At 49.7% G+C, this 139,996-nt stretch overlaps 5 protein-coding genes across 10 annotated transcripts; 3 read left to right on the forward strand and 2 right to left on the reverse strand.

Moving 5' to 3' along the window:
- Nucleotides 1-14,676: 14,676 nt before the first annotated feature.
- On the reverse strand, nucleotides 14,677-81,900 carry SMARCD3 (SWI/SNF related, matrix associated, actin dependent regulator of chromatin, subfamily d, member 3). 6 transcript variants are annotated; one of them, XM_064162664.1, is made up of 14 exons: nucleotides 81,813-81,900; nucleotides 78,265-78,452; nucleotides 49,346-49,563; nucleotides 44,394-44,436; nucleotides 35,211-35,333; nucleotides 32,146-32,268; nucleotides 30,268-30,363; nucleotides 29,583-29,684; nucleotides 28,284-28,445; nucleotides 24,743-24,840; nucleotides 20,640-20,775; nucleotides 18,424-18,546; nucleotides 16,667-16,768; nucleotides 14,677-16,568 (listed from the first exon to the last, which is right to left on the reverse strand). In XM_064162664.1, the coding sequence occupies exons 3-14, from the start codon at nucleotides 49,552-49,554 to the stop codon at nucleotides 16,515-16,517; spliced, it is 1,371 nt and encodes a 456-aa protein (XP_064018734.1). In that variant the 5' UTR covers nucleotides 49,555-49,563; nucleotides 78,265-78,452; nucleotides 81,813-81,900; the 3' UTR covers nucleotides 14,677-16,514. The 6 variants fall into 6 exon arrangements, with proteins under 6 accessions (XP_064018734.1, XP_064018736.1, XP_064018737.1 ...); XM_064162666.1 differs by lacking the exon at nucleotides 81,813-81,900 and adding an exon at nucleotides 81,702-81,789; XM_064162667.1 differs by lacking the exon at nucleotides 81,813-81,900 and adding an exon at nucleotides 81,585-81,644.
- A 3,197-nt stretch (nucleotides 81,901-85,097) lies between these two features.
- CHPF2 (chondroitin polymerizing factor 2) lies at nucleotides 85,098-89,660 on the reverse strand. Its single transcript, XM_064162668.1, has 4 exons — nucleotides 88,840-89,660; nucleotides 87,903-88,467; nucleotides 87,261-87,443; nucleotides 85,098-86,595 (listed from the first exon to the last, which is right to left on the reverse strand). Exons 1-4 carry the CDS (start codon nucleotides 89,112-89,114, stop codon nucleotides 85,333-85,335), a joined length of 2,286 nt encoding a protein of 761 aa, XP_064018738.1. The 5' UTR covers nucleotides 89,115-89,660; the 3' UTR covers nucleotides 85,098-85,332.
- Nucleotides 89,661-89,812: 152 nt separating this feature from the next.
- On the forward strand, nucleotides 89,813-100,016 carry ABCF2 (ATP binding cassette subfamily F member 2). Its single transcript, XM_064162669.1, has 15 exons — nucleotides 89,813-89,972; nucleotides 90,161-90,329; nucleotides 92,701-92,913; nucleotides 93,675-93,857; nucleotides 94,169-94,340; nucleotides 94,476-94,571; nucleotides 95,302-95,404; nucleotides 95,479-95,574; nucleotides 95,682-95,801; nucleotides 96,334-96,423; nucleotides 96,661-96,771; nucleotides 97,031-97,093; nucleotides 97,558-97,686; nucleotides 98,372-98,575; nucleotides 99,425-100,016. Exons 2-15 carry the CDS (start codon nucleotides 90,176-90,178, stop codon nucleotides 99,560-99,562), a joined length of 1,872 nt encoding a protein of 623 aa, XP_064018739.1. The 5' UTR covers nucleotides 89,813-89,972; nucleotides 90,161-90,175; the 3' UTR covers nucleotides 99,563-100,016.
- Nucleotides 100,017-109,492: 9,476 nt separating this feature from the next.
- On the forward strand, nucleotides 109,493-119,182 carry ASB10 (ankyrin repeat and SOCS box containing 10). Its single transcript, XM_064162949.1, has 5 exons — nucleotides 109,493-109,957; nucleotides 113,350-113,617; nucleotides 114,128-114,632; nucleotides 115,877-115,990; nucleotides 116,213-119,182. The coding sequence occupies exons 1-5, from the start codon at nucleotides 109,645-109,647 to the stop codon at nucleotides 116,396-116,398; spliced, it is 1,386 nt and encodes a 461-aa protein (XP_064019019.1). The 5' UTR covers nucleotides 109,493-109,644; the 3' UTR covers nucleotides 116,399-119,182.
- A 7,512-nt stretch (nucleotides 119,183-126,694) lies between these two features.
- GBX1 (gastrulation brain homeobox 1) lies at nucleotides 126,695-133,878 on the forward strand. The gene is given in 4 exon segments (XM_064162950.1): nucleotides 126,695-126,834; nucleotides 126,836-126,913; nucleotides 126,915-127,441; nucleotides 132,920-133,878. Coding segments are annotated over 4 exon segments (1,263 nt in total). The 3' UTR covers nucleotides 133,438-133,878.
- Nucleotides 133,879-139,996: the final 6,118 nt, after the last annotated feature.

The following is a 139,996-nucleotide window of genomic DNA, read 5'->3' on the forward strand; positions in this document are numbered from 1 at the left end:
CACCATCAATACCAAGGGTCTAGTTGGGACAGAAAGACACACCAGAGCCCCTGGGCTATCATGTGCATCAGTAGGAGCTCCACCAGCAACCTGTGAGAGGCAGCTCCACAGCTCAAAAGTGCAACCAGAGGTGAAATGGTAATTCAGGGCTATGTGCTTGGAGAGTCTGATTTCACTTTTCTTGACTGGACCTTTCTTAGAGAAAAGGAGTGAGTTTGCAGCAGGAACCTTCTGCAAGGTTTTGCCCTGTGTTCTGTGCTGAGTGAACAAGAGCACACAAATACTTTCTAACCACTAATGAGAGCCCCAGCAATCCCCGTAGCTAACAAACCATGGAGGGTAGAGATGAGAAAGATCAGTAAAATTAGGTCACTTGGAGCATCCCTGTGCCAGTGCCAGGAAATCTGAAAGCTTAAAGAGGCTGGCTTTAGAGCAGAGCAGGCTTGACCATCCCAAAATGCACAGAGGTTGCAAGGGGTCTAAATCATCCCTGCTGAGGGATGAGGGCCAGCTGAGTTCTCGTAGTGTTTTTGGGGGCAACTGGGAACTCAAGCAACCCCATTTTGCTGCAAACACCCATTTGACCTTTGTAGTTGGCTCACCCTGAAGGTTTTTCCACTGTTGCCTGTAGAAGGGAGCTCCTATGAGGACCACTTTTAGCACTGAGAGATGCTCCAGCTTTGCAAGGAGGAGAGGTTGTGGGCATAGGTGATACAAAGGGAAAGACCAATGCCAGTTGTTCTTCACATCTCTGTTCTGTGAGGTGCTGAAGGACAGGACAACCTGGTTCATGGCATTCCTCTAGATGACATTGGCTTGGACATTCTTCCTAACTTTCTGGGTCAGTGCACTTGGCTTCTTCATAAGGCCATGAAGAGAAGTCTCAAGATTTTGTCCAAAGGTGCCTTTTCTTTGAGCTTTCTTCCCTTCTGAACTCACAGAGTTAATCAGCTTGGAAAAGACTTTTGAGATCATCAAGTCCAACTCCTTTCAAAACTTTCCTTTTCCTCCCACCTTCTGCCAGGCTGGTGGTGCCCAGGACGATGTTTCCCAAGCACAGAGCTGGCAGATGCCTCTGCTGGTGACAGACCAGCCTTCCTCCTCTCCTAGCACTTGCAGGGGACCGTTTCACCATCTGCTCCCTCTGAAGTACAGGTTTCCACACATACCACTGGTGCTAATAAGAAACATCAGGACGGCTCCAGCAGAAATTATAAATAGCCCTTGCAGCTGGGTGATGATTTTAGTGCTTTCCCCGTGGGAAAGGTGTCACTGGTTACTGAAGAGCAAAGCTAACAAGCAGCAGAAATAGCATCGGACAAGTCAATGTCCTCAGCTGGTAATGTGGGAGAGGTGCCAGATTTCCTCCTGTAAAAAGGAGGGGCTGCATAAGCCCATGTATGTCCCTAGGCTTTATGGGTCAGCTTCAGAAAAGCATCTCCCTGGGTGGCCACAAGAAAAGCCTGCTCATGGTCCATGCCTTCCCATCCTGGGCTGCTGTGGGGCTACCCACTTGGCACCCACCCATTGGGCACATACTGCAACGGTCTCCTTCTTGTTGCATCTCAACATTCAAGGCAAGGCAGCAGCACCAGGGTGCAGGGTGTCCCTGGACACCTTCAGGAGGTACCAATGGCCAAGGATAATGTTCCTAGAAGCACATTGCTAGACTTCCCTCTAAGGAGGCTAGGCTGGTGTGACAGAAAGATCCCTGAGGATTAGTCTGTCCAGCACATCACAAAGGTGACAAATGTTGTGTCTCCATCAGATGAAAGGAACTGGTAGACTCAAGCTTGCTGATATTTTCCACTCTTATGGGGGCAGAAAAACTAATCCCATGCCAGCCTGGTGCTTAGGGTGAAAAAAAAAAAAAAAGGCATTTTTAGTTTGGATGACATCAAAAAGTCAAAAGCAAAGCAAAGAGATGAAAAGCACCACGTTGGGCTGTAAGAAAGCATGCTGGGCTGGTTACCACTGCCCCACCACATATATTTAGATCCCTGCCCTGCCTTTAGTTTGGATCCCCCCAGTGCTCACACACACAGCTCATGTGCAGGGGAGCCAGGCCAGGCTGCTTGGCCAGGTGTGTGCTGTGGTGCTCCAGGGCCATGTGGTGCCCAGCTGCACTGCACAGCCTCTCACCTCTCTGCACACACCCAGCCTGCTGGGGCAGCTCCTGCTCGCCCTGCTTTCCATCATGGAGTGGTGACAGCCAGCACCCAGCAGCCCTGTCACCAGGAGGCCTCTGCTCACGCAGACTTGTGGCTTTGGGCTGCCAAGTTAGATGTACCTTAGGTCTGCTAAAGCAGGCAGTCTCAGCTGGTTTTGGGAACGCACTGCTGCCTGTGCAGGGGCTAACAGATGCTGGCTGCAATGTGCAGGATTCCTCTAGGCAGGAGAGGCCATGAGGAAGATCACTGCAGGTAGGCAAGCACTGCCCAGCATGCTTGGGTCTGCATGCAAAGAGCATGAGCAAGACTGGCGCTGAGTCCCTCTCTGGCTGAAATCTGGCTTTACTGTCAGCTGAGAGTCCTGTGCACAGGGCAACAACATGGAGCTGGAGGCAGAAAAAGAAGAGTCATGTCAGTCCATTTGGTTACTCCCACCCTCAGTAGCATTGCCAGACAGCTCAGTGGCATCCTCTGCCCCTGTTGATGCTGCAGGCACCTGCAAAGCATGAGGCTACCATCAAGCGTGGCCTTTGTGGTGTTAGAGGTGGAATTGCTTTCAGGATGCTTCAGTTAACAAAGGAAAACCAGCAGGAGGAGGCTTTTCCCAGCTGGGAGGGAACATGGGAGGAAGTGTGGTGGGTGACTCAGACAATGCCAACCCAACAATGGCAGGAACTTGCTGGAGGAAATGACCAAAATAGTCATGCAGGGCAGCCCTGGAAAGCCACTTCACATAAATAACCAGGACCTAAAAGCTGAACTGCACAAGGGCAGGGAGCAAGCACAGGGAGAGGGGAGGTCTCAGAAGAGGGCAGTGGTGGAAACAGCTGCCATACTGCATGGTGAAAGAAACCTCCATGGCAATGGCTGGAAGGGTAGCAGCAGCATCAAGAGGCACAGGAGGACCATGGCATTCTCCAGGCTCCTTAGAGGAGGCATCACAGGTCACATCAGAGCCAGTCGGGACTGGAGAACTGGTCATCAGCTGTGCCCCAAAACAACCAAGCTAAGGTTCCTTCTCCCTCTTCCCCTCTTGGCAAAACATGGCCAGAGGCAGTGACCTCAGCCTGACCACTCCAGGAGGAAAGCATTTCCCCTGTTGCTGTCAAAGAAGAGAGGCTCAGCACACATCCTTCACTGGCAGGGTGGCAGCGGTGCCACCCCCAGCACCACGTGCTCAGAGACCCCAGCTCCATCTGCTGCCCTCGGCCCTGCGAGCACAGGCAGCTTCCTGCAAAGCAGACACACTCTGGCAGTGTTTGTATGAAAATGGAGACTCAAATAAACCATCTCCCTCCACACCAAGCAAACAGAGGAATGTCACCACGCCAGCCTCTGTGTTGGAGGTTCTCCCTGCTGGCCATTGCCAAGATGGATTGGTTTCTCCATCACAAATATTCCCCTTATAAAATATATAGTTTATTAGCTTTGATCTCCCCACATGCAGCACTTGAAGCTGATTCCAAGTTTCATGCACTTAAATACTACCACATGCTTCAAGAGTTCACTGCAGCCTTTTCCATAAACGAGTGTAAATCAGAGTAAGAATCTGAGCTGCCTCTTGCCAAAACAGAGGGTGTGCCTCCTGCCCCAGCTAAACTCCTCTCTTCTGCTCTGCTCACAGCTAACCTGCAGTGCAGCAGTCTGGGTTTGTACAGTGCCCCTTGCATCCCATATAGAAACACCACAGCCATGCTGCAGCGACTCTGGGAACTGCAGCAGAAAGGTAACAGCCCCACATCAGCAATGGCCAGGAAAGTCTTTCTGATCCTGCTTCATCCCTCAGCATCCTGGTTACATTTGTTTGTCGAAACATGTGAAACCTTGGGGAGAAAAAAAATGATGAAGAGGGTGAAAAGTTGTCTATAGGATGTAAAAGTCCACTTCTGGAAACTCATCCAGACCTTCCCAGTTTCACCATTCACAAGGGCATTTCAAGCACAGGAATATCATTCATCACCATGACAGCCCAGTTCAGTCCCAGAGCATCACACAGCCTCGTCTTTGAGGGGAGCTACACCTCTCAGTGTCTTTGTGAGGAGCTGGTCTGGGCAGCAGAGGTTCATTCCTGCCAAACAGAGCCTGTCTGCTGGAAGTCAGACTGAGGCAGAGCCCAGTTGGGCTCTCAGTTGCTTGAAGACATGTTTCTGAGGGACATGTGCTAGGGCTAACATAAACAGCACATCTCCAGGAAAGAGAGGAGGAGAAGTTCTTGGGTATCCTGGAGGTGGCAGGAAAACATGTAAACATGTGGGCATCCAGGAGCCCACCCCTGGCTTTATTTCTGAGGAGGGCTTGTGACTAAATAGGTGATGCCTTCCGTGGTGCTCAGCTGCTGCAGGTGCTGGTGCGTGGTGCACAGCTGTGTGCTTCGCCTTCACCCAGACACCTCTGTGGAGCCTGGCTGGCATCAGGACCAGGACATATGGTGCATGGCTGACACCAAAAATGGAGTCAGGCTCTTGGGAGAGCCTCTTTTTATTTTCTTTGGATGAAGTCCATCTCCTTTGGAAATTATAGCCTGGGAGACTATGCTTTCCCGTGGCAAGCACAAAACACATAGAAAACGAGGCAGCAGTAGCTCCTGTGTTCACCAAAAGCCTTGTTTTTGCATCAGCTAATGTCCCTCCTGCAGTGCCCAAGGGCTGTCAGAGGGGCAGAGCCCTGTGCTGTGGTCCCTTGATGCTGCTGACAACCAAGAAGCAAGGACCAAGCTCTCTGGGCTAAACATGCAGCTGCATCACCCCACTGTGACCCTCAGGGTTCCCCATCGTTTCTCCAGTTTAGGGCTGGGTATCATCTTTTTGGTGCACTAAGATGCAGGTTTCCTCTTCAGAGAGGGCCTGGAGCACTGGAGGAGCTTGACCTCACTCTGAACCACTGACAAGAAAAACAAGCACCTGAAGAGAGGAGGAGGATGTAGACTGATCTGATTTCAGGCTGTGCTGCTTGCAGACACTGGCAGCTCCTCGAAGCAGCCTGAAAAATCCACTTGATTAAAAAATACAGAAACAATTAAGCACTTACTGCTATTTACACTTGCAACAGGAACAATTGATCCTTCTTCCTTCTGACTTCCACCTCTGACCCTAATTCCTCACTCTGCACACAGCCAAGCACACAGTTCAGACAGGGGAAACAGTAAGAGAGATTAAGATTCTGGACTTCAGTTAGAAGTATAAATCAGCTTTGAGGTAGTCACATTTTTGGGCCTAACTAGAGGAAGACATCTGCACAAACCAAGCTGTGGCCACTTTTTTGTTGTAACTAGACATATGCTGGCTTCCTGGCTGCTGGAAGTTAAAATAAGCTGAGCTGTGGGGTTTTTTTCATTACAGTGGGTCCATGTAGCTGGTAATGGTAGCAGAGAAAGTCAGAGCACAGCAAAGAAGGAGCCAGCCTCAAGGCAGTGCTGAAATAGTGGCTGGTGGCATGGCCAGGCACAGCACTGCCTAGTGAGCACACAGGAAAGAAGCTGTGTGGAGTCTGTGGCATGGAGTCCCAGGCTGGAAGTGGAGCATGTTGAAAGGAGCAAGGAGGAACTGTGAGACTCCACCGTGTCTCTGCTCCTTTGGAACACCTCTTTTCATGGCTTTGTTCTGTATTTGGCCACATCAGTGGTGACACATTTCACAACTCTGTGTTGCTGGTGGCTTTTCCTGTGATGATGACCTCCAAACCCACTCCTCATTAGCTGGCACATGGGTCCCAGCATCTCCCAGGACATCAGTTCACTATGGATTCAGATTGAAGGAGCAACCTACTATACTAGTAGTAATGAGCACAATCAGCCTTCATCCTAAGCCCTGCCTGGGGGTTGCAGCATCGTCCAGCATGAAGGCCCCATAGCTAGCCTGGCATCTCACCCCAGATAGCATCAGATAGTTATTTCACATCTGTAACAGAAGTGTAAGAACTATTTACTTTGCTTGAGCATATGCTAAACAGATGCCTCTTTCCCCCTGGCTTACTATTTCTTTACCCAAATCCTTTAACTGGCATGGTTTATGATACAGCCCTAAAAAAGCAGTTGCACATGCCTGCTGGCAGAAAGAAATTGAGCACCAAGCTTCCACCTCATGCATGACCAGGAGAGAGTCCAGAGCAACGTTTGGGTTAATGACTTTGTGTGTAAGAGGCAGATAGGATAGAGAAGTAGAGGGTAATGAGAGGCAAATCATACATTTTCATTTTCCAGCTCTACAAAAGGAAGGGTTTGTTTCAGTGTTTCAGCACTACAGCAATGGGAGGAGAAGTGCATTTGGGGGTATAAAACTTCTGAAAAGCCTCATGGCAAAGAATAGCTGAGAAATGCCCAGCAATAGCAGAACTTCAGCTTTGCAGCTGCTCTTAAACATGTAACCAGCTAAAGCTCCACTGGGCAGCTCCTACTGCCAAATCTGGATGCACTGAAGCTTACAGTAAAAATGTTCTGTCTCTAACTAGCTCCTGAAGCTCCAAAGCAAAACGTGCTGTCCTTCACTTGGATTGCCCAGCATCCTGCTGCTGCTGCATGTCCTGGGTGGCCCTGAACCTAGATGAGAAGCTACTTGGCTGAAAGCTCCCTCCTTCTAAAAACAGAGAGCATCTCCTGCAAGCACAGTGCCTTTACAGCTTGGTGCCTTCTGAAAAGAGGAAAAGGAAGAAAATGACTTTTCTTGCCTTATTTTTTTTAATGAAGCATGGAGTGCACACAATCACAGAACCCAACCACCTTCCCACTGGCCATGTCAGCATGATGCTGGCCGCGACTAAGGCTCGATAAACAAAACCCAAAGAGGTCGGGAAGGTTCCTTTCGGCTGCCAGCCTCGGCATCAGCTGCAGCCCGAACACCACCGTGCTGACAGCACTGCTTGGATGCCTTCATTCAGCTTACCACAGCACACCCCTGCTCTGCAGCCAGCCCCTCGGCAGCAGGCACACCAGCGTGCTCGCAGCACAAACCCTTCAAACCTGGGCAGGTTCTTTGGCTTCGCAGCTGTTTGTAGGCTCTGGTGCTTTTTTTGTGTTCCTGAAACCTTTGGGATTATTTCCCACTGGGACCCAGGTGATGAAGCTGGTGAGAGGCCTGGAGCACAGCCCTGTGAGGAGAGGCTGAGGGAGCTGGGGGTGTGCAGCCTGCAGAAGAGAGCTTTCCAGGGCCGATACCTGCATAATCAGTTTGGGTTTTGCACAGCAGTGTCCTCCTCACCAGTTTGTGGTGCCTTGCTGGGAAGTCTGCACAGCAGGCCAGGTCTTGTCGGTGGCATTAACCCCCTGGGTTCTGTAGAAGTCACTCTGGTCATATGCAGATCAATAGAGCATGACACCAGGTAGTTCATTTTTTATTAGAAGCAGAAAAAACCCAAAACACTTATGGGATGCATCTCCTTTTCTAGACAAGCCTATAGACAGGGCCTCCTCTTTCTCCAAGTTAAAACTATGCACTCCAGAATACAGAATTTGACTGAAACCCTTTAAGGTTTTCCAGCTGGCAGAGGCATGAGCTTGAAATCAGAGACCTTCTGCCCCTTTGGTGGATTCAGTGTGCCCATCACATTGACTGTGTAGTTGGCTTTAGACATAGGGAAACCTTTTGGGGCTTGCAAACGTGGTCTGGGTGTGTAGGAAGGAGCTGGAGATGTAGGAAGGGGCTGGAGATGAAGCCTGGCTCTCCATGCCCACTGTCGATGCATCTCCCAGCATGGCAGCTGCTATTTTTTTTTTCTCCTTTTTTCATCCAGGAGCAGTGGGTGAGATTTTCTTGGACAGAAAATCTTTCCAGAGAGCAGTGTCCAAAATCCAACTGTCACACCATTAAACTGGGAAAGGATCCGGTCCCACGTGAAGAGCTGAGAAGGGAAAACACATCAGCACGGGGCAGAGAGGCAGCTTTTGGCACCCAAACCAGACGGGAAGCCGGAGAGCAGACTGGGGCCAAGGCAGGTTGCTGGGGTGATGTGGGCACACGCAGAGAGCAATGGGGAGGGGGGCTCATCCTTTCCACCAGCTGGCCCAAGGGGCTCTGCAGGCAGACAGGCAAAGGCCATGCCAATGGCTCTGGAAAAGCTGCAGTGGTGTATTAATGCAGAGTGTTCTTCTGCTTGAGGAAGCAAACAAAAGAGGCAGACAAGCACTTTGGACACAACCTGTCATTTCAGAGCACACTGCTCTCTGGAAGCGTGAGCACTGGCATGCCTGACAGCCACTGCCAGCAACTCTTCCCCAAGCCTGCCCAAGGCTTGTCAGGAGCACAATCAACTCATGCTGGGCTCGCCACGGTGGGGCAGGTGGGCTCTAGTGCCATGCCATGCCATCCCAAGCATGAGGCAGCCAGGGCAAGGGTCCCCAGCCCCAGCAGAGAGCAGTTCATCAGCCTGTGCCACCTCTGATGGGCACGCAGCTAAAAGCTGCTCTTGCCTGCCATTAGCACTTTTCAACATCATTAATCTTTCAGGGAAAATCTGCAGCTGTCTAAAATGCACCCTGGGCAGCAAGTTACTTTCATGTGTTTAAACAGAATCATCTCACCTTTCCACTGTGGAGATGCAGCAAATCCCCTTGCTGGGGCTTTGGTGATGTCAGTTCTGGGGCTGGAGTGAGGTTAATGGAAAGCCTTCAGCAGAGCTCTATCCTCTACAAAACACTGCTGAATTTTCAAGTACACACCACAGGGGTTTAAGCATGACACTCTCATGGCACTCAGAGCTGGAAAAGTGAGTCCATGGACATGCTGTAAAGCCCTTCTCTTCCCACAAACACTTAGGAAGGAGGAGGACTTGGAAATAAAAAGTGTGGGAGGAAAAGGGAAGGGAAGAAGGTAGATACAGAGGCTGTAATTGCATGCAGACATCGTCACTTTGTTCTGGAGAATGCTGTCAAACTGAATGTGGAGCAAAACCCAATCTGCTGTGAGCAGTGCAGGGCATAACAAAACTGCAGCTTTGCCACAGGATGCTCTATAGACTCCCCTGAGACCAGGGGGGGGGATCTGGAGCAAGGAGGACCTACCCTCAGTGGAAGAAGTCAAGTTAGGGAAGGTTTAAACAAATTGGACATATGCAGGCCCATGGGATCTTATGGGATGCACCCATGAGTGCTGAGGGGCTGGCCAAGGTCACTGCGAGGCCACTCTGAAATCTCTGAAAGGTCACAGCAATCAAGGGAGATTCCTGAAGACTGGAAGAAAGGAAATGTTCCTCCTTCTTCAGGAAGAGCAATAAAAAGACTTGGGGAACTTTGGCAGAGAAGACCAGTCGTGTCCTGAGCTGCATCTGACAACCACTGCCAGCAGGGCAAGACAGATGATCCTTCCCTACCACTTGGCACTGGTAAGGCCACATCTAGAGTGCTGAGTCCAGTTCTGGGTTCCCCAGTACAAGAGAGACATGGACATAACATAGAGTCCAATGAAAAATCATGAAGATAACTAAAGCACTGAAGCATCTCTTAAAGAGGGGGGAACTGAGAGAGCTGGGATCATTCAGCCTGGAGAAGAGAAGGCTCAGGGAGGATAAATATGTCGGGAGGGAGATGAAGCCAAGCTCTTTTCAGTGGTGCCCAGTGACAGAACAAGAGGCAGTGGGCATAAGCTCAAATGCAAGGAATTCTATCTAAACACAAGAAAAAACTGCTTTTCTCTGATGGTAGGCAAACAATGGGGCAGGCTGCCCAGGGAGACAGTGAAGGATCCATCCTTGGAGACCTTCAGCATCAGCTGGACATGGTCCTAGGCAGCCTGCTTTAGCTGACCATGCTATGAGCAGGAGGCTGGACTGGATGGCAGGACAGAGATTCCTGCCAATCTTATCTGGCCTTCACTGCTTGTGATTGCAATGCTACCCAGCTTCAAAGGCTCAGGCTTGTGTGTGCTTTGTGAACGAGGAAGAAGGTGCAAAGGACTTTTCAAATGACTTCTGCACAAGGATTTTTCTGGCATTTTAGAAGCCCCTTCCTATGTTTCTTCTACTCCACTTAAACAGAAAGAGAAAACAGTCCCAACAACTACTCGCCATGAGTTACACATAGTCCAGCTGTAACTCAATGACCCAAATCTCAATTTTCAACAGAATGATAACAAGCATGGCACAGAGCCCAATAGCATGGAAACCCACAGGAGACAGGACTGAAACACATCAGAAGTTTCTTAGCGCTGAGATGTTTGTCTGAGAAATCTCTGAGAAGACAGACAATTAACTCCTTCAGCTCTCACAATTAGGCAGTGAGGGGATATTCTTAGCAAGGAATGGCAATGGCTGTGTCCCGGCACTTCGGCTGCTCCAGTTTCTAGCCCAGCACATCTTTTTGAATGTGTCTTTGCTGGCACTTTCTGCTAAGAGATTTGGTTTTAGCTTGAGTACACTTTCCTCTTCCTTGGCTCGTCTACAGCCCTTCCAGCCCCAGAGCAAGCTTGCCCGGAGGCTGCAAGCGGTGCGGCGCCTGCGCTCCCAGCCCGCATCGCCTCTCCGACAGTGCCTCTCAGCGGCAGGATTTCGGACCCGCTGAGGCCGGTGGGCAGGGTGAGATCTGCTCCAGCGCCGACACAGTGGAGAGATTTTAGGATACAGCTGGATGGAAAATGCAACATAAAAAACACCGAGTGCTTATTCCTCTTTATTATCAGGCAGGAACTTCTCAGGTATACTCCAGATACTCAGAGGAGTTGTTCTGCAATGTCTCAGATGCGTCCCACCTGATGAATTGCTTTGCTGAATCCTTGTGCGGAAAAGAGAACGAACCCTTTTCAGTCACGGTGTGAGGTTTTCCCGACCCCTCCAGCGGACGGCGGCTCGCAGGCACCCGGGGCTGCTCGGAACCCTGCCAGACGCTGAGTCTTGGCCTCTCCGGGACCACTCCGCTCCAGCGGCAGAGCCATCCCGAGGATCTCTGCCGCGTGTGCCCCCGCGGTTGGAGAGCGAAGGCCTCCCCCGAAGGCGGCAGCGGCCAGATGCGAAAGGCAGGCTTGGCTCTGTCCGGGTCGCTTCGGATCAGTTCAGCTTTAGCTCCACAGCGAATGCATCGACTTCGTAGCACAGCGGCTCCCTAGGGTGCATGCGCGGAGTCTATGGCGACGCGTGTCTCCGCTGCCATAGCAACTCGCGGCTCTACAGCGCACGGAACGCGTTTCTGCCTGTTTAACTCCTCACGCTAATACCTACGGTTTCAATATTTTTCAATCGCCTCACGAATTTTCGAGCATACAATTCAATACAGGGTACTGAATAGCGAGGCAGCAGCGCTGAGTACGATGGGGCGGCACACACCGCAGCACTACTGCAGTTCCCACGATTTAACACCGGGTGGCAGCACTGAAAGGGGAACACGCCGCTGCTGAGCTGCAGTGTCGACAATCAAACACCGGGTGGCAGCACCGAGCACCGAGGGGGGAATTGGCCGCTGCTGAGCTGCAGTATCGACAATTGAACACCGGGTGGCAGCACTGACACTGAGAGGGGAACACGCCGCCTCAGAGCTGCAGTATCGACAATTGAACACCGGGTGGCAGCACCGACACTGAGGGGTTAGCTCTTGCCCCTATGCGGGGTGAGCAGCTCAGCTCCTTTGCTGCCGTTCGCCTCCTCCAGACCAACACTGCAAGACCCACCCGCAACACAGCAGAAATCGACCTTTCGTCTGATTCTGACCTCCAAAGGCTTTTTTTTGAGCCAGGGGCTTGAGGGCATTTCTGTGCCATGATGATGACTCTGCTAGGCTTGTGCAGCCCTGCAGAGCAAAGATTCTGTTTGGGCAATCATCCCCAAATTGCGATGTAAGAAGGGGGAAAATGAGAAGAGGGAGGAAGCTTTTGAAAGTGTTTCTCTGTCTGCAATAGATATTTAGAGGGCAAGGTCGAGGTTTTACATTCTTGCTACAAGCAGCATTTATAGGCATTTTAGAAACAGTGTATGGCATAAACATTTACACTTCTTGTCTCTATTTAAACATCAGCATCCAAGCTCTAGCCCCAGCTGCCAACTCTTGTTTTTTTAAACTACAACTGAAAACAATGATAATGATAAATGATTCCAAGCAACTGATGTGGAGAGGAGCCAGACCCTGCCTAAAGATAAAATCCAGCCCCCAAAAAATTAATTCATGTAAAAAAGATCTAAAAAGCGATGGTTCCCACCCTTGTCAGGTGCCATTAAAAGCTATAGATCCATGTCCCTGGAAACAGAAATCCCAAAACTCAAGAATATTATCAGGCAGCTGCACCTGCCTTTGTTAAGACCAAGGAAAAAAAAGAGAGTTTAGTGCAAGAGATACAAAGAAACAAAGTGTTTATTGTTAAAAGCTTCTCTACGAATCACTCGGCATCATACAATGAAGATACGGTGGCTACAGAGCAGAGAGAGCTTCCCTCCCTCTCTTTCTCCCCTTTATACATGTATTTGCTCACTCTCACAAACCCACGGTTGTATTTTTTTCATGGAGTTCCTTTCTTCAATGAGATTGGGAAAGGTGTTTATCATACAGGATCTGGCAGAACAGATACATCCTATTAAACAACAGAGCAGTTACAGAAAGGAGACCTCTTTCTTCAGGAAAAAAAAAAAAGAGCTTTCTCTTCCCCCTCATCTCTTTGCATTGCCATATAAATGTTCTCAACACAAAAAAATGGCCTAACAAAAATTCCAATACTTGATGAACATTTTGGCAAAATGAGGAGCCCTAGGGCCTGCACCAATATTGATATATGCAGTTATATTTCCACTCTGCTTCCACAGAACAATATAGTGTACAACACCCAGCTGAAACAATGTCTGCACTACAACGACTAACCTTCCTATGTGGAGCAACTGAATCCCTCTTGGGAAGAGTGCAGAATGTTTTGGCAATGTCTCAAAGTTCCTCTGTTCTGTCCTGCAAGCCCCTTTCCTAGGCTACAGCCAAGTCCAGACTGGCTCTCTCTGTGTGTACCTAACCCATGCACACAAAGCCCACTCCCTCCCCTGGACTGTGCTGCTTCCAACAGTACCCTGCACATAATACCACAGAATGGCTTGGGTTGGAAGGGACCTCCAAAGTCATCTAGTCCTGCAGTCAGCAGGGACATCCTCCACTAGAGCAGGTTGTCAAGCCTGACCTTGAATATCTCCAGGGATGGGGCCTCAACTATCACCCTGGGCAACCTGTTCCAGTGTTCCACCACCCTCGTGGTAAAGGACTCGTTCCTGACATCCAATTAAAATCTCCTCTAATTTCAAACAAATCCCACTCATTCTATCACTGCAGGCCTTTGCAAACAGTCCCTCTGCAGCCTCCTTGTAGCCCACTTCAGCTACTTGGAAGGCTGCTATTAGGTCTCCCCAGAGCCTTCTCCATGCTAAACAGCCCCAGCTCCCTCACTCTGGCCCCATAGGAGAGGTGTTCCAACTCCATGGTCATTCTTGTGGCCCTCCTCTGGACCTACTCCATCAGGTGCATGTCCTTCCTGTGTTGGGGACTTCAGAACTCAAGACAGTACTCCAGGTGAGGTCTTTACCAAAGCAAAGTGGCAGAATCACTTCTGAGCTGGTGGCCAGGCTTCTCTGGATGAAACCTAGAATGCCATCAGCCTTCTGGGCTGCAAGCACCCATTGCTGTCTCATGTTCATCTTTATGCACACAAAAAGAGAACCATTCTGACCTTCAAATGAATTTGTCATTCACTCTCTGCCACGACAGCCCTGTTCAGCATCACTGCCTTTCATTTTCATATGCTCAAGCAGCATTTGGTCCAGTTCCTCCCAAATATTGCTTCCTTATCTATCTTCAAAGATAATGTTTTTTTTTTTGCAAGCAAACAAGCTTCTGGGTGCACTCTTGGGACTTGAAAGGCCTGAACTCCTTCTTAACACAGGAAAAAAAGCATCAAAATCTCAAGCCCCAGTTTAACCAGTCTTTGTAGGTACAGTAAGCATATGGAGAGTGGGACGCCAGAATTTAGGGTGTGGACTGCCAGTGCCATCTACAGCAACTGACTCAGGCATACGCACAGGTGCTTAACACAAAATCACCTTCCGGTGGTGTCCTGTGAATGCTGGGCACAAACACCACATTAGTTTCATTAATTTGCTGAGAAAGACTTGGAAACAGACCAATCCAATCAATTCTACACAGAGATTCTAAAAGCAGGCTGGACTCTGTTCCACTGCCAGCAGTGGTACAAATTAAATATCTCTGTACCACATCAGTGGGAAAGCTCTCAGGAAGGAGAACTCCCCAGCAGGCATCCTGTGGATATCTACCACTTAATCCCATGCCCTTCTCAAATCCTTGCTCATCTTCCTTTGCATTTCTTATTCCTGGAGACTGAAAGCATCCCCTGACTGTAGCTGCTCTGTTTACCACACACAGAAAATAGTTTTATACACTGGACAGCATGCACACAACTGACACAGCAGCATAATAAATATGGAAGCACAGTAGCAGATGACCCCCACTGTTTTCCCTCCCAGTGCTTGCTTGTAGTCCTCCAAGTGGAGTCCTAAAGTAAGATTTCAATGGCAGTCTCACAGCCCCTCACTATACTCAGTTGAAGACTGCAGGATTTCATGTTTTAGTGTAAAAAGAGGTTTTAACACAAAGGAAGTTGCAAAGAAAGCCCTTTCTGTAGCAGGCCTCAGGCAAAGAGACACAGCCACACTGCTCCTCACAGCCCTGGTTTCGCAGGGCAGTGCTGCTGCCATCCTGTGACTGCAAGCAAATGTGGATTTTCCAAGACATCTCTGAATACAACAGACAGAGTAAAAGCTATGGCACTATTAATGTGAAAGAAGAGATGTTAGAGAAAGGGTCAGAAGATTATCCCTTCTGTGACTGAACAGAAGAAACTTTTGAGTTCAACTAAGAAATTGGCAAAGACAGCACAAGAGAAAAGGACAAGACTACAGCAAAATGTATTATTCAGAAGAGCTGCCTCCCTTCTGCACCACATTTGAATTGGATTCTCTTTCCAAGAAAGGAGATGAAAAGGAGTAACCTAGAAGAGGATTTTGAGTGCCGCATCATCTGGACAGAGTTAAGCTTTGGCAGCTCATTTTTGGAGTAGAAAACATGTTGGGCCATATGTTGCAAACTAATCTATGCACTACAAAACATAAGGGGGGGAAAGGACTTGTCGAAGGTGTCCCTGCTTCCAAGTGAATATGGTGTAAATTCCCATAGTCTGGATTTGTGGTTTCCAAGGGGTATGTTCTCTGTGCTACTTAAGGCTGACAGTGCTTTATAACTCAAGAGCATCCTCTGTAACCAGTACATGTCACATACAGGAGAACTAAACAATTCATAGTCTGAGGCAATTTACCTATGATCAAAAAGTGAGACTAAACCCAGGGACTCTCTTAACATCTTGAAGCAAAGAGAAAAATGCCACATAGTATGGAGTTAAGCTCCTCGGATACAGCAGCAACTGAACAACTAGGGAAATTCTTCTCAGTGCTGGTCCCTTCCTGGCACACAGAAACAATTAAGAAGTCTCCTATTTTACACATATGCTTATTGTTTATAGCTGCTGTGCTCAAGGAAGGCATCACCAAAGCACCATTAAGTTATTTTCATTTTCTCAGAATGCCTCATTTCTTGCCTCAGTCTCAGCTTTGCTACCACCACCAATGCTAATGGTGCCTTAAAAGCAGTTTCCCCAGGGACAGTTCTCTTCCTCTCAGTACAGCACATTGATTGTGCCCATGTAGTGACAGGGAGTCAGTCTTTCTTCTACTGCAGGGGCAAGGGAAAGAGAAAGTACTAGAGTTTGCAGAAGAGATGTCCTGACTAGATTTCTTTCTTCCAGAGGAGCTCTTTATTCCAGGAATGAAAATCCTCCTAGTTTGCTCTTTCTTGTGGCGAGATGGCTTCTTGCACTGCTCCAGCTGGAATAAAAACTGAGTTCAGGAGTACAAAGCTATTCCACAGCTCTAAGAAAGACTATCTTGTCTAATGCCAGAGAAGTTACTACTTGAGACTCTCAGATAACACAAGGTGAGGACTGCATTGCTTTCTCTACATCTGTAGTCTCCTGTAACACCTAACTCAACCTCCCCCACCAGTGCCACCCATGATTCTGTGCATAGCCCAATAGGATTTGCTGTGTAGTGTCTGAACTTTCCACTAAAACTTAATGATGTGCGTTGATGAATGAACCTTTCACCTCCTGTAACACTGACACTTGTATGCTGCTGTCTCTGGCCTGGAGTGGTTTGAGACACCCTCCACGGGCAAGGTTTTCAAAGGTCACTCTAAAGCTGGTGTTCTGACTGGTGTGTTGATGGTGCACTCTCATCCAGTCAGGAAGCAGGTCCATGTGTAACAGTGAGCTAAGTAACACTGAGAAGTCCACTGGTTTGGTGGTCGTGATGCCAATGGGATCCTGTGAGCAGTGCTTATGTGTTGCGCACTCCCAGAGATTGTTCCAGTTCCTGCCGGCGCTGCTGGATCTGAAAGAAAAAGAGAGACTGTACAGTGCAGCAGATTCAATTGTTCAGTGGCAGGAAGGTTCATTTATAAGTCGGCAGTGTGGATAATTCCTTCATACCTTGCAGTAGAAATATCTGCTCACAGCCTCTTGAGACCATGGCTCATGATAAAACTCAGCTCTGCGTTCTTCCTCTGGGTTTCCAACTACGTCAGTCATCACCTGTGACAAAATAAGAACATTGCTCACTGTAGCTCTTCCACCACACAGAGACTATTCAGATTTGCCTAGAGTCAAAGCTGATCTACATTACTACCCTGAGAATGTTCAGGACTGCTCTCTAAGCCCAAGGCAAATGGCCAGTGAACAGCACGTGTGCTTCCTACCAAACCAACTGTGAACAGCTCCTAACCCTATGCCACAGAATTCTAGACACCAGCAGTTGTCCAGGCTAAGTGCCACAACATCTAAGAGTTTGACAGCTTGGTTCCAGAGCCAAGGAAAAGCTCCCTGGTGCTGTATAGTTTATTAGCTCATGCATCTAAAGAGTCTCAGTAGTTATCCACACCTAGAGTAACAGCTTGAAAATGTTAATGTGTTCACATAAGCCCTCTGCTGTGAGGCCAGGCTGAGAGAGCTAGGGCTGTTCAGCCTGGAGAAGAGTAGGCTCCAGGGGTTCCTTCTGGTGGCCTTTCAATATTTAAAGGGGTCTATAAGAAAGATGAAGACAGACTCTTCAGCAAGGCCTGTGGTGAAGGGACAAGCTGAAAGAGGACACATATAGATTAGATATTAGGGAGAAGTTCTTCACTGTATGGGTGGTGAGGCACTGGAACAGGTTGTCCAAAATGGTTGTGGATGCCTGGAGGTGTTTAAAGTCAGGTTGGATAGGGTTGTGAGCAACCTACTCTAGAGGAAAGTGTCCCTGCCTGTGGCACTGAGGTCTGAACTAAGTGGTTGTTAAAGGTCTGGTCCAACCCAAAGCACTCTGTGGTTTTATAGAAGAATAAAATTCTGATGGCTAACTCTCCAGCATCACAGAATCAATAAAACTATCATCATCTTCTGCAGAGTGACAATGTGCTACCACAGTTCTGATGCCAGCAGAGCAGGACATTATAGCAGAGGCCCTTATGGGACTGGTTGTCAGGGAGAACACTGGACAACTGCTCTGTGTGTGCAGCCAGAGAAGCTCCACACCACCTCACCTTGTAAGCTCTGCAAGCTAAAGACTGCCCTCCTCAAACATCCTTTCTGATGCCTGGCCACTTTTGAACACGATATAAATGATGATAACCTTAGCAGTACATTTTTGTGAAGATTATGAACAATTACATGTGAAAGACACAATGATTTTATTAAAATAATCCCATGGAATCCCCTCACACCACAGGCTAAAGACACAAACTATGCAACCATACGAGGAACAGATTGTTCATTTCTGCTGGCAAACAGCTGATGTCCTTCACACTCCATTTCTTGTGTGTGCCAAAGCTAAGCTCCAAAGGCAGCTGATATTTAACCTATTTCTGAAGACTAAAGGATGAACAAACCACCCAAACTGGGTTACTGCACTATGGAATGCTCCTGATGAATTTGCTGTAGCTTCAGCTTTACAGAGCACACCACTACAGCCCTGCACTTCAATCTCACTGTCCAACCACCCCCCAACAAGCACTGCTCTTCCACTGCAAGTGGAATACAGCCTGGACTGTCCTTCCTGCATACAGTCTGCTCTGGGATTCCAGCATTTCACTGCCTGCCTGCCTTCCACCCATTTTCTGTCCTGGATGGTGTAGCTATACATTCTGCATGCATTTAGATAAAATTCTTAGGCTGTGGTTACCCTGCTCCTTCTTCTTCCAACCTTAGCTCACCTTAAGATCCCTACTTTGGGACCGGAGAAGATCTTGAATGTATCCTTTGGGGTCTTTGGAGAAACTCAGCATGAAATCACGTTGTATTTTTAACTGGTTTATGGATTCGATTGTCTCATGAATCTGACAGGGAAAAAACACAGCAGATGTCACTTAATTCCTCCCATGCTCCGCTGACCCTGGGGTCAGCCTCATCAGCATCTTTCTGTTTCTTGTAAACAAGGGTGACATATCTACACCACAGACTTGTGCAGGTTACCATAGCTTTTACCCTTCAAAGAAGGAGTTAACTGCAACCTGGGAATTACATTTTGGTTTCACTAGTAATTTCTGCAATACAAGGATGTGCAGAATCCTTCTTCTCCTGTGCTGGGCTGCTGAGTGTCATGCTGCATACAATACTGAAGAGCTAACTCACAGTAAGTCAACATAAGAACCTCCTGTGTGTAATCAATCTTCCTGCCAAGTCTGGGATTTCTCAGGAAAGCTGCTATATAAATATGTCTTTAAGCAGTGCCCAGTGCAGAAAAGCAGTTGTTCCCCTGGTAAATCATCATCACATCTTCAGTACACTTCTGTGATCCTTAACAGTTCTAAGAAGGGCTTGATTGAGTCTGAGTTCAACAAACTCATGACATCCAGACCTCTTCCTACAAGATAACTATTTAAATCACACTGGTTGCACAAAGAAGAGGAGTGTGAACAATAAGTGTGGAAGGTTTTTAGAAAATGAGAAACATTATGAAAGAAACAGGCATTAACCAGCAAGGAAGAATGAAGGCTCCAAAGAGAAGTTGAGGTCCTACAATCAACCTGGATTTAAAAAAAATAATCAAGTATAGTAATTGGAAAGACAGTTAATGAATCATTTGCACATAAACACACAGAAAAGCAAACCTGGGCTACACTGTTCCTCTAAAATTCCAGTCTGAGATTGCAAAGTTGGCTTCTCTAATTTCATGTGTACATCTGTTTTGCCAAAACAGCTGCTGTGGGAGAAAATAATCCTCCCTTGATTTGGCTGTGCCATCGAGCCCACTGAGGCAGGCACAGCTATGTGGTATGTTAACAGAAGAGAGCTGCTGTCAACTTAAACTCATTCCTTATTTGGGAAAACGATGCAGTCATGCTGAAGAGAACTCTGATGGCATGCACCGAGTTTCCACTAGAGGACTCTGTGGCAGCACAGCAGGAAATGGTAGCGATGACACCAACGCTGCAGTCGGTGCCTGTTGACTCACTAATCGCAGCTTGCCCTCTGCTGTAGCAAAAGCTCAAAAAAAGATGTAAGGCAGACGTGGGAAAGGGTGAGCTGGACTGGAAACAGAACAATCCAGTGTGTGCTGCAAGCAAGCCTCTGTGGGTTGGGAACCAACTGGCTGAGCAATTGCCCTGCTGCAAAGGACCTTTCTCAAGAGACCTGCTGCAACAGTCACCAGAACTCATAGGACTGCTAGTGTCCAACACTCCCTTTAAGACTGCACAAAGACCAGTTTAACATTAGAGGCAAACAAGGAGGAACTGGGCCTGCCTGTATGTCACAGAAATAATCTCTGGTCCACAATGCCACACCTAACTCCCTTGCCCTGAGAAGCCACTTTTGCTTATCCCTTATCAAGCCAAATCAGCCACCCACACATGCCAAAAGCCGGCTAAGAGCCCCAGGATATGAACTCTAATGCAATCTGTGGAGTTCACCACTGGCCTAAGACTATCACCTGAAGTCCACACGATCCTCCTTCAGTAACACAGGAAACAAGCCTGCCAAGCTGCTCCAAGTGATTTTTCTGCCACGCATTTTCCATATTTGCACCTACTGCAGAGAGCTGTACTGCAACCATGCATGCACAAAACACACCTGGAGTATAAGACTCTCTTAGCTTTGCCTCATAGTAATTCAGCAAACTAGCATGACCCCTCCACAAAAAGTCAAACAGTTCAGATGACTCTTGAATGCCAGGGGACTCACTATACTATTTGTGAAACTCTGCTTCTATCACTTCAACAACTGTCAGGCCCTGGATGAAGTCCTAAAGGGCAATACCACTCCACCCTCTGTATTCCCTTTGCATGTAGCTGATCAATCCCTTAGGAGCACATCCAGTTGAGAAGTCCCTGCCTCATAGCGCTACTGTCTTTGATGAGTGACACCAAACCTGCATGAAGGTGCACAATAAGTAGAGATGTCACATGATACTTGACTCCTGGGCTAGTACCTTGTTGTCCAATGCTGTAATCTCCTGTTGGTTAGCTGTCGAGAGAAGAAAACTACTCATCTGTCCCTTTAATGGGTCTTCAACTTCTACATCTATGTCATAACAAGCCGTCTTCTTCTGATCGTTGGGGTCAACACTAAGGAGAGCACAACAGAAGATCATGAGAACTGCCACAATGAATCAGAATGAATACTCATCCAGCCCAGAATACTCTTCCATAAAGCTTGGTGCAGATGCTATGAGAAGAGTTTTAGAGCAGGTTACACCTTTACCCGTTTGTGTATCCTCTCATCTCTCACCAGTCAGAACTCAAGAGACTTTTGAAACAGAGCTTTTGTCCAGGCCATCTTCAGTAGCTACTAATGGACAGAGTCTTGATTAAACTGCCCAACATCTTCCTGAGAGCTGCTATAAATCTGCCTCCAAAGCAATCCCCAGTGGTAAAAAACATGCTGCTATGGCCTCTGCTTGACTGAGGCTCTTTTGAGATGGGGCAGACAGCACTGTACAATGGATGCAAGGCACAGGTCTGGTGCTGTACTTGGTTCTCAGGTCCTTCTCTAATCATTCCTAGCACTGTCCCTGTTTTGGCAGCACTGTAACAATTCCCAGCAGCTTCTTAAAAGATAGCAGTGAATCTGGAGACCAAGACTTTGTTTGTAAAGCTGCCTGCTTAATTCTTCAAAGAACACAGCCAGTCATGCCTTCTCATTTCAGAAGCTATACTGACTCTTCCCCAAGATGTAACATCCATTAACTCCATTTTCTACTACAGGTAGTATCAATTGGTTTCCAATATCCAGAATTGGCCCTGATGTGGTTTTGGCATAACTATTTATCACCCCTTGGGCACTGAAGAATATTTCAGTAATAGGCAACATGTTGTATAGAATCACAGAATAATCATTTAGGTTAGAAAAGATCTTTAAGATTGTTGAGTCCAAGCATAAACCCTAAACTGTCAAGTCACCACTAAACCATGTCCCTCAGCATCACATCCATGCAGCCTTTAAATCTCTCCAGGGATGGTGTTCTAGTGGGAGGTGTCCCTGCCTACAGCAGAGGGTTGGAACTAGATGATCTTTGAGGTCCCTTCCAGCCTAAATTATTCTATGATGACTCCACCACTTTCCCAGGAAGCTTGGTCCAGGGCTTGACAACCCTTTCAGTTATCTTGGAGTCTGCCTAACATTCAAAATATTTACCAAGATTAGAAGCATTCTTTTCATCTTCATTTCATTTCCACCTCAACCCCACTGTTTCCTTTTCAGAAAGGAGGGGCAGCTGCTGTCTGAGGAGTGGCTCTAAAACACTTCTGTTTCTAGAATGAGTACAGAGCAGCTCACATTTTAGGCTCTGTACACATCCTCTAAAACTAGAATGAATTAACTGTGATGCAGTTGACCTTCTTGTAAAAGACAGGCCTGAGGATTTCCCTAAGGGAAGAGCCCAGATGTTTAAAGTCACTAGTGATGAAGAAGTCCCTGAAGCAGTGTGCAGCTCATTTTAGCTGAGCTAGAGTTCTTTTTCTTCATAGTAGCTGGTATAGAGCTGGGGTTTGAATCTGTGCTGAAAACAAGTCTTGATGACACAGGGATGTGCTGATTATTGCTGAGCAGCATCTGACAGTGCCAGGGGCTGCTTCTCACCCCGCCCTGCCAGTGAGCAGACTGGGGGTGCACAGATTGCTGGAAAGAGACACAGCTGGGACAGGTGACCCTTTCAGAGATCACGCTCAGCAATACAACTAGGGGGTAATTGGCAGAGGGCTGCTGCTTGGGGACTGGCTGGGCATTGGTTGGTCGGTGGTGAGCAACTGTGTTCCTTTGTATTGCTTCTCCTTCTTGTGTTTTCTTTCTCTCTTTATCATTTTCCTTTTCATTACAATATTACCACTATTGTCACTATATTTCAATTATTACACTACCTTTATCTACAAGTACCCTCACTTTTACCCTTCCATTTCTCTTCCCCAGGCCCTGGGGGTGCTGAACAAGTGGCCATGTGGGCCACAGTTGCTGGCTGGGGTTAGACCAGGACAAGCAGCTGACAAATTGTTTCAGTGGCTGACTACCTTCACTCTTAAAAACCAAATGTTTAAATCTGTCTGTTTAAAGCTCAACAGCCCTAGGGCCCTAAACATCTGAAGCTGCTCTGAGCTGGGAGGGGGAAGCTCTAGGTGACCAATAGCAAACTCTTCTACTCTGCATTAATCTGTCATTTTATGAGTCTAAAAATTACTTCCTTTAAATTCAGTGCCAGACTTCCAGATTTACTTTAGCTTAACTTCAGACTGTGAAGACTCAACTGCAACAGTATTCCCTGGTTCTCAGGAAATGAAAGCTTCCTCTTTCCTCAGCATTATGTCACAAGGCAGGGTGATGCTGGCCAATGCTGCACGGCGCACAGTGTGTCAGAGAACGCTGCTTTGCAGAAGGTCCTGCTTTGCAGCTTGTAGCTACCAGAAAACAAACTGCCTCCAGAACTTCCTTGCCATCTCTCTGCCCTGGGAAACCATAACCATCAGTTCCTTGTCACTTTACTTCAAGTCAATGACAATGTATGTCTGAGGACCTCAGCTCTTTTTTTGGTCCATCACACAGGTCAGCAAGCTGCTTTCAATGACAGCAGATACTCAGCCACTAATCTGCTGCTTTTCCATTACTCTGGTTTATATGCTCAAAAAGCCAATTTTATTGATAGCCTATGTAATATTTAAACTTCTTAGCAAAGATGTTGCAACTTTAATATAAAGAACCCAATTTTAAGCCTAGTCAGAAATATTTGTTGCCAGTATCCTGTAGGAAAACAAATCACTATGCTCAATTAACAACAATGTTTAAGCACCCAAAATCAGAGGTTTGACTAAGACCACAAAGTAACTTAAGAAATAACAGCAAAGTTGTAATCCCCAAAACTCTGCTTATGCCCCACCCCGAGCTGTCACTTTAATATGGAATGTGCTGGAAGATGCATTTCATCTCCTGTGCCAGAATTATGGCAGTTTTGACATGGGTGGCAGAAGCTCAGTTTCTTGGTCACGACAGACTTCTCTGAATCAAGGCATTGCTCATTGCAAATGTCTCCAGATCTCTGACAGGTTTGGCATTCTTGGAGTAAAACTAATACCCAAACAGCTGACCCCATCCCAACAGAGCGTGCATGGACTGGCCACTGTACAGGAAACTGTAACACTGTTGTACATTTTACATAACAACTCAGTGATTAGAATCACTGCCCACAAGGTACAGTACCTTACCCCAATTCTGGTTTTACCCCTCTAAGTGGATTCAAATTCTCATTCCTTTCCCCTTAGGAGAGATCAACTCTCAATGGTATTCTAGCAGGGATAAAAGTTGGTTGCATACTCTAAGAGATTTGGTGTCATTCTGTGGAAAATAATTCAGAGTTATATAATAATTCAGAATCACAAAATGGGTTGGTTTGAAGGGGACCTCCAAAGTCACTTAGGCCAGCCCCCCCTGCAGCCAGCAGGGACAGCCTCCATTAGATTAAGTTGCCCAGAGTCTTGTCAAACCTCACCTTGAATACCTCCAGAGATGGGGGCCTCAACTACCTGCCTGGGCAACCTGTTCCAGTGTTCCACCACCCTCATGGTGTAGAGCTTGTTTGTAACATTCAATCTAAATCTTCTCTAATTTCAAACCATTGTCCCTTGTCCTATCACTGCAGGCCTTTGCAAACAGTCCCTCTGCAGCCTTCTTGTAGGCCACTTCAGCTACTGGCAGGCTACTGTTAGGTCTCCCCAAAGCCTTCTCCTCTCCAGGCTGAACAACCCCAGCTCTCTCAGCCTGTCCTCATAGCAGAGGTGCTGCAGCTCCCTGATCAGTTTCATGGCTTTCCTCTGGACCTGCTCCATCAGATCCATGTCCTTTCTGTCTTGAGGACTCCAGAACTGGAGGCAGTACTCCAGCCGAGGTCTTACCAGAGCAGAATGACATATACAGGCCTGAGTGACACAGAGAAGGAACACACAGTAAAGTCCAAGGTACTGGAAGTTACACACAACTGGATTCTGGTCCCTGCTACTGCTTGTGTATTTTATGTAGTGATGGTTTGCCACACAGCAGTGCTGAGCTTACCTGATGATGTGGTTTATCACTATAGGGTCTGGTGGCAGCAGCAGGTTAGTGAGTCTCTGAGGAATTTCAGAAAACTTTAGTCGTGGACAGTCAAAGATCTGGAAAACAATACAGCATGTTACCCTTGTCCAAAGCCTAAGTTGCAGTGAAATGAGGAAGAGATCAGCACTTCAAATGTAAGGAGATTTTGAAAGCTCTAATTTTGGCTTCTCACACAATCTTTGGTCACTTCTGCCCCTGCAATTCACTGCTGTATTTAAAATCCTGAGCAGCTCAGAGATGCATCAGGCAACAACAGTTTCAGGTGGCACACTATTGGTTTAGCTGCTGAAAGGCACAGTCTGCTTTAAGGGGACATCAGGAGAAGCTGTAACAATAGTGGGAGAGAAGTGAACACTTCCTCTCCTCTCTCACTAAGGTTCTGGAGCAGAATATTGTGAAGAAACCTGTTTGCTTTTTCTATAAGAGGAATCATAAAGTTTGCCTTTTTTTCATTACTCCAAGGCATGTTTCCTGCAATGTTTTGTGCTAAACACAAGAAAGCATTTTGGGGTTTGAAAAATCATTTGCAATGTTGATGGATTACTTTTTTAAAGATTAAGAGGGAAAAAAAAAAGAAGTTCAGCATGGTTTTAACTTATTTTTAACCAAAACCTAAACAGCCTTTTGGAAGGGACTGACTCCTTTCCAATCAACCTGTTATGGCTATTTTCTCTTTACTATGGTCCAGAAGTTAAATAGGTATTTAAGTGATTCAAATCTGTAGTATTCAGAAGTGTTATGTCAGGAACTGCAGTGCATTGCCACAAATCTGGAACCACTCCTTACACTGGAGCTCTCAGAAATACAATTATTAAAGCCTTTTTCTCCTACTGGCATTTGTAATGCTCTGAGTAGGTAATCAGGTTTTTCTTTAAAGATCATAGGATAGAATCATAGAATCAGTCAGAGTTGGAAGGGACCACAAGGATCAGCCAGTCCCAAACCCCCTGCCATGGGCAGGGACACATTCCCCTAGATCAGACTGGCCACAGTCTCATCCAGCCTGGCCTTAAACACCTCCAGGGATCGGGCCTCAACCACCTCCCTGGGCAACCCATTCCAGGCTCTCACAACTCTCATGCTGAACAACTTCCTCCTCACAGCCAGCCTGAATCTACTCACCTCCAGCTTCACTCCATTCCTCCCAGCCCTGTCACTACCTGAAAGCCTGAAAAGTCCCTCCCCAGCTTTTTTGTAGGCCCCCTTCAGATACTGAAAGGCCACAAGAAGGTCACCTCAGAGCCTACACTCCTCCAGACTAAACAGCCCTAACTCTTTCAGTCTGGAGGAAAGGTGCTTCAGCCCTCTGAGCATCCCAGTGGCCCTTCTGTGGACACGCTCCAGCGCCTCCACATCCTCAGGTTGGAAAAGACCCTTGAGATCTTCAGGTCCAACTGTTAACCCTACTCTACCAAGTTCAACATTAACACATCGTTAAGTGCCACATCTAAATTAACTTTAAACACCTCCAGGACTGGTGACTCTACCACCTCCCTGGGCAGCCTGTTCCAGTGTTTGACCATTCTTATGGTGAACATTTTTTTTCTTCATGTTTAGCCTAAACCTTCCATGGAGCAGCTTGAGGCCATTCCCTCTTGTTCTGTCACCTGTGAGAAGAGACCAGCCCCTACCTCTCTATATTGTCCTTTCAGGCAGCTGTAGAGGGCAATAAGGTCTCCCCTCAGCCTCCTCTTCCTCAAACTAAACAGTCTCAGTTCCCTCAGTCACTCTTTGTAAGACTCATTCTCTAAGCCCTTCACCAGCTTAGTTACTCCCACTACAGCCCCTCAATGTCTTCCCTGTATTGAGGTGGCCAAAACTGAACTCAGTATTCAAGGTGTGGCCTCACCAACGCAGAGTACAGGGGGGACAATCACTTCCCTGCTTCTGCTTGTCACACTACTGCTGATACAAACTGAGCCTAAATCTGCTATAGCTAAACAGAAAATGGAAACCGAATCAACCAAGCAACAGAGTGAACAGCTTCATGATTGTGCCAAAAATTCTTATGTGGTTTTAAGCTGGAATTTGCACTGGATATCAAAAAGGCTGCACGCTGTAATTCTCCAAAAACAACCCCAAACAAGCAAGAGAGCAACTATGTAACCCGGATCACATGGTCCTATACTTCTAAAAATATCCATGAATCTCACAGCTACTCTCTTGCATTTTGCATTTTCCAGTGTGGAAAACCCCAGTGCTGCCATTAGGTTTACATCAGTCGCTGGTCACTTTAAACCGCTGTAGGGCAAAGTCATAACAGAAACTAAAAGCTTAAAAAGAAAACCAGGACACGTCTTTCATTGCAATATTTACTTTCAAGGCTCACTAAAGCACTATTACAGGATCACAGGATGTTAGGGGTTGGAAAGGATGTCTGGAGATCTTCCAGTCCAACCTCCCTGCCAGAGCAGGTCCATAGAGTCTAGTGCAGGTCACACAGGAACACATCCAGAGAGGGCTTGAAAATCTCCAGAGGAGACTCCACAACGTCTCTGGGGAGCCTGTTCCAGTGCTTTGTGACCCTTACACTAAAGAAGTTCTTCTTCATGTTAAGGTGGAATGTCCTGTGCTACAGTTTCCATAGCCCCTTGGCCTATCACAGAGCACAAGTGGGCAGAGGCTGTTCCTGTCCCTTCTTTCTTGACCCCCAGCCCTCAGCTATTTATAGACATTTATTAAATCCCCTCTCAGTCCTCTCCAGGCTAAACAGCCCCATGTCTCTCAGCCTTTCTTCATAAGGTAGTGCTCCATTCATTTGTTCTAACTGCCAGTACTTCTCCTAAACAAGAGTATATCACAAACCCCTACTTTCAAGTACTTCCAGGATAAATAAGCTAAGCCTGAAGCTACAGAAATCCAAAGCCAGTTAAGAAAGTGATAGCTCAGACAATATCATCTTTCCAAAAATGCATATAATCATATCTACAGAAAAGGTGGAAATGCTTTTGAGTGGACTTCTTAGTTAATCTTACAAGGCTTTGTGAAAGACAGGAAGTCTTAATGTGCTACTTTCAAAGCAACATGCAGATTGTCAAGGACATTTTATGATCTGAAGAAGACATAGGAAAAAAACAAAATTTCTAATTGTATCTTCCATGTCTTCTGCCCTTCATGAATAGGGAAAGAGAAGGGGAGAAAAAGGATCTACCCATGATTTACCAATCAGAATTAGGAGATTATTTCATGTTTCTTAGTACAAAATAATAAATTGAGCAGAGGAAGGAGAGGAGTAGTAAATCAATGCAAAGAAACAGTAAGAGAAAGTCCTCCTTCCTGAAAAAGTCACTGCTCCTGTGGGAGTGTTGAACTACCAGAGGTGCTGTGTGACAACACTGGCACATGGGAAGGGTGCTTCTTATACCAGCAGCAGTGGCTGCTGAAAGCCATCCAGTACTGGAGGTACTGTAGGTCAGAAAAGGAGGATAGAAATCACTGAGTTTCAACCCGCCCAAACTCTGCAGCTGGATATTATAGCTTGTGTCCAACAAGGAGTTACCTGCTGGAAGTACTTGTCACAGTTAATGTATTCCTTGTCATGGGAGTCTTGCAGCTTATTTGTTTTGATGTACTGCCAGAGAGCCTGGATGATGGCTGACCGGGTCTGCGTGTGTATCCCCAGCAAGCGAGCTAATCGTGGGTCCAGTTTAAACTGCGGAGGCTGCAACAGAAGGAGAAGGAGATGGCAACAGAGAGAAAAGTAGGCAGAGAGGTAGTTATGATGTCTCAGCTTGAATTCTGGAGGCTCTCTATTCCTCAGGAGAAGCACCCTGTCCAACAGCAGAGATGGCAACAATACAGTCTGCTCAGATGTGTGCCGCTGTCAGTGATCTGGAAGAACCAAGTCTAAGGTCTGAAAAGGAAAAGGGACAATGTCCCTGTGCTGTGCACAGAGTGTCTGCATCACATGCTGCAGGTAATAACCACTGCACACAGACCCAGGCAAGAATTTGCCTTGGCAATGCAGATGAATAATTGGACTTTAGGGAAAATGAGAAGAAAAATAATGTCCTTCTTCTGAACTACTGGAGGTTAACCACAGACAGAGAGAACAAAGTCAGGATGATGCTTCTGCTGTTGCCAGCAACTTCTCAGCTGCCTCACATCAACAAAGTACCTTGGAATGTCACTGTTCAAACACATTCTCACCGTTCTCCTGCATGCTAGGAAATTTCCCCAACCACAACTAGTCAATGGAATATATTTCTTCTCTTGACCTCTGTAAGACAACTCTTCAGTCACCCTGTTCTGCATCTCTAGTAATGTACAGTCCTTGAACACTTTGGAATTTGTGCCTCTTCAAGCGTTCACCCATACTCGAGTTTTATATTTGCCACATTATTAACCAAGGATTACTCTGTTGGTGCCAGGTCCTTTATAAGAAATCAAGACTTAAGCATCAGAGAACACAGAATCATAGACTGGTTTGGGGTGGAAGGGACCTCCAAAGGTCATCTAACCCAACCCTTCTGCAGGCAGCAGGGAGATCCTGCACTAGAGCAGGTTGCTCAGAGCCTTATCCAGCCTGACCTTGAATACCTCCAGTGATGAGGCCTCAGCTACCTCCCAAGGCAACAGTGGGCAATAAAAACTACCACAGAGCAGTATTTTCCTAGTCTATAATAGAGACTTAATCCAAGTGCTGTCTGCTTTGAATTTTAACCTGTCAGTTTAGTATCATTCTAACCTCAATGGTGACATTGTTTCCTGGGTTTTTTTTTTAGGTGACAGGATGAATTTTCTCTGTGGCACCATGTCCCAGTGGCTGTATTTTCCATGCCAAAAGCAATGCACTGACCTGGTAGTCCAACATGAGGAGCAACGTGCACCGCACGCTGACATCACCAGGTCTTTTCACCTGGAACCCATCTGTTTCCTGGGTTGTGGGAGTTCTGTGCCACTGCCAAAGGGAAAAAGAAAAAAAAAAAACAAGCCAGCCAGCCTTTTATTCACTGATGTCCACGGAGGAGCACCTTGCACAGTATGCTATGCAAGAATAAAACAAGCACAAGTCTACTGCAGATCTTACAATCGAAACCAAACCAAGCCAACCAAACAAACAAGCAAACAAAAAAGGCAAACCACAACACACACATATCCCTCAGGAATTTCTTGCTCTGTCCTTGAAATCCCACTTCAGTGCACAATCTGTTGTGCTGTCAGCATGCTTTGCTTGTTAGGGAAAAGGTACACAATTCTTTCACAGCTTCTTACATCCCGCTCTAGGATGTGCACTACATCACTACTGCAGGCATAGGTTTAGGCTGTTGGGCTTCTGTCAGCAAACATTCTGTAAAAGAATGGCATTTTGAAAACTCTGAAAATACCTTACATGATAATGAATGCAACTTCCAAGTTTCCAAAATGCCATTCTTTTACAGAATGTTTGCTAACAGGTAATGAAACAAGGTAGACAGAGGGCACACAGCTGGATATCTGTGCTAGTGCCAGGTTTGGATGCAGAGGGTGAATGACCTCCTCACCTCCACAAGATGGTTGTCAGGTCCATAAAGATCTTTGTCCAGTTCAATAACCAAACTCTTAAAAAATGATGAAAATTTCCTTTTCTGTTTGCTGAGCTGGAAAAACAAAAGAAACAGCAATGTTTAAGGCAGCATATATTAGCTCATGTTCCACACTTCTTTGTCGGGGTCTCTCCTTCTCTTGAACATTAATTCCCACATAGACCACAAGAGTGAGTCTGAGTTTTCCCGTTGAGATTTTTACATTTTCCTGTGCTTCATCTATATTCCCAGGGTCCGTCTGAGTTAGCTGGGGCAAATACAAAAGTGGGGGGGGGCGGGGTAACCCCCAAACCATCACACAAGTGCACAGGAAAATGTAAAAATCTCAACGGTGGTGGAACACTGAACATTTCAGGGAAGATCCCCCTGCATCCCTCCATGGGGACAGGCTGAGAGTTGGGGTTGTTCAGACTGGAGAAGAGAAGGTTCAGCGGGAGACCCTGCTGCAGCCTATCAACACTGAAAGAGCACCACAGGAAAGACAGGGAGGGACTTTTGAGCAAGGCCAGTAGTGATGAGACAAAGAGCAATGCTTTTAAACTGCAAGAGGCTAGGGTTAGTGACACAGGAACAGCTTGTCCTGAGAGGTTTTGGATGCCCCATCCATGGAGGTGTTCAAGGCCAGGTTGGATGGGGTTTTGAGCAACCTGGTCTAGTGGAAGATGTCCCTGCTCACAGCAGGGGACTTGGAACTAGATGATCTTTAAAGCCCCTTCCATCCCCAAGCCATATTATGAATCTAAGACCTCTATACCTTTTATTTTAATATCTTGGGTTTTTTGATAAATGCTAATTTCTTAGTCTGATTTATCAGATTGCTTTAATTTTACAGATTAATCATGCACTAAGTAAAAGTATTTCTTTTTCCATTTAATTATCAGTATTTTTTGCTACCCATCTCATGTCTAAATTGAAAACTGAGATGTCTGTAACCACCTAATCTGAATAGAGAGTTTTGATTATTTTTTTTTCTGATTTAATGCAGATAATCTTTTAGAAGCACATCCTCTTTTGAGCTCAAATTTGCCAGTCATTTGAAGCTGTTTTGCTCCAATACAGAATCTCTTTGTCATAACAAAAGCTCTAATTTCTAAACTGAACCTGTCTTTCGTTTCCAGATGTTGGAACCTGCCTTTCATTTCCAGATGTTGCACTTTGTCACCCCATATCCTCTTGCAAGATCATGATTCTGATTCTTGTACAGTTATTTACAGACAGGCAAATGTGCCTTGGAAGCCTTGTCCTCTCCACACATGCCTGTTCTCCATCTGTTTATCCTATCAAATACTTAGCTTGTGGAGTCTACTCAAACAGGTGCCACTTTTTATTAGCCAATTAGAGCCTTCCCTGAGGAAAACTAAATCCATTACTGAAGTTTCTGACAACTTCAAAATGATAGATTTGTTTCTTCCATCCTTGCTCTGACTGCCCATATAACTTCTGATCCTCCCTAGGATCATGAACTGCTTGTCTCTCCTTGTTACTCTATTCTCCACAAGAAGCAGTGCCTGCTGTCAGCCTTAACACACTTCTCAGGACCTGAACTCTGCTGTATCTTTTAAAGGAACTGTTTCAGCCCTGTTCTCTCCACCTCCTCCTACCCGTCCTGCCCTTAAGCCTGCTTCATTTCCTACTGCCCTGCCCACCCCTCCTCAACATTCCCATTATGGCTTTCATCCTTCACCCTGGCTGTACATGGCACCTTCCCAGCAGCAACAAGCTGGCATTGCCAGTCAGAGATGTCTTGTCTGAATTGATGTCCCCAGTAAAATCCATCACCCCACAGGACAGTATCTAGATGCTTGCCAGCCCCAGTGAAGCATAGGTAAGTCATACATCATCCAGGAGCTTGCCCTCCACTCGCAGCTCCCAGGAAGCAATGCTGCCATCAGAGTCATCGGCGTCAGACTTGGCAGGATTGAAGGTGTTGGAGATGTAGAGCCTCAATTTCCTCTTTTGCTGTTACACAAGCAGAGAAAAGAAGAGAAAAGTACATTTCCAGTTTAAGTCCAAGACGTGAGGAAGCCACAGGAAAGGTGATAATTACACATCTGGTAGAGAGTCTGCATGTTTAGCAGCTGCACCAGGATACACTAGAATTTAAGATTTGGTTATGTATAAGAAAAGACAGTGGAGAGCTGAGTTGGAAACTTTCCTCTAGAAACCGTTGCTGTACAAACATGGAAAGATCCATCTGAAGTGGAGAAAAACTGGAGGCTGCTGGGCCATGAGGCTCTACATAGAACCACAAAGTGCATCGGGTTACAGAGGACCCCTGAAGGTCATTGTGTCCAACTACTCTGCAGTCAGCAGGGACATCTCCAACTAAATCAGACTGCTCAGAGTCCCACTAGGGTTGACCTTCTGAACGTTGCTTGAACATGCAAACACGTCCTCCTCTGTACCAACCCAGAAACATTCAGCCTCCACAACTATTTCTCTGAAGCTGCTGCCAGTATGTTCACCTCCTGTTCCTTCCCTTCTGAATCACTGCTCCATTTTTCTCTTCTTTCTGCCCTGAGCAGAATCCCCATGTCCTCCTCACACACAGCTAGTGTGGCCACTGCCTCTGCAGAGAACCTGAGAAAAGCTCTTCTCAAGACATCTTCCAGTTCCAGGAGCAAGACCATGGCACTGGAACTTGCTCTTGTGCTTAAACCCACACAATCAGCAAATTAACCTTTTCTTTGGACCAGAAGGCTCCTTCTCCTCTAGTGTGACTTTTCTCCAGTCAGCTGTGAGACAAATACCATCTCCACTGAGGAAGCATGGTCCTGGCAGAGATCCATGAGTAACAGTTTGAGTCCCTCTTAGAGGGATCTACCAAGTCAGTAACAACTTCAGCACTGACAGCCATGCTGTTGCCATAAGGATGTCCAGTCCTAGGAGGTATCAGCTCAGATATGACAAAGACAGTCAAACCTGAGCTCAAAGAACACCAAAGTGGCTGAGGCTAGTGCTTTAAAACTGCTATACAGACCGTGAAGTCCTCCAAAATCATTGCATAGAGTTCACTTATCAGTACTTCTGGGTTCCACAATAACTTCGAGTTCATACCCAAAAGGCTCTGAACGTTGAGGTGTTCTTCCATCTCCAGCTAAGCAACTCCATCTCATCCAGGTAGGAAATGACACCATGTCAGTTGTGTGCAGCTTGGCTACTTTGCAGCTTAAATGCAGTAGTGCAAGGATGCACTTTGGCAGGAGGCCACTGACCTTCAATGGGTTCTGCAAATTTCTTAGCAGTGCACATTATGGCACAGATCTAACATCTGCTCCCCTCTCTCTCTGGTGGCTTCTCAGAGAACAGAAGAGCAACTAACCAAAACCTGTGGCCTTGTTTTTTACTGGTAGGATTCTCAATAACTTGGAGCAAAAATTAGAGAGAAAACTTGCAGCTCTAGGCCAAGAAGAAAGCATCACATTTAATCTCTTCAGACACACTCAAACTTTAGTTCTGCACAGGGAAACTTCATGGAAACTTCATCAACATTGTGAATCAAATAACCTCTTGTCCAAAAATCAATACATGCTTCACCTGCTCATTCTCTAAGTGTAAGATCTGCATCTTTACCAGGCACCTTTGACTTGTCCTCCACAAAATTAACTTGAAATAGAAGTCATTAAAAAGAGAAGCCTTGCCCCAAAAGTACTACATTCCACTTGCAATTTCACCTTGAGAGAAAGAAAAGGGGAAGCATATGTGACAGAAGATTGGTTATGTCAGCAATGAACTCCTGCAAAGGTCTCAGCTACAACTGTAGTGCAAATGGTAGGACAGCTCATGTGGAGTGGAATAGATCTAAACAGGAGGCTGATGGGAACAACAGAGCAGCAGAAGTGCAGCTCTTGCTCTTCAATGCCATCTTCACACAAATCAATACAGTTTTAAGTTGAAGTAAATGGGTAAAATGCTGGAAATCTGTCACATCCTGCAGAAAATTACCTTTGGTTTAGAGTGCCACCTTTTTTTTCTTCAGTTTCCATTAGCATTAAATCCCTAGAAGATCAAATCAGAAACCAAGCACCTGAAGATATCTCCAAGACAAATCTCCATTGACTGCTAAAACTAAAGATGCCTTCAGTGAACTCTCATGGTACCTCCAGCCACAGTGTAGTCAACCAGTCCGTGTCTGCCTGACTTCCTCCTAAAAAGTCCTTTCTGGAATTCCAAGCCTGTGAGCAGGTTGAGTCTTCCAACAAGCCTGTGCAAGGACCCCGGTGATGAGTGGCATGCATCAAATGCTGATGGAACACACTGGTATCCAACAGGCAGAATCCAGACTGGAAAAGCTGGCAGATGAGGGGGCTGCTGACAGTGGTAAAGTGAACTGGCAGGTGCTGAAGGCCATTCCCTCCCCGTCAACCAGCCTCACAGCCCCAAGGTCCTCCTGCTTTCTGAGCAATCCCACAGATGTCATCTGTTGCAGCAGCGCAGCTGTTCACAGAAGATCTAAGATGGATCAAGAGGCCCCAGCATCCTTTATGCACTGTCCTCCCTCAAAAACATTTGAAACATTTCCCCCCAACATTTCTCCAGACTATTTAGTCTTCAAACAGAAAAAAGCAACCCGAGGGAAACTAGAACATAAAGCTGTGGCTCCCAAACAGTTTCTTGCTTCAACTCAATGACTGTGACTGGTATGATCCCTGCAATTACAACTAATAATTCTGAGCAGTCCTACATTTTTCCTACATATTATCACATACCTCAGACAATTTTTCTCCCCCACTTCTCCATGCATGCTGCTACCCAGACGCTTATTCATAGGAGCTTTGTCTGACCTGTGTCAAAATACCTCTGTTACAGGACTTTTACTGGAAAGACCATTCCACCATTTAACAATACAAGGATTCTTCTTCCCCACCCCCAACTCAGTCTCCAGGTTGCTGGTGACATACCTTCATCGGCCTCTTCAGTGCTTCCTGAATATCCACACGCTTCCGCATAATGGTCTGGTCTAGTTTGCGTTCAAAGGCCAACAGGTCCATGTAAGCCTGGGACTCAGGAACCAGCTCCCGGATCTGAGAAGGAAGCAAGGAACATCCAAGCACTGGAAGCAAGAATCTATTCTCCTGAGCAGCAATACTGACACCATCCCAGCCCTCAGACAGATGTGCTCAGGAGGAGTTATCCCTAAGGGGCAGTTGTCTGTTCATGGGGCAGGGCTCAGTAGCATCTTACAAGCATACAACTGAAAAGTTGGAGCACAGAACTAAAGCTAAACAACTCTGGCAGTCCCCAGCTGGATCTAAGAGGCCTGAATCATGTCTGCTTTTCTCAAGCGAGGCTCAGCCACAAGCAGCCTGGGGAGCCACTGCTCTCAGCAATGCAAAGGACAGTGAATTTATCCAGTTCAGACTGAGAAAGTGCTGGAACTCTCTAGACTGAAAATATTGGGGGAGCACTGATGTTGGTATTTTAAAAACAAGTGTTATCCATTGTAAGGAAAAACTGCCATTTAGAAAGTCAGGCTTTGCCAACACATCTTTTTTAGCTGAAGTGGAACTGACCTTCACATCAAAATTTCAACAAGACCAGCTATGAGCTGTCAACTTACAACCTTGCCAACTTGCATCGGTATCTTAGCGCGTGAGCTAAACCACATTTGTTACTTAACAAATCCCCTTTTTCTTTTTCCTTCTCCAGAGAAATTAGCAGAGGTGATATGAAGTAGGCTGCTGAGCAAGTATACCTTGACATGAAAAAGTTTATTCTAAATTGGGAATAACTCATACAGGCAAGCCAAGAAGGGAAGAAAGTCTAAGTGATTATAATAACTCTACTGGACTGTCTTGCCTATTTCTATGATAGTCACTCTAGCTTCCACCTACAACATTGAAACATTTAACTGTTAGGATACTTCTGTTCTACAGGAATTACAAGCTAGCTGATATTCCTGTTTTGCTTCAGAAGTCTACAGTTTTAATTTGGCTTAAGACACAAACACCTATTTGAGAGATATCAGGCACACACCTGTTCACTGCAAGGATAGAAGAACTACTGCAGGAAGTCATGCCAACAGCTGTCACAGACACAACCCTACAAGTGTGTCTCTGACAGTATTTGAAAGTTGTTGCCCTTTAGTGCCTGAGGCATGGTACTTCAGAACCTCCAAAAGCAAGGCACAAAGAAGTACCTCCTGCTCATTTGGAACCTGTCATCTGCCAGTGCCACCTGATGCCACCTTGCATTGACGGAGCAGGAATGGGCACGCATGCCCTATGTGCCCTCTCCATTTTACAGGGTTTTGTCACCTATTTCTTAATATTTTTTCTTTCCCAGTCAGAAGAGGAACAATTCCTCCCTTCTGTATTTAAACAGATCAAGACTGTCAAAAGTCTCTTTCAACCTTATTTAGTTGGTTGGTTTGAGATGCTAGAACACCTGCTCTGCATACAGCAGGACTGACACTCTGGAGAAGCAGAAGCCATGAAGCCAAAGCTCTGCTCAGCTTTTGCTGAACCACTGTTATTTTTAACTGCTTGCATTCCTCCACAAAGTCTTAGCAGAATAATAGAAGAGCCTGAACACTCAAAAGTGAAGTGAGAGGAACAAGCACTGCTCTGGAAACATCAAGGAATTGCCAGAAGGCTTGCAGACTGAAGACAGCTAGGCAATATTTCATCCCCCCACAGTGAACACACATCTTTGCACTCAACAAAATACCCCAATGCTTTCAGCCTGTCTCACACAGAAGAAAAGATTCCTTTCTTCCTTCCACGCAGAGCAAATTAATCACCAATTAAAATGCACCCAGAATGGTTTCAGTCATTTAAGTTCCAGCACAGGCAGTCCATGAACTCCCAGGCACATGATGAAGCAGAGAGCTGGGACCTACACAGCCTTCAAGATTAACACATATGCCATGGCTGTGGTACAATCTTTCCATCTGGTTTGCAGAGTACTGGACTCCAGTTTGCAGAAACAGCAACAATCTTCAATAAGTGTTCCCCACTTTTTCACCTCTTACCACGTGAAAACAAAAGGATATTTTCTATTGCACTCTTATAGCCAAAGTGGATGTTAAACATTATAAAATGGTTTAAAAGCACAAAAACTTTAAAATCAGCCAACAAAGATAATATTGCATATAATTCCTTGGACTCTAAATGGCTGCACGTTGGGAGAGTACTTGGGAGAAGAATTGCACTTGCCTGTGTTTGCTCTTCTCTCTAGAAACATGGTATGGTCACAGCCAAGATGGGATGCTGGGCTTGACCTTTTGTTTTCTCACCCTACTATTTACTTGGCAATCCAACTAGCTCCCAGTCCTAGCTTCCACTTAGCCCCAACTTCATCATAACCACCACCATCCAAATAATGCAATCGTGCTGGGCAATTGTGCATTTGCAGATTCATTTAGAATGTTATTTTTATTCTGGCTACCTCATTATCAAATAATATGTAAGCAAAGGAAAAAGAGTTTTGTGAGAGAAAATATTTACCCATTTATAGCCATAGAGTTATGGGATCACCACAAGCCTGCAGTGTTGCTAAACAAGGCCTACCAGAAGCACATACCATGGTTTCTTCCAGCAGAAGACAAACATCAAAGTAATTTGTGTCCTGGGAACAATCTGCTTGAACTTCAGGGGTTATGTTGATGAATGGTTGTCAAACAAACAAAGGATTCATTGAACATATGGCAAAAGCAGATAAGCACTTAAGGCTGTGTCAGCCTGAATTTCATGGCCACATACCCAATCCACTCCAAAATGCAGGATCCTGCAACACTGCAAGTGACAGTTAATCAAGTCTGTCACAAGCCACTCCAGTTGTGAGCACAGACTGACATGGGCAGATATAAACAATGGAGAGCTTAGACAATTCTATGTGAATGTTTAATTCTACCGCAGAAGGCTACAATCACAACTACAAATTAGGATTATGAGGAATTCTTATGAGTTAGTCTCAAAGTTCCAGTAAAAGCTATTCAGTAGCTCCTTTATGTTCAGTGGCTGTGCAGTATCTGTGACTCAGCCAAACTTAAGAGGCATACAGTCCAAAGAAACAACTGGAGAGGTGACCACAAAGTCAATCAGTATGGAAAAGCAAAGCTTTAGAGCAGAGTCAGATGCATGTGAAAGTAACTTCTGCTAGAGATTATGGAACAGCAGCTGGATCACAGGTGCCAGCTTGAAGGAATCTTGGGAGATCTCTAGTCCAACTTTCTGCTTAAAACAGGGTCAACAGTGAGGTTAAGTTGGGGTTTGGAAGCTTTCAAGGGTGGACATCTCCATCTCTGTGGGCTACAATGCTTGACTGTCATGTGAAAAAGTTTCTGCTGTCTCAGCTGACGCTCACTAGCTTTCATTCTCCTGCCATACTCCATCTCCTTCATCATCGTCTCTTAGGAGCTGGCAAGCTGCTGTTAGGTCTACTCAAGGCCATCATTTCTGCAGGCTGAACAAGTCCTCTCAGTCTCCCCTCACATGCTTATCTGGCCCTCTGACCAATCTGCTAACCAAGTTCACCATGCCAGTGTTTTTCTTGAAATGGGGTCTCAAACCTGGACACAGTGCTCTAGCTGTGAGCTAATGAGTACTGATCAAAGAGGAATAATTTAGTCCCTCAATCTTTTGGCCATACTCCTGCTCATACAGCCCAGGACACTGTTAGGTCTCTTTGCTGCAAGGCTCCTCACTGTCTCTCCAGGGCAGTGCAAACTATTAGCCACTACCCTCTGAGCCCAACCATCTAAGCAGACAGTTGTCCACTGATCTAGACTAAAACATCCCATTCTGGATATAAGACTATTATGGGAGCCAGTGCTGGAAACTTTTCTAAAGCAAAGATTCCCTGCTATCTCTTGCTCACAGATCCATTTTATCAGAGAAGGCAATCCTTAGTCAGACACGATTCACCCTTGGTAAATCCATGCCCACTGTTCCCTATTACCTCCTTATCAAAAGCCACATGGTGACCAAACAGCAGGACAGCTATTGTGGGATGGGATATGCACAGGAGGTTCCACCTCAACACAAGGGGGGAAGTTCTTCACTGTAAGGGTCGCAGACCGTTGGAACAGGCTCCCCAGAGAGGTTGTGGAGTCTCCTTCTCTGGAGACTTTCAAGGCCTGTCTGGATGTGTTCCTGTGTGACCTGAGCTAGATTGTATGGTCCTGCTCTGGCAGGGGAGTTGGACTCAATGATCTCCTTGGGTCCATTCCAACCCCTAACATCCTGTGAGCCTGTGATCCTATGATCTGTGCAGATCCCCTATGGTGGTCAGTGAACAGCAGCAGGAGTTGCCTAAGTATTTGTGTACAGCAGAAAGAAGTAGAGAGGACGAAAAGGAGAGGGCAGTGGTTCAAAAACCTGCCAGCACAGCTAGCCAAAAAGTCCTCATGAGTATTTGAAGCCTAGTGAGAAGAACAGTACCCGATAGTGCAACAAGGAGAAGCAGTTTACTGCTTCAAAGTTGCACTCCACTCAGCAGGTTAAACGAGGAAAAGCAAAGAGCTATGGAGTCAGAATGATTTTCACTGAAGATTCTTGCATCAGAATGGGTAGGCAAGAAAGCTGAAGGCACAGAACAGTGAATCACTGTCAGGGTGCCTGAGAAAAGATGTAATGACTCAGAACTAAGAGAAAACAAGACATTGACCAGAAGTAATGAAGAGACAAGGCCTGGAGAACAAAGAATTGCAATCTGATGTTCAGTTGTGTTTCTCCACAGACAGTTTGGGGCCTGGGGTTGAAACTGAGGCATGACTGTTTGACTTGAGTGACAAAGGCCACAGCAGTCGCAGCAATCCAGGTCCCCAGATATAAGTGAAGATGCCTAAGACCTTTTCCAAAATTGAATCAGGGTTTCAGTAATTTGAGAACAGGGAAAGATACAGAGGTAAGGAGAACAGGGTGGGGCAGAGCCTGCTGCACAGAACTGGAGTGAACGTGGAACAAACTACAAGAAAAATGCAAAGCCTTGTTAGGCTCCAGTATGCCATCCTGGGCTTAAATATGTCTGTCTGTTCATTAAAGCTGCACTTGAGACAAAAGATATGCAGTAGATCCAATCAACTTGCATTGAAAGCACTTCACACAGAGTCATAAAGGGAAGCACTACTTGAGACTGAAAAACGTGGATTAGAACAAGAGCAGTATGTGGAACAGAAAAAAAAGTACTGAGCAGGGAATACCTCATAGACCATTTTTGAAACTTATTTTAGTTAGATATTAGGGCTGTCATTCTGCCCCTGTACTTGGCACTGGTGGGGCATCACCTCCAGCACTGTGCTGGGCCACTCGCTTCAAGAAGGATACTGAAGGGCTGCAGTGGGTCCAGAGGAGAGTGACAGCACTGGGGAAGGGACTGGAGGGAAAGTCTGATGAGGAGAGGCTGAGGGAGCTGGGAGTGTTCAGCCTAGAGGAGACTCAGGAGGGGACCTTACCACACTCTACAACTACTTGAAGGGAAGTTGTAGTAAGGTGAGGGTCAGGCTCTGCTGCCAGGCAACTTGTGACGAGAGGGCACGGCCTGAAGCTGCGCCAAGGGAGGGTTAGGTTGGATGCTAGGAAGCACCTGCGTAGGGTTAGGCTGGATGTTAGGAAGCACTTCCTCACAGAAAGGGTAATTAGAAACTGGAGTGGACTGCCCAGAGAGGTGGTGGAGTCACTGTCCCTGGAGGTGTTTAAGGAAAGATTGGACGTAGCACTTAGTGCCATGGTTTGTTTGATGTGGTGGTGTTAGGTCACAGGCTGGACTTGACCTCAGAGGTCTGTTCCAGCCTCAATAATTCTGGGATTCTGGGATTTTCATTAATAGTTGCAGCACAAGAAAGGAGAAGCATGCTAACAACACTTAATAATGACAGATTTGGGTGTCTCCATCAATATAAGGCTGAGGATAGTACAGAGAATGTAAGGAAGCTGAGACCTCTATAACAGAAATGAGATGAAATAAAGTATCAAAAAGCAAAGGATCGTGTTCCTCTGAGTCTATATCCCTAACTCCTACTCTAATATGGGAAACAACAGAAAGCAGAAATATTTGTACTAGTCAATCACAGAGTGACCCTATGCTGTACGATTGTGGTAAGACCATAACAAATACAATGTGGGCCCCATCTGCACCACTAGCTAATTCCATGGAGAATAAAATGCATTCGTGGCCTTTCAGTACTGGTGATACTGGTAATCTGTAATACTCTCTATAGTTCTGGTCTCCTGAGAGGTAGATCTAAAGAGGTGAATTTAACTTGGAATAGATATAACAAAGGACTGTGAGGATCAGAATTGTGGGGAGACCTTCTAGGCACATTAAAAGCCCTTGCCTTGCTTGCTGCTAGCAAAAAAAAGGCTGCCAGAATTAAATTATCTCAGAGGTAAGGAATCCAAATAGTCTTCAGGCAGGAATTGTGTCATGGCTTCCATGACAGAGGGAATCAGACTGATGTGCCAGGACATTCCATGCAGGTCTATAATCCTATCTTCCTACATTTTCACAGTTTGCTAAGTTGGACTTTCTCACTCAATTATATCCATGCAAAATTAAATCCTTCTTAAACAGCTGAACTGTAGCAACTACCAAACCTACCCAAGGAGCAATATGCCCCAGCACTGTAGCACAGGTTTGACCAGAAAGCCTGCAAACCCAACAGGAAGTGCTCTCTGCCAACTGCCTGACGCCACCACCTCCTTTTCCACGACTCTATCAGATCGTTTCCAAGAGTAGAATGTATTTAATATCTTCCTCTCTCTTCTCCACAGTTCCCAGAAAACACAAGCAGGAGTGTGCAGAAAGTCTGTAACAAATGCTGATTGGCTAGAAAACACTCCAGAAGTAGCTCCAGAAAGTTTTACCATCTGTTTTGTGCGCATTCTACAGCCACCAGTGCAAAGCTTCCCCCTGGTGGGGCACCAATGCACTCAGCATTTTCCCACCCTATGAGTAGTGAGCATGAAGAGGCTCTGATCACTGAATGGAGCCTAATAGAGCACTCCCTTAATGCAGACAGAGCATCCTAGCACAGAAAGGTCTGACTTGGAACAGACCTGAAGAGGTCATCTTGTCCAACTCCCCCTGCAGTCAGCAGGGACATCCTCTGGTAAATCAGGTTGCCCAGAGCCCTGCCAAGCCTCACCTTGAATATCTCCAGGGATAGGGCCTCAACTACCTCCCTGGGAAACCTGTTCAAGTGTTCCACCACTCTCATGGTAAAGAACTTGTTCCTAACATCCAATCTAAATCTCCTCTTCTCTAAGTTCAAACCCTTTCCCCTTGTCCTATCACTGCAGGCCCTTGGAAACAGTCCCTCTGCAGCCTTCTTGTAGGCCCTCCTCAGATACTGGAAGGCTGCTATTAGGTCTCCTCAGAGTCTCCTCTTCTCCAGACTGAACAATCCCATCTCCCTCAGCCTGTCTTCACAGAGGAGGTGTTCCAACCTCTCCCCTGGACCCACTCCATCAGGTCTATGCCTTTCCTCTGTTGAGGGCTTCAGAACTGGATGCAGTACTCCAGGTGAGGTCTTACCAGAGCAAAGTGGCAGAATCCCCTCTCTCAGTATCATCAATACCAGCACTCCAGCTTCACTGATAAAAACTCCACTGCAGACAGAACTCAATTTGTGCTGCCTTATAACCCCACCACTTAAAATTACTATCTGACAGCAGCAAGGTAAGTGAAAGGCCAGAAGACTTGGTGACAGCAGGTTCTGAATGTATTTGTGTCTGTGACATCCTTGATTAAAGCTCTACCTATTAAAGAATTATCATGGATTTGATAAAGAGCCATGACTCTTCTGTTGGCAGAGAAGTTTGGTTATCTCTGTTCTGAGACCTCTTAATCTTATAAAGACAGAGGAAGCTAAAAAAGAGCCTAGAAACAGACACATATTTCAAGTGATAGCCTCACCATACAAGATGCATAACTGTCTGTGAAAACAATTTGTGTGGGACAGACAGAACTGACAGCACAAGAAACACAGCTTTCATTCTAAGTATGTACAGACTCCAGCAGAGCAGGAATGAGGCTTTAACACAAACATCATGGAGGCTGCAAGTAATTCAAAGGTAGCTTTGTCCTTTCAAGACAGCAGCAAGAGAGAACCAATGGCTAAGCTACGAGAGGCTATGCTCTCTGAGGGTGGCAGGAATTACAAGAAAAGAAGTGGTAAAGTGATAGTCAGTGACAACAGAAGTACCAAAGAGGGCTCACCTCTTCAAGTGGCTGGCACTAGGTACCTGTGGAATGCCACAGAACAGAATTTGGAGGCTGCTGGCAAGCTTGGGTTGACACTAACAGCAGAGAGGTAGACTTGAAAAGGAAGACATGGAGAACTACAGACCTGCCAAAGGGACTCCCAGCCCAGAAAAAGCACCAGAAGCCAAAGAAACTGGGACTAAGATGTGACAGGGGACTGTGTTTTGAAGACAAAGGAAGCTTACCTTTTGGGACCAAGTAAGTTTTGGGGGAACTGTACTGAAGAAGGCACAGGAAAGGAAAAGTCTGGGAATAATGAAAGAGAAGGGGAGCAGAGAGAAATTCCAATGTTTAAAAAGGAAGTAGAAGATGTAAGCATTGAGGATCAAGCACAGACAGACACTAAAAGCTAGACGTATCCCCAGGGATGAGAGAATTAGGGATTCTCTGGACAACACAGGCCCCTTGAAGTCTGCTGTTTACGTGGGCTCACTTCAGTCCCACTAGGACACAACCACAAAAACTAGAACCTGGCAGTGCTGCTGGGCCTGAGAGACCTGAGAACGACCCATCTCCTAAAGGCACAGCTGTGCTCTGAGCCAGCTTTTGGCCAGCCTCAAACACTGATCAAAAACATCCTTAAGACCCAGAGGGCTGCAGCGCCAAGTCGTGTACTTGGTGGCCCAGCACCACTGTCCCTCCAGCAAGTGGCAGTGGTGGCTCGGCTAACCCAGCGTGCAGGCGACGCAGGCCGGCTGCCCTCCACACTCCCAGCCCCCAGCCCCAGCCCCAGCCCTGCTCTCCAGACTTGCACCCACTGCCTACTTACTTTTTAATTAGATTTTTAAACAAAAAGTGAAAGTATTCTCTAAAATCCCTCTAATTACACTAAGATGCTGAACTGATTGTGAAGGGAATAGGAAATGAAAGCGACTCACCCTCTGAGGGAGAATTTTGTCAGCCATCTTCCTCCTCTTGGCACTGTACATTTTTTAAAGAAAAAAACACGTTACCATGGTGACAGATCTAGGAGTAACGAGGCCACCTGCTAAATTATCCTGACATCTCCACATGCTGGTGCACAGCTGTGCATGCATCAGCAAAAGGGTCTCACCCATGCCCAGGACCTAGGACCCCTTCTCTCAGCAGCCTGGGGAGGTAGTTAACTGAGAACAAATCAGGACTGTCTGTTACGCATCTTGGAAAGAAGTGTGCAAGTTCTTTGATCACAGCATCTTCTGTGGCTCAGGGCGGCAATGTATGCAAGTGCATATGCACATGCTGTCTACAGAGACAAAAAAGAGCATGCAGGAGGACAGCCTGCACGTGTGGAGGTGTGCACAGACACAGCTATGCATCTGCACGTGTCTGGGGCTGCCTGCCTGCAAACGCAGCCTGGACTTGTTCAAACCACTGACACACATTTGGTCCTTCGTACCCAGAACCAACTGATGAGGAGACACAGATGTATCTGCATGTCACATGAGGGATTAGAACACACAGATGTATCTGCATGTCACATGAGGGATGAGAACACACAGATGTATCTGCATTTCATTATAAGGGATGAGAGCACACAGATGTATCTGCATTTCATGTGAGGGATGAGAACGCACAGATACGGCTGCATTTCACGTAAGGGATGAGAACACATAGATATATCTGCATTTCATGTAAGGGATGAGAACACATAGATATATCTGCATTTCATGTGAGGGATGAGAACACATAGATGTATCTGCATTTCATGTGAGGGATGAGAACGCACAGATACGGCTGCATTTCACGTAAGGGATGAGAACACATAGATATATCTGCATTTCATGTGAGGGATGAGAACACACAGATGTATCTGCATTTCATGTGAGGGATGAGAACACACAGATGTATCTGCATTTCATGTGAGGGATGAGAACACAGATGTATCTGCATTTCATGTGAGGGATGAGAACACACAGATGTATCTGCATTTCATGTGAGGGATGAGAACACACAGATATATCTGCATTTCACGTGAGGGATGAGAACACACAGATATATCTGCATTTCATGTAAGGGATGAGAACACATAGATATATCTGCATTTCATGTGAGGGATGAGAACACACAGATATATCTGCATTTCATGTAAGGGATGAGAACACATAGATATATCTGCATTTCATGTGAGGGATGAGAACACACAGATATATCTGCATTTCATGTGAGGGATGAGAACACACAGATATATCTGCATTTCATGTGAGGGATGAGAACACACAGATATATCTGCATTTCACATAAGGGATGAGAACACACAGATGTATCTGCATTTCACATAAGGGATGAGAACACACAGATGTATCTGCATCTCATGTGAGGGATGAGAACACACAGATATATCTGCACCTCATGTGCGGGATGAGAACACACAGATGTATCTGCATTTCACGTGAGGGATGAGAACACACAGATGTATCTGCATTTCATGTGAGAGATGAGAACACACAGGTATATCTGCATTTCACGTGAGGGATGAGAACACACAGATGTATCTGCATTTTATGTAAGGGATGAGAACACACAGATGTATCTGCATTTCATGTGAGGGATGAGAACACACAGATATATCTGCATTTCATGTAAGGGATGAGAACACACAGATGTATCTGCATTTCATGTGAGGGATGAGAACACACAGATATATCTGCATTTCATGTGAGGGATGAGAACACACAGATATATCTGCATTTCACGTGAGGGATGAGAACACACAGATGTATCTGCACTTCACATAAGGGATGAGAACACACAGATATATCTGCATTTCATGTGAGGGATGAAAACACACAAATGTATCTGCACTTCATGTGAGAGGCAAGAACACACAGATGTATCTGCATCTCATGTGAGGGATGAGAACACACAGATATATCTGCACCTCATGTGAGGGATGAGAACACACAGGTATATCTGCATTTCACGTGAGGGATGAGAACATACAGATATATCTGCATCTCATGTGAGGGGCAAGAACACACAGATGTAACACTTGTTTTATGGTAGCAGAGTTGCACAAGTGATGTGCAAAGGTCAGTGGGCTGATGTTTCCATATTTCACAGAATCATTCCGGTTGGAAAAGACCCTTGAGATCATCAGGTCCAACCATTAACCCTTAACTCTACCAAGTTCACCACTAAACCCTATTGCTAAGCTGACATCTAACCAACTTTTAAACACATCCAGGGATGGTGACTCAGCCACCTCCCTGGCCAGCCTGTTTCAATGCTTAACCACTCTTCTGGTGGATACTTTTTTCCTAATGTCTAGCCTAAGCCTCCCCTGGTGCCATCTGAGGCTGCCCCTTCTTGTTCTATCGCTGTGAGAAGAGACCAGCACCCACCTCTCTTTATTATCCTTTCAGGTAGTTGTAGAGAGCAACAAGGTCTCCCCTCACCCTCCTCTTCCTCAAACTACACAAATTTGCCCATCTTTATGAACACACATGTGAGAAGATATACCTGTGCCTACAGTGCATACACACAATGTGTCCAGACTTGCATATAAGCACATTTGTGTGCCTATGCTTTAAAAGCTCCAGTGCTCCAGTGCTTCCACAACAATGTCTATGTTCCTAAGAACTGGTGCTGCCAGAAAACTGCCCAGTACCATTGGCTTTTGAGTTTTTCAGATTCTAAGAACCATTTGTGCCCACTAAACCTGTCACCTAGCTTCCTCTAACAGAGCCAAGAGGGAATTTAGGTCTTATCCTTCACCTCTGTAATTTGAGGTCTTTAGCTTGAGCAGGAGGCGAATCACTCCATCTGTGACAGACACGTGGGAGAAAGCCAACCCCCTGCTGCCACTCTGTCATGTCACAAGGATGCTCCTCCTTGTCCTTTTCATACAGGAAGTCTGTCATCAGCCATGTCCACATACAAGCTGTTTCTACAGACATCAATGTGGCATATTCCCATCATGTCTTTTCTATCCTGGCCTGAAACACCAGATTCTTAGATTCTTCACCAGTCCCAGATAAGAGAAGCCTGAGAACTCTTTATGACTGGAAGTGCAAACTACATCCTTCCCCAAGGGCAGAAAATTCATTCACATCACACCCAACCTCACAGGAGAAGAACATCCCTTTATAAAAGTGCAGGAAGAATGGGAGTGCAATGTTAGGTGGTGTGAACCTCAAACACCTTCCACAGCTCACGAAATCACATCTGCATTGAAACACTTCACAGAATCTGGAAGTAAGGCCTGAGCAAACTCTACCCTCCCAAAGCAAAATGGGATATGCTTGCACCTCAGAGGCTTACACTTAAAGTGCAAGTGACAAACAAACCAAAACCCTCCAACATCTTGGGTCTAACCAGTTCTCCAGTAGTCTGTTACAGAAATGAGACATTTGGCTCCACCAAACATGCCAAGAAGGGACAACTATGCCTTCGTGGCCTGTTTGTGCCATAAACCATGACTTAATTATTCCCAAAATTGGAGTCAGTGTGCCAGAAAAGTTTCACCTGAAAAATCAGAAAGATTTGAGTGGGAAATGACAGACAAGTGGAAATGAATGAGGGAAAAACATATAGCAGGTTATCTGGAAGGAAGGCATGGCAGAAAAAACAGAGAAACTTCCCTGAGCACCTAGGAAGCAGTGATGTGAGATGAACTCACTTCAGCAGAGACTGCTGCTGGGCTTCAAACCAGAAGCACTAAGGTTAAGAACTAGGGAGGGGGAGCTGCTTCCTCCTGTGAGCTAGGCCATCAGCTTTACAAAAATGCTCCTCTTTAGTGACCTCTGGAAACCAGAGAGTGACTAAAGTTTACCTGAATTATCCAGCAGTGACAGTTTTTTAGGTCTTGTCTACCCTGTGTATCTGAAGACTAGGCACAATTCTGTGCAGTTTGCTGGAGTTCCTTCTGGGAAGTGCTGGGGAATGCTCATTTGGGCTAGTACTGGGTAAGGCTTCCAAGATGCACATGCATCACTGGTGCTCACATACTGCACCCATACATCTCCCCTGCATTCAACCTTATTCAACTGTACTAAGTCTCTCAGGATTGGTGTCCTTTCCAGATGCATCCCAGATATAAGTATTCCCAAGTCTGGCTTGCTGATCCAAGGCATATAACCTGGACAGAGCTTAGAGAGTCATGTTGTACCTACAAACAGATATGATGACACCACCAGAACACTGCCTGGATCCACAATGATTCTGCAGAAAGCAGACCTCTTAGATGGCTGCACCCTACATATCATCAGAACTGACTCTCACACTGGAATTCAAGACTGCTGGGTTCTAGTAAGTTACAAAAGGAAACCAGCACTCTGTAATTAAAGAGACAATACACTCAGCATTCTGCAAAGTGGACATCTTTCAAAAAGAAAGTTCCTTTAAAAAATCCCACTAATTCTATGAAAGAATTTCCTGTGCCTATCTCTTTACATGACAGAATGCCTGTGACCATTGCAAGCTCTCCCAACTGACCACAGGACAAGCTTCACATGACCAAACAAAACTTTTTTCCACTTATCTATTGTACAAACCAGTCAAAAAATCAGAGAAACTCCAGAAGAGATAACAAATAATACAGTAACTGTACTATGCTAGAACTGGCCATTAACATTAAAGGCTACATCTAACTGCCAGGCTTAGAGCCCAGTGGAGCTGCAAGGGGAAAGCATTGCAACCACAAAACCAGACATCAGTACAGGTCAGTTTGTTCAAGACCTTACAAACCAAAGCACAAAATTCACCAACATTTTTCCTGCCTTAAGAAACTGGCAATATATACATCTTCTGTACTGGCTCATCTGATCTTAAAAGATCTTACATATTGCTAAAATCATTTTTTTTTCCTCCCTCAATTTGTCCTCCCATGTTTTCTTTCCAGAACACTCACCTCCTAGTGCGGTTCTGAGTGGCTTGCTGCTGCTGCTGCACCTGCTGCTGCACCTGCTGCTGCTGGACCTGCTGCGGTGCTGTGCGTTTTCTCGTTGTTTCCATCACGGTCTGGGGCATTCCTGGTCTCACTGAGGGGCTTCCAACATAGGGAGGACCTGGGGGACCCATGGGAGCCCCCTGATGGGGCATTCGAGCTCCTGATGGCATCCCAGGTCGCTAGAGAAGAAGCAAAACAGAAAGAAGGGCCAGTTTGGTCCCTGTTTCTCCAGCTGCAAAGACATTTGTAAAGGATCAGACACCAGCTCCAGCAGGTTCGCCATTCTGACCACTCTGATAAGCACTAAGCAGCCACCCTTAAAAAGGCATTCAGTGATAAACACAAGAAACAGTGACAAGAAACAGAGACGAAATATACTGTGTTTGGAAAAACACACAGCGGGCAGTAACATATCCAGGCCAGTTTACAGCAGAAAGCTCTTCAGAACAAAGAAAAATCTCAGCACACCCAGAGGCTGCCCAAACTGGTGCAGTTCACACACTGACCAAAGCTACAAGCCAGCTCCCACCTCCAGTGCTTCAGATTTTGCACTGACTACCAGGCTGCTCTGATCAGCAGGGAGACTTAACAACTGAAGGTGAACCATTAAAACACGACAGCAAAACATGTTCCATTAAGAGCCCTCTCCTTCATTGACACCAGAAAGCCAGGTAAGTTCATCCAGCAACATGAATCCTTTAAGATAAGGTCATGCCTCTGATCAACATGTGGTAGTTTGCCAACAGTCCCTGTAGGCATCCTAAAGTCCTGAGATTTGCAATGGCTTTAGGTTCCTCTGGAGGGACACTTTGGGTCAAAACACAAGCTTAATGCTGTACAAGACACACAGTAAAACTCAACTCTAAATCCTAACATTTCTAGTCATCAAGGGAAAACACCAGCAAAATAATTGCCACTTGTAAAAATGCAATTTAAAACAGAAGAGCTTAGTTTAATCCTAAGAATTATCTAGGTTGGAAGGGACCTTAAAGATCATCTAGTTTCCAACCCCTCCTGCCATGGGCAGGGATACCCTGACCAGGTGGCTCAAGACTTCATCCAACCTGGCCTTGAACACCTTCTGGGAGAGGACATCCACAACCTCCCTGGGCAACCTGTTCCAGTGTCTCACCATCCTCACCGTAAAGAACTTCTTCCTCATCTCCAGACTAAACGTCCGCTCCTCAAACTCAAAGCCATTGCCCCTTGTCCTGTCACCACAAAAGTCCCTTCCCAGATTTCTTTTAGACCTCCTTCAGATACTGAAAGGCTGCTCTAAGGTCTCCCCAGAGCCTTCTTTTCTCCAGACTGAACAGCACCCAACTCTCTTAGCCTGTCCTCTTAGGGGAAGTTCTCCAGCCCTCTGATCATCTTCATGGCCTCCTCTGAACCCACTCCAGCAGCTCCATGCCCCTCTTATGCTGGGGGTGTGAGAACTGGACACGGTGAGGTCTGAGAAGAGCAGAGTAGAGAGGCAGAACCACCTCCCTCATCCTGATGCTCACACTGCTTTTGATTTATCATAGGTCTACACATATGTGAAAATTCAAACACACACACATACAACCTGTAAGCTTTTGAAGCAGTATGTAAATAACAAAGATCATATACAAAAGCCTTTTGAAAGTCAAGTCCCTCTACAAAGTCATTTAAAGCAACCAAGAAGCAATGGCATCCATTATGGATAAACCACAGAATCATTTGGGCTGGAAGGGACATTGGAGACCATCTAGTTCTAATTCCTCTGCTACAGGAAGGGACAATAATTGGTTGAGAATATAAATGAGGTAAATGTAATTAGTTCTGAAAATAAAAGGAAGGCATATGTGGAGCTTTGCTTTTCAACATATTCATAAGCAACTTGAAAAAGAAAAAAAATAACAAGAGAAAAAGCAAGGAAGTGAAAAGGTTTGTTGATAATACAAAGTTATTCAAGTTGGCAAGGATGAAGGCCAGTTTCAAAGAACTGCAGAAGGATCTTATGAGACTGATTGAACACCTAAAAGGAAGGTAAAAATGTACTTCAATATATATTGAAGTGAATTACACAGGAGAAAAAAAAAAAGGCAATCAAATCATCACATGTAAAATAATGGGCTCTGAGCTGACTGCTGCCTGACACCAGTGAGATCTTGGAGCTTAAACAGACATCTCCAGGGAAAAAAGTTAATTCACTAGGGGTCAAAAAAAAAGCCATTAAACAAAAGAAATGACAAGAAAGGGAAAGAGAACACCACTGAACCACTACCCATGACTTCCCCATGTGCTGAATGCTCTGTGCAGTGCTGGTTCCTGCAGTTCAGTGATGGCAGAGCTGAAAAAAAGTACAAAGAATGGCACAGAAATGATCGAGATATGGAACTGCATCCACATAAGTAAATATAGTATGAGCTCCCACCTGGAAAGAGGAGATCCCATAATAATCTAAGGGGACATTTCCTAGAGCTCTGCAAAATCCTGAGCAGCCTGGAGAGGGCAGGTGGGGATTGACTATTTACTGCCCCTTCCATAAAAATAAAGTGACCATTAGAGACCAGGGGGAGTCAGACAACCCAAAGGGAGTAGTTTGCCACATACTGGGCAGTAAGCCTGTGAAACCTCCTTCCAAAGGGATGCTACAACATGGAAAACATATTCTCTGAGTTTTCAACAGTTAAAGACTGAAGTTACTAGTGAGAAGCATGCTGGCGTTCTCCAATGTGGGTGCAGGCACCTCAGAGGGTATGCAGGACAGTTCACAGCAAGGTGGGAAGAAAATGGGGTTTGTGCCATTAATAAATTCTTTCATCTTTACCTCGTCCTAATTTCTAAATGTAGAATTATTTTATATATTAAAATCACACAAAATCCTTAACAGCTCAGTGCCCTCCCTGATCACCACAAGTCTCAGATTATTCCTTGTGTTTGCATGCCTGAAGAAAACTGGAGGAAGAAAGACAGGGAATGAATGACCAGCAAAGAGACAATGGCTATAATTGGTATGGACAGAGAAGGAAGGCTGAGGTTGGAGAAAGATGGGGACAGGAAGCCAAGCAGGTGACCTCAACGTGTATTCATGTAGAAACCAATGGTGGCTAGGCCACTGAGCAGAGCAGCAACAGGATGCAGCAAACAGGCAGAACAGAGCCTTTGTGCTGGGCTGGAAACATCTTCTCCCATAAACAAGGAGCTACAAAAACTCCTGGAACAGAGCAGCTCTCTCGGTTCCCACGTACTCACCCCCACCCTCTGACCCAGGCAGAGTCAGCAGAAACAAACGGCCCAGAAAATGCTTCTCTCACTTGCACTTGTATTGAAGGTCTCTCTCTGTTGTCTGTCAATCTACACATTGTGGCCCTCTTCCAGCAAAAAGCAGGCCACTGGGCCTGCTGTTGCCTGTCAATCAGCTGGGGACATCTGACAGTCATTTAGAAAAGACAAGATCCTGAGCACAGCCGTCTCATGTTCATCCCTCCTGGAGACTGTCTGGCCACAAGGATCAGACTGCAGCCCCACTTTTCTCCTTCTATAAAGGACACCTCAAGGCTTAGAGAACAAGGTCAGCTAGCCAAATGCATCCTCAATCTACGTCTGACATCTTTGAGTTTCCTTCAGTTCCCTTTGTTAAGCATCAGAATAAAGAAACACAGAGAAAGGACAAAACTGAGATAGCTCCAGCAAAAGCGTGTTCAGCCTCACCCCTTGCCCTGCCTCATTCCTTCCGCTCCCTTCTCACGTTTCTATCTCTGATATCACCCCTAGATATAATATTAGTCACTACACAACTGCCATCTCCCTGCTGCAAGCCCACCAGACTCCTGGGATACAGAAATGCTTTCTCTATCTAAACTTGTATAAAAGGAGAACACACAAGCAGTGCCTACGTTATCTAAAAGCTTATTCTGTTCTCAAACACATGTGCCAGAGAAGGCAGTGACAGACAACACACTGAATTTTTCAGAATACTGACATTAGAAGAAAAAAGTCCTGCTACTAAAGAGTATCACACCACCATTGCATCATTGGAAGGACATCTTGGAGGTGCACCTGTCCATGGATTACTATCTGTTGTTCCCCTCTTCCTCAGAGGGATGGGTTCTGTCCTGAACGTACTATCCACAATGAGGAATGCAGTATAAACAGCTCCTTCCCTAGACCGCTCTACCTACCCCAGCTCTCCTCTTATCCACAGACCTATTCTGTTTATTCCTCCGCTGTGGACACACGCACTACTCTGCACTGCTTCAAACACTTGACTAGACAGAGAGGCAAACCCACTGTGGGCCACAGGAAATGAGCAAGACCACAGCTGAAGGGACCCCTCTCAGAGCGCTGCGAAGGTCAGGCAAAGAACTGCCTGCAGAGCAGCCAAGCGAGGCCGAATGCTGTGGCACACAGAAGGCACACAATCAGTATTTCATGCCTGCACACTCTGGCAACTGCCTGAGCTCCTGCACAGTCCACCCCAAAGCTGAGCACACAAGCAGAGCAACCAGCTAACATCTCCCCAACAACTGCTGCCAAGTCCTCATCTCTCCCACCACCCAGCTTCCCAAGCCATGTATTTGGCTTTTCCCCAACTGAATCTTCAGGCACATTGAAGGTGTGCCTCTTTCCTCTTCCTCTTTGTCATTCTTCAAGTGAACTTCTCCCATCTGATGGCAGAAATGAGACACTGGAGTGGTGTTTTTATATGTAATTCTAGTTCATTCTTCTCAAGGGACATCAACACCACAGTGCCCAAAATGCTGAAGCACAACAAACAGGAGAGTTCCTATCTGGACATACCAGATAAGAAAAAAAAACTTGGACAGGTACAAGTGAAAGAAAGTGCCAACAAAAGCAAAGCAAAACCATCTACAAGAGCCTAAGAAAGGGATCTCACAGAGAGTGAAGAGGCACTGCAATGCAACACAAACCAGCAGCTCCCCACTGACATACAGACTCTGTCCACCTTGGCTCTACACAGGAGGACTCTGATGGCAGGCAGAAGCACCCATGGGCTTCCTCTTAAGAGACATTAGTAGCTTTTGAGAATAATTACCAAGTATACAAACAGTGCATCTTCTCAAGTTACAAACTGAAGCTACCTTGGCTAGCCAACATACAGTACTAAGACATTACAGTAGCCACTGATTTCTGTAAGGCATAAACATGATGCTGAAATGCCTGATACAGTCTGAAAGTAAGAAGGGGCCAGTAGAAGTACCTGGAACACTTAAGAAATTTAGATTAGACTAATCATGTCTGACAGTGACAGATTGCTGCACACACAGCTTCCCAACTAAATGTGCTGATTCAAAATGAACTATTAGAAGTACAAGAAAAGAAGTTGTTGTGAATTTTCTCCTCTCCTTTAGCTATAGGTGTTACCTCATATGAGTAACATCCATTCATCAATGTCCATTAATCTGCTTGAGATTTAGTAAGCAGAAGCATCAGTATTGCAGTTCTTGCTTGTCTGCCATAATCACCTTCCTCCATTTCCCAAAAGCTTTCACCCCAGATTAAGGTTCAGGAATTCCACTTATTTTTTAAATAAAGCTCATGACAATCCAAAACCAAGATCCAGGCAGAGGTGCTACACAATTAGAGCAATTTTGGGCCAGAAACCTCCAAAGTTACAGTGTAGAGAAGCATCACAAGGTTTTTGCCTTCTTTCTGTGCTTCCATGTAGTCATCTGCTGCTCTCTGAAACCAGGGATACTGGGCTGAACAAGCCAGTGTGACTGCTTTCATATGCCTGCAGTATTTCTTTCTTTAAAATCAGAAGAGCAATTCAAACATCTCACAGATCAATTGCATCTGCAATTTGTAATGACATCTATGTTCACCAGCAACCCCAAGTCTTCTCAATGAGCAACTCGAGTTTAACAAGCCCGTGTTGTGTAAAGCCACACTGATCTCTATTACAGCCCTAGCTAGAATTAACATGATTGCCTTCTCTTAATTATGTGCAAACTTTTCTGTATTCATTAGCTTGCAATTAGTCCACGGCTAGGGAAGGACAAACCTCCCATTCCTGCTGGCAGCTGGCTTACACGGTTGAATGCTGCACACAACTTTTTCACTCTGCCAGTCTCCTGCAACCACCTTCCCTGCCACACTTCCTCCCTGTGGTAAGGTCCCTTGTTTTCTCCCGGCTGCTCCACACTAACTCCAAACATCTCCTCGTTTAACAAAACAAGGAATACAGCAGCAAACCAGGAACTCAATTCCAGGTCCTGCTCCTTGACAATGTTCCTGCATTAGGAAAGAAGACTAAATTGCCCAAAATTGTCAGCTTGTGAGGCTTTTTCCTAATCTTTCCATTCTCAGCTGATTTATGCTCTGACAAAACAGCATTTATAATCATGTTAGTATAAATATTTTATTCCATGTTAGTGGAATATTTTTTTAATTAGCAAAATTCTGGCTTTTTTTCCTGCAAACCTACTATTCTTATCTCACTACCTCTACCAACTGATGACTGGTTGGAAGAAACAGTTGCTTTCATCCACTTAAAACAGACTGCCATTGAATCTGGGGGAGAAGAGCTTTAGCTCTTCCCACTTTAATAAAACAACTATCATTTTTATAGTATACTGAAATACAAGTCCTCGAGGTCATCCAGCCCTTTCTCACCTCAAAGAAGTATCAGCAGTACCTCCATCATCTCTGATATTTATTTATTCAACAGTACCTAAGAGATTTTCAACAGTGACAGAGATTTTACAGCTCTTCTATCCAGTCTCCACCCTTAAACATAATAAATAAACAAACAAACAAGCAAAATCCCATTCTGTTACTGATGGAGGTTTTCTCAGGCCTGCTCTCCAAGTCACCTCTCTCTTCACTTCTTAGTCATGCAGATGACCAAAACCAGAGAAAATATTCATGTAAGCACATGCCACAGATTTACAATTGCCTCTGCCCCATTTTGTAATCAGGCTAGCCGTGCACTTGCTCTCCTAGCAGCAGTGGCTGCTGCTACACACGAGGCAGCTCGCAGTGACATCTAAGCCTTCCTCCTGAATGGTTCCAGTTCATTTAAAACGCTGCAATGTATGAGGAGATGCAAAATTGATGAAATTCACTGGTAAACCCCTTTCCCAAATCCCTGATAAATCTATTAGACACTCCACACACATCTTTGGGGTACCAGACTCATCTTTTCATCTGTTTTGACGTCGGCAATGAGTTATTTATCACTACATTTTTTTTTATATTATGGTCTGCTTTGAGATCCTTCTTTTCATTGTATTCAATGTTGGTTCAAACAACACAGTGTCTGCAGTCATGAAAAAATTCTATGGCCAGATTGGAGAGATAACCAGACAAAAAGAAGACTAAGGACAAGCAAAGGAGTCACATAAGTGATACAGTGATTTGCAGGAATTAGTACTCTTGGTGAGTCACTAATATTAAACTGTAGAGATTAGCAGGAACTAAGAAAAAAAAAACATATTTTATGGATAAGGACTTCTATCAACAGAAGGAGCTTCCGAAGCATGGCACAGAAGACAAAGAGCAAGATCACAGTGGGAAAAAGAAGGTAATTTGAATTGACAGCAAGTATATTGTAAATACAGATATGACTTGATAGTCAAGAATGAGACACAGACCTTTTATAGGGGCATCTTGTGTATAAAAGGCAAGAAGATTGGTATTGGAAGGGAAGCAAAGTGGGAAGAGACAAAGGACAAAGGGCAGATTAAAAAGGTCAGAAGCACAGTACAAGAAAACCAACCTCTCAGCAGCTTCTCGTGTGAAGATGACACAGACAAAGTCAACAGTACCAGCCACCAAAAGAAGATTGCTGCAATTGAGTCACAAGAGGACAGATGTCTGGACAAAGGCTTTGACGAGATCTGAACCATGAAGCTTCTCAAGGCTACATGGGAAGATGTCTGTCTGTGTAATAAAGAGAAAACAGACAAAAGTAACATCTACTGAAGGGATCTAGTCAGCAGGGAGGCCTATGACAGGGTCCAAAGGATAGAAGAAGCTGAGAAAAGGAATGGCTTGGTCACAAAATTTAAAGCAACAGCTGGACATCCAGAGAGAAATGTCATAAAGACAGCCTGAAATGGACTGCTGGCCAGCAGAAAACGTATCAATACAAAGATAAATCTACATAAATATGGTGACTAAAGCCATATTTATCCATTAAAAATGCTAGATATAGAGCAGAAAGGTACCAAAGAAAGAGGAGTGCAAAAGATTAAGCCTTTAGGAAAAAGAAAGTCTCTTCCCACAAAAACCATGAGCAAGACTCTGATGAAACAGAGTAAAAGAATTGTAAAAATAAATAACTGAAAGAAATGTAACCTTTTCAAAAGAAGAACTGCTAACCAGAGGTGTAACAAATGATCATGAATTCAAGCAGGCACTCGAGAATTTCATCTACTTAAGTTGGAGAAACAAGGGAGAAGACATCTTCTATGTTGGCAGTATGGAAAAGAACAAAGGCAGGATCAGGTGCACAAGAGTAAAGGGCGAAGCGACCTTACCAAAGGAACATATGTTTCCAGAAAGATCAAGTCAATCCAAAAAGGCTAACTGCCTGTGTAAAATCCTGCAGAATTATCCTCTTCATCTAAGTGTGAACGTAGCAAAACATTTTCTCACAACATTCAACCTCTGTTTACCTCTTTATTTTCTTTTTTGTTTGGTTGGTTGGTTTGGGGGGGGGGGGGGAGGGGGGTAAGGAAGAATACTGCAATAACTAAATCAAATAATGTTATCACAGATAAAGTAATATGAAGAGATTTTTCCCTAGAATTGAGTAGGATCTGACTCCAAGAAATGCCAGTAAAGTTTGCTATCTAACTCAATTTCTCAATGAATTCAGATGCTGACACACTGTGGATGGTAATAAAACTCAACAGCCAGCAATATGCAAACTCCAGGTAACAGCTGTGATGGCACATTCCCTGATCTGGTAGGATGCAGGACCTGAAGAGACAAAATGAAGTTCTAACTTCTAAAATTGTTTTGACAACCCCAATCTGCGTTTTGATCAAAAAGAACTTGAGATCAGGAAGAAACTAAAGGAATCAACAAACAAGGAAACAAAAGCAGAACTAAAGGAGACTGACTGCCATGAAGGAAAGGGGAGTCATACATGAGGTGTTCAAGAAAGTCAATAAAAGACAAGAAGCACCCTAAGAAGCAGCAGAAAGAGGACAAACAAATGCAGCTATTTCAGGCAAACACAGATGTTCAAGTAAGATGCCACTAGTGGCAAAATTCCCAGGGCAGAAAAAAGTAGGCTTTTCTAGCATCTAAGTAAGCATGGAAATGAGTTCTGCTATATGCCTTCTGGTATGAAATAAAACTTCCCAAGCTGAAGAGGGAAGATTGAGTGCTGCTCCCACAAGAAGTCCATCGAGATGTGGATGAGGCATATTCCAATGTTTTTGCCACTCTTCTTGATACTAAAGGGAGACCACTGGTGTGCAAACACCAACAGAAACCCTGGAAAAGGCAAAAGTACCCCATATGCCCACACCTCCCAGCTCGCCTAAGGTTCTGCCCATCTATAGCCATTCTGAACCAGACTATCTTCATGACCATGCCCAAAACAAAAGCAGTGCTGCAGAGCTGCACACCTGCTATTCAGCCATCACGATACATCTGCCAAGCTCTGAACAGAGTGCTCCTGCACACTGGTACCACATCACCTGTTCACTGTTCTCACAGACACAGAATGTCACCTAAAGGTCCTTAGTGTCACCATATCCAGGATCTGCAGGACACATGCTAGATACACAACTGAAGTAAACCTGGCTTAGGGAGACAACTTAAAAGCCTGCTGTGAAGTCCTCAGATGCCTATGACCTTCACACAAGAGCCTGCTGATGTCTTCAAAAAGATGTCAGAATCATCAAGAGAGAAAACACTCAGGACTATTGGTATGCAAACAATACCTGCATTCCTTGGGGCTCTTTAACAGTTTTGGTTTTTTAAACTGTTCATCAGTACAAGAAATCCAAATGTTGTAAATGGAGACTGCTCTCAGTCACTGGAGAGACCTTTAAAGAACATTGCTTCCAATGGCAGCAAAACAGGGTTAGCATTTCCCCTTAAATGGAGATCGAAGAACCTGATTCTTAAACAAAAGCTAGAAAATTTGTAAAGACCTGAAGGATTGTTTTAATTAAGCACGGTACCCTGACATTCTCTCGTGGGTGAGTTCCCATACACTGTTACAGATCTGCAGAGCTAATCTCTTCAAGCCCCTTTGAAAGTCACCTGTTAAGTAGCCAGAGGATACATAAGAGCCAAGGCTGGAGACAAGAACCAGAGGCAGTACCACACGGCTTCATCAAGCTTTCATCTGAATTGTTTTTTCAAAACCCAAGTTTGATTACAGAACAAAGTGTCCTACAAGCCCCTTTGGGTCAGATCCAGTGCAGATCCTGCACCGTGATCAGGCTCAAAAGCACGCTATTCACCATTCATGGAGAACCACAGCAAAAGACACAGCACACATCCCCCCAGACACAAGCTTGTATTAGCAATGATTATCTGTGCATATTCTGGGGGCTTCACAGAGCCCGCTGCTCTCCTGGCAAGGCAGCCAGCAGTGCCCGGGAGCACCCTGCAGGAGCCGATCCAGCCCAGCACAGAGCTCATCCCTCTATTCAGAGCCAGCCAGCTCACTAACTTTCCCGACTCACCACCCCATGGACCAGAAACTCAAAAAGTTTGCTTTTCGTAGCTTTGCGAGCCCCTCCTGTAACTTCGTCTGTAGCCATCAGGGTCTGCTCAGCCTCTCTCACTCTCTCTCTTCCTCTTTCTTTCCCTTTTCTGCCTTTTTCTCCAACTCTCCCCTCTGAGTCCTGCTGGGCTCTCACACTTCTAATAGCACGGAGTGGGGAGGGGGCCCCTTCAGGGCCTTCCTGACGGCCCACTCTCGCTAAGCCTCAGCTGCTGCATTCCTCCACTGATAAGCCAGAAATAGTTTGTGCTGCCGGGTTCTGTGTGTTTACTCTGCAGGGACAGAAAATCCAGCTTTTTAAACCTCTCTGTCCAAACAGCAGAGATAAGCAGGAGGTAAATTGAAAACACGTCTCAGCTTTACCAGCGGCAGTGCTGCAGCCTTTCCTCTGCACCAGGGGATGGTAAATTCTGGGGCAAGGAGAAGGGGGAGGGGGCAACTTCGGCAGCGACATCAACTCAGGACCTCACCGAGAATGTTTTCCCATTAGAAAATGCAGCAGGAGAGCAGTGAGAAACAATGGGTTTCCCTCGCTCCCACTGCTCCTCCTGCACCGCATTTCCAGGCCTTTTCCCCAGGGACTTGGCAGGCAGCACAGAGAAACATTCGCTGGCAGCATTTCCAGCATGTGAGGCTGAGAACTAACCCCTCTGGACAAGAGAGAGAAACAGCAGGAGGCAGAAAGCTGGGAACAGGGAGGGACAGTATGAGAGTGAGGGGAGTAAATGAGAGTGTGAGAGCAGCGGGAGGAAGGGAGCGGGGAGGGGGGGGCAGCATGGCGGCCACAACACCCAACTTGCTTCCCCCAGCTGCCCACGGCCTGTCGCAGGATGGCTGCCTTCGGGATGCTTGGATACCACTGTGACAGATCCGTTAGCGACCCAGGAGACTGACAGACGCAGACAAATTATGAACGCCACAGCTGCCGTGAGGCAACAGCAGCTCGCTGCCCATCACACAAAGCCCTGCGCCACGGTGCATGTCACCCCGGGACGCTGCTAGCAACACGGAGCCCACCTGCCGCTCGGGGGAAGGGGACAGGGAGCTGCAGACTGTAGCGGCCTCAGGGCCCCGGGCAGAGCCCAGGCCCGGTCTAGCGCAGCGGCGGCTAGCAGCACCACGGCGGCCATGCTGCGAGCAGCAGCGCTGGCTCCTCCGTAATGGCAGAGCAGGCGACAGCGGCCTGAGGCACCAGTCTGCCTCCCAAGACCGTACGAGGGGCTGATGCTCCCCAGCCCGCCCAACGCAGCAACGGGCGAGATGTTGCCAGGTTACGAGAGGGGTTTGTTCTATTCCTCTGCTTGAAATTCTTGTCCAGGAGCTGCTCATTTTCTGGCAAGGCAGCAAACAGAAGAGCATCAGGTTTGAAACAAACAGACTTCTGCCCTCAAGCAGTGATAGAGACAAGCACAGAAAAGATGCTGCATGAGCAGCAGCGAAGTCATGAAGATCATGCAGCCTCTTGCACATGGCGATAAAGGCATAAATTGGGGTCACTGATCTTTAAGTTGACCCCAATTCAAGCACTACTGTGTGGCTTGAATCACAGAAATTTCAGGAGGGTGGGCATCATTATCAGTTCCCTCTCACAACCTCAGAATACACCTGGCAAAGTGCTGTGACCTTATTCAGTGCCTGAACCACTCCTGAGGTTCATGTGTATTCTGGAAGCAAAGTGCCACTTGTATAGTGGACTTCACAGTGCTGGATCAACAACAGCTGGACTTGTGTCTCCTCCAACCTAAATGATTCCATTTGCTTGCACGCCTGGTAAAGTGGCATTTGGCCTGCATCCACAGTTTTATTTTACATCTCAGCAGCACACCAAAATGTTGGCTCCTATCTTGGCAGCCTTTCCCAAGCAAGACAACGCGGCAAGACCACTCTGGCTGCCGGCCCCCGCGCTGTCCAGAGCAGCACCAGCTCTCCCTGCAGTGCGGCTACGGCTCCTGTCGAGGCAAGCGCCGCTGTCCCCATGCCCCAAGGGGAGAGCCGCGCACGCACCCGCAAAGCACGAAATGGCCCCAACGAGCAGCTCGCTGCAGGAGGCTGCAGGCGACGAGTCGCGAGCAGCGGCGACGGCCGCCGGCACCGACCCGGCCCGGCCGTCGGAACCCATCTCGACCTGGCACACGGAGGTCTCCAAGCCGCTCGCCCACCCTGACCACGGACACAGCGCGGGAAGGGGCCGCCGGCGGCTGCGGGGCGCGGCTGCAGGCGGCTGCGGGGCGCGCAGTCCCCCCTCGCGTCCCCCCGCGCTGCTCCGCCAGCACCGTCGGCACCGAATGGCAACGGCGCGCCCGGCACGGGCAGGGCGCGCGCCAGCCGCGATCCCGGGCGCGCCGCAGGCAGTCGGGCAGCCGGGCGGGCAGAGAGCCAGGCCTTATGCCCCGAGCCGAACCGGGCCAGGTCGAACCGAAGCCAGCAGCCCGCAGGTCCCCGCGGGGCCGGGCGCGGCGGCGCGCATGCCCGGCGCCGCTCCCGTGAAGGTCAGCCGTGGCCTAGCGGGGGGACGCGCGGGCGGGGACAGCCGGACGTGCGGGAGGGAGCGGCCTTAACCCTTTCGGTACCGCCACCATAGCATCTGCCCGGGCCGGAGACCGCGGCCGAGCCCGCCCGGTGGAGGCCGGTGTGCAGGGAGAGGTGGGGGACGGCAGGGCTTGGTGGAGCGAGCCCGTGTGGCAGCGGTGCTGGGGCCGGGGGACGGTGCCGCCTGTTCGCGGCCCCTTCGGGGACGGAGCTTAGGGCTACAGGCAGCGCCGGGCCAGGCCGCGGGGCTCGGCTCGCTGCCGGCCGGGCTTCCCGGGCGGGAGGTGGAAGACAAAGGACAACCGAGCAGTTGGCGGCTGATCTGCGATTCCTTGACAGCAGATTCCCTTGTTCAGGGGCAGCAGGGCCCAGCCCCCTACTCGCCGCCGAGCTCGTCCCGGCCCGCGGCCCCATGGCCACGCTGGAGCCCGCGCAGCAGCGGCTGGGCGCGCCCCCGCCCCACGGCCCTTTTGTCACCGCTGTCACTACGGTACCAGCTGGGAGGGGCGCGCTGTGGCTGCAGGTTTTAGGCTTTTTTATCTTTCTAATCAGTCAGACAAAGTACTGAGCCAGTGTGGCCCCCACCGCCGGCAGCCCCTGGCTAGTTTGTTACCCGCAGGAGCAGAAAGACCGTTCGGAAGTGTTACAGAATTTCAATGCGGTCTCATACTCTGCGTTTGTACACTCTACCTGAATATTCCGAACAGGAATTACATAAGGAGGTTTACCCAAAAGAACACAGAATTATAAGGTCAGCCACTGGAAAGTTAAGGAATAGCAGACTCACTGTAAGCCACAGACAATGAGTAAAGGTCAAAAAACTCCCAATCGTAATAATGGAATTGTGGGTTTCTGAGTACTTCAGAAGTAAGTAGAAGTAGCTGTTCTGTTTTGCAAATGGAAAAAAAGGTACAGATGGGTAGAAGTGACTTGCCCAACATCCCCTAGCTGAGAACTAAACTCACCTCCATTTGATTCTTCCACTTGCCCTCAATGAAAGCCACCATGGCAAGCATTTACACAGCTGGGTGAAGGTTCCAGTGAAGAACATCTCACAAATTTAAATAAAATTGCTTTTTTTTTTCTCTAAAGTTCTTTCTCTTTTCCCTACGTGTTGTTTTCATAAGTGTGTAGAAAACAAGCGTGTTCTTAGCTGGCTGGTTCAACCCCAGTCTTACCCCACTGGGCTGGCCACAGGCAGCCCTCTCTGGTCTAGCAGATGCTGGTGGCATGGGACTCACTCTGTAAACAGTTGTTTTCCTTTACCTGTTCTTGGAGCCTGAGCACATCTGGAGCATGCTCCTGTCGTGCCACCTCTGCTCATGCCTGCTGCTGTGTTCCCAGCCCATTTGATTTCAAGGAAAAGCTGACATTCTTCCTCCTTACCACTGAGCCCTGAGGCCACTTTTTCTCCCACAACTTAATGTGTTTTGTTTTACTTCCACATTGTTATTCAAGCTTTTGTTAAACTATGATGACCAGGTTAGAAAAGACATGAACCACGCTGTTGTTTTGGAAAGAAATGTTTGCAGATGCTTTCAAGTTTTTGATTTGCAGGTAAATAAGTCCATGAAGGTGCTGGTTGCCTTCAAGAGGCATGGTAAGCAGGGCTCTGTTCACTAAAAGTTAAAATATTGATGCAACATGGCACAGAACACACAACACCAGAAAGAAAATACCCCAAGATAAAGGCTCTGCTTATTCTAAAGAAATAACCACTTGTTCCAAGCTCAGAAATGTTGGGTATTGTCATGAATGACATGGATGATGAACTAGAAAACATTTGCTAGCAACACAGAATCTTGGACAGAGAGACAACTAAAATTCAGATCCTGAGAAGCTGAAGATGTGGATTGAAAAAACAGAACATAATTCAACCAGAAATAGTGCAAGGTTCCATATCAAGGTAATGATCGACAACTAGGTAAATAGGAGAAGGACAATAACTGGCTGAGGACTTGATTTTTCATTGTAGATATTTGGGGATATAACAGATGATAAACTCGATGTGAGTTAAGAGTACTGCACTGACACAAAATAAGCAGGTAAAAAGCCCCAGAAGAGCAAGACGGGAATGCTGCCCCACTCCTCTCATCCCCTGGGTGGCAGCAGAAGCAGTGACAACATCACTCTAGCTTCTTTTTCTCCTCCACATTTTGTCTCTGCTTCTTCCCCATCCTTTACCCTCCCCACGGCACAAGCAGTCCCAGCTCAACGCTTCTTTAAGGGGACAAATTTAAATTTTGCCAGTATTGCTGAGGAAGCCTCCCAAAGTGGCAGAAATTGTTAATGTCTCACACAGGCTCTGTCTTTGCAGCTTGGGGCTCTGTGAATCAGAAAAAAATATGTGGAGGAGAAATCAAGATGGTTCAAGGGAGAACCGTGAATGTGACAAGAACTGTAAAGGGCAGAAAGAGAATGTAACAGTCTCCATATCCAAACAGATATCCCAAAGGCTGCTGCAAATACAAGGAAGAGCTGCTCCCCATACAAAGAACAAAAAATAAAGGATTGAAACTTCTGCCAGGAAGATTTACATTAGATATTGGGGAAGAGTACAGCAGTAAAAGTAGAGACATTCTGGGAGTCTGTCCAGCAAGGATGGGAATCTCCATCACCAAAGGTCTTTCTGGAAGAGGTAAGACAAGCATCTGTCCTGAGTGGTGTGAGTGGTGTAGATTCTGACCTGGGGCAAGACAGGGCACTAAGCTCGTTCCCTACGGAAACTGCATGGAATTTCACAAGGGCATTTTGGTGTTTGGTTGGTTGGGGGTTTTTCTATGCAGAATGCTTTTCCCTGACAGATTCCACAGATCTGTTGCAAACAAGTTGGTAAAAAAGAGTCCCTTAATTATTTTATTTTGGAAAAAAAATTACACAGCTCATTGATAGAACAATATGAGAACAAGCAATCTGCATGTGCAGATGGCTGCCTGCTGTGCTTTGAGACTTCCCAAGTATCAGCTTTCACACTGTGGCTTCTGGGTCTCTCCTTGGCTTCTGTATCTTCAACCACCATCTTGCATCACTGTTTCATAGACCTACCTTCTCAGGTTTGGCCTTTCCACTAACTGTTTCTAAAATCTATCTGCAATGAAGAAATACCAGAAGCAATGTGTAGTGTGCATAAAGAAATAAATAAGACTTGAAATAAAGGCCAAAAGAGGAATAAATTAAGGCAAAGAAAAGTCTCTGTCTCCTGAGGTTCCAAACATTACTCTGCAGAGGTAAAGAGAGAATTGCAAACTTAGCTCCTGGTTATTTTAAAAGTAATCAAAGGCAACAGCAGGGATGCAAAAAAGATGGAGAAAAATATATGTACTGGAATAGGATTCGAAATAACAAGTCATCAGTATTATCATGGTATCAAGCATACTTACATTTTACCCAGCTCTGCACAATTCTGTGTGATCTTACAATAAGCTGTCTAGCCCTACTATGCCTTACGTCCACTTTTCCATCCTCCCCAAACCCACAGCTTGTGCAGTGGCTCTGTACACAGCTTCTCACATCCTCTTAGCAAGGAAGCAGAGGCCTACAAGCAGCACTCCACAATACTCATTTTCTAAACAATGATCAAAGCAGAGCTGTACAGTATGAGAAGTTAGTAGGAAGACTTTGGTCCTGGAAGGAGAATAAAGAAGATAGGAGATTTTGTTGGAAGTATGGATTTCTGTGTTTCAAAAGTGAAGGGAACAGGAATTCTTAGTGGGGAGTTCCAGGGGCAACAGAAAAAAAGATCTATCAACAACTACCCCCAAGTCTACTGCTGCCTAGTCCACAAAGGGTGAGTATCTTCACGGTACTTGGTGTTTGGGATGATGGCCTTAGGGTAAGTGTGGTAAAAGCACCGTAAGGGACTGACTTGCTATCACTCATTTAGAAGGTGTGGAGTAGGGAGCACTGGGTCAGCAAGTCACTCTCTCTCTCGGGTAATCCACAGCAACCATGGCATTATGGAACCCTGTCAAACATAAACCTTTAAACCTTGGCATTCCTATGGGACAACTGCTAAAAACCAGGAGTTCTTTTAATGACTGAGTATGTCCTTTCAGTGTATCATGCTATTCCTAGTTACTCTTTTACCAACATTGTCCTTACTGGCTCTGTCTAATGTTTATGCTTTGAGGCATTTATACACAACAGTCATAGCCACACTCACTCCTCCTTTTTTCAGACTAAACAAGTGAAACTATTATTTGGTCTCTTAAAACTTGCTCTTCATCATTCCATCAGCATTTTTCCTGTCAGTCCCAGTTAATCCCTCTAGAAGAAGGGCAAGTTGAGCTGTACCTATGGCCTCCAGAAGGCCATGGTACTGTGTGGCCTAAATAGTCCTCAAAACAACACAAATCTCTACCAAACTTTGCTAGGTTCAAAATATGACAACAGCGATAACTCCAATTTCTCCTGCAAGCAGACTCATGTACAAGGTGATTTCTTCTTCTGCATCACTTCCATGGGGTAAAGCCTCCAGCTTACAGAGCTGATTCTTGTTGCAAGCCCAAGAGTGCACGACAATGCACTCTGCTGTCATATTGTATCACCTGATCTCTATTGTGTACTTTTCAGAGTCATCCAGTTCTTTCCAGAGACCTTACTCTCTTCTGCTTCATCATCAACAAATTTAATTACTTCACTCCCTATTTTTGTGCAAGGGACACTACCAAAAATACCACATGACATCAATCCCATGGCAAATCCTGAAGGCACACAGTGTCTTTCATGGTTTCTTTATTGATCAACTTACCTACCTTGCAATTCTATTACCTGTCATCTGAGTCCCAACTTTATTTTCAGAGAGCACTGTATCAAAGGCTGCACTTCAGTATAGATAAATAAGTCATGCACCATTTCCTTTGTGTAGAAAATTAGCTGAGGAAGAGCAGGTTGGTAGACTTATGCTGCTCCTTTATCTTGTCTACCATCTCCATCTCCCTCATGCTCAGTTATTTTCTTTCAAAACTCTTTCTTTATCCTGTCTACCATCTCCATCTCCATCATGCTCAGTTATTTTCTTTTCAAAATGCTTTCTTTCACCTTGCACAGCCTAAGGATCAGACCAATGCAACTGCCTAGTGCAGTTTTGCCCTTCTGTATTATAGGAAATCCAACAGGATTTCCTATTTCTTTATCAGGAAAGAATATTTTAAGCCCGTTTTGATTAATATTAACAATGCTAGAAGTTCTGTCCTGTTCTCACTGGAAGTAGCTTGAAAAGTATCTATAGTTTGAGCAAGTCAGCAGTAGGCAAATACTGACTGCAGGATGCACTAGTATGCAAAGCTACCTAGAAACTGAGAAGCAATCTCAGAAAGTACAAAGAGACTGCAGAAAGCAGGTAACTAGAGAAGGAAAATGGAGCAGTCCAGGTATAGATCATCTAATAAATCTATCTCCCATTTCAGAGGAACTAGTAGAATAATTAATAGGTGAATAAATCCACATCACAAGTAGAGCACAGTGGAATCAAAATAAGAAGAAACATTAATAATCATTAAAAACTCTATTGCCAGGCCAGCCCAAGTGTCTCTTTATGTTATTTTATTTGGCAGAACAACTACAACAATTACCAATAGAGCACTTCCCAAAAAAAGCCAAAGTTAACCTCAAATGGTCACAATGACAGCAAACATCAGTGACTTTGGGAAACGGCAGTCGGTGGGAAATGACAGAATGTTAGGGGCTGGAAGGGATCTATAGAGATCATCCAGTCCAACACCCTTGTCAGAGCAGGATCACTTAGGGCAGGTCAGACAGGAATGCATCCAGGTGGGTTTTAATGTCTCCAGAGAAGGAAACTCCACAACCTCTCTGGGCAGCCTTTTCCAGGGCTCTGTCACTCTCACAGTGAAGTTGTTTTCCCTTATGTTTATGTGGAAATGGCAGATATAACTTAAATTCAACGAAGTAAAACATCACTATATGCCTGAGATTCTTAACATCAACATAATTAATAATTGCCAGGGAAAAGATAAATTACTGAAATGCTATAAACAGAAGTTTATAAATAAATTATTAAAACCAGGTAAAGGGAAGTGGCTACTAAAGATTCCAAGGATGGCTGCTATATCCAGATTGTTTTACCATCACCAAAGGTCCAAAAAAGGGAAGTAGAAGACATGTAGATTAAATCCTCAAATTAGAAGATTTTCCAAGAAGCTTCACAGCCACTCAGGACAGAAGATTAAAACAAACCAAAGAGAAAGAGAGAGAGAGAAGTAATATCAAGTAAGTCTAAAATACTAGAAGATTTAGGTTGGAAAAGCTCAGGTAGGTGGTGGAAGATAAATCTTGAAGTGAAAGAACTGTGCTGTGTCTGCAGCAGCAGGTGAGATGGTTTTCTAACCTTTTCAGTGCTCCATTCACCTCATACATAAATACATACATTAAAAGGCAACCATAGGGAAATGCCAGGCACAGCAAATGATGACACAAGAGACATGGTTACAGCATTCAGGCTTCAGGCAGACACCAGGTTTTCAACTGGGGCTGTTTCTGAGCAACTGAGTGTTGCAGAAGTGGAAAACATCTGGCTGCAGCACAATGGGGCGGTTTGTCTCCTCGTCTCTCTCACCAGAGCACAGGCACAGCAGGCTGGCACACGACAGCTCAGAGCAACAAACTGCTCTTGGCAATGGGGTCGTGAAGCTGTCAAGTGTGCACAGCGACATGCTGCACATGCTCCTGGAAGAAAAGCATGTCTAGATGACAAGGCACATAAGTGGTGGCACAAGTTACTTGGTAAATGGGCTTCAAAGCATATGTAGAAGAAACAGGCAGAAGAAACAGAATCTGAATGATTATGGCATTCAGCACTTTGCAAAATAAACTGAACTGACAGTGGTAAAACTCACGTGGCAGAGTATGTTCATGCGTGGATGTAAACTGAGAGAGGGAGAGGAGTTCTTTGTTGGACCTTAGGCCATATTACCTATCACATTTAATAGTTCTTTCCCTTCCTGGTACTCTCTTGTTTCTAGGGCCTGAGAGTACTAGGAAGTGTAGAGAAAACCAGTCTGGTCTCTGGCATCTACAGTTCACCAATGAAGTTAAGGGCTGGAAATAGAAAGGGGGCAATGGAACAGGGAGCCTGTCATCCTGACAGGCAGTGGACCTGGCTCTCCAGCTGTCTGGCTGTGCTCACTTTGAATAGCCACTGAATTCCTGCTTGCTGCACCCACCCCTGACACCTGTTTTCTGATCAATCTATATCCAGTCTGCAACTTGAAACCATAGAAACAATGTACTTGGGCAGGGATCTGGGGAGGGATCTGGACTATCCTGTGCTCTCTCAAGAGCTAAGTGAGCTTCACTCTTCAGAGATTCTCCAGCATTCAGATGCTACAAGCTAGTCCATGTGTACAATACTGCAACACTGACTATTGATTACAATTATGATGCCAAGGAATACAACATGAATTTCTGCTACGGTTAGAGAAATAAATACTTTCTAAATTGTTTGTTATAAGCCTAAGATACCGAGAAAATTACTTCTTTAAATTCCTTTAACTAAGATATTTTATATTAATCTGCAGTAGGATAGCCACTTAGTCCAAACAAGCATAAAACCAGCTTTAAAAATTAGTGAAATGGTTACATAATGGAAGGTCAGTCACTACCTCTCCAACCACAGGAAATACAGGGAGCAGAATACTGGGGGAGGGTGTGAAACAATCACACAAAAAAGCTCATCATATTTCTGCTCTTGAGAAAAGCTTCTTTAGTCATAACATAACCAATTCCTTTTCTAGTGCATCTGATCTACAACAAGACTTCCACATGTCTGATTTTGTCTTAAGTTTCGGTTGTTTGTTTTTCCTTCTCCAAATTTTCCATCTCCTTCTGCTATTCTCTTCCATTCCCCAGTCAAACTCCTCCCACTGCATATCTCATTGCTGCAATTCTGTCTCTTCTGAACTTGGCAAATATTACTTTTTTTTACTCTAATTAAATCTGCTTGGGATATTACTGGCAAAATTTTGTTCTGAAACTGTCTAAAGAGCCAAATACAGGACTAAGAATCATAGAATCAACCAGGTTGGAAGAGACCTCCAAGATCATCCAGTCCAACCTATCACCCTGCCCTATCCAGTCAACCAGACCATGGCACTAAGTGCCTCGTCCTGTCTTTTCTTGAACACCTCCAGGGATGGCAACTCCACCACCTCCCTGGGCAGCCCATTCCAATGGCAAATCACTCTCACTGTGAGGAACTTCCTCCTAACATCCAGCCTATACCTCCCCCAGCAAGAAAGTGCCCCTTTCTTCTTCATCCCTCCATGTTATCCGTTTGCTGATTCTACCCCACCCTGTGACAGCTTTGCCACAGTGCTGCAAAAGTCAACAATCACAGCTCCTTGTGAGGAATAAGCTGCATGCCTACACCCCTCTCCTAGTTATGACCTTATTTTAAGGCCATTGTTCTGCCCTATTTCCCCCTTTTGTATATTTAGATGTTAACTCCAGCCATCTATCAAAGGACCAGGTCTGTGAACAGGCTGAAATGCTCATGGGACACAAGTTCTCTGACACTGCAAACCAGACAAGGCCCTGAAGAATGCCTTCAGAAAATAACTGTCCTGTCTAGCAGCTGCTGAAGAACAAACCACCCAGTTAAACAGTTAACAGTCTTTCAGCTTCTGACTCTGTTGCATTCTCCCCAGATAAAAATGGTTAGCATCTGTCCTGCAGCAGAACAAGCAAGGCAGCAGGAGCTGGTCACTCTCATAGGACTTACAAATGATTCCTATAGCAACGGTGCAGTATCAGCTCCTACACTGATGGGCCACCTCCCTCTCCTCACAGAGAGCTGTACCATCATCTACACACAGTTAGTGTCACTCTCTCAATTTCCTTTTTCACTCTAAACATGTACTGAATTCTAAGGTAGTGAACAACTCATGGAATTGGAATGCTGCAACGGATGGATGGATGGATGGATGGATGGATGGATGCTCTTTGGGAAGGGCAAACCAAGGGAGATGATACATTTCACTAGCGAGACACATCTGGAGTACTGTGTTAAGTTCTGGGCTCTCCAGTACATGAAACACATGGACATATTGGAACAAGTGCTTACAAAAATGGTTAAGGGATTGGAGTATCTATCATGTGGCAAAGCTGAGAAAGATGGGGATTCTTTTACTGTGGAGATGAGAAGTAGGGTACCTTATTAGTATGTGTAAATACCTGATGGATGGACATAAAGAAGACAGAGCCAGGCTATTGACAGCCCAACACTTTGAAATGATCACTGTTCCACTAGCATGTCTGCACATCCCACCTCATACTGAAAACCCAGAAAGATCAAACCATATGTGGATCCTACTTCTGGTCTCTGCTAAATTGAAGTTTTCTCCTTTAGAAGTGCATCCTAGTGGGTTTAGAAGTAGTGTCTATTACATATTACTTGTTTACTTTATTGGCAGTTCCTGCTTCAGTGGATCTAGTGCAGGTAGACCTGTCAGTGCTTCTGCATAGTTCTCCTTTCAAGCGTCAGAAAGCACTGCTGAGATGCAGACTCCCTGTAGGCAGTTTGGTCTCCATTTTCCCAGATTAATCTGCCTGTACCTTTGAAAGAATCAGAAACTCTGGTTCCTTTCTGACTAGCAAGAGCCCTGCTTTCCTTATCAAAAGCTGCAAAGTCGTCTTCAAGGCTGGCAAGTGGTGACCACGGAAGGCACTCCTCAGATGGGAGTAGTAGCACAGCTAATCCGTTTTATCCGAGGAGCCAGGAGCAATACCACACTGTTGCTGCTCACTCCTCCTTGCCAGCTACAGGATCAGAGCACCGGGATGTGCCAACGGGCTCTGCTTCAGGTACCAGCAACAAAGAGCTCAGAGCCTGCGCTGTTGTGTTCAGAACAGAATCTTTGCTGCGAAGCCTTCACAGTTCATTTCCATGGGAACAGACACAAGCCTTTCTTGTTGCTGAGGAGACAGCCAGTGCTTTTTCAGACTGGTGAACATTGTGCCCAGAGCACTGCAGCATCTTTAAGATCATAAGGAGCTTTACAGAGGCATTATCACCCCTCCCCCTCCCAGTTCAGCATGTCAATCACCCTCCCCATTCCTGCTTTTCAGAACCATTTTGATACCGTGTCAGACTATTCCTAACATCTGCTTTTGCTATCAACAAAATGCCATTGCCAGCTTCAACACCTGTGTGCTCAGAAGGTTTTCCTACTCCTCCAACTCTTCCAGTTCCCTCTCCCTGGCCGAGCGCACAGTGAAACCAATTCCTTCCTCCTGGGGGTGTCCAGAGGTACCGATCTGAGCTAGAAGCCGTGCTGGCTGCCGCGGCCGGGGTCCGGCCCTCCTCCGCCATCACTTCCAAGCAGAAAGCACCTTGTATCACCGCGGGGCTCTGGGCACTGCCGGCCCGGGCTGGCGGCAGCGCTGGCGGGCAGCACAAGCAGGGGAGCCGGCGGGGCCCGGCCGCGCCTCCCGACGACGGTAGCAGCTCTGTACGGCCTCGGCGAGCCTGGCGGGGAACCCAGCACGGCGGGTCCCGACCGCCCCGCCGCGGCCGGCCCCGACACCGCCTCACTGGCAGCTGTGCTGCAGTGCGGGACCGGAGGGAGGCGGCTCCGCACCGGGACGCTGCAGGGGCAGCCCCGCTAGCTCGGGGACGTTCCTCGGGCCGCCGCGCCTCTCTTCGCACACTCTCCTCCTCAGCGACCCTTCCCGAGCCGTTCCGAGCACAAGACCCTGGTCACCGAGGTCTGCAGCCTGGCCAGGGACTGGCACCTGAAGCAGGGCCCTGCCTCCCGGCCGTCGGACGTGGGGAAGCAGAGGCAGCTGAAGGCCACGTCCCCAGGACCACGGCTGGAGCCGCTCAGGATGGGCGAGCCTGGCAGCAGAAGGGTCCCTTCCCCACCCTTACATCTAGATTTGCAGAGCCACTGCCGTGGCCGGCAGCAAAGGAGAACAAGGTCCGGTCACTAATCAGAGTTACAGACTCACTTCGGGTGGAAAAGGCCTTTAAGATCATTGAGTCCAATGTAAACCTAACACAGCCAAGTCCACCACTAACCCATGTCCACATCTGCCATGTTTACACATCTTTTAAATACCTTCAGGGATGGGGACTCCACCACTGCCCTGGGCAGCCTGTTCCTGGGCTTAGCAACCCCTTCTGGGAAGAAATGGTTCCTAACGAGGCTGCTTCCTCTTGTCTCTTATTGCTTGTTCCTCGAGATAAGAGGCTGTGCCCCACCTGGCTCCAACCTCCGAGGAGCTGCTGTCTGCTTAGCGCCATGTAATAGATATGCCAGTGATTCAGGAGAAAGTATGAAATGGAAATCAACACTAATTAAGCCTGCATAAGCCACAAGGAGCCAGGACAAGACATTTATACTCTTATCCAAGTCATCTGGTGAACTGAGAGCAAAAAACTATACATAAATAGGTATGCATTCAGGGATCCTGGAAGAGCAGACTTCTTGTATGGGCTGAACCCTCTTGGAAAGCAATAAACCTAAAAACATTTTCAGAAACATGGAAAAAACAATGCATATAAACTGTCCATGCCAAGCAAGAGCTGAAGTGAGCCAGGGACAATTCGGTGTCAGCAGCTGATGCATAAAACTGCAGCAACAAAGTCATTCTGGTCCCCCAAAATAGCCATGAAGAACGAGGCCAGAATGCAAATGCAAAGGGTCAAATAGGAAGAAAGGAAACAACAACAGGAACTTCTGCAAAAATAAAGTCAGAGCAAAACATGAAGATGGGAAAAAAACAGAGTCAGACCAGACAAGGGAAAAGGATCAGGGGAAATACTTACAGAGGTACCAAAAACATTTACTAGGAAGTGACATAGGAGGCCCACAGAGAAAGCACAAAGAAGTCAATGGGACAAGAAAGAAGATGAGAGCACAGATCTGGCAAAACAGAAACAGTAAGAAATAAATAGTAATAATAACTTAAAAAAATAATCTCTGACAGCACCATCAGTGACCAAGGAAAAGGAAGTGCAGTTGCAGTACGGAGAGTTAAGAGCCAAGTGGTATGAGGTGGTACCAGTGGCATGTGAGAGGCTGAGACAATACATGGACAGACTCTCACATGGTGTCTGCCATGCACCATGCAAGAGCTTCCTAGGAGCTGTTCCCTGCTGAGTGGCAGAATGCAAAGAGAAACTGTCGGGCAGCAACAACCACTCAGGGAAGCCTTGTCCACTCAGGCTCAGCGTTCCAACAAGGAGCCACTGAAGATGTTTGGCAGAGCTGGAGAAAGAAGGGAGAAATGAATGCAGAGTCTAGATGCGGTCCCTTCACAAGTGTACTGCTCAAGGCCCAGCCATGTCAGCACAACTGAGTAGCTGCTGCCAGTTTTCTTGGAGAATCCCCATCCATTCTGTTCACACCTGGGAAGTCAAGAAAATTTGGTTCTTTTTATCTACAGGAGTCAGTAAATGAGAAGTGGCCTGAAGCACTTACAGAGAAAATAAGCAAGTGCTTCATAATATAATCATAACTGTAAGATTATTGCCCACCTTAACTTGTAATGCTTGTAAGGGATTAAGTGTCTTTCATAAAGACAATGTACAATATTAATGTGCTCTAATTTGCATAAGAGCATTTCTCTCCACAATTGCAGGTTCTGGTGACATAACCATAAAAAAAGTGAGGATCTCCAAAAGCCACACAGCCGTTACATACAGCTCTATTCCTGAAGCAAAAAAGTTCTCCCCTAACAAACTGAAGCCACTTTCCACTGTTTCCTTTTCCTATTTTTATTTTTTATCTGCAACAGAAGTATGAGTAGGTGGCAGGCAGGCAAAAGAGGTGAAGTTGTCTTGGATAAAGAAATCTCTCAATATTTTCAGCTCTCTTCCCTACTTTTTGCATACTCTGCTGCTGGCTGTATTTTCATTTTCTGATCTGGATTTCATCTCAAAACAACCTCCAAGTTCTACACAATAACTCTGGTCATTGCCCAGAGCTCCCTACTCCTTCCTTTATCTTTTACTTTTTTGCTTGGTTTCCTGCCTTTTCAAGGCACTGTTTCCTAGCCAACCACTGCTTCTCTGCCTTTTGACTCTGCTCTGGTGAGGCCGCATCTGGAATATTGTGTCCATTGCTGGGCCACTCAGTTCAAGAAGGACCTCAGGGAACTGATTGAGAGAGTCCAGCACAAAGCCACAAAGATGCTGAAGGGAGTGAAACATGTCCCTGCTGAGGAAAGGCTGAAGGAGCTGGGCTCTTTAGCTTGGAGAAGAGGAGCCTGAAGGGTGATCTCATTCATGTTTATAAAGATGTGTAGGGCAGTGCTGGGAGGATGGAGCCAGGCTCTGCTCAGTCCAACTATAGCACAAGGGGCAAAGGGTGCAAGCTGGAGCAGAGGAGGTTCCAATGAACATAAGAAGAACTGTTTCACTGTGAAGATGACAAGAGTCCTGGAGCAGGCTGCCCACAGAGGTTGTGGAATCTCCTTCTCTGGAGACATTCAAAACCTTCCTGGATGCATTCCTGCGTAACCTACTCTAGGTGATCCTGTTCTGGTAGAGGGGTTGGACTGGACGATCTCTGAAGTTGTCTTCCAACCCCTAATGTTCTGGCATTTGGCATGAGCTGGAAAAAAAAATCCAACCCTTTTTGCTTGTTTTAAGCCTGTCGCCCAATAACTTCATCACACGTCCTATGACAGAACCTCACCTTCCCTCGGTGATAACTCTTGATCTCTAGCACAGTTCTTTTCATCTACAGAAAAGCTAAGTTCAGGCAATGTTATTCAGTTTAAAGGGAAATCAGCAAATTTCAGGTGTTAGCCCAAGCATTCTGTTGGAAACCACAGTGGAATACTGCAGTGGAAGAGGAGCAAGCTCCAAGTGATTCAGAGTTCTGAAAGTTAAAGCTAATACCTTTTGTCAAAAAGCTGATTCTGGTTCCAGCAAGACTTGTGGACTCTCTGCAGGAATATATGTTAGCAGGTCTATTCCACATTAACATCAAAGGATTCTTAACAAGTTAGTCAGATTCTTAACAAGTTAGTCAGTGTAAGGAGCATAGCATGTGGTAGTTAGAGAACTGAAAGGAGTAAGGTGTCTGAACTGAAAATGAAGGAAACTTGTCTAGATGTCAGCTAGGGAGAAAAGCCTTTTGCCACATTTGCTACCTGGTACTCTGTGGTCATCTCAAACCCATATATGCAAATGCAAGTAAAAGAAACACAGAACTGTTTTCTTTCCAGAATGTCCTTCTTCTTGTTGTCCATCTTTCCAGTTTCATTTGCCAAGCACCTGCAGGCACCCCCTTTCTGTCTAGTCTCTCCCTCTGCCAAACATTGCTCATCCACACCTTAGGCATCTGTCATTTGGAACAGGAATGAGGAGAAATACCAAAGTACCTCTCAAACAGACATACTTTCACTCAGCAACAGCCATGAGCTGGACACAGCTACCCACTACCTTTATGAACATACCACAGTGAATGGTCCTCTAGTCCTCCCAGGACTCAGAATGCAAGAGACCATTCAGCTGAATAGAAGAGAAAGAGTGATGGACAATAATCACAGAAATCTGTGAACAGCTCCCAATGAAGAGAACATTGAAACAGCAGACCTAAGAATTTGGAGGATTTTCTGCCATTGCTTGCTCAAAACTACTGACCCCATGATTAGATGGCTTCAAAAACTTAAAATGTATGTGCAAGTTAGAAAAATAAATAAATACAGCATTTGCCTCATTTTCATACTCCTCTTGCACATATCCATTGCTAGTCAGAGGCAGGACATTTTAGTTTGACTCGGCACAACGCAGCTGTTGAATTGATGTAAGTTATGACTCGCAGAGTGGTGCTTATGTCCTTCTGGAAGAGACCATTCCTAGATCTACCAGAATCAAAAACCCAGAGGCAGCAGGCACTGGGCAAAGTTCACACCAGTGCTGCAGTTAAAGGACCAAATCAGAGGACAATAACAAGTCTCCAAATTAAATGAAAGAAATAAAGACAAAGTTAGAACATAGGCTACTTATTTCCAGTGCAAATTAGAAGGCATTTTTCTACCAGACAGTTTAACACTACCAGTAAAGCAACTCATGCAGGCTCTAAAAAAGGGGAAAAGGCACTGAGCCAACTGTGGGGGAATAAGAAAGTTCATCAAAGGTAGCCTGAGCACTGAAAAAAAAACAGATTAATACAGGAGAGTATTCACCACTGGAAGAAACAAGAAGAATGAGACTAATGGTAGAAAACTAAGACCTGAGTGGCAGATTTGAGTCCCTTCTCATGGAGACGATCAATGCAGATCCAACAACAAGTGGGTACTGCCAGCTGGGCAGAGGTGACCATGCTAATTTAAACCTGCTAGGAGAAGCACAGTAACCCTACAAATAGCTAACCAGCTGACAAGAACTAATCACATTTATGTGGAGCTAATGGAGTCGGGAACTGCCACAACGAATACCTCCTCTTGGCTCTTCCCTCTGCTAGGCCTGCTCTGAGCAACTGCACTCTAACACTGCTTGCTCTGAGCCAGCCTGACCAGCACCAGCAGAGCTAACACACAAGTGCCCGGCTAGTCTAAGGACCAGCAGCAAGCAGGCAGGTCAGGACTGATCTCACAAGTAGCATCTCCCACATGTCCAAAGGCAAAGGTTTCCCAGTCCCAATACACAGCACAGACACATTCTTCCACCATTGTTCACAGGGCTACAACCTACCTGTACCAGTCTAGGCCGCTGAGGAACACCCGGAGTTACATTTGGATTGACCAAGAGGAAGCAGGAACCTTATCCAGCAGGATGGGACAGGAGACCAGATACTATGTCATGATGAATTACAGGTAGAGTCTCATTGACCTGAAACAGGAACAGCTCTAAGCAGGCCGAGGATGCATTTGGATCCAGCTCTGAAAAGAGAAAGTACACACTGAGTGAGAGGGAAATCAAATACAGTAGAAATACCACTCCCCAGAACAGCACCAACCCATGTGGTGCTTCATAAGCAGCACAACTGAAAAGAGAGGGTAAAGGCAGGAAAGAGAAGATACAACTGAGACAGCAACTAGGGATTTCTCTGCAGCCAGCTACACTCAGATGCATGCCCATGTTGCCCAGATCAGACACTTGCCCAGGCTGTAAGCCATCCTTACAACAAATCAACCTGCAGATGGAAGCCAGTTTGTATGTAGGGAGAAATAGACTGCTTGCATGTAACCTGTCATCATGGTCAGACATGTTTTTCAAGAACCGTAAGGTGGTCGGGATTGGAAGGGATGGCAGGAATTTGCTTGGCCTAACCAAACAGCAAGGCTGGAGATGTTCTCAGCTATGTTTCTGCCCCCAGACACCTCTGGAAACCCTTGGGAAAGGAGGCTGGTCCAGGAACTTGAACCAAGTCAACTTGCTTTCATTCTTAAACATCAGACTTCTAAGGGCTGTCAGAACACTCTGGTACTTTAGTGGACATAGTCACCTGCCCTGGTAGGATGTGAGAGTGCTGCTGACTGGGAGAAGTTCTAATCCCACAGATTTTGCATTTAGTCAGGCAGCCTCAGTGTCTGCGTAGTTATCATCAGTCCCAGAGAAGATGAAACAGGATAAGAATGAAAATGGAGCTGCTCCTTGGGAAGAGCTGAACCAGCTTCCTCTGTGCATACAAAGCCCTGCTTCTTATGGCAGCTCTCTGCTGTAGCTGATGAAAAACGTCATTACAGCACAACAGATGTGAACACCAGCACACACAGCATTCATGGGGGCAAGCTCACACCTAGTCATGCAGTTAGAAGCAACTGTTCGAGGGAGCAAGAGAGGAAAACATAAGCACCACCGTGTCAGCCTAGGCACTCATGGTCAGCACAAGAGCAAATGACTCCATTAAGGTCAGTAACAAGGCCCTAGATCTAGTAAAGTCAAATTAAGAGAGAAGAAGATAGAAAGATTGTGGTGAGTTGGGCTAAAATAGAGCTGAAGTCAATGAAGGACATGAAAGCAGGGCAAAGGTGGAACACAGCAACGGAGTCAGTGAGAAGGGCTTGGCTAGGAGAATGTGTGAGATACAGAAAGGAACATCACTGCAGCACTGTGTGAAAGGAGGCAACCGAAGACTGACTGTGCTGGGAATCTCACCCTCTGCCTGCCTTAGGGACAAGGCCAGGCTGCAAGCTTCTTCCTCACTGACAGAAGGCATGAGCTTCTGCCAGGGAGGATGGGCTGGTTTCTCATAGTGGTGTCCTCATGGTAAACAGTAGATTGCTGTTGCTCTTAGGGTAGCATCGGGGAAGTGGTTCTTTTCAGAAGATGCAGGGCTCCACTGAATGGGCAGCAGTATGAAGACCAAGCCTTTCCAAGCAGGGCAGTGTGCTGGCAGCACTAGGCAAGGGCACTGCACAAGTGGCACCTCAGATCACACTAAGCGGTGAATGACCTTGCTTTCTTCTCAGTCCATTTAATTTACACCTCACTCTTTCCCAGCAGCAACTTGCACAGAGGGTCCCTCCACAGGCCAGGCTGATAAAGGGAGTTCAAGCCCCAGGGAACAGAAGGAACAGCAGTCTCCAGCACTCATGGCACCACAGTGAAACGGTTTGCCTGCGTGGGAAATCAAGATCTAGAAGGCCATGCAGAGCATTAGCCTCATAGACATCATTTTGTCCTGAGAGAGTATCTGGGACTACACACTTCGATCTGAAAAGAGTTGAGAGGCAGCACCTCAGATCCTCTCCCCAAAGGTGCTAACTCCTGCATGAAGGTTGGTTGCTCCTCAAGCACTGGAGACAGACATCAGTCGCAGGACAGCACTGAGGTATGGAGCGTCCCCAGGGTCAGGGTGTCAAGAGGAGGAGCCTCCTCTTCAGATGACTATGCTGGGGCAGGCTGGGCGGCTCCAGATGAGTACCGGTGTCACCCCGGTACAGTCCCTGCTGAGAAAGAGCCTCGCCAGGGGGCTCGCAGTCCACGTCTGGGAACGGCAAACGAGCACAGGGCTGCCCCTCTCTGCCTGCTTCTCCATGCCAGCTGGGGCTCTGCGGGGCAGAATCGGCGCAGCGCCGCCGAGGATGCGGGGACACTATGAAAATCGGCGGCCCCAGGGCCGGGTAGGGGCCAAGTCCAAAGAGAAGAACGGCGAGAGCAGCGCGCAGGGCGCTCCGGACCCTAGCTCCGCGGGAAAGCCGAGCGGCACGGCGCCGCCGGAGGGGCAGCCGGGCGGCACATCGGCAGCGCGGAAGCTCCGCCTTCACTCCGCCAGTCCCCCGATGCCCGGCGCCAGGGTGGGACTGGCCCCAGTGCCCGGGGGTCCGTGCCCGGCCCGGAGGTGCCGCTGGCGGCGGGCAGTGTCCGGGCGGAGGTGTTCCGCAGCCAGATCTCCCGCAAGTGCCCGGGATTCAGTCACGTCAAGTGCCGCCGCGAGCCCAAGCCGGACGGAAGCCCGGGGCGGCGGGACCTGGGGCAAGGCTCACCGTCCCGTCCATGCTCCTCCCCGCCGTGCTGCTCTCCCGCTCGCACCGGGGCCGCCGTCCCACCGCCGGGCGCGGGGCGCCTGCGCGGCGCTGCGGAGAGCGGCGCAGGGACCGTCTGCAAAGTGCGCAGCGATCGCCGCCCGCGCAGGAGCGGGAGAGGCAGCACCGGGCTGGGACCGATGACCCGCAGCGCCCTCGCCGCGAGGGGCGAGGTCCCGGTGTAGAAGCCACCTCTCCTGTGGCCCAGCCACGCTCCGGCCTCCCTCCTTTCAGCGCCGCTTGAGCGGCTGGAGTGCGGAGTGGCCGCAATCCCTGTCCCCACTGCCCGGCCCTGCGGGGGCGGCGCGGCGCGGAGCTCCTCCCGCGGACGGGCGGGGGGCAAACCCCGACCCTTCCCAGCCCCTCGGGCCGCCCCGGCCCTGCTGCATCTGCAAAGATCGGTCCTGCCCGCTGGCGGCGTCCGCAATAGCCGCGGGTGAGGGTGTGATAAGCTGTAGGTCCGCCGCCACTGCAGCCCGTTCCCGCCGTCACGGCATCCAGTCCCCTGCCTCAGTTAAGCTCCGGCGGCGGAGCGCCCCTCACCCGCCGCAGCGTCCCGACTCCAGCCAGAGTTCTCTCAGCGCCCTTCTCCGTCGGCCGCCCCTCACCACCCACCGCCCCCTGCCTCCGCAGCCCCGCGCGCCGCAGCGTCGCCGCTACCCGGATCGGCCCCGGTCCCGTCCGGCAGGGCAGGCTCCGCCAGACCACACGCCCCGGTCGCCGTTGGGCCGTAGCGACCGCTTGCCCCTCCCACCTGCCTCGCGGACCCACCGGGCAACGGTGCCGGACCGGGAAACAGCTCGGCTCACGGCAGAACTCGAGGGGCGGTGCCGAGAGAGGCCGGCCGCGCTGCCGACTGGCACGGCAGGACGAGGCCGCACCGAGGATTTCGGTGGCGATGCGGTACCAGCCGTGTGCCGGCAGTGCGCGGGCGGGGACAGCCGCGGAGCGGGATTTGGTATCGCAGCTCCGCACGGGGTCGATACCGGGAGCGGCTGCCCTACACCCGCACACATTCTGCGCACTCTGCCCGTGAGGGAGAGCAGCTGCCGATAGGATCTAGGGTGCTGGGTCTGGAAGCCTCTGAGCCTTTCGCATCGTGCCGGTCGTCGTGGGAAAAAATCACGAGGCTATCCCGCGGAAAATGTTTGTGAAGGACACTTTAAAGGAATAAATTGAAGCGGCACTGAAAGTGTGAGGGATGGAGGACGGGAGAGGGTAGAGGACGAGCCCTGGAAGTGAGTCCCTTTCAGAAAGGGGTGGAAGGGAAGTCTTGGGTGTAAAGGCAGCTACCTGATGAGCCAAAGCCAAGCAATTCTGCCAGCTCCTGGTATGAAAAAAGGATGTGAGTCCAAAAGCTGAAATAAAATCTTGTGAAGATTATGGCATGGATTTGTGTCTCACTGGCGTTTTGAAATGAGGGCTGTATTCCTGCATGCCTTCAGCCTTTCCAGACTGTGTTTTTCATCTCTCTCACATTTCTAAGCATTTTTCTACAGCCCTTTGCACCGGGAAAATACTCTTCCACCTGTTTCTTGAAATTGAAAATGCAGCCTGGACAAAAGCACACACTATACCTTTTTCTCTGGGGTCAAAGATAGGATAGGAAAGCCTGTTAAGGATGATCAACAGAGCAAGTTACCAAGCCTACAGCTGAAGATAGAGAAGGAAAATACCCAGGGACATAGAGCCCAAGGAAAGTGAGCTACACACAAAAGTACGAGCACCGGGAATGTGATAGGGCAAGCACAGCTGGAGGCACAGTCAGCACCTCAGAGGATTTTGTGTTTTCTCCCTTCTACAAGGTCAAAGGTGACAATCATGGCAAATTGTCTTCCTAGCAAATACATGACCCCACTGTAGTCCATGAATTATGTATCAAGATCCTCACACAGTTGATTATTTCTGGATGAACTGAAGTATGTCCTTGAAAAAGATCTAGTCCTTCTTCACAGATGACACAAAGGCAGTGGTACAGAGTCAAATCATAACTACACCTGACTGATTCACCCTGTTCCTGACAGGGGCCAACACTGAATGTCTAGAAAAGATGATAAAAGGAGGGCAGGCATGGAGTGACACCTCCTTGAATGCTCTCCTAGCTCACAGTGATTTGTGGTTCAGAGGCATGCTGTGACAGAGGTGTTGGCTTTGTGGTTAATAACCTTTGATGGATTTCTCTTACTTGCAACTTCCATCCACTATATATTCACAGTCATGAAATTTAAAGCCGTGGAGGACCATTAATTCTGCCCACTTAGATATGACAGGAAACTTCACACAGGCCTCCAGCAATCTGTTACACAAACCAAGGCAATTCTAACATACTGGAGAAACTGCCACTCTTCCCTCTTTACAGCATTTTCCTTCCTGCATTTTTAGTTTACTATCCCCAGGCTACTCTAGCTACAGCATAACTGTGACAGTTAACCTATTGGCCTGTAAGACACAAGCTGTTCCTTCCATAGTGCCTCATGTCACCTCAGAATGCAGGTTTTTTATCAGTAAACCAGCACCTTCAGCTTGTGGACTCGGCAGTTTCCTGCCTCTTATTTCCCAGACCTGGATTAACAAAGAGCTTTGTCTTTCATTTTCCCTTCAAGACACAAGATACTCTTTAAGAGCAGTGCTGCATCACTGTCTTACATGCACTGCCACCTGCAGTGACTTATCAAACATTGACCCTTTCTGATTTTTTGGTTGACACCTTGTTTAAATGTCAGGCCAGCAAATCTCACAGTCCTGTTTCCTTTGATTCTCTTTCTTCTGTAATGAGGACTAACAATTCTAGCTTACTGCATGTCATTTTAAAGTTACATCTATAGCAGCTTGTTTTATGTAACAGATATCTCCAACTGCCACATCCCCTACAGATCAGTACCATTACCAAAGAGAAATTTCCTGACAGTTAACTTACCATGTCTTTGACATTGTTTATTTTCATCAGGACACTGCTTTATCCCATGCATCCTAGCAAACCACTTGCATTGCTTACATGGCTTCCTACAGCATCTACTGCCAGTCCTCCTAGAGGTATGATCCAGAATGATTCAGGTAATTCTCCTTGGATAGTAACACCACCTCACAACCTGTATTTGCAAACTATGTGCTGCCCAGGCACCACGAGGCTGTGTTTCACTTTTCCTTGAAGAAAACAAACACCCTGCCCCCAAGGCAGGCAGCAGTGGTCCACTGCCAGCCACCTCAAGCACCCCTCCACTCTGTTGCTCAAGCCTCTCGCCCACAGTGCAGCCCCAACCAGCTCAATGCCATGGAAGGGCCTGAAGACAGCTATCAGCTCAGCCTGGCCATTGTGTTGCCTCAAAAGCCCTGCCTTTGGCCAGAAGGCAAGCAAGAAATCCTGGAGCAAACACCCTTTCACCTCTTTCTTATAACCCTCTGATAGGTAAAATGGGAGGGTCTTGCACTGTAGCTGGAGTCTGCAGGATGTGCTGTGTGTGGATCAGAGGCCCATTCAATACCCCAGCACTCAGGGTTTCCTACATCTAAAAGATATAAGGTAATTTACATTCATCTCTCTTTATAGCTTCTTCTCTAATAGAACATATCTTACATGACAGCTTACAGATCTGAGTGCCTGTTCTACTGAGCTCATAATAGATCAGCACCTCCTCACATGAAACCACCCCTCCTAACAAGAAGCTTCCAAGTTAGCTCCTCTTGTTCTCACTCTCTGAAGGCTTGCTTAGCAACACACATGCAGCCCAGTAAGACAGAGATCTGGCCTGGAAAGCTGAAAGCCTTGCAGTAAAGTTTGGTGGGGTCCTGGTGGATAACATGTTAAACATAAGCCAGAGGCAACCGCCTGGAGTGAAGGCAGGCAGCCAGCAGCATCATGGGCTGCAGGAGGGTGATGCCAGGACCTTGCCGGCAGTGCTCCGCTGACAGCAGTACAGCTGAGGTAACTTTACTGCAGCACACAGCTCCCATTCGTTGTCCCTTTGCACTGCTCAGCAGTGGTTTAACATAAGGTTGACTCTACAGCTTATTTTACATCCTCCCAGATGCTACAGTTTGCAAGTAAGCACACAAATCTGCCTGGAAAGAAACTTATTTATTTAAAAAAACAACCAAACAACAACAGAAAAAAACAAACCCAAAACTTCCCCACGGAAACAGCCTCTCTCAGTAGCCTGTGCCTGTGAGCAGGGCTGGGAAAGTCTTAACTCCTCCCTTCACCTCAATTGCCCTCCACCCACGGCAAGGCTGGGAAGGGAATGGAAAGTGCCAAGTGTTAAGGTGCTGAGAAGCTCGCAATATTTCTAGTTTCTCAAGTGCTGTTGGCCTGTTCCTGCTCAAAGAGGGCCATGGCTAAATGCGAGCGGGACGCGAGTCCTTCCAGGTTACTGAGCACGCAGCGATGGTACAGCTCCTCGCTGAGCCGGGGGTTGCAGCTCCTCAGAGCATATTTCTGCACCAGCCCTGGCTCCACAGCCCTGAACAGGTGCAGACCAGAATAGTGGAGGAAGACATCAAACACCTCCATGCTCTCCAGCACCTCATCTTGGTCTAGGATGTCAGCTGCTAGCTTGGTCCGTGCTGTCATGTAGTCAGAGTTGTAGAAGCAGGCCTCAGCGAAGGAGCGCCTGTCAAAGTGCCCATCCCGCAGGAAGTCTGTGCCAGAGGATGCAGCCTGCTCGCCACGGTACACCAGTGCAGGGTTAAACTCTTGGAAGTGCACTGGGAAAAAGACCTGCCAGTTGCTGATGGTATTCATGCGGCAGCGGTTTAGGAACTCCATGTTGATCTCTGTCCAGACACTGGCCAGGAAGAAGAGTGTATCCACAGGGTGCTTCTTTGAGACTATGTCCATCAGCTTCACTTGCGATGGCACCTCTGTTTTAACGCTAATCCAGGGGATTTTAACTTCTGCATAGCGTTTCTCTAGCTCTCCTACCATGGCTTTGACTCCAGCAAAAACATCCACCTGGCTGACTCGCTGGGCATCATAGGGGTGGTAGATGAAAAGCAAAGTCAGCAAGGCATTATCGTGTGTGTCCAGTGTGTTCATAGCAAACATATCCAGGAAGTTTGCCACAAAATCCAGGTCCTGCACTGTCAGAGGAAGCACCAGTTGTACCCGTGTGGCCTCAGTCACATATGGCATGGGAATAATTTCCACCTTACTTAGGGGCCGCACCAAGCTGACTCGCTTGGCCAGAACGTGGCTGTGGCCTTTCTGGGTGACTGCCTCCAGCAGCAGGTCCAGTGTATACTCCATGCCCCGCGTGGGGTCAAAGCGCCGGTAGCCGTTCAGCAGCTGCCGCTTGCTGAAGCGGAGCAGCGGCTGGTAGCGACGGTTCAGCTGCTCCAGAGCAGAGTCAATGATCTCACTGACATCTGCTTTGCTGGCTCCAGAGAGCTCGCACTTCGGGGAGCCATCGGGGCAGGAGAAGAGGTGCTGCTCAGTGAAGTAGTCCCAGCTGATTACCTCAAAACGTGACTTTGGAAGAAATGGGGCATTAATGCCCACTGGCCAGGTCAAGCCTGCCTCACCTGCAGGGGTCAGTGAGGTCAAGTTCCTGATCTGCATCTGTGCAAAGAGAGAAGGCACACTGATCCCTATGGCTTCTCAAGGACCACCTCCCACCGAGTTCCACCAGGCACGGCTGCAGGCCATCAGCAGTCTGGAGACAGCCTGTGCTGCTAGGCTGCGGTATCCCAGATCACAAATGTCACGCTCAGCATAAAGGGGGAAGTTTGCTGAGGATAAGGGCTGCTCCTGCTCCCATTCCTTCTTCTCTTGCTTCTCCTATCCCTGGAGGTGCTCACTTACCATTCTTCTCCTGACAACTGTCTTCCTGTTTGTTGTGACTGCAACACATTCAGGGAGCTGAATATATACAGGCACTGCTATAAGTATGGCTACTTCATTAGATCTACTGATTTGCACCTACAGATCTCTTCTCCTTTCCTGATCCCTCTTCTTGGCTGGGGAGAGGTCTTCAGGTGACAGAGCAATTGCTGAGGTTTAGTCCAAATACATGGACAACCACCCAGAACTGTACTGTGGTAGCATCACACCACCAGATTTGGGTAACATAGCCTCAGAAGTACTATTTCTCAGATACAAGCCTATTATCCCGTACCTGGCTGGCAGTCACCTATAAAGAGAAGCAAGAGTCTTTCTCCAGTGTCTTGGAAGAAAAATAAAGCTGTTTGGTGGAGGAGCTTTTGCAGATATCCCTCACCACATACCTGAAGGTCCTGGATCTCTTGGTAAGCCCTGTCCAGCTGGATCCTGCTGAAGCGCTTGTGCAGCCGGTACATCAAGGTCATGTCAGACACAGGGTGCACAGATAAAGCTGCCTGGAACTCCTCTTCCTCCTCCTTCTCTGGCTCAGTATTTTTGGCTAATTCATAGGTACGATAATGCTGGCCCTGAAGTGGACAAGAAAGACTGGCATGGAAGTTAAGCCCACAGAGAAGCCTTCCTTCACTCCAGACATGCATCAGTCCTTCTTGCCATGCAGACCGCAGTGCTCAAAAAAGAAAACACACCAGCTGTCTCGCCTAACTCTACCTCCCATAGTACATGCCCCCCTGCTTCTTGGTGCCATGGTGCACTTTATGCAACCTCCAAAAACCTGTGAATCAACAGCTGCTCCTAGGCTGAAATCCAAATGCTGTACATGCCCTGACACCTGGTGTCTCAGCTTGCTTATGGGTCCCTCTCCAACACCGCCACACCACAGCCCCTTCTTGCCCTGCAACAGCCACTTCTTCCTCAAGCTCAGGGCAGAGGCTCACAGAAAAGCCCTTTTTCTGCCATGCAGTAGACAAGCAAGACAGTTCCTGCAAGGCTGAACTAGCACCCAGCCCTGAGAAGGGAGGTAGTACCTGGAGCTGGGAAACACAAGTGATGCCAAGGAAATCGATGATGCACCGCCCCAGCCACTCGTCCGGCCGCACGCTGAGGATCTCATTGCGACAGCTGTCCAGGTGTGGATGGAGCTTCAGCAGCAGGCTGCGGGAGATCAGGTAGCCAAAGCCACCATGACAGTAACGTGCCTGCTCATCCCCCCCAATGAACTCCTCCGCTCGGCCCAAGTAGACATCTTGGTTAATACTAAGGTGTGTCACCAGAGCCTTGACTTGTTCAGCCTGGGCATAGGTATCATCCTGCATGATGTAGAACCAATCATAGTCAGATCCGAAGTGCTGATGGATGTAGTGCATGGTCTCATACATGAGCCAAATGGGACGCTCATCCCCATGGGCCACCAGCACCATGCCATGAGGAACCTTGGCACTGCGCAGTCCCGTGAAGTACAGCAGGCGAGGGAAGTGATGGGCCACGGTCTTGTTCACAGCTACTGCCAGTGTGTTCAGGGTAGCCTTGGATGTCAGCACAGCCACAAACAGTCTCTCATGGAAGCCCAGTTCTGTCTGGATGTAGCGTGTTCTATAAAGGAAAGACATAGCTACGTGACAGATGGATGACAACAACCAAGGGTCATCACTTAATGCAAGATTGGAAGGGATACAGAGGATCATCTGGTCCAACTTTTCTTGGGACAAACACTGTCTAAACAAACTGTCCCAGCCGCTGTCCAGCCTGTCAACCAAATCCAGCCAACTTCTTTGACACTTCTTTTGCAGCCCCTTAAGATACCAATCTTAGCCTTTGCCTTTTTCCACCATGCCGTTGGTACATACGTACTTCATATAGCACATTCCACCGTGTTAGATCACAGAAAGATTCAGAACCCCAAACAGCTCCCCCGGGTGATTATTTCCCAGAAAAAAAATCTTTGCTAAAAAAAACAGGCCTTACCTGAGCACTTTTTTGTAAGGCTTGTTGGGGTCTCTGTAGTACGGGACGATACGAGGCCTGAAGTCCTCATGGCCTGGGCCCGGCCCTCCATCTGCTTCCTCCGGACGCGCTCCGCCGGCGAGGGGCCCGGCTCGGCCCGGCGGCCCCGAGCACTGCTCATCGCCTCCGCTCTGGCTCCAAGAGGCTCGCAGCAGGCTCAGGCTGCAGCCAAGAGAGAGGCCCAGGACAAGTGGCAGTACAGGCCGCAGCGCAGCCAGCAGCGCAGCCAGGCGCATGGCGGTTCTGGGACCGGCGGAGCCCCGGTGGGACTACGTCCAGCCGCGGGGCAGTGCGGTCCGCTTTGGACGGGTGGAGGCTGCCGCAGGCCCACTAAGCCCGATGCGGGCTCACGAGGCAGTTTCGACGCTCGAGGAGCCAATGGCCACGGGACATGGCCAGTGTGGGGCGATCGGGCCAGGCTGCGGCGGGCGATGATACCGGAGTCCCCGTGTGGCCGCGCAGCAGCCCCCTCCGCTGGCTCAAGCAGGTCACCAGCCCCGGCGCTCGCTCAGCTGCAGGCAGCGCGGCCCTTCTGCCCAGAGGCCGGTGGCAGGGGCCGAGGCAGCCCAGAGTTCCGGGCCGGAGCCGCAGCAGCGGTAACAGCGGCTCCCACCCGGCCACGATCCCGCCGCTGCCACCTCAGCCACCCCATCGCGACCCTCGCGCGCTTCCGCTTCCGCTTTCCGCTCGCTAGCGCAGCAGACGCTCTGCCCGGCAGAGCGGCAGCCTCTATGGTACTGTGGGGCGCTCTGGCGGCTCTCCGGAGGAGGGGCCTGAGGCCGGGGCTGGCGCCAGCGGCGCGATGGCGGCCGGGACACGCTGTGCACCCCGGGAGCGCAGTGCACAGGAGCCGGCGTTGGGGGCGCGGATTCCAGCCGCCACAGCCGCACCGCCGCCCGGCGCGGGTGACGCTCAGCCCTCCGATTGGCCACGGCTCCGCAGGGGCGGGGCGTGCGCACGCGGTGGCAGCTGTCCTGTTGCGACAGAAGGAAAGCGCGGAGCAGCCGGCGCGGTCTGAGCGGGCGGCGCAGGCCGGGGCGGGCGGCGCGGAGGAGAAGGAGCAGGACTAGGACTAGTGGGTCGGACCGGCTCGGGTAGGGCAGTTTGGCGCGGGTGGCCTCGTGGGCGGGCGGGTGGGCGGGCGATCGGGCAGCTCTCGTCCGGGCCCGGCCCGGCGGCGCCGCGTGCTCCGGGCCGGGTGGCTCGCCGGGCCGCTGAGGCGGGGAACTGGGGCGGCCCGGATCGGCGCGGCCTAACGGCGCCTGTTACATCTTCGCCGCAGCCCCTTCGCCCCGCCATGCCCTCGGACTTGGCTAAGAAGAAGGCGGCTAAGAAGAAGGAGGCGGCCAAGGCCCGACAGCGGCCGCGCCGGGCCGCGGAGGAGAATGGCGATGCCGGGTCGGAGCCGCAGGAGGTTCGGCCCCCAGAGGCCAACGGGACGTTGTTGCCAGGTGAGGGGTGGCCCCTCTGTGATGGCTTGGGTCTGTGTGCTCCGCAGGGGACGGCGCTGCCACAGTGGGGTCAGCCCTGGTGCGTTACAGTGCTGGGAGTGACCAGCCAGGGCTGTTCGTATACGGGACTGTGCGCACTTTTTTGCGCCCATCGTTTCGTAAAGGGAGGCGTCTGTGCTGCTTCTGGTGAACTACCCAGTGGACTACCCAGTTACTGCAGGGTCTGACGTGGGGCCGCCAAGCATCTCTGTCTGTTCACGGTGGCTCTCCAGGTTTGCAGGTGGAGGGTCCCCGTTGCCCTCGCTTGAGGCTTGCAGGATACCAAAGGTGTTGGTCGTACCCAGTCTCTCTGAAACAGACACGGTCCCTGTCCTCTGGTACTTGATGTCCGCACCGGTGTGGGTTTTTTAGGTTGTTTCTTTTAGTCTGCCGCAGGAGCTGTGGCAGTGTCTGAATTCTCACTGACACTGCTGCTGAGCCCGTTTATCTGCCTCTGGGACGTATGTGCTTTGCAGGCATCATGAGCCCGCTGCTCTACTGAGAGCGGTTTTGACAACAAAGAGCTGCTGAGTCCCCTGAAGGAAGCAGGCCAGGAGCTGCTTATGGACAGAGGGTTGAGTTTTGTCCTTCCACAGCCGCGGAGCACGGGGGCTTTCCTGGGATCAGCGCACACTGCGTCGCTTTCAGAACTCTGGATGCGTGGCACAGGTCCCGGGCAGGCGGAGGCTAGACCGGAGCTGATCTCCGGGGGCGTTCTCGGGCGCTGGCTCGAGGCCGGGGCGCTCGGGCCGCAGGCAGCCCCGGGCCTGGCGCCGCTCGGACCGAGCTGGCCAATCGCCGGCCGCTCCCGCGGGTTATTTGCATTCCGCTTTGCTATTGGCGGAGCGCGGCGGGGCCGAGCCGCGGGCAGGGGCTCGCACGCGTGGGGCGCGCACCGGCGGCTCCCTGGGAAGCAGGCTCCGAGCGATGGGGATCTGCCTGGTTCGCTTGGCCCCTCAGTGATCTGCGTGCTCTGCCCGTGCTGCCAGAGCGGCCCTCGTGGGCTAAGGGGCGTTTGCCTCGATAATGACAGGTTTGGGACAGCAGTGGCCCAGGTGCCCAAGAAGGCCACCTGAATTCCATCAGCAGCGGTGTGACCTCACTTGATAGCATCATCCCTTGGGGGCACTGGTGAGGCAGCCACAGCTTGAGTCCTGGGGTGAGTTTGCGGCATGTTGCTCTAAGGACATTGAGAGGCTGGAGTGGGTCCAGGGTGAAGGGTCTGGACAGTAGATCTCGTGAGGAGCATCTGAGGGACCTGGGCGTGTTCAGCCTGGAGAAAAAGAGGATGAGGAGAGACCTCGTTGTTCTCTACAGCTCCCTGAAAGGAGCTTGGAGCTGGTTGGAGGTTAGTCTCTTCTCCCAAGGAAAAAGGACTAAAAGACATGAGGAAACAGCCTCAAGTTGTGCCAGGGGTGTGTTAAATTGAACACGAGGAAAAATTTCTTCCCTGAAAGAAGTGGAGCCCCCATCCCTCAAGGTGTTTCAAAGCCATAAAGATGTGGTGCCAAGGAAAATGGATTAGTGGTGATCTGATCATGCTGGCTTAATGGTTGGACTCCATGATCATAAAGCTCGTTTCCAACCTAAACAGTTCCATGAATCTCTAACAGTACTTTTGGCAAGTGAGTGGTTCTGCCAGGAATGCTGGTTGTGGACAGCCAGGCTGTTCCTCGCTGACTTGAACATGAACTTTCTGAGCAGCTGGGGCACTACTGAGACCCTCGATGTCGTTTTCTTATTCAAATGGCAGTTTCTCACCAAGGAATGAAAACTCGTCTGTCATTCAGGGCTGCAACAGAAGGTCAGCATGACAGGGAAGGTTTGGTTAGGAGGTAAGGGAGAGGAAAAGGAGGTTAGGTAGGAGGAAAGGGAGAATGTGCATGTGGGCATGTTAGCTTCTCAAAAATGAGGAGGGCATGTTCCAGTGCTGCTTCCTCTTTCCTCCTCTCAACTTTCCTTTTATTTTCTAGGCAGGTTTTCTTTGGCCAGCTCTTTCCTTAAGCCTGCAGTCAATACTTTTCAAGTTCTCTTCCATTCTAGTCTTTCCTGCAGTGAGTCAGTTCCATCACACCTGGATACCAGGCTAGCTGTCTTGGCTGCTCACTTAGTTCTAAAGATCAGATTTTAGTTAGGGAGCAGGCAGAAGCTCCTGTTAGACAGTAAATATTCATCTCCTAAGCCAAAAGGTTGAGTTACTTTTGCAGCTCCCCAACATTTCTGTGGAAACTGGGACTTGGGAGTTGTTGTTCTGGTCCTGAACCTTTTGGTACCGGGGCTTATGGGTTCCCTTGTGTATGTAGGCCACTGACACTTCTGTCTCTGCTTGCAGAGGTGGACGCTCTTACCAAGGAACTGGAGGACTTTGAATTAAAGAAAGCTGCCGCCCGTGCTGTGACAGGAGTGCTGGCCTCCCATCCCAACAGCACCGACGTGCACATCATCAACCTCTCACTGACTTTCCATGGCCAGGAGCTTCTGAGTGACACAAAACTCGAGCTGAACTCTGGGAGACGCTACGGCCTGATTGGACTGAATGGGATCGGTGAGCTGAGAGGGCAGAGGCGTGGGCTTCCTAGGGCTCAGCAGAGATGCTGTGCTGCTGGACAGATGCAGGTGGTAAATGCTGAAAACTAGAAAGAAGGCTATTAGACATGGCTAGGACACAGCGTTCTCATTTTCCTTCTCCCCACTCAGGGAGAGGAATTGTCATGATTGCTGGTAGAAGTATGAGGTTTGTATTCTGGCTTTGGAGAGCTGAGAGGGGTGTCTGGATCTGTTACTCTGATTCCTGTTTGCAGAATTTGTTTAGTGGTGTCAATAAACCCACTCCTGATGCTATTGGTCAAAGAACTTGCACATTATGAAGGAGAAAGGGGGTTGTGGTTTGAATGGGAAAAGATCTGTATAGCCCCAGGCAAAGGTTGATGCTTTGCATGGAGAGGTGCAGGATGTGGGTGTAACTGAAGAAAAGCTGCAGTGTGTTACTTTCCTCTGCCTTAGGAGTCTTCAGAGTCTGGAGTCTTGGTGATGTCAGACCTGAGTGGTCAGTAGGAGGTGTAAGGTGGAGAGAAAATTCCCTAAATCCAGGCAAGGGCTGAACTGCAGTGATTTCCAGATAGCTTCATGTTACCTCCTGTCCTTGGGATGTTGTGAGGGCAGCCTGTGGCAGTGAGGTAGTAGACTCTGCTCTAATTCTTCTAGCCAAGAAAATCCCAAAGGAGGAAATCAATGCATCTCATCCATTTCTCTGTGATGGACCTCATTGAATCCAACAATTAATTTGGAGTGTCTCTCTGCACACAGGGAAATCCATGCTTTTGTCAGCTATTGGGAAACGAGAAGTGCCTATCCCAGAGCATATTGACATCTACCACCTGACCCGAGAGATGCCTCCTAGTGACAAAACTCCTCTGCAGTGCGTGATGGAGGTGGACACAGAGCGGGCCATGTTGGAACGAGAGGCAGAACGCCTGGCTCATGAAGATGGTAAAGCTTCTGAGTCCCTGTGGACAAAGGACATTTCCTCTGTTGCCTGTCCCACCAAAGAAAAGATTTTACTTGGGTTTCTTGGCAAAGTTTTCACATCACTGTACCCATTTTCCCTGATGCCCTGTACTAGCAGAAAAGTCCTGTGGGATTACAGTCCTTTGGATGCTTCTTAGGAAGCATCTCAGGCTTGGGAATGGAGAAGGCTGAATATAGTGGTAAACAGCTGGACTGTGAGCTTTCCAGCTGTACAGAAGTGCAGCTGAGAGCCCTTTGCTGGTAGAAATGCTGATGAGTGGGCTCTCTTTCAGCTGAGTGTGAGAAGCTCTTGGAGTTATATGAACGTCTGGAGGAGCTGGATGCTGACAAGGCAGAAGCGCGGGCCTCACGTATCCTTCATGGCTTGGGGTTCACACCAGCCATGCAGAGGAAGAAGCTGAAGGACTTCAGTGGGGGCTGGCGAATGAGGGTGGCTCTTGCCAGGTGAGTGCTGTCTCCTGGGAAAATGCCTGCCTGCTCTCTACCCTGCAGAGCCATACACACAGCTCTGAGAATTCAGAGCAGAGCTGAGAGACTTTGGGTTGCCTGTATTTACCCCATGTTGTCATCTCCCCTCAGAGCCCTCTTCATTCGGCCTTTCATGCTGCTGCTAGATGAGCCCACAAACCACCTTGACCTGGATGCCTGTGTGTGGTTGGAGGAAGAGCTGAAAACGTAAGCATGAAGGAGTCTGCTGCTTCTATGGGGTGTGCATTTCTGCTAAATGTCTTGTGAAGAAGTGCTGCAGGAATGACTGAGGTGGTTGTATACAACTGTTGCAGTAACAGTGACACCTCCCTGTGCTTGCTGCTGTGCGTGTTTGTAGAAGGGTTCTTGCAAGGGTGATGAAGCCTCTTCCTTCACTGGAGAAATGAGAAGTGCAGGCCTGTACTCCCTGGCTGAAGCTACTTGAAAAGCAAGAATCAGATGCCTTAGGAGAGCAATTTGAACCTCTCTGTTTGAGGGGCTTTAACCAGTGATTATACAGATTTGGAGTGGAGCTAGGCATAGTGGGCCATACAGGTGCTAGTCTGTACTGGGGTCAAAGTAAGTAGCAAAGGATGAAACTTCTGAGAAGCACGATGTTGCGGGGTCAGTTGCGCCAGCAGCCCTAGTTGTGGACCATGTGGCTGGCCAGCTCTGGTCTTTTTGTGGAGATGGACAGAGATTGTTACAGTGAAGAGTGTTTTAAGACAACAAAAAATGTTTGCAGTATTTGCTGCAGGTGGTTGTAGCTGCTTTACTTCAGATTTCCCAAAGCATCTTCAGGGCTGTTACCTTTTTGTTCTTAATCTGCCAGTAGGCAAAAGAGACTTGGTACATGCTAATCCTTTATCACCGTCGGGGCCAAGCAGTGCAAATCCTTTTCCTAGCTTAGTCTCTGATAACTTGTGTGGGGCCACAGGTTCAGGCGGATCCTTGTGCTGATATCCCACTCCCAGGACTTCCTGAATGGTGTCTGCACCAACATCATACACATGCACAACCGTAAACTCAAGTACTACACGGTGAGTAGTGCACAACCAGCAGGGGCAGGAGCTGTTTTCTGGGCCCTGGCTGATGCTCTCAGGTCTCTTTCTAGGGAAATTATGACCAGTACGTAAAGACTCGCTTGGAACTCGAAGAAAACCAAATGAAACGATTCCACTGGGAGCAAGATCAGATTGCCCATATGAAGGTATCTGCTTGGCTGCATGAACATCTTTCTACCCATGCAGGTGGGCATCCCTGCACCTCCTCAGCCTTGCTGCTGTGGCTGTTGGCTTACTCTCTTTTTTGTTTCAGAATTACATTGCACGATTTGGTCATGGTAGTGCAAAGCTGGCCAGGCAAGCTCAAAGCAAAGAGAAGACCCTTCAAAAAATGATGGCTTCTGGCTTAACAGAGAGAGTTGTGAATGATAAGGTAGGAACAGGCATGGGAGTGCACCTAGAGATCAGTTTTGGAAAACATGGGCTGGATAAGTAAAATGGTCCGTGGCTGACAGCTGGGAGCAAGAATGCTACAACTTTCCTGATGCAAAGGATGGCTCTACTGAAGACAACCTAATGCTGAAGAGTAGAAAGAGGAGTAATAATTTTCTAGGGAAGACAAGAGCATTTGTCATATCACTCAGGCTGTTTTGCAGGCACAGAAATCAGAAATTAATGTCCAAGGGTTGGGGAGGATGCTCAGAGCAACTGCTAGTTGTTTAAAAATTGTAAGCCCACATTTGTTCAAGGGAAAAGGAGCAAGGACTCATTAGCCAGCAGACGAATTTGCAAGCCACTAATCAGAATAAATCTGTGAATGAGTTGCCGGAGTGGCTCATAAAAAGTCACAGTGTGGTACCTTAGTTTACAGATGATGTTTGCAGGGAGGCATGATTACAGCAAACAACTGGGATGTCTTTGCTCCACTATATCTGACAGGTGGATCTTTTCTTCTGTGTTAACAGACTCTGTCATTCTATTTCCCGCCGTGTGGGAAGATCCCCCCTCCTGTCATTATGGTGCAGAATGTCAGCTTCAGATACACCAAGGATGGGGTGAGTATGGGGAGTGTGCACAGCTTGTGTGGAGGTCACTTATGCCCTGCCTTGCTTGGGAATGTGAGGCTTTTGGCCACACTTTCTGGTCGGGCTGCAGCATGTGACCAGTGGATCAAACTTCTTGGCAGTGCTAATCCCGAGTCTTCTGAGGACAGAGCACTGCAGGTGCAGCATGGAGATTCTGGGTAGTGGTGGAAAGACATAATATGTGTTAATGATTTTTGTTGTTTGCAGCCATGGATCTATAATAACCTGGAGTTTGGCATTGATCTGGATACCCGTGTAGCTCTTGTTGGACCCAATGGAGCTGGAAAGTCAACACTGCTGAAACTACTCACAGGAGAGGTGTGTTGCCTGTATTGTCTGCCCTGTTCTGGACCTTTATTCTTGGGGTAGCCTGCAACAAAGTTGCTCTGATTTGCAGCAGCTCCTCAATCAGGCCTCAGAAGCCAAGGTTTGCTGCGGTACAGTGGGTTTTTTCCTATGGTAGTACCTCTTCTGGCTGCCTTCTCTGTGCCAGAGCAGACTGTAGCAGGATTCTGTATTTCTGGCACACAGCAAAGGAGGGAATTCCTGGTGAAATGCTTTTGTCTTCCCTTTCTAGCTGCTGCCTACAGATGGGATGATTCGCAAGCACTCGCATGTGAAGATTGGTAGATACCACCAGGTACTCCTTGCAGCAGCTATGAGGAACATGAAATGCTGAGGAAAAGACTGTCAGGAATGTTCCCCCTGATTCTGAATGTTTCTGATTCTAAGGCCTCTCCCACTGCTGCCCTTCTGTGCTTGGAGATGGGGGAAGGGACTGTTGCATTGATGAATGGGCTTTAGCAAATGTTCTTACCCTGAAAAGAGGCCTGCTGTGGTCCTTTCTTTTCAGCCTCTCTCCTCTTAAGGGAGAGATGGTTGCCCTGTGCTTGGTGGTACACAAGCCTGCTCTTCTGCAGCAATACTCCTGCTCCTGAAATGCAGCCTCTTTCCGTAATAGTTCCACACAGGGGCTGTAGTGTGAGTGGAGCTCTTGTGTTCTGCTTCTCAGCTGGTACCAGAGGAGTATAAGGGGGGGGAAGTACTTTTGGCCATGAAGTGGGTGGCCTGCACAGTCTGAGGCTGACTTTTCTTCTCTGTCAGCACTTGCAAGAGCAGTTGGACTTAGACCTTTCACCCTTGGAGTACATGCTGAAATGCTACCCAGAGATCAAGGAGAAGGAGGAGATGAGGAAAATCATTGGCAGATACGGCCTGACTGGGAAGCAACAGGTGAGTATGAGCTGGTAAGGTTTCTTTTTACTCATAAGGGAAGTGGAGCTGCAATATTTTCTGTTGCTCTCTGCAAGTGTGAAGCAGTATGCAGCATGGCACACCACAGCATCAAAATGGGCCTCTGCCTTTGAAATTTGAGATAAAAATAACTCATGGCTGATAAGATCTTTCTTTGCACTGGAGCACTGTGTAGGCTAGCATGGGTGACCTCAGAATCCAGGTGAAGAGAAGACAAGTGCCACATGCAAGCCTATGTTAAAAATTCTCAGCTGGGAGTGGGGACCACTTGGCTCAAGAGAGGGACGGATCAGCAGTGGTGCCCTAAATCCAAGCATGACTTACCTCTGTATGACATGTCACATGTATGGCAGGAGTTGTCCTCACCACTGCAGTTCAGCATTGATTTTCACATTGTTCTTCTCCAGAAGACACTTCAGTCACTCCAGAAGTTGGAGCATCAAGATGCAGTGAATACAGGCAGTTAGCTGTCCTCTGGAGCCTTTTGACACAGGCTAGCTCTTGCTATGGACGCTCCCCCTTTTTCAGGGAGAGATGCTTAGTCTAGATGTAAGACTGGGTAAACATTGTTGTTTTGTGTCATGTAGCTGCTACAAGCAGTGTGAGGTGGTTGGAGGGCAGCCTGCAGCTCCCTGCAGAGCTGCCAGCAGTGTCTGTTTGCCAGGTGAGCCCTATCAGGAACCTCTCTGATGGGCAGAAGTGCCGCGTGTGCTTCGCGTGGCTGGCCTGGCAGAACCCTCACATGCTGTTCCTGGATGAACCCACCAACCACCTGGACATAGAGACAATAGATGCTCTGGCAGATGCCATCAATGAATTTGAAGGAGGAATGATGCTTGTCAGCCATGACTTCAGACTCATCCAACAGGTAAGAACAGTAGTGACCTGTGTCAGAGCACCTTCCTAACGCTATGACACAAGGTGTTTTCAACTGACTGGCCCGTACTCATCCCAAAGAGATGTGTGAGTGAAAAAAATCACTGGACACCATTCCTTGCCATGTTCACATGAAAAAAAACACTGAGCTAGCCTAGGTATACATGAGGTACTTGAAAGGAGAAAAAATTCCCTAAACCCTAGAAGTGAAGAATAAGTTAAATGGGAATCATGAAGCACTGCAGAGTCTTGAGTAGATTTCTTAAAATACACTGGAGCAATTCTGTTGTTTTTTATCACTCAGTCTGCACATGTGAAGGAAATTGCACCCCACACACACAAATGTCAAGTGCTGATTTATCAGCTATAGCTTCAGCCGCAAGTTCAGGTATAATTGTATTTTTCAGTGTGTTACAGCCAAGCAGTTCAGGAGTTCAGGTCAAGAACCACCTTTCTCCCCCCTGCTCTCACCCCCAGTTTCCAGCTTAGTAGGAAAGGCTTTCCTTCTTAGTCTGTGAACACAAAAGGAAATGTTGATGGTTATTTAGTTCTCAAATTTGGTATAAATTGTGCAGAAAGCACCAGGTAAGGTATTTAATGGAGTACCCAGAGAAGTTCTGGATGCCCCCTCCCTGGAAGTGTTCAGGGCCAACTTAGATGAGGCCTTCAGCAGGGAGGTGTTCTGCCCATGGCAGCAGGGGTGGAACTGGACGACCTTTAAGATCTCTTTTCACTCAAGACATTCCATAATTTCCTTGCAGATGTTTCAGATTTTGGTTGATTTATAATTTTGCTACACATAGAAGACGCTATAAACCTCTCCTCCTGTGCTTGATTGCAGGTTGCACAGGAGATCTGGGTCTGTGAGAAGCAGACAATCACCAAGTGGCAGGGCGACATCCTGGCTTACAAGGAGCATCTCAAGTCAAAGCTGGTGGATGAGGATCCACAGCTCACCAAGAAGACCCACAACGTGTGAGCAGTGGGTCAGGTGCAGACTGCCCGTGGCCAATGTGACTCACCCGTCTGTCAGCTGGAACGGGACTGCTGCTATCTCTGGCTGTGTTCTAGGATGCTGCAATACTGCTTCCCCTTGACTTGCCTTGCACCTCTGTATCTGGACAGAGCTCTTCTCTCCTGATCTGGCTATGTCTGGGCAACCATTTCTGTATTTAGTTGATGTCCCATATGAGCCAGGCCTTGGAATCTAATGCCCTGAGGTCATGGCAGTGGCAGTTAGGGTGACCGAGCTGCAGTGGTACAGAAGTGGAGCCCCCAGCCCAGCTTCTCCTGCCTCTTTCTTCCCAATTTCTGCTTCAGTTTAGATACTTCACTTCAAAGTCCTCTGGCCTTGGTTTGTTTTTAACTATTATTTAACAGTGTAATTAACAGATCTGCCTGAGAATCCATCAGTCAATAAAGAGGGAAGAACACTCTTGTCTGCTTTTGTGAACCGTGGTACTTAGTGGTGCAAACGAGCTTTGGGGTTAGTGCTGAGCTCTGGATAAGGTCACAGAACCATTCCTCTGCAGGTTCTTCAGTACAACCAAAGCCATGACCAGAACTTGTGGAATAAATGAAGTGGTGAGTCCTGAGCTTTGGGGTACAGAGCAGTGAGTAGGAGCCATCTACTCCTCCACAGTGACACCAGGCTTTCCGGTTGGTGACAGAAGAGGGAGCATGAACACACGTGGCTTTTGTGAGTGACAGGTACAACCTGAGCTGTTTCTGAAGATGGGAATCAAGAGACAATGCACATCCATAAAATATCAGTGTATGTCCTACAACAGCATGGCTGAGGTGTGTGCTTCTCCCTTCACCCTGAGCTGTATGGCTCTAGGAATGAGAATTTAAGTTTTAACAAGACTATGCCACCAAAGTTCATTTAACATTTATGTTTGTCCTTAATAACAAAGCTTCAGGAAAGTTGGTGTTTAAACCTCACTTTGTACTACAGAAACTTGAATAAAATAAAATTTTGATGTATTTTAAAAGCAATTAAAAGGTCAAGCAAAGGGCAGCTAAACATTTAGTCAGAAAAAAACTTTGTAACTGCTGCTGCCGGACAGGGCTGCAGCTGTGGGGAGATACAACAGCTAAGGGCTCCTTTGGTACGTGAAAGCCCTTGTGTGCTATGACTTGTGGCAAAGGGAAAATGGTTCCAGTGAGATCTTGGCTGTGTACAGCTCTGTAAATCAGATGGTGGATGGAATGGACACCAGAGGGGGGAAGACCTGTGCTGTTCCTTGCTGATCCATGACCTCTTGCAAACCAAAGGTGTGATATTGCCTGCTCCTTACTCCCAGTGTGAGTCACCCACCAGCATCCTTGATGTCAGAAAGCACAGAATATGCCACTCCTGTTGCTACAGGGTTCCTACCATCTCATCTCAATGCTCAAGCCCATTCCCCTTCACAGATGTGCTGTTGTGACCATTCCAGCCTGTCTGCATTTGTCTGTTCCATAGCACAGAAGTGGTTCCACTCACTTGATTCTGGAAGCAACACCTTGAGTACTCTGATCTATTCTCCTCCACCAAAGCAGGAACCCTCTTCACCAAAACTCTGGCCAGACCCAGGAACAGCTTTTCCCTGGCACTTCTGCCCTGTGTGAATAAGATACTGCTGCTCTTTTTGCCCATGTTACCCTCAAACTTCTTCTCAAGTCTGAAAGTTTAATTGAAACAGTCAATCACTTTCAAGCTCCTTTCAGACTACCTGCCCTTCACTTGGTGCAAAGTGCAATCAGTCACAGATGTCTGTCCTGCTTCTTCGTGCAGGTGCTATATAACCATGGCGCCAAGTAGCTGTTCTGTTGGAGGCTGAGATGAGTGCAGGAGCTGGGAAGGTGCACAGTTGTTCTCCCACATTTGAGGGCAAGAGGAAGCCAAAGAGAAATGAAACCTGTTCAGTCTACATCTACAAAGTACTGAAGCAGGTAAGTGAACATTTCTTTTCTGATAGAAGCTGCTTCATTTGTAAAGTTATTTCAGCTTGTTGCATGTTAACCTTGTAAGGAGACAGGAAAATCTGCTCTGTATGGAGATGAAAAAGAGTGGGGAGGGGAGAGCCTCAGCTGAGTCTTGAAAGTGTATGTGGATTTGGGGTAGGAAGGGAGAGATGCATCCAAGTCAAAGAGCTTCCTAGAGAGAACATGCTCCAGTGCATGGTTCTGCCTACATCAAGTAGAAGTTAGCATGGCAAAAGCAGCTGCTTTTGACTGTGTATTAAAATCTTTGTGGTAACTTCTGTTTGGAAGAAGAGAAAAAAAGAGTTTGGAGAGGTGGCTGTGAGTTGTGCTGTATTTTCCACAGGGGGCTGCGCCCAGGTTCCTGCCAGTGCAATCCCAAAGCCACTGCACCACTCTTCAGTGGCAGAAAGTTTGAGACCCTCAGGGTAGCCACTCTGGGTCCCTTTGAGATTAGTCCCCCTGCCCAGGGTGGGAAGTGGTACCGATCTCTCCAGGGCAGTGAGTGTGTGAGATGGTGCCGGTTACCGCCTGGCAGGTACGCCCGCTGGCATCACCTCTAAGGCCATCAGTATCATGAACTCCTTCGTCAATGACATCTCCCAGCGCCTGGCCCACTACAGCCAGCGCTCCACACCTCCAGCCGCGAGGTGCAGCCGGCGGTGAGGCTGCTGCCCGGTGAGCCGGCCGAGCGCCTGCGTCCGAGGGCACCAAGGCCGACACCATGCACACCACCAGCAAGTGACCAGCCTGCGCCGGCCAGGCCCCGGTAACGTCCTGCTGAACCGACTAGGTACTAATAGCGCTCCACTGCACCGACCGGGCCCCGGCCATGGCGCCGCGGGATGGGGCGGGGCGCGGTTGCCCTGGCGACCGGCATGGAACCGAGTACTGGCGGCAGCGCCGGGGGCCTGTGTCCGCAACCGGAGCCCGCGATTGCCGGCTCGGGGAGTTGAGCCGGGGGCTGCTGCTTAGTCCAGGATCCAGTCTCGTCGCGGCGGGCGCCGGGGAGCGCTCCTCAACCGAGCCCCGCTCTGGTGGGCCGGGCGCGGCGCGCCGGGACCCGCTTGCCTCGAGTGGCCGCCTGCAGCGTAGCTCCGAGACCCGGCGGAGCCGGAGCTGAGAAGAGACTGCCGCCCCGGTCCTGCCCGTTCTCCTCTCTCGCTGGCTCCGTCGGAGCGGCCGGTGGTGTGCGCAGGGGCCCGACCGTCTGGGGAGTTGGAGAAGATGCCCGGTCCCGTCTCGGGGAGGAAGCTCGGCGTGCAAAGCTGGGTGCTGCTGGGAGGAAGAGAGCGGTGCTGCCCACCGCCTCCAGACCTGCAGCCCGGGGCCTGCACCCATGGCTGGATGACATCACCGAGCCAGAAAGAGCACTGAGCTCAAAGCCATCCCAGCTTGTCACCGAGCCGTAGCTGCACTGGCGTTTAGGTGCTCCCCCGAGGAGGTTTCGGGAAGCCTCTGTGTGGAGAGTGCAAGCAGGGCACAACCTGGGGAGGCTGTTGTGGCTCCTCTACATCCTGCTCTTTTCCATTGTGACTTCTGCAGCTCTGAGGTGTCTGCAGTCTTGCTCCTTCACAGTGGGTAAAGGTGGACAAGCTGCTAGACTTGGAAGCTGGCTGATAAAAGGGCCTTGTCCTCAGAATAGGCATAGAATAATAGAATCAACCAGGTTGCAAAAGATCATCCAGTCCAACCTAGCACCCAGCCAAACAGACCATGGCACTAAGTGCCTCATCCAGTCTTTTGCTGAACACCTTCAGGGACGGCAACTCCACCACCTCCCTGGGCAGCCCATTCCAATGCCAATCACTCTCTCTGCCAACAACTTCCTCCTAACATCCAGCCTAGACCTCCCCCGGCACAACTTGTGACTGTGTCCCCTTCTTCTGTTGCTGGTTGCCTGGCAGAAGAGACCAACCCCACCTGGCTACAGCCTCCCTTCAGGTAGTTACAGACAGCAATGAGCTCTGCCCTGAGCCTCCTCTGCTGCAGGCTGCACACCCCCAGCTCCCTCAGCCTCTCCTCACAGGGCTGTGCTCCAGGCCCCTCACAGCTTTGTCGCCCTCCTGTGGACACCTTCCAGTACTGCAACATCTCTCTTGAATTGAGGAGCCCAGAACTGGACACAGCACTCAAGGGGTGGCCTGAGCAGTGCTGAGCACAGGGGCAGAATAACCTCCCTTGTCCTGCTGGCCATGCTATTCCTGGTACAGGCCAGTATGCCATTGGCTCTCCTGGCCACCTGGGCACACTGCTGGCTCATGTTCAGCTACTCTCTACCAGCACCCCTGGATCCCTTTCTTCCTGGCTGCTCTCAGCCACTCTATCCCCAGCCTGTAGTGCTGCTTGGGGTTGTTGTGGCCAAAGTGCAGAACCCTGCCCTTGGCCTTGTTAAATCTCATCCCATTGGCCTCTGCTCACCCATTCAGACTGTCAAGGTCCCTCTGAAGGACTCTCCTACCCTCCAACAGATCAACACCTGCCCCTAGCTTGGTGTCATTTGAAAACTTACTGATGCTGGACTCAATTCCCTTGTCCAGATCATCAGTAAAGATATTGAACAGGACTGAGCCCAGGACTGATCCTTGGGGAACACCACCAGTGACTGGCTGCCAGCTGGATGTGGCACCGTAACTTTTGTGTTAATGACGTAACACTTCAGGGGAGGAAAAGTGTAAAGTTTCCTGACAAATTAGTATCAAGAAGGCAGGGTCAAGAGAAAAAGTGTTGATCTGAAACTCGAGGCTGGTTCAGAGAAAGCTGCACCTGATGTGTTGAAGGCTGAAGTAACAAAAGACATGAAGCAGTTTTAAAAGCATCTGTAGGTAGCAGAGAAATTAATACAAGGTTCTACATAAAAAGAACAAGAGTAGAACTTGGAATGACAAAGTATGCAGGAAGTACAAAAATACCATCTGTTCCTTAATAACGTTTCTGTTTGATTGAAGTGAAAACAGAAGCTACTTCCTTGTTCATTTGTAGGTGAAAAAAAAAACAACTAATCTGCTGAGTAGCAAGTAGATGGGACAGCTGCTTCCAGGTTGGCATGGCCATAACTTTCACCTAGGGGTTGAAAAAAAAAATGGGCCAGTAGTGGTGGTGAATAAAGGATTGAGGAGGAAATGTTTCATCCTGGGAAAGGAGGACAGCATCGTTAGCGTGAGTCAGTTAGCCTAGAATTAATTGCAGGCAAAATAAAGGAGACTTACCCCATAATAATAATAAATTAAAGGGTTGGAATATGAGTAATTGAAGTGGTTTAGGTAGAGTATATCCCACTTTACCAAATCACAGCCTTGATTGATGATGGCACAGATTGGTCACACAATTTTCAGGAAGATTCCCTTTGGCTTTAATTGCTGAATGTCAGCTGTGGAGCGCCTAATGGCAGGTTGATTTTTCTGAGCTATCCAGTTCTCAGCAAGTTATTAACACATCACAAATGGAGAATTTCCTTCTGTGGAGTCCTGCAGGAGCTGGTGTTCAGTCTTAGGCAACTGAAGAAGCAAAGCCTCCTGTCAGCTGCCTGCAAATAAATGTATGAAACCACAGATCACGTCTCCACTCTCTGCATCATAAATCGTGTGGTAGTTTGAGCCATGGCTGCCTGAGTTGTTTGTGACTGGAGGAACAGCTGCTGTTGGAAAACAACCAGATACAACTAGGAGCAGAGACTGTGGGGCATGCTTGTGGAAAGTTGGGGCCACGCTGGGAGCATCCAGCCAAAGGGCAGGATCCTGTGCGGGCTGTGCTTGGTGTCTGGAAGGTGAGCAGCACATCTCCTTGCACGGTGTGCCTGGGAGGTGAGCAGCACATCTCCTTGCACGGTGTGCCTGGGAGGTGAGCAGCACATCTCCTTGCACGGTGTGCCTGGGAGGTGAGCAGCACATCTCCTTGCACGGTGTGCCTGGAAGGTGAGCAGCACATCTCCTTGCACGGTGTGCCTGGAAGGTGAGCAGCACCTCTCCTTGCACGGTCTAGCTCTGTTGTTCCCCAGGCCAGCGGCTGTGTGTGCTCTTCTTTTCAGCAGGACTCCGTTGCCCTGCAGTCGTGCTTTTTGTGGGCTGGAATGCTGCCGGATAGCTTGGAACTGCAGTTCTGCTGCTGCCCTGGAGGTGGTTCTCTCCAACTACCCGATGATGCGGTTTGTGCTGCATGGGCAGGAACCTGCGGACCTGCAGCTTCGCTCTGTGCCACCCGGGCTTTCTTAGCAGATAAGTGACCGGTTGTGTGGGTAAGGTGCTGATGTGTGGTGAGATGAACGGAAGTGTGTCTGGTAGAACATCTGGCACTGGGTGAACCCAAGGAGCAAGGCTTTAGTGGTGCAAACGCTTGGCTCTCCGATACTGCGCTTTGTGCATCCTGCTTCATGTCTCTTCCTCCCCACCCTTCTCTTCTCCCACTCTAAAGACTGGCGACAGGAGATGGTAATTGCCCCCATCCAGATTCCTCACTGGATCTCTGTGTTTCCTCACATATCCAGAAAGGAGCCTGCAGCATGGATGTGTCAGGTGGGAGAGGCAAGAGGAGATGGTTGCTGAACCTGCTCAGCTTTTCTTTTTTGTTTCCCACGCAAGGATGGGGTCACTTTTCCACTGCTTATTTCCCCACATTCCACTCCTGTGAAGCTGCCCTGGCACCTGTGCAGGATGTCACACATGAGGTCACTCTGCATGCTTAGCAAAGGTCAGCTCTGTGCCCTGCTCATACAGGGATGCTCTAGTGGATGAGGTGAGATCCAGACTAAGACTCTGCCACCTGGGGAGGTGGAGTGGTCACAAGAAACTCTACACTCAAGGATAACCCAGAAGTACTCAGCTTGCAGTACAAAGCAAACTGTACCACCACCGCAGGCACTGTCAAAGTGTCTTAGGACTGCCTTGTAACTTTGTCTTTGCCCAGGTTTGCCTACATCCTTGCAAGTCTCCAGCGAGTTCTTGGACATATTGCACATCCCTGGCCCCATGTCAGTCTGCCTGATGTGTTCTTAGCAACCTTATTTTGCTCTCTTCCGCCGTGGTCCACTCTCCAGATTCCTCAAAAAGAACACTATGGTGTGACAAACTGAATCGAGGTGTTCATAAAAATATTAGTAGTGCTGTCTGCTGTTTTCCCTTTTGTAAGAGAGCAGGGACTTGAGAATGTGCTCTTCTCTCACAGAGTGAGGGGCTTGAGGCAGTGCATCTCTCTGGTGTGTGAGGAGTGGGGCAGGTTGGAGGTTTGGGGCCAGTGGAGGCTGGCACCAGAATGTAGACCTGTATATATTTCTCCTCCTGTGGTGCTGTCCCTTGGCAGTAGTGCTGCCAGGTGGCCACCCTGGTGCATCATTAGACACTGTTCCAAATGGCACATGCAGGAATGGTTCAGCACTCAGAGGAAAATGAGCTGGTGATGGATAGCTCTGGTGATGGCAAAGCTGTTAAAATATGAACCTCTGAAGTTCAGCCAAGGTTCCAGCAAGAGACTCTCAAGGTTCTGTGCAAAGCTGATGGTGTGAGGGGATGGTGCTGGTCTGTGTCACTTTCTGTGTCTGGTGTGGTCTGAGGTAGGCTATTGTCTGGGTAATGGTAGCTGAGTCCTATGAGAACTTGTGGTAGGCCAGAATCTCTGCCGGGAGAATGGGACATGAGTGATGGTCAAAGGTCAGACAGATGTTTCCTCATGAGCACACGCTGCCGTCTGAGGGTCTATTCTCCCTGATGCTGCCAGCACTGTAGTGGGACTGAGGGTCTGTGGAATCCTTGGAGCTCTATCTGCATCTGTGTTCTCCCCAGCAAAGCCTGCTGCAGATTGTTTTCTTGGTTGCTGTCTTTCCTTGTACTCTGTTCACTTTGGAGCCTCGGATATAGTCACCAATAAAGCTGTTTCCTTCATGTCCCCTGCTCAGGACTGGGGATGTATTCAGAAGTGAACTATATTAAAAAGTGATATCCATAATTTCTGGGGCCATATAAAAATGGGAGTAGAAGACATCCTTGTTCTAATGTCCTCTCCTGCTGCCAGGCACAGAGGGAGACTGGAAGCCCCAGGGAGGTGTTTGGTGTTACAGAGCTGCAGGACAGGACTGTTAGAGCCCCAGGGACTGCCTCGTGGTGCTTCTGGTTCTGAGAAGTCCAGGAGAATGCAGAGTGGCTGTGAGCGGTCCAGAGGACAGAAGTGGGATGAGGACAAAAAGTGTGTTCTGACAGAAGTGAAGTCTACAGAGCACTGGTCTCAGGACAGTTACCTAGAGCTGCCCTGCCTGATTTCCAGGTGGGAAGAGGGTGCTTGGTGTGGCCCCGGCAGGGAGTGGGGCCGGAGCAGAGGCTGCCACGGGCAGAGTGGCCCCCTGAGCAATGGCTGCTGCAGGCCACACGCCGTTTTCCCATTAGCGAGTGTTTAGTTCAGCGTTTTAAATAATTGTGTCCTCGGAATGATATTTAAAATCCATTTGGGAGGCAATGAGGCGGGAAAGTGCCTGTGCCATTGTGATGACGCTGCGCGGGCCGCGCCGCACATGCATATTACAAACTCGTTACAGGCTCGTTTACACGCGCGCTGCTCGCTCCCCGCACTGCCTCTCTCTCATGCTCCTAATGTTTCTCCCCCACCACGGCTGCTTCTGCTTGGCACTGGGGACACATCTACTCGGTAAGGCAGGCCTGGTGTCATCTGCAGCAAGAGGAGCAGGGACCATGGTCACAACGGTTGGGTGCTGGCCTTGGCATGGGGCGTTCTTGGTGATGGGACTGTCTCCTAGGTCCTGCCCTTCGCTTGTTCTCCATGCTCAGTCAGAACACCGCTCACTTTCCGCAAGCCTTTGCGCTCATCCTGTTGCAGGCTCCAGCCGCTGCAGCCCCAGGCCCTTGCACTTGTCCTGTTGCAGGCTCCAGGCCCTGCAGCCCTGGGACTTTCAGCTGCCATGCTCCAGGCACAGCTGAGAGGAGAGCTGCAGCACTAGTGCCAGGTGACCATGAAGATGAATGCCAGCGTGGGCTCTTGAATGGTCACTGGAAACTGCTTGAGCTGAAAAGACCAGACATAAAAAAGCAGGTGGAGCAGCTTCAGCACTGGGTCCTTGAGTGCTGGTCAATGGCTGAATGGAAGGGTGGCCTTGCTGTTGCCCCTCTGTCCCCATTTCTCTGACTGCTGCATGGGCACCCTTCGCTGTCCTCCCATCTCATGATAAATGGAAATCCTATGCGGTAGCACAAAGGTCCTGGTACCAATTTGTCCTTGGCATGTTTGCCTTGGTGGCATGAGCAGTACTCAGTATTATGCCCTTGTCCTTTCTCCCTTCTGATCATGTTCAGCCTCCTAGCTGTGGCTTTGCTTGTTGCCACCTTGTGCCCACATGTTAGTGAGGTGAGGATTAAGCCCCCAGGTTAATTGCACACTGAATTCTGACATCTCTGTCCCTTTTGCAGTGACCTTACTGGCTGCTCTCCTAGGCAGGAAATGTGTGGCTCCAGCATGCTTCACTTGGAAAACACTGCTGAGTGGGTCTGAGGGCAGGTGCAAAGCTGGAGTAGAGGCAGAAGTTGCCAAATCAGAGTAGGAAAGGCAGGGTATAAAACACAAGGTCAGGCTATGGCTGAGCCAGCAAGCATTCTCAGGATGCAGAATTCCCCCATTTCACTGTGGGTGAGTCAGTCTGCAATGTGTCTGGGAAAGATGGTGGGAAGACCTCTGCTTTCAGTCCCTTACAACTTCTGACACCGCTTCGGCTGCAGGCCCTTCTGTGAGTGCCCCCAGCGAGCCCAGCTCTTTATTTCCATGTGAGAGCACAATGCAGAGCAGAGGCTTTGCATAGCAAACAAGCAAGCACGTGGAGAGTGTTCCAAGCTTGGTTGCCTGCTCTCCCTCTCCTGTGCCTAGTGTGTGCTAGTGATTGCAACCAGCAGCTGCAAATGAGCTCCTGGGAGGAGAGGAGGTGGTGGAGGGGAGCTGCCAAGCAGGACTATTTATACTGGGTGAGTCAGGACTGTGCCTGAGTCCAGCCAGGCACTGTGGAACTGGAACCCAGGAGCAAAGGACATACCCTTGGATAGGAGGCTCTGGCCTGCAGCAGCTTGTTTACTGCAAGGATCAGCCTTCTCCTGGGCGTCCCTGGTGATGGACTGCTCCTTCCCCTTCAGCCCTGCCACACGGCACTCACTGCAGCTGGACCAGGAGCAGTGGGATCACTCGAAGCGCTCTCAGCATGCAAGGCCCTGGTGCCACCGTGGTGGGCACAGCCTGAGCAGTGTGGGCCAGGGATGCCAGGACAGCCGCTTGGAGCCACTGGAGTGTCGGGACCTGCTGGTCCAGAATGCACTCTTCACTGGGGACCTGGAGATGGTGCAGAAGTTCTTCCCCAAGAATGCAGCCATCAACCTCATCATTGAGGCCAGGGGCAATGAGCTGCGCTGGACTAGCAGGAAGCGTGGTGCGTGTTCAGGGCTGGGACATGGGGGGCAGGAAGTGCCCAGGATGGGGACCGGAGAAAGAGCATCTGAAAGGTGTTGAGAGAACTCCCAGGGTAGTGGAAGAGGGATCTGGGAAGAAAGATTTTTGGATGAGGCAAGAGAATTCCAAGGATGTAGAACTACAGCCAGGTAGTAGGCTTGTTGAAGATGTCCAGAAACAGATCTACTTGGAAGTGGTGACAGCAGGGCCCTTGGAAGGGCTGTTGGAGATTGCTCGAATTAGATGTGAAAAGTGAGAGATGGAGGGACTGCTGGGGTGAGAAGGCATTGAGTGGCATAAGGATGCTTGTTCTGCTTTATGTCTTAAGTTGTATCTGCTACTATGCACACTAGGAAGAGACAAATGGACAGGGTGGGCTTGTGGTTGGGGAAGATTTACTGAGTTTTGTGAGTTGTACAGCCCAGGGTTTGAGTTCTTAGTCTGCTTAGGGATAAAGGCAAAAAAACCCACTGCCAAACTCATCAGGGTACAGAACTAAACCCAAAGCAAACCTTCACACTACCTGAGCCTTTGGTCATGCCTTTCAGTAGTGTGCAGGGGCAGTTTCTTAACACTGAACCAGCTGGTGACCTTAGAAGTAGTTTCTGGTGACCCAGTCTTTCCCAGGTCAGCCTTACTGATATTTTAAGAAGCCCAGAGGAAGTGTAAGTGGTATGGTCTTACTGACACCTAGCTCACACAGGCTTTGCCTCCCTGGCAATGCCTTTGTGTTTGGGAACCTCAGGCTCTCTTTGGGTACCTGTGTGTGTCTTTGGGGAAACTGAGGGTCCTGTCAGGTGAGGAAGTCTGCTGTGTGCTTCCCTCTTTTCACCCTTTCATATGTGACATTCTAGCTAGACAAGGTGGTGAAGTCTGCACAGACAGCATGCTGGAGACTCTGGGTAGGGAACCTGGTCACTATTTTTCATTACTGAAGAGGATGAAGTTCCCTGTCTTACACTCTTCTCCAGTCCTCTAGCTAACTGTTGCTTGGTGGTCTGTTTGGGTCACTTACCTGGTCTTGATTTGAACAATTCCACAATTCCACACTACAAAATTAAACTAAACCTCCCTAGTCTTCTGAGCAGCTGGATGCCTTCTTTAGATCATATGGCCTGAACAAAATGCACACAATGCAATGTGAGCAAAGTGTTCTGTGACCAAGGCAGGGGCAGAGGGGGCTTATACCACCAAGAGGGGACAGGTGAAATACCACCTTGGGTGAAAGGACTGCAGTGAGGAACTCCCAGTGATGTGATGGCAAAGGGACTGCCATTTATCTGCAAGAGTAGATTTCAAGGAAGAGCAGGAAGTGGTATAAAGTCTAATTACCTTTCATGTCTGTTTTCCATCCTTGTACCTATTTCTACCTCTCCTTTGACTTTAAGTTTTGATTAAAAGCTCTCCTGTGGCTCGTTTGAAAAACTGTCTAGAGCCAAGGGCTCTGGTGGATCTAGCACATGTGTGTGTGGTGCTGGAGATGTGCAAGGAGCCAGCAGCTGGGCAAAGATGTGCAGTGGGGACTTGTGGGAAGCAGTGCTTTGTGGTCTGGGCAGAAGCTGGGTGACAGCAGGACAGCTGGACATGAAACCACTTCCCTCTGTGTTTTCTTAGTGGTGTCCTGTCTCTGTTTCGACCCTCTCTTCACAGCTAGGGGATGCAGAGATACTGCTGCTTGAGAGGAGTGTCCTTAGCAGCCTCTTGGCCCTAACATTTGGTCACAAGGTTTCCCAGAATAGAGCAGCTGAGACCTGAGCTGTCCCCAAGCTGGGCCAAGCAGTGACATGACATCTGCCCTCCCCATGAGCCCCCCTAGAGTAGGCAGCCTGTCACCAGCCAAAGCACAGGGCACTGGTGCGCCTGCACCCGCAGCTCAGAGCCTGGCTGGGGAAGGCAGCAGCAGGTTGTGCGCTGGTTTTTGTGGAGGGTTTGCTGCACCATGGGCAGCATCACAGGCAGAGGAGACAAGAGCCAGGAGCCCATCCGCACACGGAAAGTGGATGGCCCTGGCCAAACCTACTGGCAGGCCCTGCTGAGTGGCGATCAAGAGATTGTGGCTGAAATCCTCAGCGAGCCTCAGAACAACCTGAGTCCCAGTGCTGTGTTTGACACCAGCGACCTGGAGGAGTGGAAGAACTACCGCTTCAACATCCGCGGGCTGAGTAAGCAGCGGGCAGCCGAGCAGCGCCTGCCAGCCTGCTGCTGCTGCTGCTGCTGCTGCTGCTGCTGCTGCTGCTGCTGCTGCTGCTGCTGCTGCAGGGCGGTGCTGCGCTGGCACTGTCGTGGCTGCTGGCTGCCTCACGGCTCAGCCGTGAGGGTGGCACTGAGAGCACTGCCATGTGGTCGAGTTCCCCTGTGCTGCTTGTGGGAGGTTGTGCATGTCTCTGGGAGCATGAGCAGTGTCTGGGGTACCTGGGCCTTCTAGCTGGGGTGGTGCCAGTGCTTGGAACCTGCTTGGGCTCCCAGGCTGAGTGAAGGAGAGTTCAGCTACAGGTGGCTGTCCTTCTGTGACCGGCCCTGTAGCCTGGCTCTCTGTGCCTGCTTTCAGTGCAGCCTTTGGGCTGCTGGTTCTCTGGGGGTTGTGCTGGGTAAGGAATTGTCACAGCCCTGTGTTAGGTCCTTGAGATGGTTCAGTTTGAACCTGGTCCTGGGAAACACAGTTGATTATGTGCTGCTTCTGTGAGAAAGGTGAGAGAGATGTTGAGCATGTCATGCAGTCTGGGTCCTGGTCCTCTAGCTCAGCCTGTATGAGTAGCAAGAACCACACTTCAAGGAGCCCTTTTCCTGTAACTGCTGCAGGCTGCTTGCCAGCAGACTGCACCAACTCAGCAATGGTTCCAACTGGGTCAGCATCTTTGAAAGTTGGCATGTTTCAGCCTCTCACTCTCTCCTAGGTCCTAGATGTCCCATTTCTGCTAAAATATGCTTGCCTACACCAAGATCAGGGCTTGTCTGAATCTCCTGTGTGCCTGGCAGCCCGACCAGCACCTCTTTATGTCTAATTCCTTGCATTCATAGTGCCTTCCCCAGCCGCCGTGCTACTCTCAGTCCTCTGTATGTGTGCCCCAGGCTCCTGTCAGCACAAGCCCTGCACTGAACGTGGGAGCTGCGAGTGCAGAGCACGTTCTGGGGCACAACCCCTGCTCCATGGCTCCTGTTCCTCTGACCTCTCTGCCAGCATGGATCTGCAATTGAAGAGTCACCCTCGGGGCTCGGCTCTGGCAGGGAGGGGACTGGTAGGATGGGGCAGTGCCCTGAGGGGAACCCCGAGTTTCTGAGAGTGGGATGATGTGCAGCGGGTACCCTGGGGCCATGGCAGGCCTTGCTCCGGTGCTCTTTCTGCTGGCTCCCTAAGGTCTCGCTGTCCTGCAGGGATCTGGTCGCTGAGCTACGAGCAGGAGCTGACCACACCGCTGCACATCACGGCCAGCCGGGGCTACACCGCCTGCCTGCGGCTGCTGCTGCTGCGCGGCGCTGCCGTCGACTTCGCTCCCGGGGGCCGCACGGCTTTGCACGAAGCCTGCAGCGCCGCCAGCGCCGACTGCCTGCGGCTGCTGCTCGCTTTCGGCGCCAACCCTCAGGCCGTCTCGGAGGATGGATACCAGCCCCTGCACCTCTGCAGGAGTCCAGACTCCATCGAGTGAGTGCTTCCTGGGGGACATGAGGGCGTGTCTCCTCCCCCACGCTGCGTGGAAGGGATCTCTGCAGGCAGGCTGGTGCTGCCTGTTCTTGGACCAGGATCAGCTCTGAAGTCCAGATGATGACTGCAGGAATCCAATCCTCAGCTGATGGAGCAGAGCTTGGTGCTGCTGTCCAGTCAGCGGTGCAGAGCTGATGATGCCCACTGCACAGCTCAGGGCCCGTGATGTGCAGGCAGAGCTCCGCGGGTATGTGGGAGCAGGGTGGGCAAGGCAACACTTTAGTGACAGTCTGTGCAAAGCTAGCTGGAGGTAGGGTGACACTTCTCTGCTCACCACTCATCCGAGCTTAAAGCCACAGCTCCGGGGCGTGAGGAGCGGGGGCTTCTGGACTCCTGGGGGAAATGGAAGCCACGGGATTGTACAGATGTGGCGGGGGGTGGGGATGGGAGTGTGGAAATAGGATGGGAGCTGGAGAGGAGAGCCTGTCACGGAGCCGTCTTGCCCCACAGGTGTGTCCAGCAGCTGCTGCAGCACGGTGCCTGTGTGAACAGCCGCAGCGAGGAGGAAGGCGACACAGCACTGCACATAGCAGCACGGCACGGCTTAGCGGAGCACGTCCGGCTGCTCCTGCGCCGCGGGGCAGAGCTGGAGGCAGAGAACCAGGAGGGGCAGACGCCGCTGAACGCTGCCTGCGCTCAGCCCCATCAGCCCCAGGACATGGACCGTTACTACCAGGTCTGCCAGCTGCTGGTGGAGAGCGGCGCCAGCATCAATGCTGCAGACAAGGACCGTCAGCACCCGCTCCACCTGGCCTGCAAGAACTCCAATGCTCGAGTCGTGGAGTTACTGCTGGCCCGGGGTGCAAATGTGAACGTCATGAACTACAGTGGAAGCATGGCTCTGCACAATGTCCTGCAAACAGCACCCTACAAGCTGGAGCACCGTCCAGAGCTCGTGGTGCAAGCCTTGCTCAACTACGGCGCTGTCCGCGTCTGGCCTGGCTCCCTCCTCAAGGTCTGGGGCTCACAACTCTGCAGGAGTGTGGTGGGAAAAGAGGGCTCTGAGTGTGAGGGCCCCAGACAGAGCAATCTTCTGTCACAGTGGGGCTTGGTTTGTGCCAGTCTGCTTGCCCATCTCTGCCCAGGGGCCAGAGAGGGACAACTGGCTTAGTAAGTTTTCTGCTGCAGTAGTTTCCCCTGTAGGATTCATCTGCTCTATCTGCTCTGTGGTGTGGACAGTAGTTGCCTGGTTTCTGTAACCATTTGCCCCAGAAAGTGTTGGGCTTTTTCCTCTCGGTGATGTCTTTTCCCTTTGGGACGTACCCTCCGGTTCATGCTGTCTTGGCAAGACATCAGCGATGAAAGGGTTAATTTCCTGTCTTAATTCCTGAGCAGTGCAATAATTACCCAGCCCGGAGATCAGCAGATTGCTCTCCCCTTTGGGAAAATACAGGAAAATCAACAATTAACACTAATTAATCTCCTATTAACGCCAGATAATGAGGATCACTAGTACAGCCGGAATAGGCTCTGACAGCTACTGCTGGCCTGGGCCGTAGGGAGTGGGAGCCAGGAGCTGGGGGCTCTGCCTCTGCATGGCAGTGGGTGGGTGGGTGAGGTGTGCTCTGCAGCCGCACTGACAGTGCAGGAGGCACAGCGTGAGTGGGTTGCTTGCACCTGCATAGATGTGCAACACACCAGAGATGTGTTGCACAAAGCATGGGTGATGTCTTCTGGGGCTCTGCGTAGCAACTGGCATGGTGGGCACCCACTGCAGGCACAGATAGGACTGTCTCTGTGGCCCAGTGCTGAATGGGCACCGTGCACCCCTGAGATCCCTATTGTAGCTCTCCAGAGGCATGGCTTGCTGTGGTCTCACTGCTCACAAAGCAGATCCAATCCTTTGCCCAGAACAGCTTGTGCTCCAACTGGGGAAGTGTGGGGAAAGGAGCCTAGCACAAAGCAGTACTGGCAGCAGTGAGGTAGGTGAAGGAGGTTTGCATGCCAGCCATATGTGTTAGTCTCTGCATGTAAGGAGAGGCTGTGGGGACCTAGTAGTGCTGAACACAATCAGCTGGGTATGGGCTCAGTCACTCTCTTTGCAGGAGCTGTGCTCTGGCAGTTCTCTCATCAGTGGGTTCGAACTCCTGGGGCAGCATGAAGTGAGGACATTAGTTCTCTAGGTTTACTGAGGCAGGTTTTTGGGAGAAGGAAGTGGGGCTTGCAGGGCCTTGCCCAGCTGCTCTCTCCCTGGCACAGGTGCTGCGGTACTGCCATACCTGCCCACGAGTCATCGAGGCCCTGATGAACAGCTACAGCCACGTGCGTGTCTCTGAGGACTGGGTGGAAGCGGTGCCAGCCGAGGTTGTGCAGGTGAGGGAGCGTGTGCTGGCAGCTGGGACACTGCAGCACGGTGCCAGCAGAGGTTTTGGGCTGAAGAGGGCTGGATCGATTTGCAGGGCACAGGGATGGTGCTGGGGGGCACGGGGAGGATGCACCATAGCTATTAAGGTAAAGGGATGTCTATCTGCTGCTCCCAGTGTGGTACCTTCAGCTTCACCTGCCTCTGGCATCCTCTCCTCTCTCTCTTTCTAGAAACACTCCCGTTTCTACCAGTCACTGTTCTCCCTGGAGCACAGACCTCGCTCTCTGCAGCACCTGGCTCGCTGCACACTCAGGACCTTCCTGGAGGGCCGGTTGCTTCTGGTCCTTCCTCAGCTGCACCTGCCTAAGGCTTTGCACCAGTTCCTGCTGCTCAGCTTTGAGGATGTTCTCTACTAAGGGCTGCATTTCCAGTCCTCTTGTGCCCTTCTGTGCAGATGTTCCATCTCTGCTCCTGCAGTCTATCTCTCCAGCTCCCGCTTTCCTCTTGCACACCTCCTGCCAGTCCACATCAGCTTCCCAAGCCAAACCTGTCACCGTGTCCCTGCCCCAGCCAGCTTTGTGCTTGGCCTCCAACATCTACGTTGGAGCACTCCATTTACCTACACCAGTCAGGACAAAGTCCAGAAAGCAAGATGTGGGGATTAGGACATTTTGTGGGATACAAAGCAAACACACTCCTCTGGATTACAGGCTTAGCGGTAGGATATGAATCTTCCTATCCAAAATCTACGAAGTGTAACCTGAACCAAGCATCTAGGGTGCTCTGAGCATTGTTGGGATCCTGTCTTTAGTCAAGTTGTTTACAGTTTGTGCCCAAAGGTGTTTGGAATAAACCCAGGTCTTTCTTTATACCTGCCAGAGTACAGCTTCTGCCTTGCCTTGAAGACAGTCATGACAGTAGTGACTGTGGTCTCAGACCTATCCATTCATCTGCTGCTCAGGGGACACAGGGAAACATCTGCTGGGTGTAGGACAGAGGTCTCCCAAAGAAACACTCCTCACACAGGTACAGTGCCTGAGGATAGGTGGACCTGCAGGCTGAGGCAGAGCAGCCAGTCCTGAGGACTTTGACATGGAATCACGTCCCAATAACTCCAGTGCACTGGGCACAAAGCAGCCAGCATTTACCAGAGCACAGTGCAGGGCCATGGGCTGCTGGACTACACCACACTAGCCAAGGGAAAGACAAATGTGAGGTCCTGTGATTTCAAGGCATAGTTATAAAGAAATCCAAGCACTTACCACCCTTCAAAGACTTGCTGTAAGTTAACTCCACTGCTGCTTGTGACTCAGTGCCTGAACTGCTGCTGGCTGGCAGAAGGTGCATGAGGGCAGCACTGCAGGTCACTCCTCTTAGTGCACTGGTCTCTCAAGGCCTCAGTATCCACATCAGCAACCAAACCCTGGAATGCACAGACCTGAAAGGAGAGAAGTTTAACAGATCCAGTGCTTCTGTCTCGTTCTGCCTGTCTGGGGACACAGGGTGTAGCTCTGCTCCTTCAGTTCTCACCAGTGTAGGCAGCTGTACCAGGCAGCAAGGCTGGAATGACAAGGTGAGGTTCCAGGTGCCATTCTTAAAGCCCTCACAGCAGTGATGCACCACAGCAAATGCTGGGAGGGTACAGCAGGAATGTGGTTGCAGCCTTACCAGAGGTGGCAGGATGCCTGCTGTGGCAGCCAGTGCATGTAAGTGCTGCTGCAGCATAGAGGTAGGTGGTTTGCCTCAGAAAGGTTCAGCAATGTGCTCTGTAACATCCCTGGGCAGAGAGGTGAGGAGTTGGCTCCAGGTGACCTACCAAGAGTACCTGCCAAAGAGGGAAGAAGTAAGCAGGGAATTCAAAGCTTTTAAAGCAGCTGGGATAAAACCTGTGCTTTGGCCATGGATCAGTAGTACAGCTCCCTTGAACCAGCACAGGAACCTGGCCTGAAGTCCTCACCTTCCTGCTGGCTGAGCTAGGTGGTCTTCACAGGGGGATCTGCTTATAGTGTTCTGATTACCACTTCAGAGTGTTCATTTTCAGCCAGATCATGTCTGTAACTAGAGAAGGATCAGCGAAAATAGGGCCTGTCCCTTTTGGTGGCACAGTCTGGAACTGCCTTAGCCTGGCTGGATCTTTCTGGTGGGAAGGCAGTTTGCAGAGCAGTTTGTGTGGAGTTGCTTTACTGATTCTCTTGTACTTCAGCCACGTGGACGGTCGTGGAACTGAAATTCAGTCAAGTGTGCTCAGCTGCTAGGTCCTTAAGGAGAGGGAAGGGTGGAGCTGGATGTTTTACTTCATTTTGTAACTGTTTTGTGTAGTCCTCAGACTGAAACCACCCCTCAGGTCTGGCTGATTGATTTGCTGCTTCTGAAGATCTGCATTTGCACGATGAGGGCAGCTTGGGTAGGTGGAGGTGAGCCTACAATGTTTTGTTCCTGCAAACCTAGGAGCATGTGGGGCCACTGCACACATGGGCATCAAGATCTTGGCACTGCCAGTTCTTCTTTGGGCACCAGCCATGATGAAAGACCCATGCAGGGACTGCAGGGGCATTGCCAAGGTTACTCCTTGAGCTACCAGGATCCCAGTGAGAGCAGGAGGGCTGAGGTCAGGCTGAAAGGGGCAAAGCCATCCCTGGGCACACATTATCACAGACTAGATTTCGTCTGTACTCCTGCTGGCATTGTAGGGCAGGATTTCATCGTGTGTGTAAGGGTAGCACTGAGGAACATGAGGCTAGCAGGAGAAGGAGAACCCCTTTTACAGCTTGACTGATTTAGCTGAAGAAATGGAGCAAAAAAAGTCCCTTTCAGAGCTGGATCAGAAGAGTTCATGCTGTATGTTGAACTAACTGCTCTGTGGCTTCTTGAACATTCACATGAACATGTTCAGAGGCTGACAAGACATTGAGTTGCTTTTTTTTCCTCTTCCCCAGTTATGTTAAGTTCCCCAGTGTGCCATGATTTGTTATAGAGAAAAAAACTCAATGGTTCAGTGAACTCATTAGCCAATTAAATACTCTTGGATGTAAGTTATCCTCCTGCAGATGATAAAAATTGTTGCTTAAATAGTTTCTCTTTAGCGTCTTCCTTAATTACTGATGGAATCGAAAGTGGTTTGTTACCACTGCAAAATACAAGCATTAGCCATTGTGTCAAACCCAGAGCAGAAATGGTTGGAGGGTTCTTGGGTTTTCTTTACACAGAAACTTGTGCCTGCATAACTTAACCCGGGGCAGATGCCCAGTGACTGCCATCCTTTGGATTCTCTGCTTCTGGGGTATCCTGCTCTGGGGTCCACTTTTCAAAACACCCGAGAAAGGGCAGAGGGACCAGAGAGCACCATAAATGGGTTATGAGTTGCCAGTGGATCTTGGCAGCCCAACACTGGGAGGGGGGTGGCTGGACACTCTGTGGTTGATCCTTGGACACCAGTGTGCAGTTGCAGACACCTATATTTTGGTCTCAGATTGACAGGGCAGGAAGGCTGGCAGCACTTTCACAAAGTACTATGGGCACAGGCTAAGCTCAGCCTCCATCGCCCTGCTGGCACCCAGCACCGGTCAGGCTGTGCCATGCCAGGCTCCCTGAGACCATCTGCGGAGCACTGCCAGCATTGCCAGCTATTCTGAGGGGCACTCAGCAGCAAAGCTGCATCCAGTGGCTGGAAAGGGAAGCTGCACAAACACAGATTAGAAACGAGACACGTTTTTAATAGCGAGGGTGATTAATCTACTAGATAATTGCATCTTAGAATAGCTCATCGTGGTGGATGTACATTCCTCATCTTCCTATCTCTGGGAAATTCACCCTAGCCCAGCCCAGAATCCATCCTGCATGGTGCTCAGCCCGGTCCCAAAGAGATCAGACTGCTTAATTACAGTGATCTATGATCAGTAGTGATGCTTAATTACACATCTGTGACCCACAGTCCTGCCACCCTGCCATGCTGCTCTGCCTCTGGCCCCTGTCACCCCTAGGACTGCCCCAGGGTGTTCAAACAGTTTCATTTCCCTGTCCACTTCACTGATACCTCACAGACAGTTCTAGCTCTGCATTGGTTTCCCTCTTCCTTTAACCAGTGGTTTGTACAGGTTCTGTTGGCTCCCTTGCTTTGGATTTTCTGCCTGTGGTGACTGCAGAGATAGACATTCTGAAATAAATGGTGATGCTGCTTTATAACTTTATTTACATATTTGCTTTCACTCCATTTCCTTCAAAAGCTTTAGCTTGGAGACTGCAGCTGTTTGGAGGCACGGAGCATGTTTCACCTTGGGAATGGGCAGTGTTTGGTGTTGCCAGGATGTGACACACAAAGACAAACTCCATCCTTTCACCAGTCCACAAATATGTCAGGAGCTCACGGGTTGCCCCATGACCTTCACAGCCATCCCATCTGAGAAGGCACTTCAGGGGTCTTGGATCATGGTGGTAAGAGCCTCAGTGGTTGCCCCAGCCCCACACAGTGACGCAGCCACAGGCAGAGCTCTGCTGAACTCACTCCAGGGCCTGCCTTGGTGCTTCTAGTATTCACTCTTAGGAGCAGGACTGCTAATGCTTTCCACACTTTGTTCCACCCAGATGCTCTGAAGCAGATGCTGATGCTCCAGACGTCCCTGCTCTGCAGATGGAACCCAGGGGAACACAGCCCGTTGGTACAAGGGGCCCTCAGCCCCTGCTCCATTCCTCAGCTCATCACCAGATGTCAGCAATGCTGCTCACATCCACACCATCCCACCCACCTCCCTGCTCCCAACTGCAAGGCTGTCTCTTGGGCTACTGGGCCACATACACTCAGGCTAAACATGAACACATCTTTGATAGCAGCCTGTGATGGCTTAAATTTGCTCCTATGCCTGGCTTCAGCTCCTGGAAAATACTACAGCAAGCAACCAAACAAATTATAAGTGCCTGGACACATGAAAAGTTCAGACCAATCTTCCTTCCTTCTGCATCAGGCTGAAGGGCCTATGGAAAGGGGACAGACGGAGCAGGTGTCAAGTGTCTGAAATGTCTTAGCTTCATTGTTTTTCACTTCAAGCTCTCAGAAGAAAAATTAGGGAAGATAATGCAGGGTCAGCTATCATTACACGAGCACAGAAGTAGTCAGAAGGCCCTCATCAGAGTCAGTTACCAGTAGTCAAATTGTGGCGACACATCATGGGAGTTACCTGGAGGTCTGTCCTGCATCTGTCACTCTTCTAGAGCTATTAAAGGCTTGCTTTAAAGAAGAGACATGAGGCAGACACTGCAATGGTTGGGGCTGCAGTCCCAGCTGTTGAAGCAGTTGGTGTCTTAGGTGGTCTGTATGCTCTCAGCAAACCCACCAGCTTTCAGCCACCAACTTTCAGTAAGCACTCCTCTGCCAACACCGTGCAGGAGCTGTGCTCCTGTCCTCTGTGTGTGCCCAGTGAGCAAACTGTAGGTCCTGCTGGGATACCTTTGTGGCTGGGAAGAAAGCTTCTGCTTGCAAGTCTGGGAAAACAAGTGGGTTTCAGATCAGGAAGACCTATCTCAGGGGCAGCTTCTAGGGACTGCAGAGGTTGGTATACTTGATGGGCCACCGTCACTGCTGGCCTTGTGCAAGGCTGATCAAAATGAAGGGGCTGTGCTGTAGCTTCAGAAAGCTACCTCTAGCCTCAAGTCCTAGGATGGACCACTTTTGGGTTTTCCTCTCTTTAAAGTTTTTCCTATTTCAGAAGTTGTGGCTTAGAAGTAGCCTTTTTTTCTGCTCTGAGATCATGTCTGCAGCAAAAATTTGCTCCTGGTAATGCCCTGTCTACTACTACTGAATAGCTGTGGCTTTGACAGGACTAGTTCTGAAATACCTTCTCCAGGCATGACATGTCTCCTCAGCTGCTGCAGACAGTAGTAGCAAGCTGTAAAGAGAGTCATATGGGGCAGCTTGACAGTGGTGTGAAAGCCTGTGAGATTATCTGCAGAGGCCATCTGGAACCAAGTTTCCAGGTGCTCCTTGTGTCCAGGTCCCCTGCTGGAGCAGGACTTGGACATTAGCTCAGCTCAGGCTGAGATGCCCACAGAGCCTAAAAGCTCAGGCTGGGTTTTTTGTTTTGCACCACTTCATGAGTACAGCCTGGTAGCAGAGCCCAGCTTCTGTCAACACAACCTCACAGCCAACCCATTCTCTAGACTCTCCAAACTTGTGAGTAAATAATTTTGCAGCATTACCCTTGCTTTTAATATGTTGAGTAGCTATATTGCAGGCAGGAATGCCTAGAGGCTGTGACTAGATGTAGTCCTGTTGTGCTAGATTCTGTGTCGAGATGGTAAGTGGAGCAGGTAGAGGCATAAAGTTCAGGCTGCATAGCAGTTTCCATTAGACAGAGCTGCTTTCATTTGCCAGCCAGTTATTAAACCTTAGCTGCTGCCGTTGTGGTTTGCCATGCTGAGTGCCCGTTTCAGGCTGAGCTTTTCCTGTTACAGCTACTGCTAAAGTTAATTGGCCTCTACATAGCCAACACCCTGCGCATCAAGAGTATGCTCCAGACCCCCCACCTTGGAGAAGCAGCTTGCAGTGCAGGAAGGAGGGCTGGTTCAGGTGGTTTTTCTGTCGCCCAGGAGCACAGGCACCAGCTTCTGAGGATCCTATTTTGCAGGCACCAAGCAAGGGCACTTTAAGAAGCTGATAGTTTTCTTCCAGGAAGCCTCTATCTATGCTGAGCAGTTTGAAGTTGTGTCAGATCCTCTGTGCTGACCCGAGGGATCATGCAACTTCTTCAGCATGGGCACCATGTCCAAAGGGTCAGGCGTCAAGCACAACACCTTCCAGCCTTGCCTGCTGACTCCAGAGATGCAGACAGACTTCTGTGCTCACATGGCTGCAGCAGAGAACAGAGAACAGGAAGAAGCTTCAGCAGTACTAACGTGGAAAACAAACAAGAAGAAAGATGGGAAGTAAAGGCAGGCTGAAGAAGGAGGTGGTGCAGGAAGTGATCCAGGCTGGTCTGTACCTGCTTAAGGGCACTGCTTGCAGGGGCCGCATTCAGTACTCAAGGCTGAGTCTGGTGAGACACAGGACTGAATGCTGATGGAGCTATGACCCTGAAACCCCAACACAGAAGGGAGAGAGCAAGTCTCCTCCTGAGATGCCTTTTTAGCTCAGTGTCTGCTAATGTATCCAGCAAGGTCCTGGGAGGTCACTCAGGACCACAGCCAGGAGCACAGAGAGACCAAGAGCTTCACAAATCACGCCTGCCGTCACCATTTCTCATGCGGCTGGTGTTGGATGGTGCATCTTCAGACGTGTTACGGGGACACAGCAGCTGCTTGCCGGGAGGGATGGAGCCAAATAAAAGGGGATAAAGTGGCTCCCCACAGAGCAGGCGTGTGGGGAGGCAAAAACGCCCAAGGAGCGAACTGAACAGCGGAGGTCTGAGCCTCAAGTGGAAGCCATGGAAACTGCATTGCCACTAGACACAGAATCGGCCAAGATTAGATGTAGGGTACAGGAATTGAAAAAGCCCCTGGAGGACTTAAAGTGTGGTGCAGCCCATGTGTAACCTGCACCCTCACCCTTGCAGTCTGGCTGGCCCTGCAAGGATGTGAACATGGGAGCTCTCCATCCTTGTCCGGCTCAATGTATACACCGGACTCTAACAGTAGAGTATTTATTCTGCTTTGCTTGCAACTCTTTCTTTCCCAGTCCTTCCCTTTTTTCCCTCAGTCCTTCAATCTTTTCTTCTCCAGATCTTTGCTTTACAAGTTGGTAAATGAATCTCTACCTTTACTTCAAAGTCTCACAAACTGAAGTAAATCAGAATGGGGTAAGTTGTCAGGACCCTGGGTACATTCTCTTCTTCCTCGGGCTTTGGGTCTATGATGTCAGAACCACCTTAGATAATGCAGCTGTTTGTCTGTGGGGAACTTCAGCAAGACCCTGCCCCCTTTGCTTGAGGAGCTGCTTTTGAGCTCAGACTGTCACCCTTAGTTTCTGCTCGACCTCAGATGGAGGTATTTCTGGCTTTGTAACTCTCTGGTCCCAGCCCACTGATTGGACTCCCTGGCTTGGCCTTGGATTTGCCTCAGCACTTGGAGAGTGGAACTTGCTGGGTGATCACTGCACTATAGGTGATCTTATCTACTGTCACCACATCTTCTCCTCTCACCTTCCCTCAGTCCTGTACACCCTTGCAGTGAAGCCACTGTCCTGCTACTGCTCTTTTCCCTATGGAGCATCCCACCCTGGCTGCCCCTGTCACAGAACTGAGATTCAGGGTTGGGGGTGACACAGGGGCTGCAGGTAAAGCGAGTGTGTGATCAAGGAAGCAGAGCCTTCGGTTTGGAGACATGTGGGGGTTTGCAGAGTGCCAGCTATTGATTTGCAGAGGTCAGAATGGGAGCCTCAGGAAAGACCTGATGCTGTGGACATGGGCAGTCCTTCCTTGCAGGAGCTTTAGTTCCTCCCCAGCTTTCTCAGGTTCCCCAGCAAGGCTCCTGAAGATCAGTTTCCCCTTGCTCTCTCACTAACACATAAGAGGGTGTGAGGTTAAAGCTTACATATAAAAGGTTCATTAAACAAACAATCAAACTGCAGTTGCTCAGGAGTTAGGAAGCTGCTTGCATAGCCTTGACTGGGACCCTTCTGAGTGCAGGTCTTGAGATCCAGTGCTTTACACATGTCTGTGCTTTCATTTCCTGCATGGTCTAATGTGCTTTGGTAGCAGTGGAATGAGCCCAAGCTGTTTGTGTGAAGATGACTCCAACATGAAGGTTCCTTTCCCACACAGACAGGAGAGCTGAGGCAAAGAGACACAGAGCAGGGATGCTGAGCTGCAGACCTTGAACCTGTCCCTCACCACATCACAACTGATTCCTAAGGTGGGATTCATACAGATGCTAGTCACTGCCAGCCTCCTACACAGCCTGACATCTGGACCCTCACCCTAAACTAAGGTCCATATGGCCCATGCCCAGCAAACGTGTACGTCTCTTCTGAATGATCTAAGGGCCATCAGTTAGCAGGAGGTGTCTGCACCAGAGTGGTGGGAGGGATCTCTCTTGCTGTGCCTCGCTTTTATGATTGAATATTTGAGTCCAGATGATTATGTCAACATGAGGTCTCCACACCTGTTTTCCTGGCTGGGGGTAGGGCAGCTCTTGCCATGGGGAAATATTTCCTTGAGACTGCAAGTATGTGCCATAGGGACAGGCAGAAAAGGCAGGAAAGAAAAAGGAGGCTCTGAGCAGGCCCTTGTACTGATGTCATAGCTGCACCCTGGAGTTTCAGACTGAGCCTGTTTGGTGGAGTACCACACAATGTTGTCCTGCTGGGCCTATTTGGCCTCATTTACTTGCTCCATGCAGGATTCGTGCCCAGCTCCATGGCTGGATTGTCATGTCCCACACATAACACAATTAAAGGCTGCAGCAAAGTATTGCCCCACACCTCCTTGGGGATAGGGTAGGAAGGGGGGTGGAGGAATCTCTGTATTCACATTGACATTGATGCCAGCAGGGAGCCTGGGTAGCTAAGCAGCCAGAGGTACTGCTTCCCTAGCCCAGGGAAGAGTGCTGGCAGGAACGTGTGGGGTCCTGAGGACTAAATCCAGGAGAGAGCTGGAGGTCTGGTGTGTGCCTGAACCACTGCAAACACCGTCAGTCTGCTCAGACACGACTGCGCCTTTCTCAGCCCTCGAGCGGTTTTTGTGGCTGCCCTGCTGCCCTCCTGAGGCAGGGCTGCCGTTTGCTCTCCGTTTGGCACACGGCAGGCCCAGGGAGTTACTCGGTCCCTGCGGACAGGAGGCACAACCGGTGCCAGCTGTGGGCGAAGGTGCTGTGCGCTAGTGTGCGGACTCCCCACCGTGCTCTGCGGGACACGCAGCGGGGAGCACTCAGCCTGAGCTGGGTCCGCTCGCTCCATCGATCGACTGAGGTGCAGAAGTGCGCGGCCCGGGTCAGGGGACGAGCCTGGCACACGGAGAGTGCGGAGCATCAGGGCCCGGGGCTTTGTGTGGCTGCAGCGCACGGAAGGCAGGCGACGAACCCGAGCTGTGGCCGACAAATCTCGGTTGCGGCAATGGGACCCCTCGGGCGGGCGGGTCCTGCTGGGCTTAGCCTCCCGGGCAGGCGCTCCCCGGCTCCGCGGGCACTCCGCGGACACGTGGGCTCCGGGCTGCGGCCCCGCTCAGCCGGGACTGTGCCCCGCGGACCGCGTCCTGCCCGACGAGAGCAGAGAGGCAAGGCAGGGGGAGACCCATTCCCTGCTCAGGCTCTAGCCCGCCGTTCCCACTCCGTCCCGAGGAACGACTCCGAGCAGCGCCGTGTCCGAGCCCGGCCCCATTCTGAGCCCGCCTGGAAGCTTCCTGGAGCATCATCCCTGCTCCAGGAACGGAGTCCGGCGGGCTGCCGGTACAGCAAGGTAACCCCGGCTTGGCCATCAGGAGCGTCGGCGCGGGCGGACTCGGCCAGGTGGCGAGGCCAGGACGGAACGGTCCAGGCTCGCCCCGTCTGTTGTCCCGGGCCCGGGAGGCGGCCCGAGAAAAGATGTGCCGAGCGGCGCGGTCCCGTCCCGTCCCCACAAAAGAGCCCTTGTGCTGGCCCCATAATTGCTAATCATCAATCACCATTAATAACAGATGATGAGGCGGGAGGGGGAGGCGCCTTCCCAGGGGCTGGCCGCGCCGGGGGGAGCGGGGCGCCGAGCCCCGGCGGAGCGGGCGCTGAAGGAGGAACTCGACCGTGATGTGCGGAAGATGGATGAGAGCAGAGGGCGACACCCCCGCCCGCCTCCCCGCCCGGCCCTCCCCTCCCCGCCCGGCCCGGCCCGGCCCCCCCGCGGCGGGGCGGGCGGGCGGGCGGCTCCGAGCGCGGCTCCACTCCGCCGCGCCGAGCCAGCGAGCGGGCGGCAGCTCTCGCTGGGCGCCGAAGCCCACGGGAGGCGGCGGGCGTGGGCCGGGGCCACGGCGGGGCCCGGCGAGTTGGCGGCGGCCCGAGCTCGCCGGAAAGTTGGTGCCGGCTGAGCCGGCGGCGCCCGCTCGCCATGCAGAGACCCAACGGCCAGGGGACCGCCTTCTCCATCGACTCGCTCATCGGGACGCCACCGCCGCGCTCCGGGCACCTGCTTTACACCGGGTACCCCATGTTCATGCCCTACCGGCCGCTGGTGCTGCCGCAAGCTCTGTCCCACGCGCCGCTGCAGTCGGGGCTGCCGCCGCTGGCCCCGCTCGCCTCCTTTGCGGGCCGCCTCACCAACACCTTCTGCGCCAGCCTGGGCCAGGCCGTGCCCTCCATGGTGGCCCTCACCACTGCTCTGCCCAGTTTCTCCGAGCCCCCCGACGGCTTCTATCCGCCGCAGGAGCTGCCCCCGCCGCGCGCCAACCCCGACGCCGGCTGCCGGAGGGGCACCGAGGGGCTGGAGCCGGAGGAGCTACCTCCAGGGCGCGACAAGGGGCCGCCCGAGCCGTCGCTGCACTTCCCGGACCCATTTCCCGGCCTGGCAGGTAAGAGCGGCGCTGGCCAACACGCCCAGCAGATAGAATGCCTACGGCGAGCGCCTGCCCGCCTAGCCCGGGACTGCCGCAGCCAGGCTTCCGGGCTCTCGCTGGCTGGCTGCACCGCGGGACCCTGAGGTCACCAGGACAGGAGCCGGAGACCGAGGCACGATGCGCTGTGGCAGAGAGACCTGCTCGCAGCTGCTGCTCCCGGTCCGTCCCGTCGGACAGAGCTGGGAGGACCGGGCCAGTTCTAATCTGTTCCGGTTCCGCAGCGCCCGCAACTTTCGCGGGCAGGAGACAAACTCCGCTCGCCGGGCTCGGACCGCGAGAAGGGCCCGGCGGCGCGGAGCTCTCCGAGGTCCTGGCACCCGTCCCGGGACGGGCGAGTCTGAAGGCAGCGGGGCGATGACCCGCCCGGGCCGCAGCACTGCGCGGAGCCCTCCCAGTCCCGCTCCCGTTCGGTGCAGATGCGGCACAGGGCCGCACCCCTTCCCCGGCACGATACTGCGTCCCGGGCGTACTGCAGGGCTGGGGGATCAGGGTTCCCTCGCTCTCCTGCAGCCCGCCCCGACCTGGACTCCACCGCCCTCCCGGCGTCGCCCTGCTACGGCTGTCCGAGCCCGTGCAGCGGCGGCAGGTCCCGTGCAGCGGCGGCAGGTCCCATGCCCCGGCGGCTGCCACACTGCCCGTTCGGAGACTCGCTCCTCTTGGTCTGAGTCCGACGCTGTGCTCGCGGTGTCAGCACCGGCAGCACCCGACGGCATGGGCAGGCGGCGGCCCCGCTCCCAGAAGCCCGCTCGGTGCTGACCGGGGCGGCTCCCGCTGCCGTGGCGGGGTCCCCGCCTTTGTGAGCCGCGGCCTCTCCACGCGTGTGCGGACAGCAGCCTCAGGACTTGTTGCTCGGCTGGATCCAGCTCTCACTCTCTGCCACCTCGGCTCCCGCAGCTCCAAGTGTCCCCTCTGCGGTGAGACCGAGACATTCCCCTTGCTGGCTTTCTCTGGCGTGGCCTGTCCTGAGACCTGCCTCCCCTGGTCACCTTTGAGATCCACCTTTGTCTCGCAGGCTTCCAGGCACAGATGTGTGCTGAAAAGTCTCTGCTGCTTCTCGCAGTGCTTGGAGGCGCATTCTCCATCTTCCCTTTAGTCTCTCCTAGGTGAGCCTGGGGCTTTTCCTTGCCCTGCCTTGTCCTTCCCGCAGGACAGTGTTTTCTTCTCTCGGGTACCCCTTGAATCTTGTCCCTCAGCAGGGCAACCAGGATGTCTTTCCTCCCCCACTGCCTTTATAGGTTACTGGGGCTTTGGTGTTCCCAGGCAGCTATGCTGAGTCAAAAGCCCAGTAGGACCTTGCCTCTGGGGTGACAGTCTCCTCAGGAACAGAACTGCCATGGCCAAAGCCAGCTGTCCATATCACCACATCTTCTCATACAACAGGGAAACGAGCTGTTTTGTGCTTCCTCTCCCTCCATGGCCCCTCCATAGCTAAGCTGAACATGTTCTTTCCTCCCAAAGGACTCAGGTGACCTGTCCCAGACAGTATCCATTTCTAATGCTAAGAAGCCATGTCTCCGAGGCTTGCCCTGTTGTAATGGACTCAGCTGTTCATTCACTGCTCTCTCCTACCACTGTGCCTGCTCTGGAGCCATGAAGGCTGCTTGTCCTTCTGTGCAAGCATGTGCCCCTGTGGGCCTGACTCCATGGGCTGCTCTGCCCATATCCAAGAGGATTTGGGAGGCCAAATATGCCTACCTTCTCCTTTGCCTAATATTTCTCTTGACTGTTCCAGACAAGGCCCTAGAAATGGACAATAAGGTTTGTTTTACCAAGCATCCCAGATGAACAGCAGGATGGTTCCCATGGGCTTTCTCTACAGATAAGGAAGAGAAAGAGAGGAGGCATCAAAAAGTCTTTATAATGCAGCTTGTGCTAGCACGATGTCTGCAGCCCTGGCCAAAGCAGTTGTCCAGGGAAAAGTGAAGGAACACAACCTGTGCAGTACTTCTTAGAACGACACTTCCCTAGCATCCACGCACCTGCATTTCAGGGTCTTACTGAGCCAGGTTCTGTTTCTGTGTATTAAGTAACATTTGACCAATTCCTGTCATCTGCCCTGGAGACCACCAGAAAGGAGAGAGAAATGTGGCATCAGCCACATCCAGCAGCAAGGTGCTCCACAGGTCTCATATCTGCAGAAGAACTATGTGAAGAAGAAATGCCTCATTTTGTCTGTTCTGCTGCTATCAGGTGACTTAAACCCTCAAGTGACTGCTTCTGTCCCTAGACTCCATTAGTGTCTCCGCTGTGAAGCTGTCTATGGAGACAAGATCAGCTGCTTGTTGGATGAGCCAAAGGAGTCAATGCTCTGGTTTAAGGCCTCTCTCTGCATCTGCTATGTCTCAAGCTGTCTTCCACCTGTGGTCACACCTCTTGAGATGGGAGAGGCACGTTGGTAAGAAGCAACAAAGCTTGGAGTCTGGTTTGTTACTACCAGTGCAACAAAGAGTATGGGCCTCAGGGTAAAAGCCCCTAGCTCTCCACACCCCTCCTGAGAGCATGTTTGTTCCCAAGCTGTGGAGGCCTCCACAAGATCCATCCAGTGGCCTGAGAACCTCTCTTGGGTTGAGGTAGTACCTGCACCTTCAGTCAGGGTCGGAGTGGTGTTTTGTGGTGTTCCCTATGAACACAACAAAGAGCTTGTGAGCCTACCAAGGCCTCTTCTGGCTGTCACAACACTCATTCTTGATCAGCTCCCCTGGTCTTGTATAACTTTGTCACCTGTGAGATCCAAATTTCCTCACCATGCTTACATGTCCATAATCCTATAATGTTTGGGGCTTGAAGGGACTTCTAAGGGTCATCCAGTCCAACCCCCTGCAGTCAGCAGGGTCATCTGCAGCTATAGCAGGTTGCTCAGAGACCCAAACAACCTGACCTGCAATGATGCCAGGGATGGGCATCTCCTACCTGCCTGGGCAACCTGGGATAGGATCTCACCACCCTCAGCATAAAAATATTCCTTCCTTCTCCCTTTTTAAACCATCACCCTTGTCCTGTCAGAACAGGCCCTGCTGAGAAGTCTGTCCCCAGCTTTATTATTGGTTCTTTTAATCACTGAAAGGCCATCAGAAAGTGTCCCTGGAGTCTTCTCTTCTCCAGGCTTAGCAGCCCAAACCCTCTCAGCTCGTGCCCACAGGAAAAGTGTTCCAGCCCTCTCACCACTTTTATGACTTCCTCTTGATGTCTTCCAACAGGTCCACATCTTTCCTAAGGTCAGTGAACAGCCAGGACTTTGTGAAGAGAAAGCAATGGGTCCATCCTCCCACCACTGCCTTGTTGATTTTTCAAAGTCACAGTACTTTGCTTCATGGCAGCTTCAGTTCCTGCTCCAAGGCCTTGATAGTCTCCATATGCCCTCCCACCACAGGGATGGGTTCCTCTGCCTCCATCACTTCCTTGGGGGGAGATACCAGATGACTAACAGATCACCAGGCTGATTTTCTTTGTGCAAGCCCCTGGCTTAGGCTCTCTAGTCTTATAGATCTGAGTTCCTTACTGCAAACTCAGCCATTCCGTAAGACACGTTAGTCTGCTGGAGACCATTAAAACCCAAGGTCTGGTTAAGACAAGTGCCCCAGAGGTATTAGCTGCTTTGCAACGTAACATGTTGGTAGCTCATCCTTTCTCCAGTCTCGCTGGGCACAGCCTGGGCCTACAAAAGCAAACTGCCTGGTGATGGTGGTTTGAATGCGTGGTTGCTGGGATGCTGTCCTCTGTCACTGGGGAAAGGCAGAGTTGAAGCAGGACCTAGGAGTGCTCTTGGTGAAGACACTGGCATAAGAGCTCTCTTACTTTGTCCAGCCTTGAACTCAAGCAAGCAGGGATGAAACACAGCAGTGAAAGCTCTCCTTTTCTTCAGCGAGTGCTTGCTTGAGGCTGTATATTGGAGCTGAAGTGCTCCATGCCACCTGCTGTTAATCTTCAGCCCCTCAAGCACAAATTAATTTTCAGGGGCTTTACTCTACCCTCTATGCATATAGGAGACTTTTGCCCCTCAAGAAAGAGGTTACTGTCTATTTTTCTACAGCAGAATAGAAATAAAGATGTTTGTATGGTTTTTTTCCCCCCCACTGTATGAAGCAGGAGGAGCAGAGAGATGAGTCCAGGTCTCCAAAGCTATCCACCTCCTCTGGGGAAGCTACAGACTTGCTGCAGAACCAGCAAGGGTTACAGGAGCTCCACAGCACTCAGACTCCTAACAATGTCTCTTGGACTCACACCGTCTCTTGTAGTCGCTGCTTGCGTATTTGCAGCCCTGCACCTTCAGGCATATGAAGGCTCTTCCTTTCCCACTGAAGTGAGGTGGCAAATGCACCCATTTGCCAGTGCCTAGACACTGCTTAGAAGCTTAGACAGTTGCTGCTTCTCCTTTTGCAAGTGGGATTATATTGATAGGGGCAGTACTTCAGGACCAGCTCCTTCCATCAGGGTCAAGCTGGAGAGCTTGCTGGTCTCTTCTAGTCTCAGCATGACTTCTTCGCCTGTCTGCATAGCTGTGGGTCTTCTCCTGCCATGACCCCTGGCTATAGCAAGAAACATCTTCTTACCTGATTTCCTATGAGGCTTTTGTTCAAAGCCTTCTACCAAGGAAATGAATGGATTCCAGGCCTTTTTCCTCCCCTTTCTTGCTCCATGGCTGTTTAAATGTTCAGGCAGCAGTTTGGGACCCAAGAAGCTGGCATGAAGGAGGTTTATACTCCTGTACCCTTCTTGCAGGTGAAGTTACAGAGATGTCTGTAATAGTCCAAGCACTACCTCCTCTCCGGGCAGCTTGAGATGAGCTCCTGTCTGTTGGGTGATGTTGACAGGCTCTAGCCTGCCTCTCTGCAGAGGCCGTTGAGGGGAACTATGCTTTGAACATCAGCTGCTGGAGAACTTTGTTCCCAGCTCTGCTCAACTGCATCCTGGAGTTGGGGAGGGAATGTTGGCAGCAGGACACCCCTTGTTCTGGAGGTTTGCTGGACTGCAACCAGCCCTGGCTGCTGTTTCCAGGATGGTCCTTCAGCTGCTTCTTTTTGATGAACAGCATTGCTGGTCTGATGCAGTAGAATGGAACAGGCAGGGCTGAGCAGGGCGCAAGGTCCAGACTTTCTTTCTGGATGTGGAGGTCTGGACAAGCCGTGGCAGGGCGCCGGGGTGCTCTGCTGGCATGAGGCAGCGGTGCTGCTACGGCCGGGGAGCGGGATGCGGGAGTGGCTGCTGCCGAAGTGCCCTGGGGAGCCATCCGGGCTGCGGGCGGCGCGGAGCAGAACCGTTGCGGGGTCGAAGTCTGCAGTGGGGCTGGAGAAGCGGCTTCTCCCGCGGGCGGCAGCGTGGGAGGAGCCGCCGGGGGGACGGGTGGGGGCTCCGGGAGGGCCCGGCGGGAGGGCCTGGTGGGAGGGAGGGGGCGGAGGCCCGCGCCGGCGGGCGCTGACGCTATGTGCCCTGCAGACGGCAAGGCGTACAGCTCGGACGAGGAGAAGCTGGAGGTGAAGTCGTCGGCCACGCCGTGCAGCGAACGGGAGGAGGAGAGCTCAGCAGGCGACAGCGAGGAGGAGCCTTTCTTGGACGGGGCGACCGCCGCTGCGTGCCCCAAGGGCAAGGGCAAGGGCAGCCCCGCGGCCGAGCAGGCTCCACAGGGCTCCGGAGCCGGCAAGAGCCGCCGCCGCCGCACGGCCTTCACCAGCGAGCAGCTGCTGGAGCTAGAGAAGGAGTTTCACTGCAAGAAGTACCTGAGCCTCACCGAGCGCTCGCAGATCGCGCACGCCCTGAAGCTGAGCGAGGTGCAGGTCAAGATCTGGTTCCAAAACCGCCGAGCCAAGTGGAAACGCATCAAGGCGGGCAACGTCAGCAACCGCTCGGGAGAGCCCGTCCGCAACCCCAAGATCGTCGTGCCCATCCCGGTGCACGTCAACCGCTTCGCCGTGCGCAGCCAGCACCAGCAGATCGAGCAGGGCGCCCGGCCCTGAGCGCCGTCGGGGCTCTCGGACCCTGGGGCGGGGGGCCCGGAGCGGCGAGGGCCGCCCGCTCACACTCCTCTGTACATGTCCCTTATTTATTCCGTGTAAACTCTGTACATACGGCAGCGTATCCGTCTGTCCGTGCCGCGGGGAGTGCGGGCCGCCTGGCCTCCGCGGGCCCCGTCCGCCAGCCGCGCCGCGCCGGGCCGGGGCGGGAGCGGGGCCGGGGCTGGAGCTGCGCTGCCCGCGGGCGGCCGCGCGTGTGTCGCTGTGATTTCAATAAATTATTTTCTATGGAGCTTGCCCACCCCGCTGCCTGTACCGGGATCCCGGCGGCGGCGCGGGGAGCAGCGGTGGCCTTGAGGGCTCCACCGAACCCGGCCCCGTGCCGGTGTCGGGACGCGGGAGGGGCAGAGAAAGGGAGGCGGTGAAAAGTGCCCAGGAGCAGCCCTCGAGTCCGCCCTCCCGCCGGCGGGCCGGAGCTCGGGCAGGACCGGAGCCTTCTGCCGCCGCAGCGCGCCCGGTGCTCTCCCAGCTCCGCGAAAGGGGAGGGACCGGTGCGCTGCCCCCGGCCTCCCGACGCGGCTGCGGTTCCTGCCCTGCGCGGGACAGCCGCCACAGCATCCCCGGTGCCCCAGGAGCAGTCCCCACCGAGATTTGCTCTGCCCGATGCATTTGTCACCTTCTCTGAAGGCAAAGCCCTGCCCATACCATGGCACCCATGCCAGGACCTGGCCACTGCTGGCCGTGTGCTGAGGAGACTTCTGGGCCCGCGGTCCCCATGGCCCCTTCCTGCTGTCCCCACGGCTGCTCTGGAGTGCAAAAGATGCTGTTTCTGAAACCAGGAGGTGGCTCAGTGACTGACCCCAGCCCCAGAACCTGATGAAAATCCGGTTTCACACAGGGCACAGCTGCCTGCACAATCCTGAGCCATCCATGCAGAGGACCATGAGATCCCACTGCTACCTGCATGTCCCTGTGGCTGGCTTGAAGAATGTCAGCCAGCCCAGCCCCTGTGGTAAGGGAACTCACACAGCTGTGCTGCCATAGCAGTACCCATTGCAATGCCACCAGAGGTTCCTGGGCAGCGAGGAGGCTCTCTCCAAGTGTGGGATGTGGTGCAGCTGGAACAGCAGTTGCTTGAAGGTTTGATAGAGTTTGAGTCACACAGGGTCCTCTGAGCCATTGACACGCTTCCCTGGGAGACACAGCTTCAAAGAGTGGGCACACCACTGACAGCCAGAGCTGACTAGCTTCCCTGATGCCCTGCCTGATGCCACAGCAAGGGCTGGCCCATCTCCATGCTACCTCTCCATGATCCTTCCCTCTTCGGCAGGTGCATTCTGCTGATCTGTAGAGTGGAGCCCATGCTCAGCCTGCACAGCTGAGTGAGTCCACCTGCTGAGCCCTGTAGCCTCGGGGTACTGGCAGGGCCGATGGGCTCCCCCTGCCCATTGCCTGCCGCCTCTGCCCTTCCTGTGCGGGGACAGCCACAGCCACAGCCCAGAGCAGAGCAAGTGTTAAGAAAAAGCTGTGCTCATGGATGTTCCAGGCAGGTGCTGCTTTCCACAGAGGTGTTCTTTGCAGGTCCTGAGACAGTTCTGCAGGATCATTTCATCCTGGATTTCTGAGCATGGTCAGCTTCCTGCATCCACAGCAAGGGCAGCTGCCACCTCTGTCTCCTGCACCACCCACTTGGAAAGGGAAAAGCATCCTCAGGAACTGCCTGGCCTGGATCTGCTCACATCACCCCCAGTGTGAGCTTGGCCTGCACAGGTAGCAACATCTGCTGGCATTCACTCTGAATCAGGGAAGGTGAATGTCCTCTGGCTGCTGCCCCCAGCTGTCCTGCCCTCAGGGCCTGATGACCTCAGCTGAGGTGTTCCCTGCTTCTGCCTCCTTAGGTCTGGGTTGGTCTGAGCAGAGATGAAACTTACCTATACTACATACCAAAGGGGACAATGTATCACCTGCAGCAGTAGCTCCTGCACGTGGACTGGTGCCGGCACATCTGGGGGAGGCAGGAGGAGGCAGGATAAAGCCATTGTGCAGCTGTAAGCAGTGCTCTGTCACTACAAATGTGTCCACATGAGGGGCCTATGCCACTGCAGCCCGGCATGGGCCAGCCCTGGGAGATTATGCAGAGCACTCTGAGAAGAGCACACAGCTCCAGGGCTGGGACAGCGACACTGAAAGGAACTAAATTCAGCTCAAGGTTCACGATGTCCCCTTACTCTCCCTGTGGCAGTTTAAGACCACAGTCCCTTGGCATCTCTAGCTGACACTGGTTTGTTGTGTCCTGCTTGAGTGACAGCAGCAGTTATCTTGTCCTTAACCCCTTCAGGCCCCACTTCCCATGCCACTGCCCCCCTCTCCCCCTCGAACTCTGTGTGGCAGCACCCCTGTTCTGGCTGCACCCTGGTTCAGCTGCCCAGCAGCCATTTATTTGGGTTAGGCTTTCTCTGCCGTTGGGTTAGCTCAGTCCTAGAGACAGTGCACAACACAACCTACAGCCACCCGTGTCACTACAGCTGTGAATGCTGCAGCTTGCTGCATGGAGCTGCTGGAGGTGGCAGAAGTGGCTGCTGTCGCCAGCGGGCTGGGGAGAGCTGCAGAGGAGCAGCAGCGAGCTCCCTGTGCTGTGCGGAGCAGAGTGGAGCTCCCCTGTGAGCCCAGCGCAGCGCAGTGCGGCTGGTGCCTCTCGCACAGCATGGAGTGATGGCACTGCCCACGCTGCCAGTGTGACAGCAGAGCAACTCCCCAGATGAGAGCTGCTGGGGCAGAGGGTGTCCCTCAAGCTGGAGCTACAGTTGCTGCAGCATTTACACTGGGTGGGAGGAGGAGAGCAGCAATGAAAAATTGGGCAGTAAAGAAAAACACTGATGTGACAGAGCTGTACAGATGGGCAGGGACCTTGGGAGGTCTCTGGTCCAACACCTGCTCAAAGCTGGTCCCGTTAGACCAGGATGTGGAGGAATTTGTCCATCTGACTTCAGGTATCTCTAGGGATGGTGATCCCACTGCTTCAGGGCCCCTGGTCCAGCATCTGATCACCTTCCTGGTGTTTTTTAACTTGTATGCATTTGGGATTTCTCATGCACCACCCTCTGTCTCTTGTCTTGTGTCCTGGAGTAGGAACTGGGGGGAGGAAGGAGCCCTTGCATGGATACCCAAATGCCCACACTCGTGCACACAGCCCCACACCCCACACCCTGCCTCCCTGAGTAAAAGGCAGGTTTGGCAGTGGGGCACACAGCGAGGGGGACATACGTGGCCATGCAGTTAGTGACACAGACACACACCAGCACGACTTAACTTCACCCTTACAAAGACAGCTTCATCTTCTTTTCCCTACCCAGACCTGACCACTCATTTACCCAGACAATGCCTCTTGCAGAACCAGGAATGGAGTAGTGATGGCATCTCCTGGGGGAGTTTATTCACTCAGTGATCCCCACTTGGGAAAAGATTTCCAGTGCAAAAAGGCTGATTAGAATCAGAGCCATGGAATCATTTTGGCTGGAAAAGAACTTTTAAGATCATTGAGCCCAACCACTGTCTAACCACCAAGGCTGGTTTCCCAGCACCACATCTCTGCTTCTTTGAAACAACCTCCAGTGATGAGGATTCTTCCCTGGGGATCCTGGGCCAGTCTTTGAGAACCCTTTCAGTCTAGAATTGTCTTCTCATATCCAGCCTAAGCTTCCTCTAGTGCAACTTGAGGCCATTTCCTCTTGTCCTATCTCTTGTTCCATGGGAGAAGAGACCAATCCCCTCTTGGCTCCAGCCTCCTTTCAGGGAGTTGCAGAGAGCCAGAAGGTCTCCCCTTAGCCTCCTCCAGCATTCACAGTTGGTTCACAATAGGCTTGCATGAGTATTTGAAGGGCCACCACATAGTGCTGGTGCTGCTGTTATTTTAGTCAGCCTCTCCAGGACTTGCTTGGAGGCTTAGCTGACCTGCTAGAGGTTCACAGCACAATTCCCCAGGGGGTCACACTGTTGTGTGGGGTTTTTTCCCCAACGCTGGTGGCTGTGATGGACCCTTCAAGCCTGGCATGAGCAGACAGGGAATGCATCAGAATGCTGCTCTGAGGGTAGAATCCATGCTGCTGAGGTTGCCTTTAGAGGAGCAGCTCATTGTTCTCCTGGCCTTGGTCAGAAGTACCATGTGGGTGTCATCACTGCAGCAATCCTGCCTGCAATGTGACAAACTGCTGCATTGCTGAGGAGAAATTTGCACTGACTGGGCAGGAGAGAAATGATCCTCTGTTCCAGTGGCCTGGCACCTGGAAGGGTGGTGACCTAATAGCCTCCAGTTCCTTCACAGCCAGAGCCACAGCAGCACACGGAGTCCAAGGGATTTGGTAGCTGGTGAGGTCATGATGACCTCAGCAGCAGAGTGCAAACCGCCGGAGGGTTCATCTCCAGCGTTAAAGGAAAATGACCCAAGACCTGAGAGAAATTATCCAGGGTGCACTGGAACTGGGGTATGGGAGGACAGAGCCACTGGAGCCCCACGCTGCAGCTCCTTGCCCAGGTGCTGGGTGCTTATGAAGCTCTTCACAAGCTGGCAGTGCCCAGTGATCCCCAGCCAGCCAGGACTGCTGAAACCAGTCCCACGCAGGGGCTCCGGGCATTTCACAGCCTGCCAGCTCATGCCAGTGTCCTGGCAGCTGAGGGCTCCCTCAGAGGTTTTTGCCAGAACTTCTGCACCTACAGACACCTCAGGTACTGAGACCCCAGGTACTGAGATGTGTCTGGGCACAGGGTACAAGTGCTCTGGTGGAGCACGCTGGTGCCATGTTGGCCAGCAGAGGCCAAGGGAGCTGAGGCATGGTGTCACACCTCTGCCTGCTCTTTCAAAGGGGCACGATGGGTTGGGAACACCAAAGTGCAGACCAAGAGCATGCTGCAGCTCTTGTAAAGGCACCTCTGCACATACCCAGCATGTGGCCCCAGCTGCTTTGGGCAGGGTAGCACTGCCCTGTGCTGTAGCTGCTGCCCGCCCACAAACCCTCCAGGAGTCTCTGCCACCTCAGCTAGGGCCCACAGGGCTTTCTTTGCCAGTTGTGCCCCATGAAGCTTGTCCTGCATGGAGCATATTGCTGTACCCAGACTCTCTGAGAAGCAGTGTAGACCTGTGGCATGGCTGGTTTCCATCCTGGAGCTCCACACTCTGATGTGTTCATCTTCTCTTTACCTGTCTTGCAGCACTCACATCCTGCTGCAGCCACTGCCTCAGCTCAGGGGACACTGGGGCTGGCTGGCCACAGCAGGGGTTTCATGGTGCTGCCAAAGAGCTGCTGTGGTCATTAATGTTTCTGGAGGCTGCTGCTCTGGCCCATGCTTGTGGTGAGCCTGGCACCAGCCTAAACATGGACACAGCAGTTCCTGCCTCAGCCTATCCTGTCCTAGGACTGGACAAAGGGTGCCAAATGTGCACCATGGTGCCAAGATGCACTGGAACAGTGGGATAAGGCTGAGCAGGACAGGACCCCAGTGCTGCCGCTGAGGCCTGGCCCTGCTGCCACCTGGGGACGTGTGGCTTTCCTAGCAGGGACACTGCTGTTCAACACAGACCCTCCTGCCAGGGATGGGAGTGGTGCTACAGCACTGAGGCTGCCTGTGCCCAGCACAGGCCCTTACCCTGGGCACCACCCTGCTATGGGCTGATGTCCCTTAAGGAAACTAGGGCCACTGTGGTGCCAGCAGCCCATGATAGCCTCGCATGCCCACTCATGAGCTTGTCCCCAGCACCTGCCTGCAAGGTGTGGGCAACAGCAGGGCACTGGGTCTGCCCCAGGGAGACTCAGCAGAACCCGCCCAGGGCTGTGGGTGCCCTGAGGGGAGTGCACACCCCAGAAGGGGCTGCTCAGGGACGTGTGGCCCCAGGGATGACCCCAGGCAGCTCCCATCGGCATGGCTGCTGTTCTCAGCCCGACCCTGGAGGCAGAGCATGGAGACAAGCCAGGGTCTGGGTTGTCCTGCGGGTCGGGGCAGGGCTGGGATGGGAAGGGAGGTGCCAGGGCTGGGCCGGGCGGGATCCCTCGAAGGGGATGATGTATGGGCAGATGTATCAGATCGCACAAGATAAACAAGCAGTGAATTTCATCAGGGCCCATCATGGCTTTAATTTGGCTGCCTAATGAGTCAGATCCAGCCGCGCAGATAAAAGTTGTCAGAGCCGCAGCCCTAATGAATTTCTTGCCACTTGTAATCAAGGCAGCTTGTCTGAGGGGGATGATTAATGGGCCCCAGAGGAGCTGCCGTCCCTCGGCTTCCATTCCTGCTAATGCAGTCGCCAGGAAATTAACCAAACCCAGCGCTGGGCTGGGGCCGAGCCGGGCACCGGCTGCCCAGCCAGGGAACGAGGGGCAGGAACAGGCAGGGGCAAGAACGGCACAGAGACCAGGACTGCTATACTCATACACACAACTGGTACGTGAAGATAAGGGATGGGTGGAGAGGCTGGGACCACCAACTGCAGCCACCAGTGTGACCATGGGAGGGGGTTGCTGAGGAGTGCCTGTGGCAGGTGGGATGCTGTATGGGAAGCAGGGCGTCTTGG

The sequence above is a fragment of the Pogoniulus pusillus genome, chromosome 23 (assembly GCF_015220805.1).
Source record: "Pogoniulus pusillus isolate bPogPus1 chromosome 23, bPogPus1.pri, whole genome shotgun sequence".
In the NCBI taxonomy this organism is placed as follows: domain Eukaryota; kingdom Metazoa; phylum Chordata; class Aves; order Piciformes; family Lybiidae; genus Pogoniulus; species Pogoniulus pusillus.

What these genes read in the sequence shown, in the direction of transcription:
- CHPF2 (XM_064162668.1), bottom strand. Translation starts at nt 89,114, where the DNA reads ATGCGCCTGGCTGCGCTGCTGGCTGCGCTGCGGCCTGTACTGCCACTT. An exon ending in CCTTACAAAAAAGTGCTCAG is followed by an intron (nt 88,468 to 88,839) that starts GTAAGGCCTGTT and finishes TTTCCTTTATAG; the next exon opens with AACACGCTACATCCAGACAG. An exon ending in CTTGTGTTTCCCAGCTCCAG is followed by an intron (nt 87,444 to 87,902) that starts GTACTACCTCCC and finishes TGTCCACTTCAG; the next exon opens with GGCCAGCATTATCGTACCTA.
- SMARCD3 (XM_064162661.1), bottom strand. Translation starts at nt 60,105, where the DNA reads ATGGCTACAGACGAAGTTACAGGAGGGGCTCGCAAAGCTACGAAAAGC. An exon ending in ACTCAGAACCGCACTAGGAG is followed by an intron (nt 44,437 to 49,345) that starts GTGAGTGTTCTG and finishes AAAAATGTACAG; the next exon opens with TGCCAAGAGGAGGAAGATGG. An exon ending in TTACAGCATTGGACAACAAG is followed by an intron (nt 18,547 to 20,639) that starts GTACTAGCCCAG and finishes TTTCCCTGTCAG; the next exon opens with ATTCATGAGACAATCGAATC.
- ABCF2 (XM_064162669.1), top strand. Translation starts at nt 90,176, where the DNA reads ATGCCCTCGGACTTGGCTAAGAAGAAGGCGGCTAAGAAGAAGGAGGCG. An exon ending in ATCAGATTGCCCATATGAAG is followed by an intron (nt 95,575 to 95,681) that starts GTATCTGCTTGG and finishes TTTTTGTTTCAG; the next exon opens with AATTACATTGCACGATTTGG. An exon ending in AGATTGGTAGATACCACCAG is followed by an intron (nt 97,094 to 97,557) that starts GTACTCCTTGCA and finishes CTTCTCTGTCAG; the next exon opens with CACTTGCAAGAGCAGTTGGA.
- ASB10 (XM_064162949.1), top strand. Translation starts at nt 109,645, where the DNA reads ATGGACTGCTCCTTCCCCTTCAGCCCTGCCACACGGCACTCACTGCAG. An exon ending in CTGGACTAGCAGGAAGCGTG is followed by an intron (nt 109,958 to 113,349) that starts GTGCGTGTTCAG and finishes GCTGTCCTGCAG; the next exon opens with GGATCTGGTCGCTGAGCTAC. An exon ending in AGGAGTCCAGACTCCATCGA is followed by an intron (nt 113,618 to 114,127) that starts GTGAGTGCTTCC and finishes CTTGCCCCACAG; the next exon opens with GTGTGTCCAGCAGCTGCTGC.